This window comes from Tachyglossus aculeatus, chromosome 7 (assembly GCF_015852505.1).
Source record: "Tachyglossus aculeatus isolate mTacAcu1 chromosome 7, mTacAcu1.pri, whole genome shotgun sequence".
NCBI lineage: Eukaryota > Metazoa > Chordata > Mammalia > Monotremata > Tachyglossidae > Tachyglossus > Tachyglossus aculeatus.
The window spans coordinates 72931-216145 of NC_052072.1; the positions used below are offsets into that span (position 1 = coordinate 72931).

At 52.3% G+C, this 143215-nt stretch overlaps 2 protein-coding genes across 3 annotated transcripts; both read left to right on the top strand.

Annotated features, from left to right (window-relative positions):
• Positions 1–6264: 6264 nt before the first annotated feature.
• On the top strand, positions 6265–71443 carry MFSD6 (major facilitator superfamily domain containing 6). Of its 2 annotated transcripts, XM_038749460.1 has the most exons (8): positions 6265–6397; positions 38394–40024; positions 65280–65377; positions 65461–65622; positions 67409–67507; positions 68718–68998; positions 69695–69719; positions 69801–69892. In XM_038749460.1, the coding sequence occupies exons 2-8, from the start codon at positions 38448–38450 to the stop codon at positions 69809–69811; spliced, it is 2253 nt and encodes a 750-aa protein (XP_038605388.1). In that variant the 5' UTR covers positions 6265–6397; positions 38394–38447; the 3' UTR covers positions 69812–69892. The 2 variants fall into 2 exon arrangements, with proteins under 2 accessions (XP_038605388.1, XP_038605387.1); XM_038749459.1 differs by lacking the exon at positions 69695–69719 and having other exon boundaries at positions 69801–71443.
• A 19245-nt stretch (positions 71444–90688) lies between these two features.
• On the top strand, positions 90689–137166 carry NAB1 (NGFI-A binding protein 1). The gene is given in 9 exon segments (XM_038749603.1): positions 90689–90719; positions 103364–103808; positions 103810–104205; positions 111398–111531; positions 112576–112627; positions 123940–124041; positions 125386–125548; positions 133618–133725; positions 135208–137166. Coding segments are annotated over 8 exon segments (1470 nt in total). The 5' UTR covers positions 90689–90719; positions 103364–103382; the 3' UTR covers positions 135297–137166.
• The last annotated feature ends 6049 nt before the right edge of the window (positions 137167–143215 follow it).

Genomic DNA, 143215 nt, shown 5'->3' on the forward strand with positions numbered 1-143215 from the left:
AAGAGAAGCAGCGCGGCTCAATGGAAAGAGCCCGGGCTTTGGAGTCAGAGGTCATGGGTTCAAATCCCGGCCCCGCCAATCGTCAGCTGTGTGACTTTGGCCAAGTCACTTCACTTCTCTGGGCCTCAGTTCCCTCATCTGTAAAATGGGCATGAAAACTGTGAGCCCCCCGTGGGACAACCTGATCACCCTGTAACCTCCTGAGCGCTTTGAACAGTGCTTTGCACATAGTAGGTGCTTAATAAATGCCATTATTATTATTATTATTATTATTTTCTGTAACAAGGGGCTAACGCCTGCTTTTCCCTGTCTCTCAGGGGTGCCGGGAGGACAGAGCGGGAGAAGTCTGTGAAAGAGCTTCTGGAAAAATAAAAAACTGCTGGACAGACTCAAAGCGTTAGCTGCAGCACGCTGGCTCACGGAGGGGGTGTCTCGCTCACGGAGGGGGTGTCTCTGCTCAATCAATCAATCAATCGTATTTATTGAGCGCTTACTGTGTGCAGAGCACTGTACTAAGCGCTTGGGAAGTCCAAGTTGGCAACATATAGAGACAGTCCCTACCCAACAGTGGGCTCAGTCTAAAAGGGGGAGACAGAGAACAAAACCAAACATACTAACAAAGTAAAATAAATAGAATAGATATATACAGGTAAAATAAATAAATAAATAAATAAATAGAGTAATAAATACGTCCAAACATATATACATATATACAGGTGCTGTGGGGAAGGGAAGGAGGTAAGATGTGGGGGATGGAGAGGGGGACAAGGGGGAGAGGAAGGTAGGGGCTCAGTCTGGGAAGGCCTCCTGGAGGAGGTGAGCTCTCAGTAGGGCCTTGAAGGGAGAAGCAGAAGGTCATGGGTTCTAATCCCAGCTCCACCACTCATCAGCTGTGTGAGTTTGGGCGAGTCACTTCCCTGGGCCTCAGTTCCCTCATCTGTAAAATGGGGGTGAAGACCGTGAGCCCCACCTACGCCACGCTGCTTCTCTTGAATTCCTTGCACTAGTTAAGGGGGCTGTGACCCCAAACCAGCACTGGTATTTTTCACTCCACCTGTCTGGATTCCCACCAGACCCTGCCTAGATTACACCTCCCACTTCTAATCAATCGTAATCAATCGTATTTATTGAGGGCTTACTGTGTGCAGAGCACTGTACTAAGCGCTTGATAGACCGTGAGCCTGCTGTTGGGTAGGGACTGTCTCTATATGTTGCCAACTTGGACTTCCCAAGCACTTAGTACAGTGCTCTGCACATAGTAGGCGCTCAATAAATACAAATGAACCTGATCTCCCCCAGTGCTCAGAACGTGGGCCACGCTTGGAGAAGCAGCGTGGCTCAATGGAAAGAGCCCGGGCTTCAGAGTCAGAGGTCGTGGGTTCAAATCCCGGCTCCGCCACTTGTCAGCTGGGTGACTTTGGGCAAGCCGCTTCGCTTCTCTGGGCCTCAGTTCCCTCATCTGTAAAATGGGGATGAAGACTGTGAGCCCCTTGGGACAACCTGATCACCTTGGAACCTCCCCAGCGCTTAGAACAGTGCTTTGCACAGAGTAAGCGCTTAAGAAATGCCATTATTATTATTATTATTATTATTAGAGAACGGTGCCTGGCACACAGTAAGCGCTTAAGAAATGCCATCATTATAATTATTATAAAGAGGGGAGAGCCCCAGGGGGTTGCGGTGGTCAGTGCTGCGTGAGCGGGGAGAGTCAGAGGTGGGTGCGGGCCGGGTCAATCAATCAATCAATCAATCGTATTTATTGAGCGCTTACTGTGTGCAGAGCACTGGACTAAGCGCTTGGGAAGTACAAGTTGGTAACATATGGAGCCCACTCTTCTAGACTGTGAGCCCACTGTTGGGTAGGGACCGTCTGTCTATGTTGCCAACTTGAACTTCCCAAGCGCTTAGTACAGTGCTCTGCACACAGTAAGCGCTCAATAACTACGATTGAATGAATGAAGGAGTGGAGCGGATCCCTGGAGGATCCAGCAGTGCTGCGGACAAGCCGGCCCGGGGGCAGAGGGGACGGGAGGGACCATCCGAATCTGTTGCCAATTTGTACTTCCCAAGCGCTTAGTACAGTGCTCTGCACACAGTAAGCGCTCAATAAACACGATTGAATGAATGAATGATTGATTGATGGGGGCGTGGCTGGAGGGGCGGGGTCCGTGGTTGCGGGGCCAGGCCTGAGGTGGGCGGGGCTATAATAATAATAATAATAATAATAATAATGGCATTTATTAAGCGCTTACTATGTGTAAAACACTGTTCTAAGCGCTGGGGGGGGGGTTATAAGGTGATCAGGTTGTCCCATGGGGGCTCACAGTTTTAACCCCCATTTTACAGATGAGGGAACTGAGGCACAGAGAATAATAATAATAATAATGGCATTTATTAAGCGCTTACTGTGTGCAAAGCACTGTTCTAAGCGCTGGGGGAGCAGTTATAATGTGATCAGGCTGTCCCACGGGGGCTCACAGTTTTAATCCCCATTTTACAGATGAGGGAACTGAGGCCCAGAGAAGTGAAGTGACTTGCCCAAAGTCACACAGCTGACAGTTTTTTGAGCCCACGACCTCTAAGCCCGGGCTCTTTCCACTGAGCCACGCTGCTTCTCAATAATAATAATGGCATTTATTAGAATGCCAAGTAGAATCGATTGATTAATGCCAACCTACTCCCTGTCCTTTAGTCTCTTCTATCTCGCCATCATCATCATCATCATCAATCGTATTTATTGAGCGCTTACTGTGTGCAGAGCACTGGACTAAGTGCTTGGGAAGTACAAATTGGCAACATATAGAGACAGTCCCTACCCAGCAGCGGGCTCACAGTCTAAAAGGGGGAGACAGAGAACAAAACCAAACATACTAACAAAATAAAATAAATAGATATGTACAAGTAAGATAAATAGAGTAATAAATATGTCCAAACATATATCCATATATACAGGTGCTGTGGGGAAGGGAAGGAGGTAAGATGGGGGGGATGGAGAGTGGGACGAGGGGGAGAGGAAGGAAGGGGCTCAGTCTGGGAAGGCCTCCTGGAGGAGGTGAGCTCGCCACTGACCCCTTAGTCAGTCAGTCCTATTTATTGAGCGCAAAGCAATGTACTAAGCGCTTGGGAGGGTACAATATGATGATGATGATGGCACTTATTAAGCACTTACTTATGTGCAAAGCACTGTTCTTTTAGACTGTGAGCCCAATGTTAGGTAGGGACTGTCTCTATATGTTGCCAATTTGTACTTCCCAAGCGCTTAGTACAGTGCTCTGCACATAGTAAGCGCTCAATAAATATGATTGATTGATTGATTGTTCTATGCGCTGGGGGGGTTATAAGGTGATCAGGTTGTCCCATGGGGGCTCATAGGTTTAATCCCCATTTTCCAGATGAGGGAACTGAGGCCCAGAGAAGTGAAGTGACTTGCCCAAAGTCACCCAGCTGACAATTAGGCGGAGGCGGGATTCGAACCCATGACCTGTGACTCCAAAGCCCGGGCTCTTTCCACTGAGCCACGCTGCTCCTCCATGGCAGGTGGGCGGGGCTAGGGCGGAAGGGGCGTGACCAGGGCGCGCGCAGGGGAGGCAGACCGGAAGGGGCGTGGCCAGGGGTGGGGGGCGGGACCAATGCGGGCGGGGCTGTGGGTGGAGAGGGGCAGACCGGAAGGGGCGGGGCCAAGGAGTCGGGGACTGAGGTGAGAAGAGGCGGGGCTGTGGGGGGGCAGACCGGAAGGGGTGGGGTCAGGCCCGAGGGCGGGGCCTGAGATGGGCGGGGTTGTTCATTCATTCATTCATTCATTCAATCGTATTTATTCAATCAATCAATCAATCGTATTTATTGAGCGCTTACTGTGTGCAGAGCACTGGACTAAGCGCTTGGGAAGTACAAGTCGGCAACATATAGAGATTGCCCCTACCCAACAGCGGGCTCACAGTCTAGAAGGGGGAGACAGACAACAAAACCAAACGTACTAACAAAATAAAATAAATAGAATAGATAGGTACAAGCAAAATAAATAAATAAATAAAGAGTAATAAATATGTACAAACATATATACATATATACAGGTGCTGTGGGGAAGGGAAGGAGGTAAGATGGGGGGATGGAGAGGGGGATGAGGGGGAGAGGAAGGAAGGGGCTCAGTGTGGGAAGGCCTCCCGGAGGAGGTGAGCTCTCAGCAGGGCCTTGAAGGGAGGAAGAGAGCGAGCTTGGCGGATGGGCAGAGGGACTGGGGGCATTCCAGGCCCTGGGGAGGACGTGGGCCGGGGGGTTGATGGCGGGACAGGTGAGAACGAGGCCTAACGGTGAGGAGATTAGTGGCAGAGGAGCGGAGGGTGCGGGCTGGGCTGGAGAAGGAGAGAAGGGAGCGCTTCCTGTGTGCAGAGCCCTGTACTAAGCGCTTGGGAAGTCCAAGTTGGCAACATATAGAGACGGTCCCTACCCAACAGTGGGCTCACAGTCTAGAACGGGGTGACAGAGAACAAAACAAAACATATTAACAGAATAAAATAAATACAATAAATATGTACAAGTAAAATAAATAAATGAATAGAGTAATAAATCCGTACAAACATATATACAGGTGCTGTGGGGAAGGGAAGGCGCTAATGCCAGGGGGAAAGGGGGAATGAAGATTCATTCATTGTGGGCGGGATCTGTGGCAGGCGGGCGTGGGGCGGGGCCTGAGGGGAGGGGTGGGTTCATTCATTCCTTTATTCTGGAGGGCGTGGCCTGAGATGGGGCGGGGCCAAGGAGCCGGGAGCTGAGGGGAGGAGGGGCGGGGCTGTGGGTCCGGGGGGGCGGGGCTAGATAGGAAGGGGCGGGGCCTGAGATGGGGCGGGGTTGTTCATTCATTCATTCGTTCGTTCATTCATTCATTGTGGGCGGGATCTGTGGCAGGAGTGCGTGGGGCGGGGCCAGGGCAAAGGGGGCGGGGACAAGGAGTCCGGCGACTGAGGGGAGGAGGGCTGGGCCAGGCCGGGGCGGGGCCAGACCTGAGGGGGCGGGGCCTGAGGTGGGGCGGGGTTGTTCATTCATTCATTCATTCCGGTGGGCAGGGGCCTGAGATGGGGCGGGGCTAGTGGGTGGGGGGAAGACCGGAAGGGGCGGAGCCATGCCGGAGGGGCGGGGCCTTAGATGGGGCGGGGTTGATCATTCATTCATTCATTCATTCATTGTGGGCGGGATCTGTGGCAGGTGGGTGTGGGGCGGGGTCAGGGTGGAGGGGCGGGGCCAAGGGGTCCGGCGACTGAGGGGAGGAGGGATGGGGCGGGGCTGGGGGCGGGGCCTGAGATGGGGAGGGGCTGTGGGCAGGGGAACACCGGAAGGGGCGGGGTCTGAGACGGGGCAGGGTTGAGCATTCATTCATTCATTCCGGAGGGCGGGGCCTGAGATGGGGCGGGGCTGTGGGCTGTGGGCGGGGGGGGCAGACCGGAAGGGGCGGGGCCAGGCCGGAGGGGACGGGGCCTGAGATGGGGAGGGGTTGTTCATTCATTCATTCGTGCATTCATTCATTCCGGAGGGCGGGGTCTGAGATGGGGTGGGGCTGTGGGTGGGGGGGCAGACCGAAAGGGGCGAAGCCAGGCACGGGGGCGGGGCCTGAGGTGGGGCGGGGTCGCTCATTCATTCATTCATTCATTCATTCATTGTGGGCGGGGCCTGAGGGGAGGCGGGGCTGTGGGCGGGGAGGGGCAGACCGGAAGGGGCGGGGCCAGACCCGGGGGCGGGGCCTGAGATGGGGCGGGGTCGCTCATCCATTCATTCATTGTGGGTGGGGCGGGGGGGCAGACCGGAAAGGGCGGGGCCAGGCCCGGGGGCGGGGCCTGAGATGGGGCGGGGTTGTTCGTTCATTCATTCCAGAGGGCGTGGCCTGAGATGGGGCGGGGCTGCGGGCGGGGGGGGCGCAGACCGGAAGGGGCGGGGCCAGGCCCGGGGGCGGGGCCTGAGATGGGGCGGGGTCGCTCATTCATTCATTCAATCATTCACACACTCTGGGCGGGGCCTGAGATGATGGGGCGGGGTTGCTCATTCGCGCATGCGTTCATTGATTCCTTGATCGCTGGATTGCTTGTGGGCGGGCCGCGCGCCGGGCGGGCGAGGGGCGGGGGCGCTGCACCTGTAGGCTCCGCCCCCCGGCTGACGTCATCCTCCTCCTGCTCCTCCCGCTGCTCCTGCTCCTCCCGCCCCTGCTCCTCCTGCTGCTGCTGCTGCGACGCCGGGGGCGGCGGAAGCGCGGGGCGGGTTCCGGTCCGGTCCGGTCCGGTCCGGTCCGGTGGGATCCGGTGGGATCCGGTGGGGACGTGCTGCAGTCCCCCCCCCGCAGCCCCTCCCTCCGCGGAGGGTCCGGAGATGGTGAGCGTTCCGCCCGCCGACCGACCGGGCCCCCGGAGCCTGGGTGAGTCCTCCCTGCGCCTCCGCCAACCTCCCTCTCTTCCTCCCTTCCAGGCCCTACTGAGAGCTCACCTCCTCCGGGAGGCCTGCCCGCACTCAGCCCCCTCCTTCCCCTCCCCATCCCCCCCCCCCGTCTTACCTCCTTCCCCTCCCCTCATCACCTGTACACATCAGTCAATCAATCAATCGTATTGATTGAGCGCTTACTGTGTGCAGAGCACTGGACTAAGCGCGTGGGAAGTACAGGTTACTCCCTCCCCATCCCCCCCGCGTCTTACCTCCTTCCCCTCCCCACAGCACCTGTACATATGTATAGATGTTTGGACGGATTTATTGCTCTAGTTTATTTGTACAGATTTATTCTATTTATTTTATTTTGTTACTACGTTTTGTTTTGTCCTCTGTCTCCCCCTTCTAGACCGTGAGCCCGCTGTCGGGCAGGGGCCGTCCCTCTAGGTTGCCGACTTGGGCTCCCCAAGCGCTTAGTGCAGTGCTCTGCGCACAGTAAGCGCTCAATAAATGCGATTGAATGAATGAATGAATGAATTTTGGGTAGGGACCGTCTCTATACGTTGCCAACTTGGACTTCCCAAGCGCTTAGTCCAGTGCTCTGCGCACAGTAAGCGCTCAGTAAATGCGATTGAATGAATGAGTGAATGAATGGTGGGTAGGGACCGTCTCTATACGTTGCCAACTTGGACTTCCCAAGCGCTTAGTGCAGTGCTCTGCGCACAGTAAGCGCTCAATAAACGCGATTGAATGAATGAATGAATGAATGAGTGGTGGGTAGGGACCGTCTCTATACGTTGCCGACTTGGACTTCCCAAGCGTTTAGTGCAGTGCTCTGCACACAGTAAGCGCTCAATAAATACGATTGAATGAATGAATGCCCCCCCCCCCCCCCACCCGTGGACACGGACGGGGGAGGTTGGGGGGGGGGGACGGGCGGGCGGACGAGGAGGGGCCCGGCGGGATTTCACTCATTCATTCAATCGTATTTATTGAGCGCCTCCTGTGTGCAGAGCACTGTTCTAAGCGCTTGGGAAGTCCAGGTTGGCAACATAGAGAGACGGTCCCTACCCAACAGCGGGCTCACAGTCTAGAAGGGGGAGATGGACGACAAAACAAAACATAGTGACCAAATAAAATAAATAGAATAAATATGTACAAGTTAAATAGAGTAGTAAATCCATACAAACATCTATAAATATATACAGGTGCTGTTGGGAGGGGAGGGAGGCAAGGCTGGGGGGGGGGGGGAATGGGAAGGGGAGGAGGAGGCTCAGTCTGGGATTCCGGCAAGGCCCCGGCACGGCCCCGCCCCCAAGTCCCCCCCCCCCCCCCAGACGCCTCGGAGCACCCCTCCCCCGGAAGGGACTCCAGGGGACCAGCCGGCCCCCGACCCCCCCCCAGCCCCGGTCCCCAGGCCCAGACCCGGACCCCTCCACGGCCCCGTCACCCATCCGGACCCCCACACCGGCCCCCACACCGGGCACGGCCCCGACACCCATCCGGACCCCCACACCGGACCAGACACGGCCCCCTCACTGAGCCTGACGGTCACGCGGGCCACGGCCCCGTCACTGTGTCTGACAGCGATACAGGCCCCGGCACTGAGCCTGCCAGTGACACAGGCCACAGCCGCGTCACGGATGCTGACGTCGACACCGGCCACGACTCCATCACCGATTCGGACGGTGACGCGGCCCCCGGCCCCGTCACCGATCCTGACAGTGACACAGGCCAGGACCCCGTCACCGATCCTGACAGTGACACAGACCCCGGCCACATCCCCGATCCTGACAGTCACAGAGACCCCGGCCCCATCACCGATCCTGACAGTGACACGGACCCCGGCCCCATCACTGATCCCGACAGTGACGCAGGCCCCAACCCCGGCCACGGCCCCGTCACCGATTCCGACAGTGACACGGGCCATGGCCCAGGCCCCGATCCTGACAGTGACACCCGCTACATCCCCGTCACTGATCCTGACAGTGACAGAGGCCGCGGTCCCGCTGCCGATCCTGATGCCAGCAGGGGCCAGGGCCCCGTCACTGATCCTGACGCTGACAAAGGCTCCATCCCCGACACTGATACAGGCCCCGACACAGGCAACGGCCCCGCCGCTGACCCTGACGCCGACACAGGCCGCTTCCCCGTCACTGATCCTGACACGAGCCCCGACACGGGCTACACCCTCATCACCGATGCCGCTGCCATCACAGCCCCCAGACACAGGATCCGACACAAGCGCCAGCCCCCTCACCGACGCCGACATGCACACAGGCCCCGATGCAGGCTAATCCTTATCACTGATCCCATCACCGACACGCACCAGGGCCCCATCAGTGATCCTGACACCGGGCCCTGACAAAGCTTTCCGCCCCGCCATACGTGCTGACACGTCGACACGGGCTTGGGCACAGGCTACAGCCCTTTCACCGACACTGACGCCGACAAAGTCCCCGATATAAGATTCTGCCACAGGCTACATCCCCATCACTGATCCTAATAATAATAATGCCATTTATTAAGCACTTACTATGCGCAAAGCACTGTTCTAAGCGCTGGGGAGGTTACAAGGTGATCCAGTTGTCCCACGGGGGGGTTCACAGTCTTAATCCCCATTTTACAGATGAGGTCACTGAGGCCCAGAGAAGTGAAGTGACTCGCCCAAAGTCACCCAGCTGACAAGTGGCGGAGCCGGGATTTGAACCCCTGACCTCCGACTCCAAAGCCCGGGCTCTGTCCACCGAGTCACACTGCTTCTCTAGTAGTGACACAGGCCCCGACCCGGGCTCCGTCCCTGTCACTGGGGCTGACGCGGGCCGGGACGCGGGCTACGTCCCCATAACGGATGCTGGCCCCGACACCGACACAGGCCACAGCCCTGTCATTGATGCTGTCATTCGTTCATTCCATCGTATTTATTGAGCGCTTACTGTGCGCAGAGCGCTGTACTAGGAGCTTAGCACTGTCACCGACACGGGCTCCAACATAGGCTGCAGTCACATCAGCGTCACTGACAGTCAATCCATCCATCGTATTTATTGAGCACTCATTCTGTGCAGAGCGGTGTACTAAGCGCTTGGGAGAGTTCAGTGCAACAGACACATTCTCCGCCCATAACGCGCTTACAGTGTAGAGGGGGAGACAGACATTACAAGCGCTTATAATAATAATAATAATGACATTTATTAAGCGCTTACTATGTGCAAAGCACTCAGCTAATCAGCGCTTAGTACAGTGTCTGACACATGGTAAGTGCTCAACGAATACTGTTATCCTAATTACTATTATTATTATTAATAGAAGTAAATAAATTAAGGATACGGACATAGGTGCCGTGGGGCCGAGGTGGGAATCATCCTCATCATCATCAATCGTATTTATTGAGCGCTTACTATGCGCAGAGCACTGTACTAAGCGCTTGGGAAGTACAAATTGACAACATATAGAGACAGTCCCTACCCAACAGTGGGCTCACAGTCTAAAAGGAATGAATAAAGGGAGGAAGACAGGGCGATGCAGAAGGGAGTGGGAGAAGGGGAAGAGAGGAATTGGGCAGGGAAGGCCTCTTGGAGGAGATGGCTCAGAAGGGGAGGAGGGTGGTGGTCTGTCAGATACGAAGAGGGTGGGTGTCCCAGGGCAGAAGCGTTGCCCACTTTTGCTTTGTCCTTCCCAAGCGCTTAGTACAGTGCTCTGCACACAATAAGCGCTCAATAAATGCGATTGAAGGAAGGAAGAAGAAGCAGGATGTAAGTGAGTGGGCAGCGGTGAGATAGACAAGATGGAGGTACGGGAAGTAGGTTGGCATTACCGGAGCCGAGTGTGCGGGCTGGTTGGGAGTAAGAGCAGCGAGGTGAGTTAGGGAGGGACAAGGGGGTCGAGGGCTTTAAATCCAGTGGTGAGGAGTTTCTGTTCGATGCAGAGGTGGACGGGCAACCACCGGAGGTTCTCAAGGAGTGGGGAAACGTGAAGAAAAACGTTCTGGGCAGCAGGGTGGAGTGGGGAGAGGCAGGAAGCAGGGAGGTCAGCGAGAAGACCGATTCAGTAATCAAGGCGAGATAGGATGAGTGCCCGGATTAACGTGGTAGCGCTTTGGATGGGGAGGGAAGGGCGGATTTTAGCCAGGTTGTGCAGGTTGAATCGACAGGATTTAGTGATAGGTTGAAGATGTGGGACAATGGAGAAGCAGCTTGGCTCGGTGGAAAGAGCCCGGGCTTTGGAGTCGGAGGTCATGGGTTCAAATCCCGGCTCTGCCAGTCGTCAGCTGTGTGACTCTGGGCAAGTCACTTCACTTCTCTGGGCCTCAGTGACCTCATCTGTAAAATGGCGATTAAGAATGTGAGCCCTTCTATACTGTGAGCCCGCTGTTGGGTAGGGACCATCTCTGTATGTTGCAAATTTGTCCTTCCCAAGTGCTTAGTACAGTGCTCTGCACACGGTAAGCACTCAGTAAATACGATTGAATGAATGACAACCTGATCACCTTGTATCCCCCCAGTGCTTAGATCTGTGCTTGGCACATAGTAAGCGCTTAACAAATACCGTCGTCATTATTATTATTATGTGGGGTGAGTAAGAGGAGTCAAGGATAATGCCAAGTTACGGGCTCGTGAGACAGGAAGGATGATGGTGCTGTCTGCAGCGATGGGAAAGTCAGGGGAAGGACGGGGTTTGGGTGGGAAGATAAGGAGTTCTGTTTTGGACATGTTAAGTATGAGGTGACAGCGGGACATCCAAGTAGACATGTCTTGAAGGTAGGCGGATATGTGAAACCGGAGAGAGAGATAGAGAGAGATCAAGTCTGAAGATGTAGATTTGAGAATCATCCGCATAGACGTGGTAGGCGAAGCCATGGGAGTGAATGAATTCTCCAGAGGAGTGGGTGCAGATGGAGAATAGAAGGGGACCAAAAACTGAGCCTGGAGGGACTTCCACAGTTCGGGGGTGGGAGGCAGAGGAGGAGCCCGTGAAGGAGACTGAGAATGAGTTTCCAGAAAGATAGGAGGAGAAACAGGAGAGGAAAGAGTCAGTGAAGCCGAGGTTGGATAATTTTCCAGGAGAAGGGGGTGGGCGACAGTGTCGAAGGCAGCTGAGAGGTCGAGGAATATTAGGACGGCGTAGAGGCCGTTGGATTTGGCAAGAAGGAGATCGTTGGTGACCTGTGAGAGGGCAGCGTCTGTGGAGCGAAGGGGACGGAAACCAGATTGGAGGGTGTTGAGGAGAGGAACTTGGGACATAGGATGTAGATGACTTGCTCAAGGAGCTTGGAGAAGAATGGCAGGGGAGATGGGGTAATAACTGGAAGGAGTCGTGGGGTTGAGGGAGAGTTTTTTTTAGGATAGGGGAGACCCGGGCATGTTTGAAAACATTGGGAAAGAAGCCATTGGAGAGCCAACGGTTGAAGATGGTGGCTAGAGAGGGAAGAAGGGAAGGGGCAAGTGTTCTGATAAGGTGCGAGGCGATGGGGTCGGATGTGCAGGTGGAGGGGGTGGATTTTAAGAGAAGGCAGGAGAGCTCTTGAGATCCCGCCGGGAAGGATGGGAGAGTTGAAGAAGGGGCAGGGGGAGGGAGGGACGGGGGCAGGGGAGATTTTAGGGAGATCACGCCTGATAGTTTCGATTTTTCTCAAACTAGTAGGTGGCCAGGTCCATTAGGGGCAAGAAATGGGGGAGGCGAGGGACGGGGGGTTTGAGGAGGGAGTTAAACATCTGGAGCAACGGGCGAGGGCAGTACGCATGGGTGTCACTGACGCAGGCTCCGATACACGCTACATCCCCATCGCAGTGGCTCTCATCAGTCATTCATTCAATCGTATTTATTGAGCGCTCACTGTGTGCAGAGCACTGTGCAGAGCTCTTGGGAAGTACAAGTCGGCAACAGATAGAGACGGTCCCTACCCGACAACGGGCTCACGGTCTAGCAGGGGGAGACAGACGACGAAACAAAACACGTAGACAGGTGTCAGAACTGTCAGAATAAATAGAAGTAAAGCTAGATGCACATCATTAACAAAAGAAATAGAGTAGTAAATATGGACAAGTAAAATAAATAGTAATAAATCTGTACAAGTATATAAAGGTGCTGTGGGGGCAGGGAAGGAGGTAGGGCGGGGGGATGGGGAGGAGGAGAGGAAAAAGGGGGCTCAGTCTGGGAAGGCCTCCTAGAGGAGGTGAGCTCTCAGTAGGGCTTTGAAGGGAGGAAGAGAGCTAGCTTGGCGGATGGGCAGAGGGACTGGGGGCATTCCAGGCCCAGGGGGATGACGTGGGCCGGGGGTCGATGGCGGGACAGGCGAGAACGAGGCCTAACGGTGAGGAGATTAGCGGCAGAGGAGTGGAGGATGCGGGCTGGGCTGGACAAGGAGAGAAGGGAGGGGAGGGAGGAGGGGGCCAGGGGATGGATGGATGGACAGCCTGGAAGCCGAGAGTGAGGAGGTTTTGCCTGATGCGTAGGTTGACAGGCAGCCACTGGAGATTTTTGAGGGGAGTGACGTGCCCAGAGCATTTCTGTACAAATCCGGACAGCAGAGTGAAGTATAGACTGAAACGGGGAGACACAGGAGGATGGGAGATCAGAGAGGTGGCCGATGCAGTAGTCCAGTCGGGATAGGATGAGAGCTTCAACCAGCAAGGTAGCGGTTTGGATGGAGAGGAAAGGGCCGATCTTGGCGATGTTGCGGAGGCCCTTCAAGGCCCTGCTGAGAGCTCACCTCCTCCAGGAGGCCTTCCCAGACTGAGCCCCTTCCCTCCTCTCCCCCTCGTCCCCCTCTCCATCCCCCCATCTTACCTCCTTCCCTTCCCCACAGCACCTGTATATATGTATATATGGTTGTACATATTTATTACTCTATTTATTTATTTATTTATTTTACTTGTACATTTCTATCCTATTTATTTTATTTTGTTGGTATGTTTGGTTCTGTTCTCTGTCTCCCCCTTTTAGGCTGTGAGCCCACTGTTGGGTAGGGACTGTCTCTATATGTTGCCAACTTGTACTTCCCAAGCGCTTAGTACAGTGCTCTGCACATAGTAAGCGCTCAATAAATACGATTGATTGATTGATTGATTGATTGCGGAGCTGAGACCGGCAGGTTTTGGTGACGGATTGGATATGTAGGGAAAAATATGGAACGTGGACAGTGTGATACAGGCCACAGCCCCGTCACTGATGCCGACGCCGACCCTGGCCAATCAATCAATCAATCAATCGCATTTATTGAGAGCTTACTGTGTGCAGAGCACTGGACTAAGCGCTAGGGAAGTCCAAGTTGGCAACATATAGAGACAGTCCCTACCCAACGGTGGACTCACAGTCTAGAAGAGGGAGACAGAGAACAAAACCAAATGTATTAACAAAATAAAATATGCTACAGCCTCTCCCTGACAGTGACCCAGGCCCCAGGCCCCAGTGCCAAACCTGATGCGTTTCCCCCTCCTCCCCGCAATCCACACACACACACACCGGTGCCCGCGCTGGCATTGACCCAGCGGGAGCCTGGCAGGTCGTCCGGGAGGCCGATGCAGCAGCCTAGCTGTGCTGTAACAAGAGCTGGGACCCGGTGGCGGCAGTTAGGGTGGAGAGGAGGGAGTGGAGATGGGTAATAATAACAATAATCACGGTATTTGTTGAGTGCTTACTGTGGGCCCGGTACCGTACTAAGCACAAGCAAATCGAGTCAGACACAGTCCCTGTCCCATCCGGGGCTCACGGTAAAGATGGGCAGGAAGAACCAGCTGGATTTGGCAGGAGATTGAATGTGGGAGCCAGGAGACGTGGAAGAACTCGAGCGTGACTCATTCATTCATTCATTCATTCGTTCAATCGTATTTATTGAGCGCTTACTGGGTGCAGAGCACTGTACTAAGCTCTTGGAAAGTACAATCCGTCAGTCATCAGTGGTATTTGGCGCTTACTGGGTGCAGAGCACTGTACTAAGCGCTTAGGAGGGTACCATATAATAATAATAATGTTGGCATTTGTTAAGCGCTTACTATGTGCAAAGCACCGTTCTAAGCGCTGCGGGGGATACAAAGTGATCAGGTTGTCCCATGTGGGGTTCACAGTCTTAATCCCCTTTTTACAGATGAGGTAACTGAGGCTCAGAGAAGTGAAGTGACTTCCCCAAGGTCACGCAGCAGACGTGGCGGAGCCGGGATTCGAACCCGTGACCTCTGATTCCAAAGCCCGGGCTCTTTCCACTGAGCCACGCATATAGAAGGATTGGTTGACACGATCCCTGCCTATGAGGAGTTTACAGTCTAGAGGGGGAAGACAGTCACTGAAATCAATTACAGAAAAGAGAAATGGCGGAGCGTAAGGCTATGACCAATGCTATGATCAATAAATACGTAAGGCTATGATCAATAAATACGATTGATGATGATGATGACCATTTTTTAATGCGTTTTGTTGCGCGTTTATTACGTTTTAGGCACAGTTCTAGGTGCTGAGGTAGGTACAAGGAAGTTGGGCTGGACGTAGTCCATGTCCCACGTGGAGCCGCCAGGCTTAATCCTCATTTTACAGATGAGGTAACCGAGGCCCAGAGAAGTGAAGCGACTCATCCAAGGTCTCCCAGCAGACGAGCGGCGGGGGTGGGATGAGAACCCAGGTCCCCCTGACGCCCGGGCCCGTACTCTAACCACTAGACCATGCTGCCAATCCAGCGAGTGCTTCTAGACTGTGAGCCCGCTGTTGGGTAGGGACCGTCTCCATATGTTGCCAACTTGGACTTCCCAAGCGCTTAGTACAGTGCTCTGCACACAGTAAGCGCTCAATAAATGCGATCGATTGAATGGGGACAGAGCCGGGTGCCTAAGCCACACGAAGGGAAGGGCACGGTGGGGAAATGATGGCTTAGTCCGGGAAGGCTTCCGGGAGGAGATGGGATTTGAGGATTTGAGAAGCAGCATGGCTCAGTGGAAAGAGCCCGGGCTTTGGAGTCAGAGGTCATGGGTTTGAATCCCGGCTCCGCCAATTGTCAGCTGGGTGACTTTGGGCAAGTCACTTCTCTGGGCCTCAGTTACTTCATCTGTAAAATGGGGATTAAGACTGTGAGCCCCCCGTGGGACAACCTGATCACCTTTTAACCTCCCCAGTGCTTAGAACAGTGCTTTGCACGTAGTAAGCGCTTAATAAATACCATTATTATTATTATTAGGAGCATTTTGAAGGAGGCGAAAGTGGTGGTCTGTCGGCTATGAAGGGGGAGGGAGTTAGTATGGTGTTTTGCACACCATGTAAATGCTGAGTAAATAATCAATCGTATTCATTGAGCGCTTACTGTGTGCAGAGCACTGTACTAAGCGCTTGGGAAGTACAAGTCGGCAACACATAGAGACAGTCCCTACGCAACAGTGGGCTCACAGTCTAGAAGATAATGATGATGGATTAATAGATTGATTGATCCAACTAAGCGCTCAAGAGAATATAATTCAACAGAATCGGTACGCACATTCACTGCCGACGAGGAGCTTAAGGTCTAGAGGGGAATCAGACGTTGTGGGGATGAGGGAGGGGGAATAAAGGGTACAGAGCTTAAGGTCTAGAGGGGAATCAGACGTTGTGGGGATGAGGGAGGGGTGAATAAAGGGTACAGAGCTAAGGGCAAGGGGGATGCAGAAGAGAATGGGGGTAGGGGAATGAAGTAGGCTTAATCGGGGAAAGGCCTTGTGGAGGAGATGTGGTTTTTCATAAGAGTTTAAAGGCGAGGAGGGGGTGGTCTGTCATATGTGGCGGAGGAGGGAGTTCCAGGGCAGAGAGAGGTCCAGGAGGATGTAGTCAAGGGGTCAGCAGCAAGATGGATGAGATTGAGGCACAGAGAGTAGGATGGTCTTAGAGGAGCACAGCCTGGGTGGAGTGGGAGAGCAGTAAAATGAGGTAGGAGGGGGCAAGGGGATTGAGTGCTTCAAAGCCGACGGTGAGGAGTTTCTGTTTGATACGAAGGTGGATGGGCAACCACTGGAGGTTCTTGAAGAGTGGGGAAATGTGGACCGAATGGTTTTGTAGAAAAGTGATCCTGGCAGCAGAGCAAAGTAGGGACTGGAGTTGGGGGAGACAGGGAGGTCAGTGAGGAGACTGATGCAGTAGTAAAGGTGAGATATTTGGATCGGTCTAGTGGCAGTTTGGATAATAATGATGGTTTTTGTTAAGCGCTTACTATGTGCCGAGCACTGTTCTAGGCACTGGATTGGATACAAGGTTATCAGATTGTCCCACGTGGGGCTCACAGTCTTAGGCCCTACTGAGAGCTCACCTCCTCCAGGAGACCTTCCCAGACTGAGCCCCTTCCTTCCTCTCCCCCTCATCCCCCTCTCCATCCCCCCATCTTACCTCCTTCCCTTCCCCACAGCACCTGTATATATGTATATATGTTTGTACATATTTATTACTCTATTTATTTATTTATTTTACTTGTACATATCTATTCTATTTATTTTATTTTGTTAGTATGTTTGGTTTTGTTCTCTGTCTCCCCCTTTTAGACTGTGAGCCCACTGTTGGGTAGGGGCTGTCTCTGGATGTTGCCAACTTGTACTGCCCAAGTGCTTAGTCCAGTGCTCTGCACACAGTAAGCACTCAATAAATATGATTGATTGATTGATTAATCCCCATTTTACAGACAAGGGAACTGAGGCCCAGAGAAGTAAGGTGACTTGCCCAAAATCACACAGCTGACAGTGGAGAGGAAAGGGCGGATTTGAGCGATGTTGTAAGGGTAGAGCCGACAGGATCTGGTGACAGATCGAATATGTGAGTTGAGTGAGAGAGGATAAAGGATAAAGTCAAGGTTACGGGCTTGTGAGTTTCGGCGGGTGGGAGGGATAGTGGTGTTATCAACAGTGATGTGAAAGAGAAGGAAGACAGCGTTCGAGTGGGAAGATGAATTCTGCTTTGGACATGTTAAGCTTGAGGTGTCGACGGGATATCAAAGTAGAGACGTCCCGCAAGCGGGAGGAAATGAGAGACTGCGGAGAAGGAGAGAGGTCAGAGCAGGAGCGGTAGGTTTGGGATTCATCCGCAACGTAGAGACGGTAGTTGAAGCCACGGGAGGAGTGAGTTCTCCGAGCGAGTGGTTGTAGATGGAGAATAGAAGGGGACCCCGAACTGAGCCTTGAGGGACCCCCACAGTCGGAGGGTGGGAGACAGAGGAGGAGCCCTCCGAAGAGACTGAGAATGAACGGCTAGAGAGATAGGAAGAGAACCAGGAGAGGACCGGGTCAGTGAACCCAAGGTTGGATAATGTTTCTAGGAGCAGAGGGTGGCTCACAGAGTTGGAGGCGTTGACTTGGGAATCGTCCGCAGAGGGGTGGAAGCAGAGCAGGTGGGCCGCCAGACCAGAAGGGGGGCCAGAACAGAGGCAGGAGAGGAGCTAATGAGCAGAACGAAAGACTGGTAAGAGAAAGGACCAAATCACAACTTCCCTGGGCTTCAGGTTCCTCATCTGTAAAATGGGTATGAAATATCTGTCCTCTCTCCTTTTTGTTATAGTATTTATTAAACGCTTACTGTGTGCCAGGCACCGTTCTAAGCACTAGAGTAGATTCGAGGTAATTGGGTCGGACACAGTCCCTGTCCCACCGTCTTAATCCCCATTTTACAGATGAAGGAACTGAGGCCCAGAGAAGTGAAGTGACTTGGCCAAAGTCATGTAGAGAAGCAGCGTGGCTCAGTGGAAAGAGCACGGGCTTTGAAGTCAGAGGTCATGGGTTCGAATTCCGGCTCCATCACATGTCTGTTGTGTGACCTTGGGCAAGTCACTTAACTTCTCTGAGCCTCAGTTACCTCATCTGTAAAATGGGGATTAAGACTGTGAGCCCCCCGTGGCACAACTTAATCACCTAATATCCCCCCCAGCGCTTAGAACAGTGCTTCACACATAGTAAGCGCTTAACAAATGCCATCATCATCAAAGTCACCCAGCAGACAAGTGGCGGAGCTGGGATTAGAACCCAGGTCCTTCTGACTCCCAAGTCTGTGCTATATCCACTAGGCCACACTCCCCTTTTTTTTGATGGCATTTATTAAGCGCTTACTATGTGCAAAGCACTGTTCTAAGCGCTGGGGGGGGGGATACAAGGTGATGAGGTTGTCCCACGTGGGGCTCACAGTCTTCATCCCCATTTTACAAATGAGGGAACTGAGGCCCAGAGAAGTGAAGTGACTTGCCCAAAGTCACACAGCTGACAAGTGGCAGAGCTGGGACTTGAACCCATGACCTCTGACTCCAAAGCCCGGGCTCTTTCCCACTGAGCCACGCTGCTTCCCGTGGATGCTGAGGGTCTGCTGTGGGACAAGGACTGGGTCTGATCTTACTGGATTGGCTCGATCCCAGCGTTTAGCATAGTGCTTGGCATATAGTAAATGTTTTACAAATACTGCACATTGTGATTATCATCATTATTATTATTATTAGACTAGCTGGACTAGAACTTTGTGACCTAAATTGAGGCCCGATGCGACTGGGCTGGAGGAAGCAGCGGTCCAAGGGGTCAAAGGTGGTTGAGACGTCACGGAGGGTTAGGAGGAGAGAGCTTTTTGGCCTTGGCTTCAGTGAGGTCATGGGTGACGTTCCGGTGCTGTCTTAGTGGAGCGAAGGACTCGAAATACCTGATTTATAATCCATCGATCGATCATATTGATTGAGTGCTTACTGTGTGCAGAGCACTCTACTAAGTGCTTGGGAGAGTACAAGTAGAACAGAGTTGGTAGACGTATTCTCTGCCTCTGACAAGCTCACAGTCTTAATAATAATTGTGCTATTTGTTGAGCATTTACTATGTGCCAGGCACTGTACTAAGCACTGGGGTAGATACAAGCAAATTGGGTTGGACCCAGTCCCTGTGCGGCTCACAGTCTTAATCCCCATTTTACAGAGGAGGTAACCAAGGCCCAGAGAAGTGAGGTGCCTTGCCCAAGGTCGCACAGCCAAGAGATGGCAGAGCCAGGATTAGAACCCAGGAATGGGGCTCTATCCACTAGGCCATACTGCTTCTCTAATAATAGGGCCCCCACCCGCTTCTGTCCTCGACCACCAGCTATTCCAGTACCGGGGCAACTTTTCCACAAGTCCCACACCCGGAGAGGAGCCGGGGTCCCCAAGGGGTCCCGGGGCACGGCCGTACCCCCGGCCTGGAGGTGCCAAGTGGGGCGAGGGATGGGAGGTGGGCGACAGCAGGACGCCCAAACAATCAGTCAATCAATCAGTTGTATTTATTGAGCGCTTACTATGTGCAGAGCACTGTACTCAGCGCTTGGGAAGTACCAGTTGGCAACATATAGAGACGGTCCCTACCCGACAGTGGGCTCACAGTCTAGAAGGGGGAGACAGAGAACAAAATCAAACATATTAACAAAATAAAATAAATAGAATAGATATGTACAATAATAATAATAATAATTTTGGTATTTGTTAAGCGCTTACTATGTGCGAAGCACTGTTCTAAGCGCTGGGGTGGATACAAAGTCATCAGGTTGCCCCATGTGGGGCTCACAATCTTAATCCCCATTTTACAGATGAGGTAACTGAGGCACAGAGAAGTTAAGTGACTTGCCCAAAGTCACACAGCTGACAAGACAGATTAGGTCCTGTGTATGCAGACTGTTGTTTACCGCGGCTCATCTATTCGTCACTTGTAGCAACTACTGCATCTTCAAGTCTATCATCTCTTAGGTTCTCAATCTTGCCAAAGTTTCTGCTAGAGGAAGCCACCCCTCTCCTGATCTTGGCATGCCTGGCTGGGTGTTCAGTCAATCAACAGAAGTACAGTGATCTGCACGCAGTAAGCGCTCAATAAATACGATTGAATCAATCAATCAATCAATCAATCGTATTTATTGAGCGCTTACTATGTGCAGAGCACTGTACTAAGCGCTTGGGAAGTACAAATTGGCAACACATAGAGACAGTCCCTACCCAACAGTGGGCTCACAGTCTAAAAGGGGGAGACAGAGAACAAAACCAAACATACCAACAAAATAAAATAAATAGGATAGAAATGTACAAGTAAAATAAATAAATAAATGAATGATTAGAATTAACTGCTAATGCTCATCTAATATCAACCTGCTGCTCCTCTAAAATTCCATCCTAGTCACTGTACCTCGATCTTGTCTATTTGCCACTGACCACCCATGCCCACATAATAATAATAATAATAATAATAATAACAATAATGACATTTATTAGGCACCTACTATATGCAATGTACAGGTAAAATAAATAGAGTAATAAATCTGTACAAAAACATATATGCATATATAAAGGTGCTGTGGGGAAGAGAAGGAGGTAAGACCGGGGGGATGGAGCGGGGGATGAGGGGGAGAGGAAGGAGGGGGCTCAGTCTGGGAAGGCCTCCTGGAGGAGGTGAGCTCTCAGTAGGGCCTTGAAGGGAGCTCGGGGGGTCGCGACAGCCTCCCGCCAGAGAGACGGAGACCACGGCCACCCTGCGTTCAGAGAGCTCGAGAGAGGAGAGACACCCTGGAGCTTCCCCGTCATCCCAATCCTATTTATTGAGTACTTGCTGGGTGCAGAGCACCGTGCTGAGCACCTGGGAGCGTCCAACAGAACAATAAGCGGACACATTCCCTGCCCACAACGAGCTGACAGTTTCGAGGCTCCCGGAAGGCTCCTTTCCTCCGAGCGCCGCCATAGACGCCCCCTGCTTCCACCCCTCCACCCCGCACTTAAGGGACCTTCCTTGTAGTGCCCCCCAACCCCCCTTCCCGGTCCGATCCTCACTGACTCTTCCCAGCCCGGGAAAAAGGCCCTTGTTATCACCAAGTTACATTAACGAGAACCTCATTCGCACCTACTCAGCCTTCCTGTCCCGCCATCGACCCCCGGCCGGGGCCTGGAATGCCCCCAGTCCCTCTGCCCCTCCGCCAAGCTCGCTCTCTTCCTCCCTTCAAGGCCCTACTGAGCGCTCACCTCCTCCAGGAGGCCTTCCCAGACTGAGCCCCTTCCTGCCTCTCCCCCTCCTCCCCCTCCCCATCCCCCCCATCTTACCTCCTTCCCTTCCCCACAGCACCCGTATATATGTATATATGTTTGTACATATTTATTACTCTATGTATTTATTTATTTTACTTGTACCTATCTATTCTATTTTACTTTGTTAGTATGTTTGGTTTTGTTCTCTGTCTCCCCCTTCTAGATTGTGAGCCCACTGTTGGGTAGGGACCGTCTCTGTGTGTTGCAGCTTGTACTTCCCAAGCGCTTAGTCCAGTGCTCTGCACACAGTAAGCACTCAATAAATACGATTGATTGATTGATCGATTAGAGGGAGCTGTGGTGGGCGGGCACAGGAGGCGGGCGACCCGGTGGGCAAGGATCATGAACAGGATGACGGTTTCAACACGGCAGGTCCGGGGAGCCTGGGACCCCGACTAGGAACTCAATCCCCTCGGCCCCTGCTCCTCCTTCCCCTCACTACTCTCCTACTCCATCCCAGCCTGCACACTTGGCTCCTCTAGTGCCAACCTACTCAATGTACCTCCATCTCATCTACCTCGCCACCATCCTCTCGGCCACATCCCGCCTCTGGCCTGGAACGCCCGCCCTCCTCATCTCCCACTGACAGTGACTCTCCCCTGCTTCCAAACCTTATAATAATAATAATAATAATAATGGCATTTATTAAGCGCTTACTACGTGCAAAGCACTGTTCTAAGCGCTGGGGAGGTTACAGGGTGATCAGGTTGTCCCACGTAGGGCTCACAGTCTTAATCCCCATTTTACAGATGAGGGAACTGAGGCCCAGAGAAGTGAAGTGACTTGCCCAAAGTCACACAGCTGACAAGTGGCAGAGCCGGGATTTGAACCCATGACCTCTGACTCCAAAGCCCGGGCTCTTTCCACTGAGTGCTTATCAAAGGCTGTCTCCCCATTTTAGACTGTGAGCCCATGTTGGGTAGGGACTGTCTCTATATGTTGCCAACTTGTACTTCCCAAGCGCTTAGTACAGTGCTCTGCACATAGTAAGCGCTCAATAAATGCGATTGATGATGATGATGATGATGATTTCCTCCAAGAGGCCTTCCCTAAGTCCTCCTTTCCTCTTCTCCCACGCCTTTCTGCTTTGCCCTGACTTTCTCCCTTTCTTCATCACCCTCCCAGTCCCACAGCACTAGTGTTCCCCTGTATATAGCATTAGAATGACTCTTTCATATCTAGTCTTATTTATTTTATTTTGTTAGTATGTTTGGTTTTGTTCTCTGTCTCCCCCTTTTAGACTGTGAGCCCACTGTTGGGTAGGGACTGTATCTATATGTTGCCAACTTGGGCTTCCCAAGCGCTTAGTACAGTGCTCTGCACACAGTAAGCGCTCAGTAAATACGATTGATTGATTAGTACAGCCCACTGTTGGGTAGGGACTGTCTCTATATGTTGCCAATTTGTACTTCCCAAGCGCTTAGTACAGTGCTCTGCACATAGTAAGCGCTCAATAAATACGATTGATTGATCAGTACAGCCCACTGTTGGGTAGGGACTGTCTCTATATGTTGCCAATTTGTACTTCCCAAGCGCTTAGTGCAGTGCTCTGCACATAGTAAGCGCTCAATAAATATGATTGATGATGATGATGATGATGATAGTACAGTGCTCTGCACTCAGTAAGCGCTCAATAAATACGATTGATTGATATCTGCCATTTATTTATTTCTATTAACGTCCGTCTCCCTTTCTATCAATCAATCAATCGTATTTCTAGACCGTAAGATCGTTGTGGGCAGGGAACGTGTCTGTTTATCGTTATATTGTACTCTCCCAAATGCTTAGTACAGTGCTCTGCACACAGTAAGCGCTCAATGAATGCGATGGAGTGAATGAAGGACGGGGAGAAAAGAAGAGGACAGCGGGTAGCGGGGGCCAGAGCTGCAGCGGCAAGGAAGCAGCGTGGCTCAGTGGAAGGAGCCCGGGCTTTGGAGTCAGAGGTCATGGGTTCAAGTCCCGGTTCTGCTGCTTGTCTGCTGTGTGACTTTAGGCAAGTCACTTCACTTCTCTGGGCCTCAGTCCCCTCATCTGTAAAATGGGGATGAAGACTGTGAGCCCCATGTGGGACAACCTCATCACCTTGTAACTTCCCCAGCACTTAGAACAGTGCTTTGCACGTAGTAAGCGCTTAATCAATGCTATCATTATTAAGGACGGTCTGCCCAGCGGCCAGGGCGGATGAGGGGGCGGCAGGCGGGCCCGGTGACCACTGTGGCTCGTGTCCGGCCTCGCCCGCTCGCCCGCCGGCCGTCTCAGCAGACTGGAAGCCCGGTTCCTCCGGGCCCGCCCCTCCCAGCACCGGGGCGGCAGTTGTCTCCTTCACTCCCTGACCGCGCCAGGCAAGGCAAACACGGCCCCGACAAAGTCCAACGTCAACACCAAGCAGGATGCGCGTTTGGCCTGCGTGTCCCTCCTTCCTTCCCTGGCCAGCCTTACGGGCACCTACTGAGCCTTTCTGCTCTCCCTCGGGCTCTCCCTCCTTCTGCTGTCCCCCGGCCCCCGCCACTCTCCCCACAACTTTCCCGTCCCTCTCCCCTTTGCTCTCCCCTCTCTCCCCTCCACTCTGCTCCTGCTCTCTGCCAACTCTTCCCTTGCTCTCCCCTCACTTTTCCTCCACTCTTTTCTTGCTCTCCCTCTGCTGTCCACTCTTCCCCCCCCTTTTCCCCCTCTCTTCCTCCACTCTCCCCCAACTCTCCCCTCTCTCCCCTCACTCTCCTTCCACTCCTCTCCCCTCACTCTCCCCTCACTCTCCTTCCACTCCTCTCCCCTCATTCTCCCCCTCTGCTCTCCTCTCGCTCTCCTCATTCTCCCCCTCTGCTCTCCCCCTGCTTTCCCTTTGCTCTCCCCTCACTCTCCCTCCATTCTCCCTTCACTCTCCGCTCTTTCTCCTCTCACTCTCCTCATTCTCCCCCTCTGCTCTCCCCCGTCTTCCTCCACTCTTCCTCCCCTCTCTCCCCTCACTCTCCCTCCACTCTCCCCTCACTCTCCCCTCTTTCTCCTCTCGCTCTCCTCATTCTCCCCCTCTGCTCTCCCCCTGCTTTCCCTTCAGTCTCCCTTTGCTCTCCTCTCACTCTCCCTCCATTCTCCCCTCACTGTCAATCAATCAATCAATCAATCGTATTTATTGAGCGCTTACTATGTGCAGAGCACTGTACTAAGCACTTGGGAAGTACAAATTGGCAACACATAGAGACAGTCCCTACCCAACAGTGGGCTCACTGTCCTTCAGCTCTCCCTCCGCTCTCCCCCGTGCTTCTCCTCTTTGTCCCCCTCCACTCTCCACTCACTCTCAACTCTCACCAAGCTCTTCCTTTCTCCTGCTGTGCCCATTTGCCCTCTGAGGCCCTTCCCTTTGCCGGACGAAGGAGCCCATGAGTTTGATTAATCAAGCAATCAATCAATCGTATTTATTGAGCGCTTACTGTGTGCCGAGCACTGGACTAAGCACTTGGGAAGTCCAAGTTGGCAACATATAGAGACAGTCCCTACCCAGCAGCGGGCTCACAGTCTAAAAGTCTATTAATCTACGGATTAATGTCCGTAGCCTGGCCGAAGTGTAGTTCTGTTCACTTGCTTCTTTTCTGTGCCTGCCCCTCTGGTCTCTTCACTACATCCTAAACTCTTTGGGGACTGGGCCTGACCCAAAACTTTGTAAAACTCACACCATCTGGGACTCCGGGGTTCAGTCACCCCATCAACCCCCACATTTTAGACTGTGAGCCCACTGTTGGGTAGGGACTGTCTCTATATGTTGCCATCTTGTGCTTCCCAAGTGCTTAGTACAGTGCTCTGCACACAGTAAGCGCTCAATAAATACAATTGACTGATTGATTGATCCAGGACTGTGGGGCTCAGTCCACCGATAATAATAATAATGATGGCATTTGTTAAGCGCTTACTGTGTGCAAAGCACTGTTCTAAGCGCTGGGGGGGATACAAGGTGATCAGGTTGTCCCACGTGGGGCTCACAGTCGTAGTCCCCATTTTACAGATGAGGTAACTGAGGCTCAGAGAAGTAGACTGTGAGCCCACTGTTGGGTAGGGACTGCCTCTATATGTTGCCAACTTTTACTTCCCAAGCGCTTAGTACAGTGCTCTGCACACAGTAAGCGCTCAATAAATACAGTTGATTGATTGATTGATTGACTTGCCCAAGGTCACACAGCAGACATGTGGCAGAGCTGGGATTCGAACCCATGACCTCTGATTCCAAAGCCCGTGCTCTTTCCACTGAGCCACGCTGCCACTGAGCCTCCTAGGCACAAGGCCCTATGTACTAAGCACTGTACTAAGTCCTTCTAGACTAAGTCTTCTAGACTGTGAGCCCACTGTTGGGTAGGGACCGTCTCCATATGTTGCCAACTTGGACTTCCCAAGCGCTTAGTACAGTGCTCTGCACATAGTAAGCGCTCAAGAAATACGATTGAATGAATGAATGAAGTCCTTGGTTGTACACGATGAAAATAGAAAACATGGTCCCCGCCCTTGAGTTTGCAGTGTCACTGTGGAGAGTGGCAGGTACAAATCGTAAATCTAATGATAATAATAATAATTATGGTATTTCTTAGGCACTTACTATGTGCCAGGAACTGTTCTAAGCGCTGAGGTAGATACAAGATAATCGGGTTGGACACAGTCCCTGTCCCACACAGGGCTCACAGTCTTAATCCCCATTTTGCAGATGAGGGGACTGAGGCCCAGAGAAGCCAGGTGACACAGCCGACAGGTGGCAGATCCAGGATTAGAACCCAGGATCTTCTGACTTTCAGGCCTGGGCTCTATCCACTAGGCCATACTGCTTCTCAGTGAAAACAGGAGTAAAAAAAAAATCAGAAGAACTAATGAAAACAAAAGTAAGCCAAAAATTCCTCAAATACAGCCGTCTACACATGTGCTGAGGCTGGCTAGTGGGGTAAGGTTTAGTCAGGGAAGACCCTCTGGAGGAGGAGAAGATTTCAGGTGGGCTCCAGAGACGGGAGCTGCCTTCTCGTGTGGCTCAGTGGAAAGAGCCCGGGCTTTGGAGTCAGAGGTCACGGGTTCAAATTCTGGCTCTGCCAACTGTCAGCTGAGTGACTGTGGGCAAGTCACTTCACTTCTCTGGGCCTCAGTTCCCTCATCTGTAAAATGGGGATGAAGACTGTGAGCCCCCCGTGGGACAACCTGATCACCTTGTAACCTCTCCAGCGCTTAGAACAGTGCTTTGCACATAGTAAGCGCTTAATAAAATGCCATTATTATTATTATTATTATTATTCAGGCGGGAGGGAGGTGAGAGGAAAGTGAGCGGGAGTCGGATGGAGGGGAGAAGAAACAGGAGTTGGGTGGAGAGGAGAAGAAATTGAGGCAGTGATGGGGGGAAGCAGCATGGCCTAGTGGATAGAAACCGGGCCGGGGGGTGGGCATCATCATCATCATCATCATCAATCGTATTTATTGAGCGCTTACTATGTGCAGAGCACTGTACTAAGCGCTTGGGAAGTACAAATTGGCAACATATAGAGACAGTCCCTACCCAACAGTGGGCTCACAGTCTAAAAGGGGGCTCACAGTCTAAAAGGGCAGAATCCTGGCTCTACCACTTGTCTGCTGGGTGACCTTGGGCAAGTCATTTCACTTCTCTGTGCACATAGTAAGCGCTTAACAAATGCCGTTATTGATTTATTCTCTGTGCCTCAGTTCCCTCATCTGTAAAATGGGGATGAAGACTGTGAGCCCTATAAGGGACTGGTACCGAGTCCAACCTGATCACCGCGTATCTACCCCAGCGCTTAGAACAGTGCCTGGCACGCATTAAGCGCTTAACAAGTATCATTTAGAAAAAAAAAGAGAGAATGGGATCGTGAGAGTAGCGTAGAGCCCAGATTGGGGGGTTTGAGGTTTGCCTCCCCGTCTAGACTGTCAGCTCGTTATGGGCAGGGATTGGGTCCACCAACTGTGTTGTATTAGACTCTCTCAAGCGCTTAGTACAGTACTGTACGAAGCAGCGTGGCTCAGTGCAAAGAGTTTTACTCTTTTCACACTTCACACTTCTAGACTGTGAGCCCACTGTCGGGTAGGGACCGTCTCTATATGTTGCCAACTTGTACTTCCCAAGCGCTTAGTACAGTGCTCTGCACACAGTAAGCGCTCAATAAATACGATTAAAAAAAAAAAAGAGCCCGGGCTTTGGAGTCAGAGATCCTGGGTTCAAATCCCGGCTCCGCCACTTGTCAGCTGTGTGACTTTGGGCAAGTCACTTCACTCCTCTGTGCCTCAGTGACCTCATCTGTAAAATGGGGATTAAGACTGTGAGCCCCCCAGGGGACAACCTGATCACCTTGTAAGCTCCCCAGCGCTTAGAACAGTGCTTTGCACATAGTAAGCGCTTAATAAATGCTGTCATTATCATTATTATTATTACTGTGCGCACAGCAAGCACTCAATAAATATCCTTGATTGACCGATTAAAGAGAGCTGACAAAAAAGAGGGACAGAGCTGGAGGAGAAACTTGAAGCTAGTGCTCAGCGTGACGGGGGAGAAATGGGGAACGAGTAGAGCTTAGTACAGTGCTCTGCACATAGTAAGCGCTCAATAAATACGATTGATGATGATGATGAGTAGAGGCTTGGGACGAAGGCAGAAATGCATGCCAGTTGTCTTTTGGGAACCCCATCACCTGATACAGCATAATAAATGCTAATTTAATAAATAATGAAGCAGCGTGACAGAGTGGACAGAGCACAGGCCTCGGAGTCAGAAGGTCCTGGATTCTAATCCTGGCTCTGTCATTTGTCTGCTGTGTGACCCTGGGCAAGTCACTTTGCTTCTCTGCGCCTCAGTTACCTCATCTTTGAATGGGGATTCGAGGCTGTGAGCCCCACATGGGGCAGGGACTGTGTCCACCCCAATGTGCTTGTATCCACCTCAGCGCTTAGTACAGTGCCTAAGCACATAGTAAGCGCTTAACAAATGCCACCGTTATTATTCTTCTTACAAGTCAGGTTAGTAGGCAGGGCAGACACGGCGAGTAGCAGGTGCAGGAGCTCAGGAAGACCCGGCGCTTAGAACAGTGCTTTGCACATAGTAAGCGCTTAATAAATGCCATTATTAATTAATTAACAAGGCCGATGAAGTGAGAGCGGCAGGCACCGAGAGAGGCAGCGTGGCTCAGTGGAAAGAGCCCGGGCTTTGGAGTCAGAGGTCATGGGTTCGAATCCCGGCTCCACCACAAGTCTGCTGTGTGACCTTGGGCAAGTCACTTCACTGAGCCTCAGTTCCCTCATCTGTAAAAAGGGGGATTAAGACTGTGAGCCCCACGTGGGACAACTTGATCACACTGTATCCCCCCCCCAGCGCTTAGAACAGTGCTTTGCACATAGTAAGCGCTTAACAAATGCCATCATTAGTATTAGTATTAGGCAGACCGGGCTGTGCAGCAGAAAGCACAGCCTTCCCCAGTTTCCTGGGCATTGCTCATGCCTGTTTTCAGAAGCAGTGTGGCTCAATGGAACGAGCGCGGGCTTTGGATTCAGAGGTCATGGGTTCAAATCCCGGCTCCGCCATTTGTCAGCTGGGTGACTTTGGGCAAGTCACTTCACTTCTCTGGGCCTCAGTTCCCTCATCTGGAAAATGGGGATGAAGACTGAGCCCGCCGTGGGACAACCTGATCACTCTGTAACCTCCCCAGCGCTTAGAACAGTGCTTTGCACATAGTAAGCGCTTAATAAATGCCATCATCATCATTATTATTATTATTATTTCAGCAAGAAGAGGGTTTCACCCTCATAACCTCACCGCCGGAGCAGAAAGTCCGTGCCCTGCTCCTCGGCCCTGCCCCGGTGGCCCGCGGGCCCTCCCACGTGCCCCATCCCATCTACCCCCACATCCCCCACATCAGAGAAGCAGCATGGCTCAGTGGAAAGAGCCCGGGCTTTGGAGTCAAGAGGTCATGGGTTCAAATCCCGGCTCCGCCACTTATCAGCTGTGTGACTTTGGGCAACTCCTCTGGGCCTCAGTTCCCTCATCTGTAAAATGGGGCTGAAGACTGTGAGCCCCACGTGGGACAATCTGATTACCTTGTATCTACCCCAGCGCTTAGAACAGTGCTTTGCACATAGTAAGCGCTTAACAAATACCAACATTATTATTATTATTATCCCATCTGCCACCCACCCCCTTCTATACCCCTTTAACCCCATGCCCTAACAGTCAGTCAGTCCGGGGTATTTATCGAGTGCTCACTGTGTGCTTGGGAGAGGACAATACAACAATAATAACCGAGAAGCAGCGTGGCTCAGTGGAAAGAGCCCGGGCTTTGGAATCAGTGGTCATGGGTTCAAATCCCGGCTCCGCCAGTTGTCAGCTGTGTGACTTTGGGCAAGTCACTTCACTTCTCTGGGCCTCAGTTACCTCATCTGTAAAATGGGGATTGACTGTGAGCCCCCCGTGGGACAACCTGATCACCTCGTATCCCCCCCCCCAGCGCTTAGAACAGTGCCTTGCACATAGTAAGCACTTAACGAATGCCATCATTATTATTATTATTAATAAGCAGACACATTCCTTGCCCACGATGAGCTTACAGTCTAGATGGGCTTACAGTCTATCCACACCCTATCCATTCATTCAGTCATATTCCATTCCATTTTATTTACTGAGTGCTTTGGCTCAGTGGGAAGAGCCCGGGCTTTGGAGTCAGAGGTCATGGGTTCAAATCCCGGCTCCGCCATCTGTCAGCTGTGTGACTTTGGGCAAGTCACTTCACTTCTCTGGGCCTCGGTTCCCTCTTCTGTAAAATGGGGATGCAGACTGTGAGCCCCCCCGTAGGACAACCTGATCACCTTGTAACCTCCCCTGTGCTTAGAACAGTGCTTTGCACATAGTAAGGGCTTAATAAATGCCATTATTATTATTGCTGCGTGCAGAGCACTATACTGAGTGCTTGGGAGAGTACAGTAAAACAACGAACAGACACATTTCCTGCCCACAACGAGCTTACGATCTAGAGATCCACACACCTCCCCAGACGTGCCCCCCCACCCAGGTGGCCCACATTCATCCACACACCTGCCTTCCCCCGGAGCGGTTGCTGGCGTGATTTTTCTTGCCATCCGCATCGCCCCTTCCCAGTAACGATCATCATCATCAATCGTATTTATTGAGTGCTTACTATGTGCAGAGCACTGTACTAAGTGCTTGGGAAGTACAAATTGGCAACATATAGAGACAGTCCCTACCCAACAGTGGGCTCACAGTCTAAAAGGGGGAGACAGAGAACAAAACCAAACATACTAACAAAATAAAATGAATAGAATAGCTACGTACAAGTAAAATGATGATGATGACGGTATTTGTTAAGCGCTTACTATGTGCCAAGCACCCTTCTAAGCTTGGGGGTAGATACAGGGTAATCAGGCTGGCCCCCCGTGGGGCTCACAGTCTTAATCCCCGTTTTACAGGTGAGGTCACTGAGGCACAGAGAATCAATCAATCAATCGTATTTATTGAGTGCTTACTGTGTGCAGAGCACTGTACTAAGCGCTTGGGCAGTACAAGTTGGCAACATATAGAGACAGTCCCTACCCAACAGTGGGCTCACAGTCTAAAAGAGAAGTTAAATGGCGTGCCCAAGGTCACACGGCAGTCAAGTGGCGGAGCCGGGATTGGAACCCATGTCCTCTGACCCCCAAGTCCGTGCTCTTCATCATCATCGTCATCAATCGTATTTATTGAGCGCTCACTATGTGCAGAGCACTGTACGAAGCGCTTGGGAAGTACAAATTGGCAACATCTAGAGACAGTCCCTACCCAACAGTGGGCTCACAGTCTAAAAGGGGGAGACAGAGAACAAAGCCAAACATACTAACAAAATAAAATGAATAGAATAGATATGTACAAGTAAAATAAATAAATAGAGTAATAAATATGTACAAACATATATACATATGGCTCTTGCCACGAAGCCGCTAGGCCGGTCAGCAGCCGGGGTGGACAGTGGGTGGGCTATGGGTTGGAGGGAGTGGGGACAGCCGGCTCTTTCCCTGGGCTCTCCAGCCCTGCTGCTGTTCCTCTTCCTCTTCCTCCTCCCGCCAAGCTCTCCGGGAATGGGATGGGGTGGTGGGATGGGGGCCGGAGCCAGGCGTTAATTGACCGGAGAGGTCTGATGCCGGCGTGGGAGTTTCTCCCCTCCCCGGCTCCCAGGCAGAATGTGTGCGGAGATGGCGGCGGGGAGATGTGGCCCGTGATAACGGCCCGCTCACATGGCTGGCCGTAACGGGAACCCGGCCCGGACGGCCGAGATCCTATCGGGGACGACTCACTTGACGTCCCGCGGAAAACGCCGCTTCTCCGTCGCCCGTCCCGAGCCCACGGCTCTCTCCGGTTGCCCCAGGAGGAGCCCCGGCCCACCCTGGGGTGCGTTTGCGCCGGGGGGGAAAGCGAAAAGGGGCGGCGGGAGTCTGGGTTCGGAAAGGAGGGGCGGCCATTCTGGACACCATTCTGGCCCCCTTTTAGACTGTGAGCCCACTGTTGGGTAGGGACTGTCTCTATATGTTGCCAATTTGTACTTCCCAAGCGCTTAGTACAGTGCTCTGCACATAGTAAGCGCTCAATAAATACGATCGATGATGATGATGACACAGACAGGTCGGGCGTGAGGGAGGCCATTTTGGGCCGGCCTGGAGGGAGGGAGGGCCGTTTTGGGCACGGTCTGGAGGGAGAGGAGGCCGCTCTGGCCACAGCCCGGGGGAGAGGAGGCCGCTCCGGGCACCGTCTGGAAGGAGGGCAGGCCGCTCTGGGCACAGCCCGGAGAGGGGAGGCTGCTTTGGACACCCACCTCCCAGAGGGAGAGGAGGCCGCCCTGGGCACCGCCCGGATGGAGGCTCGGCTCAGCTGGTAGAGGGTGGCGGCGGCTCCTCGTGTCCTGGCTTGTACTTGTACTTCCCAAGCGCTTAGTACAGTGCTGTACACACAGTAAGCGCTCAATAAATACGATCGATTGATTGATTGATTTGACCCACCCTGCCCCGCCGGGCCTCGGGCCGCGAAGAGCCGGGAGCGGGGTAAGCCGACTCCCGCCCTGGAAGCCCACTGGTGCGGCCCCCGGGTCGCGTGCTTGCCCGCGCGGGAGAGTGGGCGTTCTCTCGTGGGCCCCTGCCCACCACGGGCACTGCAGCCACCCCGCAGGAGGAACCCGTGGCCAGTTCAGAGCGATGGGTTTGCCGGTCAGGGGGCAGGGGACCAGACCTGCGGGTACAGCAGAAAAACAATGGGGCCTTTGGCGAGCGGGAGAAGGAAGCCCGGCCACCACCACCCCCGCTAGCGGGAATCCACCCCCTCAACCCGCGCCGTTCAGTGCCCCATCCCGCCCTGTCCCCCCGGTGCCAATCCCCGCAGTCTCCTGGCCCTTCCCCTTGCTCCTCTCCTCATATGTCCTCAATTCATTCAATCGTATTTATTGAGCACTTACTGTGCAGAGCACTGTACTAATAATAATAATGTTGGTATTTGTTAAGCGCTTACTATGTTCAAAGCGCTGTTCTAAGCGCTGGGGGGGAACACAAAGAGATGAGGTTGTCCCACGTGGGGCTCACAGTCTTCATCCCCACTTTACAGATGAGGGAACTGAGGCCCAGAGAAGTGAAGTGACTTGCCCAAGGCCACACAGCAGACGTGGGGGAGGCAGGATTCGAACCCACGCCCTCCGACTCCCAAGCCCGCGCTCTTTCCACTGAGCCAAGCTGCTTCTCTGCTAAGCGCTTGGGAAGTCCAAGTTGGCAACATAAAGAGACGGTCCCTACCCGACAGCGGGCTCACAGTCTCAATAATAATAATAATGTTGGTATTTGTTAAGCGCTTACTATGTGCAAAGCACTGTTCTAAGCGCTGGGGTAGATACAGGGTAATCAGGTTGTCCCACGTGGGGCTCACAGTCTTCATCCCCAAATGAGGGAACTGAGGCCCAGAGAAGTGAAGTGACTTGCCCAAAGTCACACAGCTGACAACTGGCGGAGCCGGGATTTGAACCCATGACCTCTGACTCCAAAGCCCGGGCTCTTTCCACTGAGCCACGCTGGACCAGTCAACCAGGCAGTCAGTCAGTCGAGGGCGTTTCTTCAGAACTTGCGCTCTGCAGAGCACTGGACAGTGCTTGGGAGAGTACACAAGAATCAGAAAGCCCTCAGAAAGCTTCCAGTCTACTGTGTGCACAGCTCTGGAAACAAGTGCTTAGGAGAGGATGTTAGTCAGTCAATCCGTTGTATTTATTGACATGTGCCGAGCACTGTACTGAGCACTTGGGAGAGTACAATACGACAGAATTGGAAGACGTTAGAGGTGGTAGAAATGATCCCTGCCCTCAGAGAGCTTCCAGTCTGTTGTGTGCAGAGCACTGAACTGAGGGCTTGGGGAGAGGACAACAGAGTGAGTTGACACCATCCCTGCCCTCAAGAAGCTGACAGACGACTGTGAGCCCACTGTTGGGTAGGGACCGTCTCTATATGTTGCCAACTTGTACTTCCCAAGCGCTTAGTACAGTGCTCTGCACACAGTAAGCGCTCAATAAATACGATTGATTGATTGATTGATTGAAGAACGCTGGACTGACCGCTTGGGAGAGGACAATAGGTTGTAGACACCACCCCTGCCCTCAAGAAGCTGACAAACCCACTGTGTGCAGAGCACTGGACTGAGCGCTTGGGAAAGCACAGTAGAGTAAGTAGACCCGCTCCCTGCCCTCAAGGAACTTCCAGTCTAGCAAGGGAGACAGATACTAATATAAATTACAGGTAGAGAAAGTAAATACCTGTTGTTGAAGGGGAAAGCCACAGAATTTAAAGGTTTGTACATGAGTGTTTTGGGAGGTGGGGATAGGTATTTAAGTGATCAGGGAGTGGCAATTAGGAAGTGCTTAACAAATATCATCATTATTATTATTATTGTTAGGGCTCAAGAGCATAGGTGATACGGTAAGGGGAAGATAGAGTGAGAAGATGAGTCAGGGAAGGCCTTTTGGAGGTAATCAATCAATCAATTGTATTGAGCGCTTACTGTGTGCAGAGCACTGTACTAAGCACTTGGGAAGTAGAAGCTGGAAACGGTAAGGCCTAGTGGAAAGAACTTGGGCCTGAGAGTCGAAGGACCTGGGTTCAAATCCCAGCTCTGCTGTCTGCTCTGTGACCTTTGGCAAGTCATTTCACATACATATATATGTTTGTACATATTTATTAGAGAAGAAGCGTGGCTCAATGGAAAGAGCCCGGGCTTTGGAATCAGAGGTCGTGGGTTCGAATCCCGGCTCCGCCACAAGTCTGCTGTGTGACCTTGGGCAAGTCACTTAACTTCTCAGCCTCAGTTACCTCATCTGTAAAAATGGGGATTAAGACTGTGAGCCCCACGTGGGACAACTTGGTCACCTTGTATCCCCCCCCAGCGCTTAGAACAGTGCTTTGCACATAGTAAGCACTTAACAAATGCCATCATTAGTATTATTATTATTATTATATAGAGACAGTCCCTACCCAACAGTGGGCTCACAGTCTAGAAATGGGTAGAAATACCTACAGAAATAGGGTAGAAATAGGCAATGTGATTTTAGGAGGGCTTTGAAGATGGGGAGAGTGATGGTCTATCAGATATGAAGGGGGAAGGAGGGACATCGTCCTAGGGACGACGGGGGCGAGAGGTCGGAGGCGAGGGAGATGAGATCGGGGTAGAGCGAGTACGTCGGCGGTGAAAGGGGAGCAGAGCGTGCGGGCTGGAATGGAGAAGGAAGGCAGCGAGGAGAGGCAGGAGGGCGAAAGTACCTTACCGTACCTTGTTCTCCTCACCGTACCTCGTTCTCGCCCGTCCCGCCATCGACCCCCGGCCCATGTCATCCCCCGGGCCTGGAATGCCCTCCCTCTGCCCATCCGCCAAGTTAGCTCTCTTCCTCCTTTCAAGGCCCTACTGAGAGCTCACCTCCTCCAGGAGGCCTTCCCACACTGAGCCCCTTCCTTCCTCTCCCCCTCGTCCCCTTCTCCATCCCCCCCTTCTTACCTCCTTCCCTTCCCCACAGCACCTGTATATATGGATATATGTTTGTACATATTTATTATTCTATTTATTTTACTTGTACATATTCTATTTATTTTATTTTGTTAATATGTTTGGTTTTGTTCTCTGTCTTCCCCTTTTAGACTGTGAGCCCACTGTTGGGTAGGGACTGTCTCTATATGTTGCCAATTTGTACTTCCCAAGCGCTTAGTACAGTGCTCTGCACATAGTAAGCGCTCAATAAATACGATTGATGATGATGATGATGAAAGCCCTAACGCCCTAAAGCCGGAAATGAGGTGGAGTTTCTTCTGCTCGACGCCGGACTGACTGGCGGGGATTCTCCCGGGCGTTCCGTAGTGGGTATGGGCGCGCAGTGTGTGCCATTGTTTCCCACTGTTCTGCAGGCTGGCTTGAAAGTTTTAGACTGTGAGCCCACTGTTGGGTAGGGACTGTCTCTATATGTTGCCAACTTGTACTTCCCAAGCGCTTAGTCCAGTGCTCTGCACACAGTAAGTGCTCAATAAATACGATTGATTGATTGAAAGTTGCCTCACCACGAGGCATTCGGTGTCCGCCCAGGAGCCCCGAGCGGAGTGTAAGATCTGTGCCCGGTTGTGCCCCTGGGCACCCTGCCGATCTTTCGTTTGGGGAGGGAGAACGTGCGGGGCTGGGAACGGTCTATGGGCAGACCCTTACCCCCTGCCATTTCCCCACTCTCTAATCTGTTATAGCATCTGTCTCCCCCGTAGACTGGAAGCTCCTTGCGAGCAGGAATCCTGTGTCGTTTTTGTCTTTTGTGGTATTTGTCAAGCGCTTACTATGCGCCAGGCACTGTTCCGAGAGCTGGGGTAGATGGAAGATAGTCATCATCATCATCATCGATCGTATTTATTGAGCGCTTACTGTGTGCAGAGCACTGTACTAAGCACTTGGGAAGTACAAGTTGGCAACATATAGAGACAGTCCCTACCCAACAGTGGGCTCACAGTCTAGAAGGGGGAGACAGAGAACAAAACCAAGCATACTAACAAAATAAAATAAATAGAATAGATATGTACAAGTAAAATAAATAAATAGAGTAATAAATATGTACAAACATGTATACATATATACAGGTGCTGTGGGGAAGGGAAGGAGGTAAGATGGGGGGGGATGGAGAGGGGGACGAGGGGGAGAGGAAGGAAGGGGCTCAGTCCGGGAAGGCCTCCTGGAGGAGGTGAGCTCTCAGTAGGGCCTTGAAGGGAGGAAGAGAGCTAGCTTGGCGGGTGGGCAGAGGGATTGGGGGCATTCCAGGCCCGGGGGATGACGTGGGCCGGGGGTCGATAGGTTGGACATGGTCTGTGTCTCACGTGGGGCTCACAGTCTCACTCCCCATTTTACAAATGAGATAACTGAGGCCCAGAGAAGTGAAGTGACTTGCCCGGGGTCACCCAGCGGCCAAATGGCGGAGCCTTTCGGCTCCCAGGCCGGGGTTCTAGCCACCAGGCCACGCTGCTTCGTGTCTGCCAATTCTGTTGTGTTGGACCGTCCCGAACTGTGCCCCAAGTGAGCGCCCGAAGAATACGATTGATGGGTGGATTGGGGTGGGCTGACCCGTTAACGGGTCTTCCTTCCAGCCAGTCCCCAGAGCCCCCCAACCCTAGATCCCCTTTGGTCCCCCGGGTCCCCTATGGCCACATCTGAGAAGCAACATGGCCTGTCGGACAGAGAATGAACCTAGGAGTCAGAAGGACCTGGGTTCTAATCCCAGCTCTGCCACTTGTCTGCTGAGAGACCTTGGACAAGCCATTTCACTTCTCGGTAATAATAATAATGATGGCATTTATTAAGCGCTTACTATGTGCAAAGCACTGTTCTAAGCGCTGGGGAGGTTACAAGGTGATCAAGTTGTCCCACGGGGGGCTCACAGTCTTCATCCCCCATTTTACAGATGAGGTAACTGAGGCCCAGAGAAGTTAAGCGACTTGCCCAAAGTCACATAGCTGACAATTGGCGGTGCCTCAGTTCCCTCATATGTTCCCTCGAGAAGCAGCGTGGCTCAATGGAAAGAGCCCGGGCTTGGGAGTCAGAGGTCATGGGTTCAAACCCCGGCTCCGCCAATTGTCAGCTGTGTGACTCTGGGCAAGTCACTTCACTTCTCTGGGCCTCAGTTCCCTCATCTGTAAAATGAGGATGAAGATTGTGAGTCCAACATGGGACAGTCTTGTATTTGTATCCTTTCATTCATTCATTCAGTCGTATTTATTGAGCGCTGACTGCGTGCAGAGCACTGTACTAAGCGCTCGGGAAGTCCAAGTCAGCAACATATAGAGACGGTCCCTACCCCCAACAGCGGGCTCACCGTCTAGAAGGGGGAGACAGACGACAAAACAAAACATATTAACAAACTAAAATAAATAGAATAGTAAATCTGTACAAGTAAAATACATAGAGTAATAAATCTGTACAAACATACATACAGGTGCTGTGGGGAGGGGAAGGAGGGGGCTCAGTCTGGGAAGGCCTCCTCCTCCCCAGCGCTTTGCACATAGTAAGTGCTTAACTTGTACAACTTATGGTTGTACATATTTATTACTCTATTTATTTATTTATTTTACTTGTACCTATCTATCCTATTTATTTTATTTTGTTGGTATGTTTGGTTTTGTTCTCTGTCTCCCCCTTTTAGACTGTGAGCCCACTGTTGGGTAGGGACTGTCTCTATGTGTTGCCAATTTGTACTTCCCAAGCGCTTAGTACAGTGCTCTGCACATAGTAAGCACTCAATAAATACGATTGATTGATTAACGAGTGCCATCATTATTACATATAAAAATGGGGATTAAGAATGTGAGCCCTATTTGGGGACGGGGACTGTGTCCAACCCAACGAACTTGCATCTATCCCGTTGCTTAGAACGGTGCCTGGCACATAGTGAGCGCTTAACAACTACCGCAGTTACCGTTGTTCTCATTATCTGAACCTCCGTCCGTTCCTCCTCAGGTTGACCGCTAGCCCGCGAGGTCCCGGTGGCCCGTGGGCCGCAGGGAAGGAGCCATGGCGGCGGACGACAAAGTGGCCATCCTGACGGACGACGAGGAGGAGCAGAAGCGGAAGTACGTGCTGGCCGACCCCTTCCACGGGGTCTCCGGGGGCACCGGGCCGCAGGCACCCACCTTGGCGGAGGAGAACGGGGGGCCGGCGGCGGCAGCCCCGGGGCCGGGGGAGGGGGCGGCGGGGACGGAGGAGGAGGAGGAAGCGGCGGCGGCGGCGGCGGCGGACGAGGACTGGATGGACAAGCACTGCGTCAAGGTGAACAATGACCTGCTCGTCTCCAAGGTCTTCTACTTCTTCTTCTACTCGGCCTACGGGTCGCTGTACCCGCTGCTGCCCGTCTACTACAAGCAGCTGGGCATGTCCCCCAGCCAGAGCGGCCTCCTGGTCGGCATCCGCTACTTCATCGAGTTCTGCAGTGCCCCTTTCTGGGGCGTGGTGGCCGACCGCTTCCGCAAGGGCAAGGCCGTGCTCCTCTTCTCCCTGCTCTGCTGGGTCCTCTTCAACCTGGGCATCGGCTTCGTCCGCCCGGCCACCCTGCGCTGCGTGCCCAGGTGGCCGCCCGCGCCCCCGGCCCCCTCCAACGCCAGCCCGGCCCTGAGCCCGCCGCCCCCCGCCCGGGGCCAGAGGAGCCTCGTCGCTCCCGAGTTCTCCCTGCCCCGGGCGGCCCGGAGCGTCCAGAGCACCACGGATCCCGTGGTCCCGCCCGTCGCCGGGGCGACGCCCGGGGCCGGAAACACGACCCCGACGTCTGCGGTCACCTCGACGGCCACCACGATGGCCATGACGGCGACCACGACATCCGCAGCGACCACGACGTCCGCGGCGACCCCGTCGTCCGCGGCGACCGCCTTGGCCACCTCCAAGGCCCCGCCGTGGGACGGCGCGAGCCTGGTGTACGACCAACAGGAGGTGGAGGCCATCTTCCTGCTGATCCTGCTGGTGGTCATCATCGGCGAGTTCTTCAGCGCGTCGTCGGTCACCATCGTGGACACGGTCACCCTGCAGTACCTGGGCAAGCACCGCGACCGCTACGGGCTCCAGCGCATGTGGGGCTCCCTGGGCTGGGGGCTGGCCATGCTGGCCGTGGGCATCGGCATCGACCACACCCACGCCGACGTGGCCGTGGTGGGGCCGGGCTGCCGGACCCCCGAGGCCAAGAACTACCAGGTGGTCTTCATCGTGTTCGGCGTCCTCATGACCCTGGCCCTGGTCGTGGCCACGCAGTTCCGCTTCCGTTACGGCCCCGGCCGGGGGGCGGCGGCGGCCGGCTCGGCGGGGGCCGGGGGGCCCGCGGCCCCCCCGGGGGACGCCCCCGCGGGCGCCGGCCGACCCCGCCGGGCCTTCAGCTTCTGGGACCTGATCAAGCTGCTGTGCAGCGTCCAGTACGGGTCGGTGCTGTTCGTGGCCTGGTTCATGGGCTTCGGCTACGGCTTCGTCTTCACCTTCCTGTACTGGCACCTGGAGGACCTGAACGGGACCACCACCCTGTTCGGCGTCTGCTCCATCCTCAGCCACGTCTCCGAGCTCACGGCCTACTTCTTCAGCCACAAGCTCATCGAACTGATCGGCCACATCAGGTGAGGGCGGCCGGCGGGGAGCGCGGGGCTCGGGGCTCGGTCTGAGGGGCGGCCGGGGGGTCGCCCCCGCCCCGGGAGGGCAGGGAACCCGGGCCCGGCGTCTGGCTCTCCTCCGGTGCCCCCGGAAGCGGATCCGCGGCCGTCCGTCGCCGGGGCCGGCCCCTGGGTGTGACGGTGTCCTTCCACGCGCTCGATGAATTGTCCGGCGGGCTCTCGCAGTCAGCGTCCGGTCTGCTGGCTTCCCCCGCTGCGGTGGACGATCTGGTGGGAGGGGGAGCGGCGGTCTCGTTTCGACCGTACTCTCAATCAATCAATCAATCAATCAATGTCGTATTTATTGAGCGCTTACTGTGTGCAGAGCACCGGACTAAGCGCTTGGGAAGTCCAAGTTGGCAACATATAGAGACGGTCCCTACCCAACAGTGGGCTCACAGTCTACAAGGGGGAGACGGAGAACAAAACCAAGCATACTAACAAAATAAAATAAATAGAATAGATAGGTACAAGTAAAATAAGTAAATAAATAACTAGAGTAATAAATATGTACAAACGAATGCTTAGTCCGTGACCCGGCGCTCAGTAAGTACCACGGGTAGACTGATGGATGGAAGATGCGTGAACGGGTGAACGACGGATGGGTGGATGAATGGATCAATCAACCAGTGGGATTTGTTGAGCGCTAACTGCGTGCAGAGCACTGTGCCAAGCGCTTGGACACGTTCCCTGCCCACAAGGAGCTCACAGTCTAGAGGGCTGTTGGGCGGATGGATGGACAGATGGATGGATGGATGGATAAGAAAGCAGGTGGCTGGATGAATGACTCGTAGGTGGATGGTTGGCCAGCGGATGGACGGGTTGATAGGTGGTTTGGGTAGACGGATGGCCGGATGTTGGGTGGAGGGATCAATCATCATCATCATCATCAATCGTATTTATTGAGCGCTTACTGTGTGCAGAGCACTGTACTAAGCACTTGGGAAGTACAAGTCGGCAACATATAGAGACAGTCCCTACCCAACAGCGGGCTCACAGTCTAAAAGGGGGAGACAGAGAACAAAACCAAACATGCTAACAAAATAAAATAAATAGAATAGATATGTACAAGTAAAATAAATAAATAGAGTAATAAATACGTACACACATATATACATATATACAGGTGCAGTGGGGAAGGGAAGGAGGCAAGATGGGGGGGATGGAGAGGGGGATGAGGGGGAGAGGAAGGAAGGGGCTCAGTCTGGGAAGGCCTCCTGGAGGAGGTGAGCTCTCAGTAGGGCCTTGAAGGGAGGAAGAGAGCTAGCTTGGCGGATGGGCAGAGGGATTGGGGGCATTCCAGGCCCGGGGGAGGACGTGGGCCGGGGGTCGATGGCGGGACAGGCGAGAACGAGGCACAGTGAGGAGTTTAGCGGCCGAGGAGCGGAGGGTGCGGGGTGGGCTGGAGAAGGAGAGAAGGGAGGTGAGGTAGGAGGGGGCGAGGGGATGGATGGACAGCCTTGAGTCAGTCAATTGGTGGTACTTATTGAGCACTTACTGCGCAGAGCACTGAACTAAGCAGTTGAGGTGGTGGACACCGGGAGATTGTAGTCTAGAGGGTGAACGGCGGGTGGGTGGCAGAGCGGATGGATGGGGAATGGATGGTTTGAAGGATTGGTGGGAGGGCAGTGCTGAGCACACAGTAAGCACTCAGATACCACCGATTGATTGATGGGTGGGCAGACCACTCAGTCAGTCGTATTTATAATAATAATAATTTTGGTGTTTGTTAAGTGCTCACTGTGTATTTATTGAGTGCTTACTGTGTGCAGAACACTGTACTAAGCGCTTGGGACCATACAGTATTCATTCGATTGCATTTATTGAGCGCTTACTGTGTGCAGAGCACTGTACTAATACAGTAATAATAATAATGGTGGCATTTGTTAAGCGCTTACTATGTGCAAAGCACTGTTCTAAGCGCTGGAGCAATAGTAGGCGTGATCCTTACCCTCAAGGAGCACAAGGCTGCTTTCTTCCAGAGGTACTTCTGCCCCCCGGGATATTTCCCCTTAAAAGAGTATCGATCGGAGAGCACCTGTCCCCACCTCCCGTGCCCCCCGCTCCCCATTTTGGGCTGCCCCAGGTGTCTCCCACGGCTCCCCGTTTCCCACCGCCCCTCCGCCCCACCCCTGGCTGAACCTCCGGATCCAGGCTTCCTTGCATATTCCAGGCCTGGGCCCCGTGGACCCTCCCCGCCGGGGCCGGGGAGGGGTCTCTGAAAGCCGGAACCAGCGTGGCTTAGTGAATTCGTTCATTCAGTCGTATTTATTGAGCGCTTACTGTGTGCAGAGCACTGTACTAAGCACTTGGGAAGTACAAGTTGGCAACATCTAGAGACGGTCCCTACCCAACAACGGGCTCACAGTCTAGAAGAAGGAGACAGTCTAGAAGGGGGAGCCCAGTCTAGCATGGGCCTGGGCTCTAATCAATCAATCAATCGTATTTATTGAGCGCTTACTGTGTGCAGAGCACTGTACTAAGCGCTTGGGAAGTACAAGTTGGCAACACATAGAGACGGTCCCTACCCAACAGTGGGCTCACAGTCTGGAAGGGGGAGACAGGGAACCAAACCAAACATATTAACAAAATAAAATAAAGCTAGATGCACATCATTGACAAAATAAATAGAACAGTATTTTTCTATAGTGTAGTATATTAGAATCGTATATAAGTAGAGTAGTATCTTTCTGCTAGTCCCTGCCACTTCCGTTTTTCTTAAGGTTTTAGGAGTTGTGACTCAGCCAATCAACTGTATTAACTCAATCAATCGTATTTATTGAGCGCTTACTGTGTGCAGAGCACTGTACTAAGCGCTTGGGAAGTAAAAGTTGGCAACATATAGAGATGGTCCCTACGCAACAGTGGGCTCACAGTCTGGAAGGGGGAGACAGGGAACCAAACCAAACATATTAACAAAATAAAATAAAGCTAGAGGCACATCATTGACAAAATAAATAGAATAGTATTTTTCTATAGTATAGTATATTGGAATCGTATATAAGTAGAATAGTATCTTTCCGCTAGTCCCTGCTGCTTCCATTTTTTTTAAAATGACTCAACCAATCAACTGTATTAACTGAGCGCTTACTTTGTGCCGAGCACTGTGCTAAGCACTTGGGAAAGTACCCCTTCCCCTCCATGCTGGGGAAGCAGCGTGGCTCAGTGGAAAGATCCCGGGCTTTAATCCCTAGGGCTTAGGTTCCAGTTCTGACTCCGCCACTCGTCTGCTGTGTGGCTTTGGGCAAGTCACTTAACGTGACTTATATTTTGAGGCGCTATATGGAAGCTTCCCCTTAAAGTTGGGAAGTGAAAATCTACTCCTGTTTGTCTCAGTATTTTAGATTATTTTTTTATTGGGAGAGATGCTTCCAAAGTTGACAGAGGCCCAGTTTGAATGAGCTTAAACATAGCGTGTTTTTATTGCTGTCGCAATGAACTGAAAATCCAACCAGTTTCCTCATACTATTTCCTCAGCTCTATACAAACTATAGTCATGCTCTGTTCCCAAGCGCTTAGTCCAGTGCTCTGCACACAGTAAGCGCTCAGTAAATACGATTGAATGAATGAATGAGGGAAAGAATTCTGAGCCTTTTTATAAGACATGCTGTATATGGAAACTTCTCTATTTTATTTTGTTAATATGTTTGGTTTTGTTGTCACCCCCTTCTAGACTGTGAGCCCACTGTTGGGTAGGGACTGTCTCTGTATGTTGCCAGCTTGTACTTCCCAAGCGCTTAGGACAGTGCTCTGCACACAGTAAGCGCTCAATAAATAAGATTGATTTTCATGACTTGACACGTGACCATATGTTTTGTTTTGTTGTCTGTCTCTCCCTTCTAGACTGTGAGCCCATTGTTGGGTAAGGACCGTCTCTATATGTTGTTGACTTGTACTTCCCAAGCGCTTAGTACAGTGCTCTGCACACAGTAAGCGCTCAATAAATACGATTGAATGAATGAATGGAGATTCTCGAGGAGAGGGGACATATCAATCAATCAATCGTATTTATTGAGCGCTTACTGTGTGCAGAGCACTGTCCTAAGCGCTTGGGAAGTACAAGTTGGCAACATATAGAGACAGTCCCTACCCAACAGTGGGCTCACAGTCTAAAAGGGGGAGACAGAACAAAACCAAACATACTAACAAAATAAAATAAATAGAATAGATATGTACAAGTAAAATAAATAAATAAATAAACATATGGCCTGAATGTTTTTGTAGAAAACTGATCAGGGCAGCAAAGTAAAATATGGACTGGAGTGGGGAGAGGCAGGAAGCAGGGAGGTCAGCAAAGAGGCTGATGTAGTCATCTAGGCAGGAGAGGATAAGGGATTGGAATAATAATAATAATAATAATAATAATAATAATAATAATAATAATAATAATGATGGCATTTGTTAAGCGCTTACTATGTGCAAAGCACTGTTCTAAGTGCCGGGGGGATACAAGGTGATCAAGTTGTCCCACGTGGGGCTCACAGTCTTAATCCCCATTTTACAGATGAGGTAACTGAGGCTCAGAGAAGTTAAGTGACTTGCCCAAGGTCACACAGCAGATATGTGGCAGAGTCGGGACTCAAACCCATGACCTCTGACTCCAAAGCCCGTGCTCTTTCCACTGAGCCACGCTGATTAAAGTGGTAGCATTTTGGATGGCCTTCAGTATGAGCTCGTTGCGGGCAGGGAACGTCACCGGGCATTGTACTTTCCCGAGTGCTTAGTACAGTGCTCTGCACCCAGTAATAAATACGATTGAATGAGTAGATGGACGGTGGCTGTGATTTTGAAGGCTGGGCACTGTGGACAGTGAGATTAGGTGAGAGAAGTTGTGATAACACTTACTAAGCGCTTACTGTGTGCAGAGCACCGTACCGAGCACTGGCAGATCTCTCTCCCTCTCTCCAGTCTCGCATCCCCTTCTGCCTTCAAGACATCTCTACTTGGATGCTCTCCTGGCATCTCAAATTTAACATGTCCAAAACAGAGCTCCTTATCTTCCCAATCAATCAGTCAATCAATCGTATTTATTGAGCGCTTACTGTGTGCAGAGCACTGTACTAAGTGCTTGGGAAGTGCAAGTTGGCAATATATAGAGACAGTCCCTACCCAACAGTGGGCTCACAGTCTAAAAGGGGGGGAGACAGAGAACAAAACCAAACATACTAACAAAATAAAATAAATAGACTAGATATGTACAAGTAAAATAAATAAATAAATAGAGTAATAAATATGTACAAACATATATACATATATACAGGATATATTCCCACCCAAACCCTGTCCTCTCCCGAACTTTCCCATCACTATAGATGGCACCACTGTCCTTCCCGCTTCACGAACCCCTAACCTTGGCCTTATCCTTGACTCATCTCTCTCATTGGACCCACATATTCAATCCATCACTAAATCCTATCGGTCCCACCTTAATAATAATAATAATAATGGCATTTCTTAAGCGCTTACTATGTGCAAAGCACTGTTCTTAGCGCTGGGGAGGTTACAAGGTGATCGGGTTGTCCCATGTGGGGCTCACAGTCTTCAGCCCCATTTTACAGATGAGGTAACTGAGGCATGTAGAAGTTAAAGTGACTTGGCCGAAGTCACACAGCTGACAAGTGGCGGAGCCGGGATTTGAACCCGTGACCTCTGGCTCCAATGCCCGGGCTCTTTCCACTGAGCCCCGCTGCTTCACAACATTGCTAAAATCCGCCCTTCCCTCTCCATCCAAACTGCTGCCACATTAGTCCAGTCCCCCGTCCTGTCCCACCTGGATCACTGCATCAGCCTCCTTGCTGACCTCCCAGCCTCCTGCCTCTCCCCACGATGATGATGATGATGTTGGCATTTGTTAAGCGCTTACTATGTGCAAAGCACTGTTCTAAGCGCTGGGGAGGATGCAAGGTGATGAGTTTGGCCCATGTGGGGCTCACCGTCTTCATCCCCATTTTACAGATGAGGGAACTGAGGCCCAGAGAAGTGAAGATTCCTCAAAAATCTCCAGTGGCTACCAATCAATCTGCGCATCAGGCAGAAACTCCTCACCCTGGGCTTCAAGGCTGTCCATCCATCCATCCCCTGGCCCCCTCCTCCCTCACCTCCCTTCTGTCCTTCTCCAGCCCAGCCCGCACCCTCCGCTCCTCCGCCGCTAATCTCCTCCCCGTACCTCGTTCTCGCCTGTCCCATCATCGACCCCCGGCCCACGTCATGCCCCGGGCCTGGAATGCCCCCAATCCCTCTGCCCATCCGCCAAGCTCGCTCTCTTCCTCCCTTCAAGGCCCTACTGAGCGCTCACCTCCTCCAGGAGGCCTTCCCAGACTGAGCCCCTTCCTTCCTCTCCCCCTCGTCTCCCTCTCCATCCCCCCATCTTACCTCCTTCCCTTCCCCACAGCACCTGTGTATATGTTTATATGTTTGTACATATTTATTACTCTATTTATTTATTTGTTTTACTTGTACATATCTATTCTATTTTATTTTGTTAGTATGTTTGGTTTTGTTCTCTGTCTCCCCCTTTTAGACTGTGAGCCCACTGTTGGGTAGGGACTGTCTCTATATGTTGCCAATTTGTACTTCCCAAGCGCTTAGTACAGTGCTCTGCACATAGTAAGCGCTCAGTAAATACGATTGATGATGATGATGAAGGGACTTGCCCAAAGTCACCCAGCTGACAGTTGGCGGAGCTGGGATTTGAACCCATGACCAACTTGTACTTTCCAAGCGCTTAGTACAGTGCTCTGCACACAGGAAGCGCTCAATAAATATGATTGAATGAATGAATGAATGAATGAATGACCTCTGACTCCAAAGCCCGGGCTCTTTTCCACTGAGCCACGCTGCTTCTCATTTACTCTGCTTCTCATTTTCTCACCTCCTTTACTCTGCTGCATGGATCATTTTTTTGTAAAAATGTTCAGGAATGAATGAATGAATATTGGCATTTATTAAGCGCTTACTATGTGCAAAGCACTGTTCTAAGCGCTGGGGAGGTTACATGGGGATCAGGTTGTCCCACGAGGGGCTCACAGTCTTAATCCCCATTTTACAGATGAGGGAACTGAGGCACAGAGAATAATAATAATGTGACAATAATAATAATAATGATGGCATTTATTAAGCGCCTACTATGTGCAAAGCACTGTTCTAAGTGCTGGGGAGGTTACAAGGTGATCAGGTTGTCCCACATGCAGATTTAATCCCCATTTTACAGATGAGGGAACACAGGCACAGAGAATAATAATAATGTGACAATAACAATAATAATGATGGCATTTATTAAGCGCTTACTATGAGCAAAGCACTGTTCTAAGCGCTGGGGAAGTTACATGGGGATCAGGTTGTCCCATAAGGGGCTCACAGTCTTAATCCCCATTTTATAGATGAGGGAACACAGGCACAGAGAATAATAATAATGTGACAATAACAATAATAATGATGGCATTTATTAAGCGCTTACTATGAGCAAAGCACTGTTCTAAGCGCTGGGGAAGTTACATGGGGATCAGGTTGTCCCATAAGGGGCTCACAGTCTTAATCCCCATTTTATAGATGAGGGAACTGAGGCACAGAGAATAATAATAATGTGACAATAATAATAATAATAATGATGGCATTTATTAAGCGCTTACTATGTGCAAAGCACTGTTCTAAGCGCTGGGGAGGTTACATGGGGATCAGGTTGTCCCACAAGGGGCTCACAGTCTTAATCCCCATTTTATAGATGAGGGAACTGAGGCACAGAGAATAATAATAATGTGACAAGAATAATAATAATAATGATGGCATTTATTAAGCGCTTACTATGTGCAAAGCACTGTTCTAAGCGCTGGGGAGGTTACATGGGGATCAGGTTGTCCCACAAGGGGCTCGCAGTCTTAATCCCCATTTTATAGATGAGGGAACTGAGGCACAGAGAATAATAACAATGTGACTTAATAACACGTCACCCCCTTCCTCATAAAACTCGAAGTTGCCCGTCCACCTCCGCATGAAGTAAAAACTTCTCACCATTGGCTTTCAAGCCCTGCCACCACCTCGCCCCCTCCTACCTCACCTCACTTCTCTCTTTCTGCAACCCAACCTTCGCTCCTCTAGCACGAATTTCCGCCTCGCCTGTCTCACCGCCGACCGCTGGCCCACGTCCTGTCTGACCTGAAACGCCCTCCGTCCTCAAATCCAACAGACAATTATTCTCCCTCATTCATTCATTCAGTCGTATTTATTGAGCGCTTACTGTGTGCAGAGCACTGGACTAAGCGCTTGGGAAGTCCAAGTTGGCAACATCTAGAGACAGTCCCTACCCAACAGTGGGCTTACAGTCTAGAAGTCTAAAACCAAACATATTAACAAAATAAAATACATAGAATAGATATCAATCAATCAATCAATCGTATTTATTGAGCGCTTACTGTGCGCAGAGCACTGGACTAAGCGCTTGGGAAGTCCAAGTTGGCAACATCTAGAGACGGTCCCTACCCGACAGCGGGCTCACAGTCTAGCAGGGGGAGACAGACAACAAAACAAAACATATGAACAAAATAAAATAAGTAGAATAAATATGTACAGATAAAATAGAGTAATAAATCCGTACAAACATATATACATATTCATTCATTCAATCGTATTTATTGAGCGCTTACTGTGTGCAGAGCACTCTACTAAGCGCTTGGGAAGTCCAAGTTGGCAACATCTAGAGACGGTCCCTACCCAACAGCGGGCTCACAGTCTAGCAGGGGGAGACAGACAACAAAACAAAACATATTAACAAAATAAAATAAATAGAATAAATATGTACAAATAAAATAGAGTAATAAATCCGTACAAACGTATCTACATATTCATTCATTCATTCATTCGTATTTATTGAGCGCTTACTGTGCGCAGAGCACTGGACTAAGCGCTTGGGAAGTCCAAGTTGGCAACATCTAGAGATGGTCCCTACCCGACAGCGGGCTCACAGTCTAGAAGGGGGAGACAGAGAACAAAACCAAACATATTAACAAAATAAAATAAATAGAATAAATATGTACAGATAAAATAAGAGTAATAAATACGTACAAACATATATACATATATATTCACATTTGGGATTCCACCTGGCACCCTAATAGAGATGAAGCAGGGTGGCCTAATGGAAATTTATCGAGCGCTTACTGTATGCAGAGCACTCTACTAAGCGCTTGGGAAGTCCAAGTTGGCAACATCTAGAGACGGTCCCTACCCAACAGCGGGCTCACAGTCTAGAAGGGGGAGACAGAGAACGAAACAAAACATATTAACAAAATAAAATAAATAGAATAAATATGTACAAGTAAAATAAATAAATATTGAGAAGCTGCCGAGAAGCAGTGTGGCTCAGTGGAAAGAGCGCGGGCTTTGGAGTCTGAGGTTGTGGGTTCAAATCCCGGCTCTGCCAATTATCAGCCGTGTGACTTTGGGCAAGTCACTTGACTTCTCTGTGCCTCAGTTCCCTCATCTGTAAAATGGGGTGAAGACTGTGAGCCCCCCGTGGGACAACCTGATCACCTTGTAACCTCCCCAGCACTTAGAACAGTGCTTTGCACATAGTAAGTGCTTAATAAATGCCATTATTATTATTATTATTGAAGGCACCTCTCCTCCAAGAGGCCTTCCCAGACTAAGCCTCACTTTTCCGCATCTCCCACTCCCTTCTGTGTCACCCTGCCTTCCTCCCTTTGCTCTTCCCCCCTCCCACAGCACATATATGTATAGATCTGTAATTTTATTTATTTGTTTTGATGTCTTTCTCTCCCCACCTCTAGACTTTAAGCTCACTGTGGGCAGGGAATGTGACTGTTTATTGTTGTATTGTACTCTCCCAAGCGCTTAGTACAGTGCTCTGCCTACAGTAAGTGTTCAATAACAGTGCTTGACACATAAGCGCTTAATAAATACCATAATTATCAATAAATATGATTGAATGAATGGATGGATGAATGGGAGAACCCGTGGATGGGAATTAGACACAGAATTAGCGAAGCAGCGTGGCTCAGTGGAAAATAATAATAATAATGATGGCATTTATTAAGCGCTTCCTATGTGCAAAGCACTGTTCTAGGCGCTGGGGGGATACGAGGTGATCAGGTTGTCCCACGGGGAGCTCACAGTTTTAATCCCCATTTTACAGATGAGGTAACTGAGGCACAGAGAAGTGAAGTGACTTGCCCAAAGTCACCCAGCTGACAACTGGCGGAGCTGAAAAGAGCCCGGGCTTTGGAGTCAGAGGTCATGAGTTCAAATTCCGGCTCCGCCAATTGTCAGCTGGGTGACTTTGGGCAAGTCACTTCACTTCTCTGGGCCCCAGTTTCCTCATCTGTAAAACGGGGATGAAAAGTGTGAGCCCCCCGTGGGACAACGGGATCACCTTGTAACCTCCCCAGCGCTTAGGACAGTGCTTTGCACAGAGTAAGCGCTTAATAAATGCCATTATTTTTATTATGATCCGTGGCCCTCAGGAGGCCCACAACCTAAGGTTGCTGGAGCTGATGGGTTAACCCCGGGCGAAGCTGGCAGCAGCTCTCAGCAGCAGGGATTTATTAGGCAGGTCTCTCTCTTCCCTGGCTTCCCTCAGTGGAAAGAGCCCGGGCTTTGGAGTCAGAGGTCATGGGTTCAAATCCCGGCTCCGCCAATTGTCAGCTGGGTGATTTTGGGCAAGTCACTTCACTTCTCTGTGCCCCAGTTCCCTCATCTGTAAAATGGGGATGAAGACTGTGAGCCCCTCCTGTGGGACAACCTGATTACCTTGGAACCTCCCCAGCGCTTAGAACAGTGCTTTGCACATAGTAAGCGCTTAATAAATGCCATCATTATTATTATTATTATTATTATTATTCCCACATCGTTCACCCCACCAGTATTTCTTTCTCCATAAAAACTTCCTCAGCAGCTTCTCCTCCGCCAGCCGGCCCGGGCCTCCCAAGGATGAGATCGAGCTTTCTGGAGCCGCCGGGACTTGTCACACTTATATTAATGTATTATATTAATAGAAGCAGCGTGGCTTAGTAGATAAAGTACGGGAGTCAGAAGGACCTGGGTTCTAATCCTGGCTCAGCCACTTGTCTGCTGTGTGACCTTGGGCAATTCACTTCACTTCTCTGGGCCTCTGTGGCCTCATCTGGAAAATGGCGATTAGGAGTGTGAGCCCCGTGTGGGACAGGTCTGTGTCTGTGTCCAACCTGATTTGCTTGTATCCACCCCAGCACTTAGTACAATCAGTCAATCAATCAATCAATCATTCGTATTTATTGAGCGCTTCCCACCGCGCCCTTCCCTTCGTGTGGCTTAGGCACCCGGCTCTGTCCCCATTCAATCAGTCGTATTTATTGAGCACTTACTGTGTGCAGGGCACTGTACTAAGGGCTTGGGAAGTACAAGTGGGCAACATAGTACAGCGTCTGGCACATTGTAAGTGCTTAACAAATACCATAATTATTATTATTAAGTACCATAATGATTACTGATATATTTATTAATGTCTGTCTCCCCTTATAGACTGTAAGCTCCTTGTGAGCAGGGAATGTGTCTACCAACTCTGTTACATTGTACTCTCCCAAGTGCTTAGTACCTGCCTCTGCACACAGTGAACGCTCAATAAATACAATTGTCAGATGAGCTTAGGAAACTCCCCATTGCCTTCATCCCCTATTCTTGATCTTTCCTTTTCCCTGTCTTCCTTCTCTTTTCTTCTTTCATCAATCGTATTTCCACTTTTCCCCCCTCACTTCTGCGCCCCCCTTCCTAAAAGTAGCAAGAGCCAGCCGTGTCTAGAACACTGTACTGAGTGCTTAGGAGGTAGGAGTTAGTAGTGACAGTATTTATTAAGCACTGGACTAAGCGCTAGGAATAGTAATAGTAGTAGCAGCAGTAGTGTTTACAGTCAGCATTTACAGACATTCATTCATTCAGTCGTATTGAGCGCTCACTGTGTGCAGAGCACTGTACTAAGCGCTTGGAAAGTACAATAGAGACAATCCCTGCCCACAACAGATTTACAGTCTACAGGGTGCAGTCTGCTGTGTGCAAAGCACTGTACCAAGCCCTTGGGCGAGCACAATATAACTGACACATTCCCTGCCCACAACAAGCTTACAGTGTCGAGCGCTGTGCCAAGCACTGGGAAAAGTACACAAATGAGAAGTGGTCAGGGCCGCTGGCCTTCCAGGGGTTGCCAGTCAGTCAATCGTGTATTTATTCATCATCATCATCATCAATCGTATTTATTGAGCGCTTACTATGTGCAGAGCACTGTACTAAGCGCTTGGGAAGTACAAATTGGCAACATATAGAGACAGTCCCTACCCAACAGTGGGCTCACAGTCTAAAAGGGGGAGGCAGAGAACAAAACCAAACGTACTAACAAAATAAAATAAATAGAATAGATATGTACAAGTTAAATAAATAAATAAATAGAGTAATATGTACAAACATATATACATATATACAGGTGCTGTGGAGAAGGGAAGGAGGTAAGATGGGGGGGATGGAGAGGGGGACGAGGGGGAGAGGAAGGAAGGGGCTCAGTCTTATTCAGAGGGCAGAGCCAGAAGATCCCCTCACCTCACCGCGGGCCCCGACTGCCCTCACAGCTAGACTGTAAGCTCCTTGTGGGCAGGGAATGTGTCTATTGTTCAGTTGTACTGTCCTAAATGCTTCATACAGTGCTCTGCACAAAGTAAGCGCTCAATAAATTCATTCATTCAATCGTATTTATTGAGCACTTACTGTGTGCAGAGCACTGTACTAAGCGCTTGGGAAGTCCAAGTTGGCAACATCTAGAGACGGTCCCTACCCAACAGCAGGCTCACAGTCTAGAAGGGGGAGACAGAGAACAAAACAAAACATATTAAAAATATGGAACGCTTCACTAATTGAATGAATGAAGAGCTCAGGCTTGGGAGTCAGAGGACGTGGGTTCTGGTCCCCGCTCCGCCACTTGTCTGCTGTGTGACCTTGGGCAAGTCTCTTTGCTTCTCTGGGCCTCAGTGACCTCATCTGTCAAATGGGGATTAAGACTGTGAGCCGCACGTGGAACAACCTGATGACCTTGTATCTACCCCAAGCGCTTAGAACAGTGCTTGGCACATAGTAAGTGCTTAAATACCGTTATTATTATTGAGTTCTTACTGTTCATTCAATTGTATTTATTGAGTGCTGTCTGTGTGCCGAACACTATTCTAAGCGCTTGGGAGAGCCCAGTTGAACAATGCTATTGATACCTGTCTACCTGTTTTGTTGTCTCCTCCCCATTCCCTCCACCATACCTCCTTCCCCTCCCCACAGCACCTGTATATATACGTGTGTGTGTGTGTGTGTGTGTTTGTACGTATTTCTTACTCTATTTATTCATTTTATTTGTTCATATTTATTCTACTTTTTTTGTTAATATGTTTTGTTCTCTGTCTCCCTTTTCTAGACTATGAGCCCACTGTTGGGTAGGGACCGTCTTTATATGTTGCCAACTTGTACTTCCCAAGCGCTTAGTATAGTGCTCTGCACACAGTAAGCACTCAATAAATACAATTGAATGAATGAATGAATGACTCCCCACTTCTAGATAATAATAATTATAATAATAGCACTTATTAAGCACTTACTATGTGCAAAGCACTGTTCTAAGCACTAGGGAGGTTACAAGGTGATCAGGTTGTCCCATGGGGGGGGGCTCACAGTCTTCATCCCCACTTTACAGATGAGGTCACTGAGGCCCAGAGAAGTGAAGTGACTTGCCCAGAGTCACACATCTGACAAGTGGTGGAGCCGGGATTTGAACCCATGACCTCTGACTCCAAAGCCCGGGCTCTTTCCACTGAGCCACGCTGCTTCTCTGTGCCCATTGTGGGCAGGGATTGTCTCTATTGCCGAATTGTACTTTCCTAAGCGCTTAGTACAGTGCTCTGCACACAGGAAGCGCTCAATATATACGATTGAACGCATCATTATTGCTAATGATGCTGCTGTTGCCCGTTTGCTTGTTTTGTTGCCCCTTCTAGACTGTGAGCCCGTTGTGGGCAGGGACCATCTCTGTTGGTTGCCAAGCGCTTAGTCCAGTGCTCTGCACACAGTAAATACGACTGAATAGGTACTTGTACGTATTTATTCTATTGATTTTATTTTGTTAATATGTTTGGTTTTGTTGTCCGTCTCCCCCTTCTAGACTGTGAGCCCGCTTTTGGGTAGGGACCGTCTCAGGATGTTGCCATCTTGGACTTCCCAAGCGCTTAGTACATGCTCTGCACACAGGAAGCGCCCAGTAAATACGATTGAATGAATGAATGATTGAATGAATGAAGGTTGGTTGAATGAATGGTTGGTTGAATGAATGAATGAATGTTAAGCAGACCCACGCCCTGCCCCCAACGAGCTCCTGTGAGGAAGAGCAGGCGAGGCCTGAGGTGAGGGGAGCAGCCTGTCTGTTTCCCGCCAATCGGGTTGGCGGGAAAACCAGTCTCGCGAGAGCGAAGCCGCCTTGGGCCGCGCGGCCGCCTCGGTGAGGTAACGAGGCGGTGAGATCTCGCGAGAATTGTCTGGTTGAGGAACGGAGCCAAGTCTCGCGAGGAGATGGCCGTCCTCGCGCCCGGACCTCGCCTTGGCAACGGGGGGCGGGGCCTGGCGTGGGGGCGGGGCCAGGGCAGGGCTGTGGCAATAATAATGATATATGTATACATGTTTGTACATATTTATTACTCTATTTATTTATTTTACTTGTACATATCTATTCTATTTATTTTATTTAGTTAGTATGTTTGGTTTTGTTCTCTGTCTCCCCCTTTTAGACTGTGAGCCCACTGCTGGGTAGGGACTGTCTCTATATGTTGCCAACTTGTACTGCCCAAGCGCTTAGTACAGTGCTCTGCACATAGTAAGCGCTCAATAAATACGATTGATGATGATGATGACACCGGACAGTGGGATGGATGGATGGACGGACGGAAGGAGCCGTGAGCGTTCTGGGCAGCACAGTTGCAGCAGCAGCAGCGCCTCATAATAATAATAATAATAATAATAATAATAATAATAATAATAATAATAATGGCATTTGTTAAGCGCTTACTATGTGCAGAGCACTGTTCTAAGCACTGGGGGGGATACTAGGTCATCAAGTTGTCCCACGTGGGGCTCACAGTCTCAATCCCCATTTTACAGATGAGGGAACTGAGGCTCAGAGAAGTGAAGTGACTTGCCCAAGGTCACACAGCAGACAAGTGGTGGAGCCGGGATTCGAACCCCTGACCCCTGACTCCAAAGCCCGGGCTCTTTCCAATGAGCCACGCTGCTTCTCATGGCTCCGTGGGGAGCGTGAACCCCACAGCCCCACCTCCACACCCAAGACGACCCTCTCCATCCCCCACCATCTTACCTCCTTCCCCTCCCCACAGCACCTGTATAGACGTATATATGTTTGTACAGATTTATTACTCTATTTATTTACCTTGTCCATATCTATTCTATTTATTTTATTTTGTTAGTATGTTTGGTTTTGTTCTCTGTCTCCCCCTTCTAGACTGTGAGCCCGCTGTTGGGTAGGGACCGTCTCTAGATGTTGCCGACTTGTACTTCCCAAGCGCGTGGTACGGTGCTCTGCACACAGTAAGCGCTCAATAAATACGATTGATTGATTGATTGATTGATTGACACCCCCTCCAACCCTCCACCATGTCTGCCCCAAACCAGTTTGTCAGGGCGGGAGGAGGACCCTCCTTCCCTAGAGGCCCAGCAGCACCGCCCGGCCATTCGTCCGCGGGGAGAAACACCTCTGAGGACGGAGTCGGGCAGACGGGTGACCTCCTCACCCCCACACATCCCCAAGAGCTGTCGATCAATCATCAATTGGTTCATCCAGCCGCATTTACTGAGCGCTTACTCTGTGCAGAGCACTGTACTAGGCATCCGTCACTAGGCATCACGTTGGAACCTCCCCAGCGCTTAGAGCGGTGCTTTGCACACAGTAAGCGCTTAATAAATGCCATTATTATTATTATTATTCTTATCCGTCGATCAATTGATGGTATTTATTGATACTATCATCATCAATCAATCGTATTTATTGAGTGCTTACTGTGTGCAGAGCACTGTACTACTGTCGGTGCAGTTCCAGGTGTCGTTTGGCACGGTGAGCGCCCCGGGCCTGGGCTAATAATAACAATAATAATAATAATAACAACAATAAAAAACTGTGGTATTTGTTAAGTGTTGGCAGCGTGGAGAGAAGAGAAGCAGCGTGGCTCAGTGGAAAGAGTCCGGGCTTTGGAGTCAGAGGTCATGGGTTCAATTCCCATCATCAATAAATACGATTGATGATGATGATGATGATGATACTAACAAAATAAAATAAATAGAATAGACAGGTACAAGTAAAATAAATAAATAAATCGAGTAATAAATATGTACAAGCATATATACATATATACAGGGCAAGTCACTTCACTTCTCTGGGCCTCAGTTCCCTCATCTGTAAAATGGGGATTAAGACTGTGCGCCCCCCGAGGGACAACCTGATCACCTTGTAACCTCCCTAGCGCTTAGAACAGTGCTTTGCACATAGTAAGCGCTTAATAAACACCATCATTATTATTATTATTACGTGCCAGGCACTATACTGCAAGTAATTGGGTTGGACACAGCCCCTGTCCCACAGGGGGCTCACAGTCTCAGTCCCCATTTTCCAGATGAGGTCACTGAGGCACAGAGAAGTGAAGTGACTTGTCCAAGGCCACACAGCAGACCAGTGGCAGAGCTGGGATTAAACTCCTCGACCAGGGCTGCAACCGCTACGCCACGCTGCCTCTCTATCTGTTCAGCACTTACTTTGTGCCAAGCGCTACACTGAGCGCTGGGGAAATTATAAATTGATCAGGTCCCACGTGGGGGTCCGTAATCTAGGTAGGAGGGAGAACAGATCTTGAATCCCCATTTTACAGATGAGGAACCGAGGCCCAGGGAAGTGAAGTGACTTGCCCTGTATATATGTATATATGTTTGTACATATTTATTACTCGATTTATTTATTTTACTTGTACCTATCTATTCTATTTATTTTATTTTGTTAGTATCATCATCATCATCATCATCATCAATCGTATTTATTGAGTGCTTACTGTGTGCAGAGCACTGTACTAAGCGCTTGGGAAGTCCAAGTTGGCAACATATAGAGACAGTCCCTACCCAACAGTGGGCTCACAGTCTAAAAGGAGGAGACAGAGAACAAAATCAAACATACTAACCAAATAAAATAAATAGAATAGATATGTTCAAGTAAAATAAATAAACAGTGCTCTGCACATAGTAAGCGCTCAGTAAATGCGATCGATTGATATATGTATATATGTTTGTATGTATTTATTACTCTATTTTACTTGTACATATCTATTCTATTTATTTTATTTTGTTCGTATGTTTGGTTTTGTTCTCCGTCTCCCCCTTTTAGACTGTGAGCCCACTGTTGGGTAGGGACCGTCTCTAGATGTTGCCAACTTGGACTTCCCAAGTGCTTAGTACAGTGCTCTGCACACAGTAAGCGCTCAATAAATACGATTGATTGATTGATTGATTGCCCAAGGTCAGGCAGCAGACAAGTGGCAGAGCCAGTATGGGTCCAAGGCCGCAGGCAGTTTTGAGGGAGTCCCTCCCTTCACTTGCCATCCTCCCCTCCTTCTGTGACACCTTTGGAAAAGCCTCCTCCTTCAATCAATCAATCAATCAATCAATCAATCAATCAATCGTATTTATTGAGCGCTTCCTTCAGGAAGTCTTCCCTCACTAGCCTGTCCCCAGAGGTCACACTTCCTGCTTCTGCAGAAGAATAATGATGGTATTTGTTAAGCGCCTACAGTGTGCCGAGCACTCTTCTAAGCGCTGGGGCAATCAGGTTGCCCCACGGGGGGCTCACGGTCTTAATCCCCATCTGACAGATGAGGGAACTGAGGCACAGAGAAGTCAAGTGCCGTGCCCAAAGTCACACAGCTGATCAGTGGCAGAGGCGGGATTAGAACCCACGACCTCCGACTCCCAAGCCCTTGCTCTTTCGATTACCGTGCTAAGCGCTTAGTACAGTGCTCTGCACACAGAAAGCGCTCAATAAATACAATTGATTGATTGATTGATTGATTGATTGGGCCAAGCTGCTTCTCTATGACCCCCAAGTGTCCTGTACAGTGTTCTGCACACAGTAGGCACCCAGCACAGCACCCTGTGAGCGGCGGACGCCAGCACAGCGCTCTGCGTTCAGATGTTCAGCCCGGAAATCTGCACGCAGCACGCCCAGCACAGGGCTCCGCGCAGCACTCTGTATTCATTCATTCAACCATATTTATTGAGCGCCTACTGTGTGCAGAGCACTGTACTAAGTGCTTGGGAAGTACAAGTACGTAGTACAAGAGAAGCAGCGTGGCTCAGTGGAAAGAGCCCGGGCTTAGGAGTCAGAGGTCATGGGTTCGAATCCCAACTCCACCACATGTCTGCTGTGTGATCTTGGGCAAGTCACTTCACTTCTCTGGGCCCCAGTTACCTCATCTGTAAAATGGGGATTAAGACTGTGAGCCCCACGTGGGACAACCTGATTACCCTGTATCCTCCCCAGCGCTTAGAACAGTGCTTTGCACATAGTAAGCGCTTAACAAATTCCAATTATTTACTAGGAGTCACAGGTCAAGGGTTCAAATCCCTATTACTCTATTTATTTATTTATTTTACTTGTACATATCTATTCTATTTATTTTATTTTGTTAGTATGTTTGGTTTTGTTCTCTGTCTCCCCCTTTTAGACTGTGAGCCCACTGTTGGGTAGGGACTGTCTCTATATGTTGCCAATTTGTACTTCCCAAGCGCTTAGTACAGTGCTCTGCACATAGTAAGCGCTCAATAAATACGATTGATGTTGATGATGATGATGATGAAATCCCGGGTCCACCATTTGTCAGCTGTGTGACTTTGGGCAAGTCACTTCACTTCTCTGGGCCTCAGTTCCCTCATCTGTAAAACGGGGATTAAGACTGTGAGCCCTTTGGGACCACCTGATCACCTTGTAACCTCCTCAGCACTTAGAACAGTGCTTTGCACATAGTAAGCGCTTAATAAATGCCATTATTATTATTATTATTAGTCCCAGCTCCATTGCTTGTCTGCTGGGTGGCCTTGGGCAAGTCACTTCACTTCTTTGTGCCTCAGTGACCTCATCTGTAAAATGGGGATTGAGACTGTGAGCCCCAAGGGCCGCCTGTGTCCAGCACGATTTGCTTGTATTCATTCATTCATTCATTCATTCATTCATTCATCCATCCAATCGTATTTATTGAGCACTTTACTGTGTGAAAAGTGCTGTACTAAGCACTTGGGAGAGTACAGTACAGCTACAAGCAGACACATTCCTGCCCACAACGAGCTCACAGTCTACAGAGGAAGACTGACATTCATATAAATTAATTACAGGTGTAATAAGTAAATTACAGATGTGTACTTTGTAATATGACAAATGTCTGACCTTAGAGAAGCAGTGTGGCTCAGTGGAAAGAGCACGGGTTTGGGAGTGAGAGGTCATGGGTTCTAATCCCGGCTCCGCCACTTTCATTCATTCATTCATCCATCCAATCGTATTTATTGAGCGCTTTACTGTGTGAAAAGCGCTGTACTAAGCGCTTGGGAGAGTACAGTATAGCTACAAGCAGACACATTCCTGCCCACAACGAGCTCACAGTCTACAGAGGGAGACTGACATTAATGTAAATTAATTACAGGTGTAATAAGTAAATTACAGGTGTGTACTTTGTAATATGACAAATGTCTGACCTTAGAGAAGCAGCGTGGCTCAGTGGAAAGAGCACGGGTTTGGGAGTGAGAGGTCATGGGTTCTAATCCCGGCTCCGCCACTTTCATTCATTCAGTCGTATTTATTGAGCGCTTACTGTGTGCAGAGCACTGTACTAAGCGTTTGGGAAGTATAAGTTGGCAACATATAGAGGCAGTCCCTACCCAACAGTGGGCTCACAGTCTAGAAGGGGGAGATACACACTTATCAGCTGTGTGACTTTGGTGAAGTCACTTCACTTCTCTGTGCCTCAGTTACCGCATCTGTAAATTGGGGATGAAGACTGTGAGCCCCACGTGGGACAACCTTGTACATATTTACTATTCTATTTATTTTGTTAATGATGTGCATCTAGCTTTACTTCTATTTATTCTGATGACTTGACACCTGACCACATGTTTTGTTTTGTTGTCTGTCTCCCCCCTCTAGACTGTGAGCCCGCTGTTGGGTAGGGACCGTCCCTATATCATCAATCATCAATCGTATTTATTGAGCGCTTACTGTGTGCAGAGCACTGTACTAAGCGCTTGGGAAGTACAAATTGGCAACGTATAGAGACAGTCCCTACCCAACAGTGGGCTCACAGTCTATATGTTGCCAACTTGGACTTCCCAAGCGCTTAGTCCAGTGCTCAGCACACAGTAAGCGCTCAATAAATACGATTGAATGCATGAATGACAACCTGATTACCTTGTATCTACCCCAACGCTTAGAACAGTGCTTGGCACATAGTAAGCGCTTAACAAATACCATCATTATTATTATTAATAATATGTTATCCACCCCAGGGCTTAGTACAGTACCTGGCACATAATAAGTGCTTAACAAATACCAGAATTATTATTAGTAGTAGTAGTGGTATTATTATTGCAGCGCTTTACCCACTGCAGGAGCTCGTTAAAGACTGGTGGTGGTGAGGATGAGAACAGTTGGAGGGATCTTTATCCACCACCCATCTGGAGGGTACTAAGAGCTCAGTACCCTCCAGAAGCAGCGTGGCTCAGTGGAAAGAGCCCGGGCTTTGGAGTCAGTGGTCATGGGTTCAAATCCCGGCTCTGCCCATTGTCAGCTGTGTGACTTTGGGCAAGTCACTTCACTTCTCTGGGCCTCAGTTCCCTCATCTGTAAAATGGGGATGAAGACTGTGAGCCCCCCGTGGGACAGCCTGATCACCTTGTAACCTCCCCAGTGCTTAGAACAGTGTTGTGCACATAGTAAGCGCTTAACAAATGCCATCATTATTATTATTATTAGTAGTAGTAGTAGTAGTAGTAGTACAGTGCTCTGCACACAAGAAGCGCTCAGTAAATGTGATTGAACTGAATCATCATCAATCATATTTATTGAGCGCTTACTGTGTGCAGAGCACTGTACTAAGCGCTTGGGAAGTACAAATTGGCAACATATAGAGACAGTCCCTACGAATGAATGAGGATAGTCGGTAATGGCATTGCAGATAGCATCACCAGTGGCTCAGTGGAAAGAGCATGGGTTTTGGAGTCAGAGGTCATGGGTTCGAATCCCGGCTCCGCCACATGTCTGCTGTGTGACCTTGGGCAAGTCACCTCACTTCTCTGAGCCTCAGTTACCTCATCTGTAAAATGGGGATTACGACTGTGAGGCCCACGTGGGACAACCTGATCACCTTGTATCTCCCCAGCGCTTAGAACAGTGCTTTGCACATAGTAAGTCCTTAACAAATGCCATCATTATTATTATTATTAGTAGTAGTAGTAGTAGTAGTAGTAGTAGTAGTAGTAGTAGTAGTAGTACAGTGCTCTGCACATAAGAAGGGCTCAGTAAATACGATTGAACTGAATGAATGAATGAATGAGGATAGTCAGTAATGGCATTGCAGATGGCATCACCAGTGGTTCAGTGGAAAGAGCACGGGTTTTGGAGTCAGAGGTCATGGGTTCGAATCCCTGCTCCGCCAACTGTCAGCTGTGTGACCTTGGGCAAGTCACCTCACTTCTCTGAGCCTCAGTGACCTCATCTGTAAAATGGGGATTACGACTGTGAGCCCCACGTGGGACAACCCGATCACCTTGTATCCACCCCAGCGCTTAGAACAGTGCTTGGCACATAGTAAGCGCTTAACAAATGCCATCATTATTATTATTATCATCCAGACTCCCAGTGCATTTCTGCTTCTAATTCCGAATCAGGAAGGGAGATGGGTGAGTTCCTATTAAGGAGCGTTTGGGCCCATCCGATGGCAGCCATTGTAGAAACAGTGTTTTCCGCTTCTAATTCCGAATCAGGAAGGGAGATGGGCGAGTTCCTATTAATGAGCATTTGGGCCCATCCGATTTCAGCCATTGTAGAAACGGTGTCTTCTGCTTCTAATTCCGAATCAGGAAGGGAGATGGGCGAGTTCCTATAAATGAGCATTTGGGCCCATTCGATGTCAGCCACTGTAGAAATGGTCTTCTGCTTCTAATTCCGAATCAGGAAGGGAGATGGGCGAGTTCCTATTAATGAGCATTTGGGCCCATCCGATTTCAGCCATTGTAGAAACGGTGTCTTCTGCTTCTAATTCCGAATCAGGAAGGGAGATGGGCGAGTTCCTATTAAGGAGCGTTTGGGCCCATCCGATGGCAGTCATTTTAGAAACGGTGTCTTCTAGTTCTAATTCCGAATCAGTAAGGGAGATGGGCGAGTTCCTATTAATGAGCGTTTGGGCCCAGCCGATTTCAGCCATTGTAGAAACGGTGTCTTCTGTCTCTCCTCCACCTTTCCGTCCTGCCTCCCTTGGCCAGAGTTTCCTTGTTAACAAATTATTCCCTATCCACTCTCAGCCCGTGCAGCCGGCCTTGTCGCTTGCCTTGGGGGGAGGAAGGCTGGTGGTGGCCACCACGCTTGACCTGGGCCCGGTGGCCCCGGTGACCCCGGCCCTGTCCGCTGCCTTCGTTGGCAATTTGATGTGGTTCTGTGGTATTTGTTAAGTGCTTCCCGTGTGTGTCAAGCCCTGTTCTAAGTGCTGGGGTAGACGCAAGTTAACCAGACCGGATGCAATATATATATATGTATATATGTTTGTACATATTTCTCTATTTATTTATTTATTTATTTTACTTGTACATATCTATTCTGTTTATTTTATTTTGTTAGTATGTTTGGTTTTGTTCTCTGTCTCCCCCTTTTAGACTGCGAGCCCACTGTTGGGTAGGGACTGTCTCTATGTGTTGCCAATTTGTACTTCCCAAGCGCTTAGTACAGTGCTCTGCACATAGTAAGTGCTCAATAAATACGATTGATGATGGTGATGATGATGCAATCCCTGTCCCACGTGGGGTTCACGGTCTCAACGGGAGGGAGAACGGGTATTTCCGAAGCAGCATGATGTAGTGGATGGAGCACTGCTGTGCGGCCTTGGTCAAATCACTTCACCTCTCTGTGCCTCAGATACCTCATTTAATAATAATAATGTTGATGGCATTTATTAAACGCTTACTGTGTGCAAAGCCCTGTTCTAAGTGCTGGGGTAGACGCAAGTTAACCAGACCGGATGCAGTCCCTGTCCCACGTGGGGCTCACGGTCTCAACGGGAGGGAGAACGGGTATTTCCGAAGCAGCATGATGTAGTGGATAGAGCACTGCTGTGTGGCCTTGGTCAAATCACTTCACCTCTCTGTGCCTCAGATACCTCATTTAATAATAATAATAATGATGGCATTTATTAAGCGCTTACTGTGTGCAAAGCACTGTTCTAATCAATCAATTGTATTTATTGAGCGCTTACTGTGTGCGGATCACTGTACTAGAGAAGCAGAGAGAAGCAGCGTGGCTCAGTGGAAAGAGCCCGGGCTTTGGAGTCAGAGGTCATGGTTTCGAATTCCGACCCCACCACATGTCTGCTGTGTGACCTTGGGCAAGTCACTTAACTTCTCTGAGCCTGTTACCTCATCTGTAAAATGGGGATGAAGACTGTGAGCCTCACGTGGGACAACCTGATCACCTTGTAACCTCCCCAGCGCTTAGAACAGGGCTTTGCACATAGTAAGCACTTAATAAATGCCATTATTATTACTAAGCACTTGGGAAGTACAAGTTGGCAACATATAGAGACAGTCCCTACCCAACAGTGGGCTCACAGTCTAGGGAGGTTACAAGCTGATCAGGTTGTCCCACGGGGGGCTCACAGTCTTAATCCCCATTTTACAGATGAGGTAACTGAGGCACAGAGAAATGAAGTGACTTGCCCAAAGTCACACAGCTGACAGTTGGCAGAGCCGGGATTTGAACCCATGACCTCTGACTCCAAGGCCCGGGCTCTTTCCACTGAGCCACGCTGCTTCTCTTGCTTCTCATTTGTAAAATGGGGGTCAAGACTTTGAGCCCCCCGGGGACAGGGACTCTGTCCACCCCGATTTGCTTGTACCCACCCCAGCGCTTAGTACAGTGCCTGGTACATAGTAAGTGCTTAACAAATACTGTCATTATTAATCAGTCAATCAATCAATCAATTGTATTTATTGAGCGCTTACTGTGTGCAGAGCACTGTACCAAGCACTTGGGAAGTCCAAGTTGGCAACATCTAGAGACAGTCCCTACCCAACAGTGGGCTCACAGTCTAAAAGGGGGAGACAGAGAACAAAACCAAACATACTAACAAAATAAAATAAATAGAATAGGTGTGTACAAGTAAAATAAATAAATACATAAATAGAGTAATAAATATATACAAACATATATACATATATCCAGGTGCTGTGGGGAAGGGCAGGAGGTAAGATGGGGACAAGGGGGAGAGGAAGGAAGAGGCTCAGTCTGGGAAGGCCTTATTATCATTGCTATTATATTAATAACACATATTATATTATATTATTAATTAATCGTTACATTAATTAGTATATTTATTATGCTATAATTAATTATTACATTAATTAATGTGTTGATTATATTATAATTGATAATATATGATGGTGTGTTAGAATATTGTATATTAATTATATTGATTTATATTTAATCCTCATTTTAGATATGAGGTAACCGAGGCCCAGAGAAGTGAAGTGGTTGGCCCGAGGTCAGCCAGCAGGCAAGTGAGAAGCAGCGTGGCTCAGTGGAAAGAGCACAGGCTTTGGAGTCGGAGGTCATGGGTTCAAATCCCGGCTCCGCCAATTGTCAGCTGTGTGACTTTGGGCAAGTCACTTAACTTCTCTCAGTTCCCTCATCTGTAAAATGGGGATGAAGACTGTGAGCTCCCCCGTGGGACGACCTGATCGCCTTGTAACCTCCCCAGCGCTTAGAACAGTGCTTTGCGCATAGTCAGCGCTTAATAAATGCCATTAAAAAAAAAAAGTGGCGGAGTGTGGGTGAGAAGCCAGGTCTCCTGCCGGCCGGGCTGTTCCTGCTAGGCCCCGGTGCCGCCTCTGACCGGTCCCCGCTCTCGTCCTTCCAGGGTCCTGTACGTGGGGCTGGCTTGCAACACTGCCCGTTACATCTACATCTCTTACCTGGAAAACGCCTGGACCGTGCTCCCCATGGAAGTCCTGCAAGGTGAGCCCCCCCCGGGGCCCCCCGCCCCCCACCCCGGGCTCCCACCCCCGCCGGACCGACGGCCGAGCGTCCTTTGTCCGCAGGGGTGACCCACGCGGCCATCTGGGCGGCCTGCATCTCCTACCTGAGCGCGGCGGTGCCCCCGGACCTGCGGACGTCGGCGCAGGGCATCCTGCAGGGCCTCCACCTGGGCCTGGGCCGCGGCTGCGGGGCCATGGTCGGCGGCGTCCTGGTCAACTACTTCGGTCAGTCGCCGCCCCCTCGCCCTCCCGCCTGGAGACCGGTTCCCTGGACGAGGCACGGGCGGGTGCCCCCGACCCGTCTCCCTCTCCCCTCCCGTCTGCTCCCCCCCCCCCCCTTCATCTTCCCCACTTCCCCCGTCTAATTCATGCAGTCGTATTTATTGAGCACTTACTGAGTGCAGAGCACCGTACTAAGCGCTTGGGAAGTACAAGTCTCCCCCGGCTCCCACCCACAGTCGGTCATTCATTCAGTCGTATTTATTTATTGATTGAGAAGCAGCTGTGGCTTAGTGGAAAGATCATGGGCTTTGGAGTCAGAGGTCATGGGTTCGAATCCCAGCTCTGCCACTTATCAGCTGTGCGACTTTGGGCAAGTCACTTCACTTCTCTGGGCCTCGGTTCCCTCATCTGTAAAAATGGGGACTAAGACTGTGAGCCCCATGTGGGACAACCTGATAACCTTGTATCTTCCCCAGCACTTAGAACAGTGCTTTGCACATAGTAAGTGCTTAACAAATACCATCATTATTATTATTATTATTATTGAGCAGGAATGGTGAGTCCCCTCACCATTCCTGCTGACCTCTGACCTGCGTTGAACACCCCCTCGCGATCCTGCCAAACCTCGCCCTCTCTCCCCTCCCTCAAGAGCCTCCCTCAGATTCCCATCTTCTCAGAGACATTTCCCGAGCGATCCCCACCTTCCCGACCGAGTGATCTCATGGGCTTCCCATAGAGAAGCAGCGTGGCTTAGAGGAAAGAGTCCGGGCTCGGGAGTCAGAGATCGTGGATTCGAATCCCGGCTCCGCCAGTTGTCAGCTGTGTGACTTTGGGCAAGTCGCTTCACTTCTCTGGGCCTCAGTGACCTCATCCGTAAAACGGGGACTAAGACCGTGAGCCCCACGTGGGACAACCTGATGACCTCATATCCAGAGAAGCAGCGTGGCTCAGTAGGAAAGAGCCCGGGCTTTGGAGTCAGAGGTCATGGGTTCAAATCCTGGCTCTGCCAATTGTCAGCTGTGTGACTTTGGGCAAGTCACTTCACTTCTCCGGGCCTCAGTGACCTCATCTGCAAAATGGGGATTAAGACTGTGAGCCCCCCGTGGGACAACCTGATCTCCTTGTAACCTCCCCAGCGCTTAGAACAGTGCTTTGCACATAGTAAGCACTTAATAAATGCCATCATTATTATTATTATTATTACCCCTGTGCTTAGAACAGTGCTTGGCACGTAGTAAGCGCTTCAGAAATACCATTACTATTTATTATTATGGGCTGCCCGAGCGCTCCTGAGTGCGGAGCTCGCCCTTCCCTTTCAACGTTTACGTCCACACTCACCTGTGACCTCGGGAATGCTGCCAATCGGCCTCTGCTTCCCTGCTTCCCTGCCTCCCTGCTTCCCTGCCTAGGCCGTAGGCTCTTCGAGGGTAGGGACGGTGGGTTTGACTTCCAGCAAGTGTTCCCAGGCTCACACTTTGGAAATCCCACAGCTTCCCGGGCCCTGCACCCAGTAGCTGTTGAGGAACCACCGACCTCAATGAACCAGCGTGTTCACCCGCGCCTTGCCCCCGTCCGTCCCCGGCTCCGTACCCACCTCCTTCCCCGGCCCTCCACCCCCTTCCCTTCCCAGATGTGCCATTTTAGACACAGTCTTTTAGACTGTGAGCCCACTATTGGGTAGGGACTGTCTCTATATGTTGCCAGCTTATACTTCCCAAGCGCTTAGTACAGCGCTCTGCACACAGTAAGCGCTCAGTAAATACGATTGATGACTTGGCTGTTCCCACAGGGGCCGCCGCCACCTTCCGCGGGATCGGCATGGCCTGCCTGGTCACCCTGCTGCTCTTCGCCCTGATCCAGTGGCTTGCGGTTCCAGATGAGCAGGAAGGTAGCCTGTCCACACCGCGGTCCCAGGAGGTCTGGGGGGATGCCAACCTACCCCACACCCCACCACCGACCCTTTCCCAGGACCCTCACGCTGGCATCGCCGGTGTTTCTTGGGTGGGGATGGCCAGGGATAGAGAGCTGAGACCAGGGCCCCCGTCCCTGGCTTGGCATTTACCTACCTCATTTCTCCGTCCCTCGGGTTGGCCCCCGGCCCCAACCCTTTGGGGGTGAGGGTGTGGGCCCTAGCTTCAGCCTCGTGGACGTGCTCTGAACTGGGCAAGGATGCCCGCCCCTGTTCTACCACCAGTTTGGAGCTGGTCACGTGGGTGGCCGTCAGTCTGGGCCTCGGCCCGTGTCTCCAGCGCCTGAGAGGATGGAGTGGGGTCCAGTTTGCTCCTCCCTCTGGAGCATCCTCAAGGACACGTGTTACGGAGGGTGGACCCCCTTTATTGGGAACGTGTAGCTCCAGGCGAAGGAAGCAGGGTGGCCTAGGGGACGGCCCGGGGGGCAGGAGTCCCAGGGCCGGGCCCCGGCACACTGTGGGACCTCGGGCAAGTCGCTCGACTTCTCTGGGCCTTCGTTTCCTCATCAGTGAAGCGGGGTTAATAACGGCTTCCTCTTCTGCCCTCACTGAGACGGAAGGATCAGGATTAAAAAAGTGCTTTGGAAAAAGCAAGTTACGTACAGATTCATGGTGGTGGTGGTGGTGGTGACAGGAGTGGGATGAGGAGGATGGTGAGAAGTCAGTATTCCTGCCAAGTGCCAACTTCTCCTGGAATCTCCGGTCCTGGACGGCTCTGGCCGGCTTTCCAGATCCATAGTCCCGCCCGGCAGCCCGGCCTAGCCAGGGAGGGTCGGCCCCAGCACGCGGGGCCGGGTCCTCGGGGATCGTGATGATGGATGGATGGATCCATGATGGTTGAGAGAAGCAGCGTGGCTCCGTGGAAAGAGCCCGGGCTTGGGAGTCAGAGGTCATGGGTTCTAATCCCGGCTCCGCCGCTTGTCAGCTGTGTGACCTTGATCAAGTCGCTTGACTTCTCTGGGCCTCAGTGACCTCATCTGTAAAATGGGGATGAAGACTGTGAGCCCCACGTGGGACAACCTGATCATCTTGTGTCCGCCCTAGCGCTTAGAAGAGTGCTTTAATAAATGCCATCATCATTATTATCGTCGTGGCCCGGACCGGACCGTGCTTCCCTCCCTCCCCGCAGACAAGAGCAGGCTGGCCGAGAGGATCCCGGTGCCGTCCAGCCCGGTGCCCATAGCCACCATCGACCTGGTCCAGCAGCTGGCGGACGACGCCCCGGCCCGCCCCGACAGCCGCCTCCCGCTGAGGAAGTCCAAGCACCAGGAGGACCAGGAGGACGTCAACAAGCCCGCCTGGGGGGTCAGCCCCTCCCCCTGGGTCACCCTCCTCTACGCGCTCTGCCAGATCCGGGAGCTGGTTCAGCAGGCCCGCGCACCCCACCCCGCCGAGGCCCGGCCGCTGCAGGTACCGCCGCCCCGTCCCCCCACGCTGCCCACCGCGCCCGCCCACGGCGGGCATCGGCCCCCCCGGGCGAATCCCGTGGGCCGGGCCGGGTGGGCAGCAGCGGGAGGCGGGGAGCGAGGAGGGAAATGCCACCCAACATTCGGTTTTCCAAAGTCAGCCGGTCCCCTTCTCACCTCGGCCGCCAGCCGCTCGTAGTCTCTCTTCTCCTCCCCTGGCAGACTGCAGAGTGCCAGGCTGAGCGGATTCCGGGTGCTGAGCTATAGCGGACGCCCACCCTGTGCACAGAGCTGTTTTGGGTGCCCGCTATACGTGGAGAGTGCTCCACTGGGTACCGTCTGTGTGCAGAGGGCTGCCCTGGGGCCTACAATATATAGAATGCTGTACTGGGCGTCCGCTGTGGGCCGAGCACTGCCCTGGGCTCCCACTGTGAGCAGAGCACTGTCCTGGGCACTTTCGGTGGGCAGAGCGCTATCTTGGGTACCCATTGTGAGCGGAGGACTGCCCTAGGAACCTTCTGCGGGTACAGCGCTGTCCTGGATACCCACTGTGAGCCGAGCGCCGTCCTGGGCCCCCGGGGGATGAGGAGAGAGGAGGTCAGAGGTGGGCGGGGGGCCTGAGGCCTGGACTGGAGGGCAGCGCGGGGGGCCGGCGCCAGGCCCGCTCAGAGCCTTTGTGTTTTTCATGCGGCTGGGCCAGGGGCCCGTGGGAAAACGTCTGAAAGGTGAGTCCCGCCTGCTCCCTGCGCCCCCCGCCCCTCGCCCCCCGGCCCCAGGCCCCCAGCCCCTCTCGTCTGTCTGCGCAGGGGACCAGTGAAGCCTCGACCCCCCGAGGGCCGTCCGGAGACGCCCCCCACCACCAAGACGCCACCGCCGCCACCGCCGCTCCTCCGGCCCGGCCCCCTCCCCGCGACGTGGACCCCGCCCAGACCCCCGCCGCCTCCCACTGAGACGGTGCCCACGGACTCTGCCCGCCGCGGGGCCGGCCGAGGCCTGGCGGCGCCTCGACCCTTCCATGCGCTCCCGGGGCTTTGGTCCGGTCTGGTCCGACCCAGCCTGGCCTGAGATCCCTCCCACCCCTGCCCCTCTGGCCTGGGGGTTGCGCGGAGGGAGTGCCCGGTGTGGGCACTGACCGGTCGCCAGGAGGGGAAAGTGCTGCCCCTTGGTGAACCTGGCTGGAAAGCACCCGGGGAAAATGAGCCGCCTAGGGCCCTCTTTTCCCCAAAGCGGCTTCTCAGAAACTGAGGTCTAGCGAGGGTATCTCTCTTGGCGAGGGGCACCTCGGGACCACGAGGCCGCTGTTCCTGAGGGCACTGGGCACTCCAGGGCATCCGCAACCCCGTTCAGGCTTGGGGGCAGGCCTGGCGGACAGAGTGCGCCCCAACCTGGCCAGGGGGGATGTCTTGGCCACCGCTGCTGCCCGGGTGGAGCCGCCCGTGCCCCCCCATGCCACCTGCCCGCTTCCTCGGCTGCCTGCCCGCTCCCTTGGCCACCTGCTCTCTCCCTCAGCTGCCTGTGCCCCTTGCGGATGCCCGAGTGCTCCCACGGCTGCCCATCCCCGCCTGCCGTGCCCGCTTGCGCCTTCCCACAAGCTCCCGTGGCTGCTCGCGTCTTTCCGGGACGGTCAGTGCCAGCCAAGCCCCAACCTGTGGGAGCCGGCGTCATGGGCCTCGGGCGGTGGGGACACGCCATGTGCCCCCGGGGAACCACGGGGACCCAGGGAACAAATCCCGGAACCGGTTTGCCCCCCATACCTCTCCCCACCGGCCTCCGCATCCTCGTCCCCGACGACGCACCCCGTCCCCCAGCCCAAGTTGGCCGCTGCTGCTCGCAGGGAGGTCGAGGCAGGCACCCTTGCGGGGCGGAGGGACCCCCGGAATTCTGTCCTGGGCTGGGACCGCTGGGAGACCGGGAGATTGAAGGGGCAGCAGGGGGTAGGCCAGCCTGACCTCCTGGGGTTTATCCCACATCCCCCCCGTCCCCAACCACTTCCCATTTTCCACTTCATCTCCCTCCACCTTCCCACCACCCCCTCCTACCTCCCCTCCCTCCACCGCTCCCCATGGGCCGGGGGGCGGCAGGGCAAGAAAGTGCTTGCGAACCAAGCACCAGAGGAAAAGGCCACAAGGGACTAGAATTTGCCACTAGTTATTTTTGCACTTGAAAAGAATCCTACTGTAAAGGGCCCGGGTTGGGAACCACCTTTTCACCGCGAGAGCCGAGCTGCCGGGGTGATCCTCGGCTCGTCCGCTCGAGGGGACCAGGGGACCCCCGACTCCCCGTCGCCCATGGGGTGGGCTGGGGGGGTCGTGCCAGCCGCCCAGGGCGTCCCGCGCTTCTCCTGGGTTCTGGGTCTACACTGCTGATTTCTGTCTTAGAGACGCCTGCTGTTGGGGAAACGCACAGTTGTAACACGTTGGGGAAAAAAAATAAAAGGAAACGCACATACAGTCCAGTCAGTCACTCAGTGGTGTTTATTGAGCACTTCCTGCGTGCAGAGCACTGTACTAGGCATTTGGGAGAGGACAGTGCAACAGAAAACACATTCCCTGCCCACAATGAGCTTACAGTCTAGAGATATATATAATAATAATAATTACGGTGTTTGTTAAGCCCTTACTATGTGCCAAGCATACAAGAAGGCTATCCGTTGACGGGTCTCTCAGCAGATGCAGGTTGCTTCATTTTCTGGATTGAAAACATTCTTGCTTTATTGCCGCTGATAGATCATCATCAATCGTATTTATTGAGCGCTTACTATGTGCAGAGCACTGTACTAAGCACTTGGGAAGTACAGATAATAGATATTGGAGCAGTTGAAACAGGTCACAAGTAAAGCAGAGATGAAAAATGGAGAGCAGATGACACAGAACTGGGAGTCAGGAAGTGTCATGTCCTCGCCTTGGCCTGGAATGCCCTCCCTCCGCAAACTTCATTTTGTTAACATGTTTTGTTTTGTTGTCTGTCTCCCCCTTCTAGACTGTGAGCCCGCTGTTGGGCCGGGACCATCTCTATATGTTGCCAACTTGGACTTCCCAAGCGCTTAGTACAGTGCTGTGCACACAGTAAGCGCTTAATAAATACGATTGAATGAAAAAGAAGGGAATCAGGTTGGACCCAGTCCCTGACCCAAGTGGGGCTCACGCTCTTAATCCCCGTTTTACAGATGAGGTGACTGAGGGTCAGAGAAGTGAAATGACTTGCCTAAGGGCACGCGGCAGACATGTGGCAGAGCTGGGATTAAAGCCCAGATCCTTCTGCTTACCACTATGCCACTCCGCTTCGTAAGCATGAACTGTGTGCCAAGCTCTGTACTAAGTGCTGATGTAATTAATCAGCCAGTCATTGCATAATAGAAGATGATCAGCTCAAACACCGTCCCATACGGGGCTCACAGCTCAGGGGGAAGGAGAGCTGTTGTTTTAGTCCCCATTTTACAGATGAATAAACTAAGGCACAGAGAAGTGAAGTAACCTGTCCAAAGCCACGCGGCAGGTAAGTGGCGGAGCTGGGAGTAGAACCCAGGTCTCGATTCCCGGGCCTGTGTACCACTGATTGATTAATTGATTGAATCATTCATTCATTCAATCGTATTTATTGAGCGCTTACTGTGTGCAGAGCACTGGACTAAGCACTTGGGAAGTACAAGTCGGCAACATAGAGAGACGGTCCCTACCCAACAACGGGCTCACCTCTCCAGAGAGAGTGACTTCATCAAGAAGATGGGGCAGGTGGAGGTGGGGGGCACGGCGGGCTCTGGGGCGGAGGAAAGAAGGGGGAGCGGGAGGCTGGATGATCGGGCTGGATGTCTGACCTTGGGAATAATAATAATAATAATAATGGCATTTATTAAGCGCTTACTACGTGCAAAGCACTGTTCTAAGCTCTGGGGAGATTACAAGGTGATCAGGTTGTCCCACGGGGGGCTCACAGTCTTCATCCCCATTTTACAGCTGAGGTAACTGAGGCCCAGAGAAGTGAAGTGACTGGCCCAAAGTCACCCAGCTGACAATTGGTGGAGTCGGGATTCGAACCCATCACCTCTGACTCCCGGGCTCTTTCCACTGAGCCACGCTGCTTCTCTCAGGCCTGCTCCTCAAGGGTGAGCGAGGCTGGAGCCTCGCCCGGTTAGCTGTGGGGGGACACTGACTTCACATACACACCCCACCCCCCCACCGGACACATGAGAGCACCGGTCCCATTGTCCCACAGCCAGAATTTGGGGTCACCGTCCCCACGGAGGGGCCCCCGCAGACAGTTGACAACCCGGTGGTAAAAGGCCAGAGGAGGACCGGGCCCGGGAACCGCAGCTGCGGGGCAGGCTTGTGGTTCAGCTCGGGCCCCCGGCCCCAAGTTCTCTCAGCCAGCCCTCTTCTCCTTCCAGCGTCCCAACCCACCCACCCCAAAAAATGTCACGTCCCACCCCGAGGACAGGAGGCCGCGGCCGCTCTTGGGACTGGACCCGATCGAGTCCATCCGACTGGGGGCCGAGGGGCCGGTGACCCCGGGTTCCAGCAACCCATCCGCAGAGTGTCTCCGGGACACGGAAAACGGTGAAAAAGCGTCCCCGGACACTATCTGAATGCTGCAATTGTTCCAGCCCCGCTGCCCTCCCCCCACGTGCCTATGTTGCCGACTTGTACTTCCCAAGCGCTTAGTACAGTGCTCTGCACACAGTAAGCACTCAATAAATACAATTGATGATGATGATGATGGCATTAAGAAGCCCAAGTTGCCCAGGACAGACAGCACTCATGAGGCCGCTTGTGTCCCTGGGGTGGCTGACAGAGGGCATGAGCCCACCGTTGGGTAGGGACTGTCTCTATATGTTGCCAACTTGTACTTCCCAAGCGCTTAGTACAGTGCTCTGCACACAGTAAGCACTCAATAAATACAATTGATGATGATGATGATGGCATTAAGAAGCCCAAGTTGCCCAGGATAGACAGCACTCATGAGGCCGCTTGTGTCCCTGGGGTGGCTGACAGAGGGCATGAGCCCACCGTTGGGTAGGGACTGTCTCTATATGTTGCCAACTTGTACTTCCCAAGCGCTTAGTCCAGTGCTCTGCACACAGTAAGCGCTCAATAAATACGATTGATTGATTGATTTGTGACAGGTGGGGGGAGCCCAGTGCTGGGGGCGGCTGTGGACCCCAGGGAGGGCAGACCACCTCTGGGGCCCAAGTCCTTGCCTGACATTTGGATGGGAGGTGGGACCGGGGGCCTGGACCACCCTCCCACCCCACGCCTTCAATCAATCAATCAATCGTATTTATTGAGCGCTTACTGTGTGCAGAGCACTGTACTAAGCGTTTGGGAAGTCCAAGTTGGCAACATATAGAGACAGTCCCTACCCAACAGCGGGCTCACAGTCTAGAAGGGGGAGACAGAGAACAAAACCAAACATATGAACAAAATAAAATAAATAGAATAGATATGTACAAGTAAAATAAATCAATAGAGTGATAAATCCGTACAAACATATCAATCAATCATATTTATTGACCGCTTACTGTGTGCAGAGCACTGTACTAAGTGCTTGGGAAGTACAAGTTGGCAACATATAGAGACGGTCCCTGCTCAGCAGTGGGCTCACAGTCTAGAAGGGGGACACAGAACAAAACCAAGCATATTAACAAAATAAAGTAAATAGAATAGATATGTACAAGTAAAATAAATCAATAACTAGAGTAATAAATCCGTAGAAACATAATCAATCAATAAATCATATTTATTGAGCGCTTACTGTGTGCAGAGCACTGTACTAAGCGCTTGGGAAGTCCAAGTTGGCAACATCTAGAGAAGGTCCCTACCCAACAGTGGGCTTACAGTCTAGAAGGGGGAGACAGAACAAAACCAAGCATATTAACAAAATAAAATAAATAGAATAGATATATACAAGTAAAATAATAGAGTAATAAATCCGTTCAAACATATCAATCAATCATATTTACTGAGCGCTTACTGTGTGCAGAGCACTGTACTAAACGCTTGGGAAGTCCAAGTTGGCAACATCTAGAGACGGTTCCTGCTCAACAGTGGGCTCACAGTCTAGAAGGGGGAGACAGAAAACAAAACCAAGCGTATTAACAAAATAAAATAAATAGAATAGATATGTACAGGTAAAATAGAGTAATAAATCCGTTCAAACACATCAATCAATCAATCGTATTTATTGAGCGCTTACTTGTGCAGAGCACCCGTACTAAGTGCTTGATGGATGCAAGGGTCCAGGAGAGAGTTCTAATCAATCAATCAATCAATCGTATTTATTGAGCGCTTACTGTGTGCAGAGCACCCGTATTAAGTGCTTGATGGATGTGAGGGTCCAGGAGAGAGTTCTAGTCAATCGATCAATCGTATTTATTGAGCGCTTACTGTGTGCAGAGCACCCGTATTAAGTGCTTGATGGATGTGAGGGTCCAGGAGAGAGTTCTAATCAATCGATCAATCGTATATATTGAGCGCTTACTGTGTGCAGAGCACCCGTATTAAGTGCTTGATGGATGTGAGGGTCCAGGAGAGAGTTCTAATCAATCGATCAATCGTATTTATTGAGCGCTTACTGTGTGCCGAGCACTCGTACTCAGTGCTTGATGGATGCGAGGGTCCAGGAGAGAGTTCCAATCAATCAATCAATCGTATTTATTGAGCACTTACTGTGTGCAGAGCACTGTACTAAGCGCTTGAATCCCACCTCTGCTGCTGGGACTTTACCACCGGGCTGAAGGGTTTGGATCGAAGAACCCCGGGGGTTGTTGAGTGAGGGGGACCAGCCCAGCAGGAAGGTCAGCTGGCCAGCATGGGCCACTAACACCGCAGTTGAGGAGCAGTGTGGTCTAGCGGATAGAGCAGCGCGGGCCTGAGAATCAGAAGGACCTGGGTTCTAATTCTGCTTTGCCACGTCTGCTGGGTGACCTTGGGCAAGTCACCTCACTTCTCTGTGCCCCCAGTTCCCTTGTGTGCAAAATGGAGATTAAGACTGTGAGCCCCATGTAGGACAGGGACTGTGTCCATCCTTGATTAGCTTGAATCTACCCCAGTGCTTAGATCAATCAATCAATCAGTCCTATTTATTGAGCGCTTGCTGTATGCAGAGCACTGGACTAAGCGCTTGGGAAGTACAAGATGGCAACATATAGAGACAGTCCCTACCCAACAGTGGGCTCACAGTCTAAAAGGGGGAGACAGAGAACAAAACCAAACATACCAACAAAATAAAATAAATACAATAGATATGTACAATCAATCAATCAATCAATCGTATTTATTGAGTGCTTACTGTGTGCAGAGCACTGGACTAAGCGCTCGGGAAGTACAAGTTGGCAACATATAGAGACAGTCCCTACCCAACAGTGGGCTCACAGTCTAAAAGGGGGAGACAGAGAACAAAACCAAACATACCAACAAAATAAAATAAATAGAATAGATATGTACAATCAATCAATCAATCAATCGTATTTATTGAGCGCTTACTGTATGCAGAGCACTGTACTTAGCGCTTGGGAAGTACAAGATTGCAACATATAGAGACAGTCCCTACCCAACAGTGGGCTCACAGTCTAAAAGGGGGAGACAGAGAACAAAACCAAACATACCAACAAAATAAAATAAATAGAATAGATATGTACGAGTAAAATAAATAAATAGAGTAATAAAAGTGTACAAACATATATACAGGTGCTGTGGAGAAGGGAAGGAGGAAAGATGAGGGGGATGGAGAGGGGGACGAGGGGGAGAGATCAGTGCTTGGCACATAGTAGGTGTTTAAAAAGTACTATAATTATCATCACCATCAATCGTATTTATTGAGCGCTTACTGTGTGCAGAGCACTGTACTAAGCGCTTGGGAAGTACAAGTTGGCAACATATAGAGACAGTCCCTACCCAACAGTGGGCTCACAGTCTAAAAGTATAGTTTTTACCGAGGCCACTGCCCGTCAGCTCAGGTTGCTGGGTCCCATCTGCTTTTATTGGGTCTCGCCCAGTGCTTAGCACAGAGTGAGTGATGAACAAATGCAACTATGATGATGCTGAGGATCAGAGAAGGGTTTACCTCCAGGCACAGTGGGAACGGAACTCGAACACACACTCTTGAATCCTTGCTCTATCAACCCAGTAGAGAATGTGTCCAACACTGTGCTAAACCCTGGGGTGGATATCCAGCCCAGCCCAAGGCCCAGTCCAGCCCCTTTAGAGGGTGAGGGGCAGGGTTAGGGCCAGAGGCAGTCAGTCAATCGTATTTATTGAGCACTTACTGTGTGCAGAGCACTGTACTAAGCACCTGGGAGAGTACAATGCTATTGTACTGTACTAAACTGCACTGTACTGTACTAAACAGACACAGTCCCTGCCCCACAACAAGCTTATAGTCTAGTGGGGGAGGAGGACATTAATAATAATAATAATGATGACATTTGTTAAGTGCTTACTATGTGCCAAGCGCCATTCTAAGCACTGGAGGGGATACAAGGTAATCAGGTTGTCCCACATCATCATCATCAATCGTATTTATTGAGCGCTTACTATGTGCAGAGCACTGTACTAAGCGCTTGGGAAGTCCAAGTCAGCAACATATAGAGACGGTCCCTACCCAACAGTGGGCTCACAGTCTAAAAGGGGGAGACAGAGAACAAAACCAAACATACTAACAAAATAAAATAAATAGAATAGATATGTACAAGCAAAATAAATAAATAAATAGAGTAAAAAAAATGTACAAGTTAATACAAAATACACACAAAATAATGTACAAAATAATGTACACAAAATAATGTACAAAATAAGCCCCACATGGGGCTCACAGTCTTAATCCCCATTTTATCAATCAATCAATCATATTTATTGAGCGCTTACTGTGTGCAGAGCACTGTACTAAGCGCTTGGGAAGTACAAGTTGGCAAGGGGGAAGAGTCATTGTCTTCCACTTTTAGACAGTGAAGCCTCTAAGGAGACTGGAAGGACTTGCATCTGATCCAGTCTCCTTTTTACCGTTCTCCAGCCCTTAGTGCCATGCTTAGAACAGGGCAGGCACTCAGCAAGTGTCAGAAATAATAATAATAACCAATCAATCAATCGTATTTACTGAGCGCTTACTGTATTCATTAATTACTGCATTCATTCAAGTGCGATTGAAGGAATGAATGAACACACATTTGGGGCTTGTATTCATTCATTCATTCAATCGTATTTATTGAGCACTTACTGTGTGCAGAGCACTGTCCTAAGCGCTTGGGAAGTGCAAGTTGACAACATCTAGAGACGGTCCCTACCCAACAACGGGCTCACAGTCTAGAAGGGGGAGACAGACAACAAAACGAAACATGTGGACAGGTGTCATCAGAATAAATAGAAATAAAGTAATTACGATCCCTTCAATCATACTTATTGAGCACGTACTGTGTGCAGAGCACTGTACTAAGCGCTTGGGAAGCACAAGTCGGCAATGTGGAGAGACGGTCCCTACCTAACAACGGGCTCACAGTCTAGAAGGAGGAGAGCTGAGCGGGGGCCCGGGAGTGGGGCCTGGGCAGTGCCCACCCCAACCTGTGGAGCTCTGAGCCCCCATGGACACTGCGTGGTCATCATCATCATCAATCGTATTTATTGAGCGCTTACTATGTGCAGAGCACTGTACTAAGCGCTTGGGAAGTACAAATTGGCAACATCTAGAGACGGTCCCTACCCAACAGTGGGCTCACAGTCTCAAAGGGGGAGACAGAGAACAAAACCAAACATACTAACAAAATAAAATAAATAGAATAGATATGTACAAGTAAAATAAATAAATAAATAGAGTAATAAATATGTACAAATATATATACATATACCCCATGGATCGGGAGCCTCCTGGCCTTGGTGGGGGGCAAAGCGAAGTCCTGACAGGAGCACTGGAAGCCCCAGGGGGAAGCCCTGGAGGGGCATCGATGGCCCTGGGGGGCAGAAACTGGTCCTGGAGGGGCCACTGACTGCCCCTCAAGGGCAGGGGTTCATTCATTCATTCATTCAATCGTATTTATTGAGCGCTTACTGTGTGCAGAGCACTGTACTAAGTGCTTGGGAAGTACAAGTTGGCAACACATAAAGACGGTCCCTACTCAACAGTGGGCTCACAGTCTAGAAGCTCTGGCAGGAGAACCAACAACCCCGGCGGGCAGGAGCGGGCCCTGAAGTGTGCAGCAGTGCTGACATTCATTCATTCATTCAGTCGTATTTATTGAGCGCTTACTGTGTGCAGAGCACTGGACTAAGCACTTGGGAAGTACAAGTTGGCAGCATCTAGAGACGGTCCCTATCCAACAGCGGGCTCACAGGCTAGAAGGGGAAGACAGACAACAAAACAAAACATATTAACAAAATAAAATAAATAGAATAGTAAATATGTACAAGTAAAATAAGTAGAGTAATAAATACATACAAACATATATACATATATACAGGTGCTGTGGGGAGGGGAAGGAGGTAAGGTGTGGGGATGGGGAGGGGGAGGAGGGGGAGAGGAAGGAGGGGGTTCAGTGTGGGAAGGCCTCCTGGAGGAGGTGAGCTCTCAGTAGGGCCTTGAAGGGAGGAAGAGAGCGAGCTGGGCGGAGGGGCAGAGGGATTGGGGGCATTCCAGGCCCGGGGGAGGACGTGGGCCGGGGGTCGAAGGCGGGACAGGCCAGAACGAGGCACAGTGAGGAGATAAGCGGCAGAGGAGCGGAGGGTGCGGGCTGGGCTGGAGAAGGAGAGAAAGGAGGTGAGGTATATATGTTTGTATGTATTTATTACTCTATTTATTTATTTATTTATTTCATTTGTACATATTTATTCCATTTATTTTATTTTGTTAATATGTTTTGCTTTGTTTTGTTCTCTGTGTCCCCCTTCTAGACTGTGAGCCCACTGTTGGGTTGGGACCGTCTCCATTCATTCAATCGTATTTGTTGTGTTGCCAACTTGTACTTCCCAAGCGCTTAGTCCAGTGCTCTGCACACAGTAAGCGCTCAATAAATACGATTGAATGGATGAATGAATGAATGAATCAATGAATGAATGAATGAATAGGAGGGGGCAAGGTGATGGACAGCCTTGAAGCCAAGGGTGAGGAGTTTTTGCCTGATGCATAGGTTGATTGGTAGCCACTGGAGCTGGCCCCAGGGAGGCAGGAGCTGGCCCTGGCAGGGGCACCAATGCCCTGGAGGGCAGGAGCTGGCCCCGGTGGTGGCACTGACAGCCCCAGGGACAGGGCTCGGCCCTGACAGGGGCACCTATGACCCCGGGGGCAGGGGCTGACCCTCACGGGGGCACTGACATCCCCAAGGGCAGGGGCAAGACCGGCCTCTCCTTGGGCGGCCACCACAGCAGAAGGGGAGGAGCGGCGGGGGGTTGGCGGGGGGCCGGGCACGTCCCTGCCTGTACCCGGGAGGTGGGTGAGGAAGGGGTGGAGAGGGGTGGAGATGGGGGCGGGGAGGGGGCAGCCAGTGTTTGCTGTGGAGACGTAGGGCAGCAGCTGCCAACCGGGCCCTTGGGCCCTGCCAAACCTCAGGTGTGTTCACGCACAGCAGGGAAGGCCCGACCCGGCAGCAGCGTGCCTCAGTGGAAAGAGCCCGGGCTTTGGAGTCAGAGGTCACGGGTTCAAATCCCGACCCCACCAACTGTCAGCTGTGTGACTTTGGGTAAGTCACTTCACTTCTCTGGGCCTCAGTGACCTCATCTGGAAAATGGGGATGAAGACGGTGAGCCCCCCCATGGGACAACCTGATCACCTTGTAACCTCCCCAGCGCTTAGAACAGTGCCAGTTGTCAGCTGTGTGACTTTGGGCAAGTCACTTAACTTCTCTGTGCCTCAGTTCCCTCATCTGTGAAATGGGGATTAAGACTGTGAGCCCCCCGTGGGACCAACTGATTACCTTGTAACCTCCCCAGCGCTTAGAACAGTGCTCTGCACATAGTAAGCACTTAATATCATCAATCGTATTTATTGAGCGCTTACTGTGTGCAGAGCACTGTACTAAGCACTTGGGAAGTACAAATTGGCAACATATAGAGACGGTCCCTACCCAACAGTGGGCTCACAGTCTAAAAGATAAATGCCATTAAAAAGAAAGTAAGCACTTAACGAATGCCATCATTATTATGATTACCCAGAAACATTCAGTCAGGTGGTCAGTGGTCAGTTCATTCATTCATTCATTCAATCGTATTATTGAGCACTTACTGTGTGCAGAGCACTGTACTAAGCGCTTGGGAAGTACAAGCTGGCAACATATAGGTCAGTGCCCTGTTGGCTGCCCGCCCTGTGCAGGGAGCCATGCTGGCTACTCGCGGTGTGCCCAAGGTCACACCGCAGATAAGTGGCAAAGCTGGGGTTAGAACCCAGATCCTCTGACTATCCCAGGCCCGGGCTCTATCCATTAGACCACACTCTTTCTCTAATTCCACCGCCCTTCCCACATTCCCAGTGTGGTCTTGGTTGTCCCATGGGATTCTGTCCCCGGATCACACAGGCAAGGGACTTTTCTGCTGGAGGGTAGTTCCGGCTGGCAGGTGGGCAGGCGTGGGGGGGTGGTGAAGGATGTGAAGGCGGGAGAAAGGATTACTTTTTTCTATTTTTAAATTTTTTATTGGCATTTATTAAGTGCTTACTATGTGCAAAGCACTATTCTAAGCACTGGGGAGGATACAAGTTGTTCAGGTTGTCCCGCGAGGGGCTCACAGTTTTAATCCCCGTTTTACAGATAAGGGAACTGAGGCACAGAGAAGTTAAGTGACTCGCCCAGAGTCACAGAGCTGACAAGCGGCGGAGCAGGGATTGGAACCCCTGACCCCTGACTCCAAAGCCCGTATTTGTCAAGTGTTTAGTATGTTCCAGGCACACGTCTCAGAGCTGGGGTAGAAAGAAGGTAATCGGGTTGGACACAGTCCCTGTCCCTCATGGGGCTCACAGTCTTCATCCCCATTTTCCAGATGAGGCAACTGAGGCACTGAGAAGTTAAGTGGCTTGCCCAAGGTCACACAGCTGGTAAGTGGCGGAGCTGGGATTAAAACCCACATCCTCCGATTCCCCGGCCCAGGCTCTTGCCACTAATCAATCAATCGTATTTATTGAGCGCTGACTGTGTGCAGAGCACTGTATTAAGCGCTTGGGAAGTCCAAGTTGGCAACATATAGAGACGGTTCCTACCCAACAGCGGGCTCACATTCTAGAAGGGGGAGATAGAGAACAAAACCAAACATATTAACAAAATAAAATAAATGAAATATATATGTACAAGTAAAATAAATAAATAGAGTAATAAATATGTACAAACATATATACAGGTGCTGTGGGAAAGGGAAGGAGGTAAGGAAGGGGGGATGGAGAAGGGGACGAGGGAGAGAGGAAGGAGGGGGCTCAGTCTGGGAAGGTTTCCTGGAGGAGGTGAGCTCTCAGTAGGGCCTTTCTTTTAGACTGTGAGCCCACTGTTGGGTAGGGACTGTCTCTATATGTTGCCAACTTGTACTTCCCAAGCGCTTAGTCCAGTGTTCTGCACACAGTAAGAGCTCAATAAATACGATTGATTGATTGATTGATTGATTGAAGGGCACTAAGCCACGCTGCTTCTACAGCAGCGGGAAGCAGCGTGGCTCAGTGGAAAGAGCCCGGGCTTTGGAGTCAGAGGTCATGGGTTCGAATCCCGACTCTGCCACATGTCTGCTGTGTGATCTTGGGCAAGTCACTTAACTTCTCTGGGCCTCAGTGACCTCATCTGTAAAATGGAGATTAAGACTGTGAGCCCCACGTGGGACAACCTGATCACCCTGTATTCTCCCCAGCGCTTAGAACCGTGCTTTGCACATAGTAAGCGCTTAATAAATGCCAATCATTATTATTATTATTATTATTATTATTACAGGAAGGTGGGAGGTTTTTTCCACCAGGCCCGAGCCTGGGCACCTCCTGTGCCGTGCTCGCTGATGACCGGCTTGGAGAGAGCGGGGAGGAGAGGCAGAGAGGCGGCCAGCCCGGTACCCTCTCCCAGGGCCTGAGGTCCTGCCCTGGGCTGTGGTCCAAGTAGCCCCCACCCCCCCTCTGCTGCCGGCCTCCCCCGCCCTGTGGCCCGAACCCTGGCCCTGCTGTGATCCTGGGTGAGGCTGGAGGGGCTGCGGGATGGACATGGGGCAGGGGGGACCCGCTGGACTCGGGATGGGGGGAGCCGTCGGCCTGACTTTCGGGGCAAGCAGATGTGCAGGCAGACAATTGGGTTTGTGATGGAGGCTGGTTTCCCTAGAGTCCAAGCCTCCCTGCAGTGACCCCTGCCCCTTCCCCCCCAGGGGGCAGGGAGAGACATTTAATAATAATAATGGCATTTATTAAGCACTTACTACATGCAAAGCACTGCTCTAAGCGCTGGGGAGGTTACAAGGTGATCAGGTTGTCCCACATGGGGCTCACAGTCTTCATCCCCATTTCACAGATGAGGGAACTGAGGCCCAGAGAAGTGAAGTGACTTACCCAAAGTCACACAGCTTTGGGTCGGAATTTGAACCCATGACCTCTGACTCCAAAGCCCGGGCTCTTTCCACTGAGCCACGCTGCTTCCCCTAATTAATTCTCTCCCAGTGAGACACCAAAATGTTTCCTCCAGTCAAAACCCGAGCTGGACACTTTTAACCTTGGGATTGCTCTGCACATAGTAAGCGCTCAATAAATACGATTGATGATGATTGGGGGGAGGAGAGAGAGAGAGAGGGAAAAAGAGAGAGACCTGTATGTAATTTTTTTTTATAGTATTTGTTAAGCGCTTACTATGTGCCAGGCACTGGACTATATACAGGATCATCATTGTTGGGTAGGGACCGTCTCTATATGTTGCCGACTTGTACTTCCCAAGCGCTTAGTACAGTGCTCTGCACACAGTAAGCGCTCAATAAATACGATTGAATGAATGAATGAATCAGGTTGGACAAGATCCCTGTCCCACGTGGGGCTCATAGTCTTAATCCCCACTTTACAGATGAGGGAACTGAGGCACAGGGAAGTAATGTGACTGGCACAAAGTCACCCAGCAGACGAGTGGTGAAGGCGGGATTAGAACCCAGATCCTTCCAACTCCCTGGCCCATGCTCTATCCAGTAGGCCCAGATGAGTGTAAGAGACACGTGTGGGAGAGCTGTTGGTGCATATGTTTGTGAGAGCCGTTTGTGTGAAAAATGTTTGTGTGGGGTAGCTGTGTGGGCGTGAGTGGATGTGAGAGTTGTGTGGGTGTAAGAGCTGTGTGACGTGTGAGTGCCTCACAGGAGGGGCATTTATCAGCCTGTGTGGGTCAGCAGTGTCTGTTTGATGGCTGGGGGAGAGCTCTCCCAGCCGTGTGTAAGAGCTGTTTGTGTGTACATGTGTGTGAGGGCTGTGTGGGCGTGTGTTTGTGGGAGCTGTGGGTGGGACTGAGTTGTGTGGATGGGAGCTGTGTGGGTGAATTGCTGTGTGAGTGTGTGGAGCAGGAGGGGGGGTTTAGGAGTGTGTGTGTGTGTGTGTCTGTGTGTATGTGTGTCGCAGGTGGTGTGTGGGCCCAGAGCCCACAGTCGGGGTGGCCAGGGCGGAGAAGAGGGAGAAGGGAAAAGGTCCCCCGTCCCCCACCCCCATCCTCCGCCCACAGCCATCGCCACCTGCCAGAAGCTGAAAGGGTCTTTGTCAGCCCCGCTGCTGGACCCAATCCCGGCTTCCCCGGGGGAGGACAGGGAGATGGAGGAGATGGAGCCCGGGGGTTTGGGCGTCTGAAGGGGCTGGGGGGAGACAGACGGAGAAAGACAGAAGGAGAGGAGACGGAAAGGAGGGCCAGAAAGAGGGAGAGAATGGGAGAGGGAGAGAGAGAGAAAGGATGGGACAGAGGCAGGGAGAGAGAAAGGAAGAGGATGGGAGGGAGAGAAAGAGAGGATGGGAGGAAGCAGATGGGCTGGAGAGGGAGGGAGAGGGAGAAGATGGGAGGGACAGACAGAGGGAGGATGGGAGGGAGACAGAAAGGGAGAGGATGGGAGGAAGTGGTCGGAATGGAGAGGGAGGCCTGGGAGAAAGCAGTTGGGATGGACAGGGAAGGAGAGGGAGAAGATGGAAGGGAAAGAGAAGGAGGATGGGAGGAAGTGGTCGGAATGGAGAGGGAGGGAGGGAGGGAGGCCTGGGAGAAAGCAGTTGGGATGGAGAGGGAAGGAGAGGGAGAAGATGGAAGGGAAAGAGAAGGAGGATGGGAGGAAGTGGTCAGAATGGAGAGGGAGGGAGGGAGGGAGGGAGACCTGGGAGAAAGCAGATGGGATGGAGAGGGAAGGAGAGGGAGAAGATGGAAGGGAAAGAGAAGGAGGATGGGAGGAAGTGGTCGGAATGGAGAGGGAGGGAGGCCTGGGAGAAAGCAGATGGGATGGAGAGGGAAGGAGAGGGAGAAGATGGAAGGGAAAGAGAAGGAGGATGGGAGGAAGTGGTCGGAATGGAGAGGGAGGGAGGCCTGGGAGAAAGCAGATGGGATGGAGAGGGAAGGAGAGGGAGAAGATGGAAGGGAAAGAGAAGGAGGATGGGAGGAAGTGGTCGGAATGGAGAGGGAGGGAGGGAGGGAAGGAGGCCTGGGTGTTTGGGCAGCAGATGGCTGGCCCTCCCACCTCTCTCCCCACTTCTGGGAGAGGGGGTCCAGGCTCCTGTGCTTTCAAGGGCAATGAACTCTCCCCTTGCTGGACCCTCCTCCTTCTTCACATCCGGCAGGCCACAGCGGTCTCCCGGTCCTCACAGCTTCCAGAGAGCCTGCTCCTCCGGGCGGCCTTCCCTGGCGGCTCCCCATCTCTCAGGCTGAGCCTATCCAACGGCTGCCCCAGGCCCTTGGGCAGATTCTCCTCCGACATAGGCTCGCCCTCGTCTGTGTCCATCCATGTCCGTCCATTCGTCCAGTGCCACCCCCTGCTAGATCCCACCCCAGAGAAGCAGCGTAGCTCAGTGGAAAGAGCCCGGGCTTTGGAGTCAGAGGTCATGGGTTCTAATCCCGGCTCTGCCAATTGTCAGCTGTGTGACTTTGGGCAAGTTACTTCACTTCTCTGGGCCTCAGTGACCTCATCTGGAAAATGGGGATGAAGACTGTGAGCCCCCCCATTGTACCTCCCCATCATCATCATCATCAATCGTATTTATTGAACGCTTACTGTGTGCAGAGCACTGTACTAAGCGCTTGAGAAGTACAAATTGGCAACATATAGAGACAGTCCCTACCCAACAGTGGGCTCACAGTCTAAAAGGGGGAGACAAAACCAAACATACTACAAAATAAAATAGAATAGATATGTACAAGTAAAAAAAATAGAGTAATAAATTTAGAACAGTGCTTTGTTTAAGTGCTAAGTAAGTGCTTAATAAATGCCATCATTATTGTTATTATTATCCCACTCCACCCACACCGGTGCTTTCTTCCTCCCCCCCGCCTCCCAACTATTTGGGAGTGACTTGTGTCTGGCACCCCCAGCCTCCACCCGGGAGCGGGACTTAGTGGATAGAGCCCGGACCTGGGAATTAGAAAAGACCTGGGTTCTAATCCCGGCTCTGCCACTTGTCTGCTGTGTGACCTTGGATAAGTCACTTCACTTCCGTGTGCCTCGGTTACCTCCTCTGTAAAAATGCGGATTAAGACTGTGAGCCCTATGTGGGCAGGAATTATGTCCAATGCGATTATCATGTATGTATCAACCCCAGCGCTTAGTACAGTGTCTGGCACAGAGTAAGCTCTTAACAAATCCCTCGATTACTATTATTCTGGGAGCTCCTTGAGGGCAGGGACCCCATCTACTAAATCAATTGTCTTCTCCCAAAGGCTCAGTACAGTGCTGTGCACACAGTAGACTGAAAGCTCCTTGAGGGCCGGGGTCGTGTCTACTAACTCTATTGTCCTCTCCCCAGCGCTCAGTCCAGTGCTCTGCACACAGTCGACTGACTGGAAGCTCCTTGAGGGCAGGGACTGTGTCTACTAGCTCTATTGTACCGTACTCTCCCAATGACTTGGTATAGTGGACTGCACTACTAACAATAATGATGGTATTTGTTAAGCGCTTACTATGTGCCGAGCACTGTTCTAAGCGCTGGGGAGGTTACAAGGTGATCAGGTTGTCCCACTGGGGGCTCACAGTTTTCCTCCCCATTTTGCAGATGAGGTCACTGAGGCCCAGAGAAGTGAAGTGACTTGCCCAAAGTCACACAGCTGACAGTTGGTGGAGCCAGGATTTGAACCCGTGGCTTCTGACTCCAAAGCCCGGGCTCTTTCCACTGAGCCACGCTGCTTCTCTAGCGCTTAGTACGGTGCTCTGCACACAGTAGGCGCTCAGTAAATACAACTGAATGAATGAATGAGGAGGAGGAGGAGGAGGCCCTTCCCCATTATCTCCCCTCTACTCTCCCGTCTCCCTTTTCCCCTCCCCATCCTCTTTCCCCTTCCCTCTCCCACCTCCCCACTCTCCGTCCCTCTCCCCCCTACTCTTCTAGACTGCGAGCCCGCTGTTGGGTAGGGACCGTCTCTCTACGTTGCCAACTTGGACTTCCCAAGCGCTCAGTGCAGTGCTCTGCACATGGTGAGCGCTCCATAAATACGATTGATTGAACAGGGAAGCAGCGTGGCCCAGTGGAAAAGAGCCCGGGCTTTGGAGTCAAATCCCGGCTCTGCCAATTGTCAGCTGTGTGACTTTGGGCAAGTCACTTCATTCAATCAATCAATCAATCGTATTTATTGAGCGCTTACTGTGTGCAGAGCAGTGTACGAAGCGCTTGGGAAGTCCAAGTTGGCAACGTATAGAGACAGTCCCTACCCAACAGTGGGCTCACAGTCTAGAAGGGGGAGACAGAGAACAAAACAAAACATAGTAACAAAATAAAATAAGTAGAATAGATATGTACAAGTAAAATAGAGTAATAAAAACGTACAAACATATATACATATATACAGGTGCTGTGGGGAAGGGAAGGGGTTAAGGCGGGGGAATGGAGAGGGGGATGAGGGGGAGAGGAAGGAGGGGGCTCAGTCTGGGAAGGCCTCCTGGAGGAGGTGAGCTCTCAGTAGGGCCTTGAAGGGAAGAAGAGAGCTAGCTTGGCGGATGGGCAGAGGGAAGGCATTTATTCATTCATTCATTCAATCGTATTTTTTGAGCACTTACTGTGTGCAGAGCACTGTACTAAACGCTTGGGAAGTCCAAGTCGGCAACATCTAGAGCCGGTCCCTACCCAACAGCGGGCTCACAGTCTACAAGGGGGAGACAGAAAACAGAACACTTCACTTCTCTGGGCCTCGGTTCCCTCATCCGCCTCTATATGTTGCCAACTTGTGCTTCCCAGGCGCTTAGTCCAGTGCTCTGCCCACAGTAAGCGCTCAATAAATACAATTGATTGATTGATTGATCTGTAAAATGGGGATGAAGACTGTGAGCCCTGCCAGTGGGAACACCTGATCACCTTGTAACCTCCCCAGGGCTTAGAACAGTGCTTTGCACATAGTAAGCGATTAATAAATGCCACATCATCATTATTATTATTATATGAATGAATGAATGAATGAATGAATGAATGAATGAATGAATGAATGAGGGAAGGAGCAGCGAGGGCGGCTGTGGGCCGAGTCGCCCCGGGCTCCGCCCTCGGTGGGGGAGGGGGCGCTCACTCTCCCACGCATGCGCAGCCGCGGCGGTACCGCGGCTGCGCATGCGTGGAAGGGCGGGAGCCTGGACGCAGACAATGGAGCAACCGCGGAATCTCCCTGCCTGACTCCGGGAGGGAGGGGGAGGGGCAGGGGGAGAGGGCGGCGAGCGCGCCTGCGCGAGGGGCGGGGCCTCGGGGGCCCAGGGGTGCGAGCGCGCCTGCGCGGGGGCGGAGGAGGAGGAGGGAGGAGGGAGGAGGGAGGTGGGCGGTGCGGGGGCGGGGCCAACGCGCCTGCGCGGGGTCCCATTCATTCATTCATTCATTCATTCATTCATTCATTCAATCAATCGTATTTATTGAGCGCTTACTGCGTGCAGAGCACTGGACTAAGCGCTTGGGAAGTCCAAGTTGGCAACATCTAGAGACAGTCCCTACCCAACAGCGGGCTCACAGTCTTCGTACTTATTAAAATAAAATAATAAAATAATGGCATTTGTTAAGCGCTTACTATGTGCAAAGCACTGTTCTAAGCGCTGGGGGGGGGATACAACGGGATCAGGTTGCCCCCCGTGGGGCTCACAGTCTTCATCCCCATTTTACAGATGAGGTCACTGAGGCACAGAGAAGTTAAGTGACTCGCCCAAGGTCAATCAATCAATCGTATTTATTGAGCGCTTACTGTGTGCAGAGCACTGGACTAAGCGCTTGGGAAGTCCAAGTTGGCAACATACAGAGACGGTTCCTACCCAACAATGGGCTCACAGTCTAGAAGGGGGAGACGGAGAACAAAACCAAGCATAGTAACAAAATAAAATAGAATAGATATGTACAAGTAAAACAAATAAGTAAATAAATAGAGTAATAAATATGTACAAACATATATACATCTATACAGGTACTGTGGGGAAGGGAAGAAGGTAGGATGGGGGGATGGGGAGGGGGACGAGGGGGAGAGGAAGGAAGGGGCTCAGTCTGGGAAGGTCACACAGCTGACATTTGGCAGAGGTGGGATTTGAACCCATGACCTCTGACTCCCAAGCCCGGGCTCTTTCCATTGAGGCACGCTGCACTTATTGAGCGCTTACTGTGTGCAGAGCACTGGACTAAGCGCTTGGACAGTACAGGTTGGCAGCATATAGGGACAGTCCCCACCCAACAGCGGGCTCACAGTATAGAGGGGGCCAGGGGGCCGGGTGGGGGGGGGCTGTGTGAACGCGCCTGCGCGGGGGCGGAGGAGGATGAGGGCGGTGCGGGGGCGGGGCCCCACTCATTCATTCGTTCAATCTATTTATTGAGCGCTTACTGTGTGCAGAGCACTGTACTAAGCGCTTGGGAAGTACAAGTTGGTAACATATAGAGACGGTCCCTACCCAACAGTGGGCTCACAGCCTAGAAGGGCCCAGGGGGGCGGGGTGTGTGAGCGCGCCTGCGCGGGGGCGGAGCCTCGGGGGCGAGGAGGGGGCGAGGGGGCTACCGCGCCTGCGCGGGGGCGGAGGGGGAGGAAGGAGGGCGGTAGGGGGGCGAATGCGCCTGCGCGGGGGCGGAGGAGGCGGGAGTAGGGGTGCGGGGGCGGGGCCTCGGGGGCCCAGGGGGGCGGGGGGGAGGAGGGAGGAGGGAGGGGCGGGGCCTCGGGGAGGGGGACGAACGCGCCTGCGCGGGGGCGGAGAAGGCGTTAGGAGGGCGGTGCGGGGGCGGGGCCTCCGGGAGGGGGGCGAGCGCGCCCGCGCAGGGGCGGGGCCTCGGGCGGGGTGTGAGCGCGCCTGCGCGGGGGCGGGGCCCGGGGGTGCGTGAGCGCGCCTGCGCGGGGGCGGCGCGGGGGCGGAGGGGGCCCTCCCGCCCGGCGGGGAGGCGGGGGGGCGAGGAGGAGGAAGAAGAAGAAGAAGAAGAGGGGGACGGGAACGGGAACTGTCTCTCGCCCGCCCGCCCGGCCGCCCGCCCGATAGCCCGCCCTCCTCCTCCTCCTCGTGTGTCTCTCCGGGTGTGTGTGTGTGTGTGTGTGTGTGTGTGTGTGTGTGCGCGCGCCCCCGCGGCCGGGCGGGGCCGGACCCCCGGGACCCCCGGGACCCCCCGAGGCCGAGCGCAGGAGGCCGAAGCAGGGACGCCCCGCCGAGTCCTGAAAAGTACGTACCCCGACACCCCCCCCCCCCCGGTGTCCTGCACCCCCCCCCCCCCGGTGCCCGCGGGAGGAGGGGGAGGGTCCCGGACCCCCGGACCCCCAGAGAGCGGGCGGGGCCGCTGGAGGCGCCGGGGTCGCGGCCCCCGGCTCTGTACTGAGCGCCCGCCCGGGGGGCCGGGACAGACAGGCCGTCCGCCAGGCCCCTTCTCCGGAGCCCCAAGCCCCCGGGGGCCCGGGCTCTCTACTGGGCGCCCCGGGGCCCGGGAACGGCCGGGGGGGGGTCGGGAGGGGGGGGTCTGTCCTGGTCCGGGTGGGAGGGGGCAGGGGGCGGGCAGGGGCCTGCCCCGGGGGCCGAGAAGGGGGCAGTGAGGGGCCGGGGCGGGCAGGGTCAATCAATCAACCGATCGATCGTATTTATTGAGCGCTGACTGTGTCCTGTCCCGGGGGCCCGGGCGGTCAGGGGCCCGTCCTGGGGGCTTGGGGGTCGGGAAGGGGCCGGTCAGGGGCTTGGCCCGGGGGCTGGGGGCCGAGAAGGGGGCAGTGAGGGGCCGGGGCGGGCAGGGTCAATCAATCAATCAGTCAGTCGCATTTATTGAACGCTTACCGTGTCCTGTCCCGGGGGCCCGGGCGGTCAGGGGCCCGTCCTGGGGGTTTGGGGGCCGGGAAGGGGCCGGTCAGGGGCCTGGCCCGGGGGCCGGGGGGGGGGGGGTCAGGGGCCTGTCCTGGGGGCTTGGGGGCCGGGAAGCGGGCGGTCAGGGGTCTGTCCTGGGGGCTTGAGGGCCGGGAAGGGGGCGGTCAGGGGCTTGGCCTGGGGTTTGGGGGCCGGGAAGGGGCCGGTCAGGGGTCTGTCCTGGGGGCTTGGGGGGCGGGAAGGGGCCGGTCAGGGGTCTGTCCTGGGGGCTTGAGGGTCGGGAAGGGGCCGGTCAGGGGTCTGTCCTGGGGGCCTGGGGGTCGGGAAGGGGCCGGTCAGGGGCTTGGTCTGGGGGCCGGGAAGGGGGCGGTCAGGGCCTTGTCCTGGGGTCTGGGGGGCCGGGAAGGGGGTGGTCAGGGGCTTGGTCTGGGGGCCGGGAAGGGGGCCGTTAGGGGCTTGTCCTGGGGTCTGGGGGCCGGGAAGGGGGCGGTCAGGGTCCCGTCCTGGGGTCTGGGGGGCGGTCAGGGTCTTGTCCTGGGGTCTGGGGGCCGGGAAGGGGGCCGTTAGGGTCCCGTCCTGGGGGCTTAGGGGGCGGTTAGGGCCCTGTCCTGGGGGCCCGGGAGGGAGGGGAAGCAGGGCCCTGCCCTGGGGGTCCAGGAGGGAGGGGAAGCAGGGCCCTGCCCTGGGGGCCCTGCCCTGGGGGCCCGAGTCGGGGGGAAGTCAGGGGGCTGGCCGGGGGGAGGGGGAGATAGCTAGGGGGCCGTCCTGGGGGGTCGTGAGGGGGTGGGGGGGTGGGTGGGTGGCTGCTTGGCTCTGTGTGGGTGGTGGTGGTGCTGGTGGCGGCTGTGGGCGAGGGGCTGGCCGCTCAGCCGGGCCCTAACTAGCGCCAGGCCGATTGAGAGCCACCCTTCCCGGGAAAATCCCACCTCGTGGACCTCGTCTCGCCCCGAATGCCGAGGGGGAGCCCGTGAAATCCCGCCAGGAACGAGAACGGGTCCGGTTGAAGGGCCCATTGGGCCCAAAGTGCCGGGGCAGAGGGAAGGGAGTCAGGCTGGACACGGGACTTGCCCAGCGCTTAGAGCGGTGCTTTGCACATAGTAAGCGCTCAACAAAGGCCGTCGTTGTTGTTATTATTAAAGTGGAGGGAGCCCGGGGATCGAATCCCCTTTTTACAGATAATAATAATGATGGCATTTGTTAAGCGCTTACTGTGTGCAAAGCACTGTTCCAAGCGCTTGGGGGGGATACAAAGTGATCAGGTTGTCCCACGTGGGGCTCACAGTCTTAATCCCCATTTTACAGAGGAGGGAACTGAGGCTCAGAGAAGTTAAGTGACTTGCCCAAGGTCACCCAGCAGACATGTGGAGGAGCTGGGATTCGAACCCATGACCTCTGGCTCCGAAGCCCGTGCTCTTTCCACTGAGCCACGCTGCTTCTCATAAATAATGATGGCATTTGTTAAGCGCTTACTGTGTGCAAAGCACTGTTCTGAGAGCTGGGGGGGATACAAGGTGATCAGGTTGTCCCACTTGGGGCTCACAGCCTTAATCCCCATTTTACAGATGGGGGAACTGAGGCTCAGAGAAGTTAAGTGACTTGCCCATTGTCACACAGCAGACATCAATCGTATTTATTGAGCGCTTACTGTGTGCAGAGCACTGTACTAAGCGCTTGGGAAGTACAAATTGGCAACATCTAGAGACAGTCCCTGCCCAACAGTGGGCTCACAGTCTAAAAGACGTGTGGCGGGGGCGGGATTTGAACCCATGACCTCTGGCTCCAAAGCCCATGCTCTTTCCACTGAGCCACACTGCTTCTCATGAGGTTGCTGAGGCCCAGAGGAGTGAAGCCACCTACCCAAGGACGCAGGCTAGGCGAGTGACGGAACTCAAAGCCCCCCGACTCCAGGCCCGGGCTCTTTCCGCTCGCCCCGCTGCTTCCGGTTGACTCCTTGGTTCGTTCCCAAAGATGCCGACGGGGAAGGTGACGGCTGGCTTACCTGGCCGGAAACCCCAACTCAATCAATCAATCAATCAATCAATCAATCGTATTTATTGAGCGCTTACTGTGTGCAGAGCACTGTACTAAGCCCTTGGGAAGTACAAGTTGGCAACATATAGAGACGGTCCCTACCCAACAGTGGGCTCACAGTCTAAAAAGGGAGAGTCGGAGAACAAAACCAAATATACTAACAAAATAAAATAAATAGTAATAAATATGTACAAACATATAAACATATATACATACAACTCCCCCCACAACCGTCTTCTCCCTCAGAGCGCCTGCAGTTGGAGCGCTGTCAGGTCCGGAAAGAGAAGTGTTTCAGAGAAGCAACGTGGCCTAGTGGATAGAGGTCATGGGTTTGAATCCCGGCTCCGCCACATGTCTGCTGTGTGACATTGGGCAAGTCACTTAACTTCTCTGAGCCTCAGTTCCCTCATCTGTAAAATGAGCATTAAGACTGTGAGCCCCACCGTGGGACAACCTGATCACCTTGGAGACCCCCCAGCGCTTAGAACAGTGCTTGGCACATAGTAAGCGCTTAACAAATGCCATCATTATTATTATTATTATTATTATTATTATTATAGAGCTCGGGCCTGGGAATCAGGAGGACCCGGGTTCTGATCCCGGCCCCACCACGTGTCTTCCGCGTGACCTTGGACAAGTCGCTTCGTTTCTCTGGGCCTCAGTCCCCCCCTCATCTGAAAAATGGGGATAAGAGTGTTGAGCCCCATGTGGGACAGGGACTGGGTCCAACCTGATGAACTTGTATCGACCCCAGTGCTTAGATGAGTGCTTGGCACATAGTAAGCACTTGCTTAATAATAATAATAATGGCATTTGTTAAGTGCTTACTATGTGTAAAGCACTGTTCGAAGCGCTGGGGAGATACAAAGTGATCAGCTTGTCCCACGTGGGGCTCACAGTCTTAATCCCCATTTTACAGATGAGGGAACTGAGGCTCAGAGAAGTTAAGTGACTTGCCCAGTGTCACACAGCAGACATGTGGCAGACATTAAGCGCTTAGTACAGTGCTCTGCACACAGTAAGTGCTCAATAAATACGATTGATGATGATGATGTGGCAGAGCCGGGATTCGAACCCATGACCTCTGACTCTAAGGCCCGTGCTCTTTCCACTGAGCCTCGCTGCTTCTCTTAACAAGTACCGTAATAATTAAAAGAACTTCTGGAAGATTTTCCGGTTGCGATGTCGTTATTTCCGCTGCCCAGCAAGCAGAGGGCACCCCCATTCTACCCTCCGTTCCTCTCAACGTGGCACAGCACGGCGCCACTGACCTTGGGCCTCTGCCTTTGGTTCCCCCGGAGATTAGTCCGTCACTGGTATTTTTTTGGCTTTAAATGGTATTTGTGGAGCGCTTACTATGTGCCAGGCACTGTACCGAGTGCTCAGGTAGATACAAGATAATCAAGTTGAGTACAGTCCCTGTCCCGTCCCCCACCCCCGACCGTGGCACTCATGGTCTTAATCCCCACTTTACACGTGAGGAAACTGGAGCGCCGAGAATCAAAGTGACTTGCCCAAGTTCACACGGCAGACAAGTGGCAGAGCTGGGATTCGAACCCGGGTCCGCCTGACCTTCCCCCGGCCTGGGCGCTCCCCACCGGGCCACGCTGCTTCTCACGCTGCTACTTTGAATGCTTACTGTTTGCAGAGCAGTGAGTAAAGCCCTTGGGAGAGTCCAGTACAACGGTCTGTAGACGCTTTCTCGGCCCACAAGGAGCTAGATGCAGAAACCAAACCCGGGTATTTATTCAATCAATCAATCAATCAATCAATCAGTCGTATTTATTGAGCAGTTACCGTGTGCAGAGCGCTGTACTAAGCCTTTGGGAGAGCACAGTACATCAGAGTCGATAGACACGTTCCCTGTCCCCAAGGAGCGAGATGCAGAAAGTCAATCGGTGGTATTCATTGAGCGCCGTACTGCTTGCAGACTGCGAAACGAACCGCTTAGGAGAGTTCGGGCGGAGGCTCGGGTGCCCAGGGAGAGAGTTCGAATTCAGCCCACTTGACTGGACGGTGCCGCGACCCCCACGTCTCAGAGACCCCAGCCCCTCCGACCCGCTCTTTAATTTTGGAGTCCGAGGAACGCCAGTCACCCTGAATCGGTAAAGATGGGTCGGAATTGCTGTCTTCCTCCCGGTGACCAGGAAAAAAACTTCTGGGCCAGTGGATTTGAACTCAGGTCCGCACGAGGTCGGGCTCCAGGCCGGTGCACGGGTGCCGTCTTCCCCGGCTCCCCTGCCCAGTCACGTCGCTTCATTCTGTCGGATCGTTCCCTCCCGAGCGCTCAGTACAGTGCCCTGCGTAGAGTTAAGCGCTCAATAAATGCCATCGATCGATTATGAAACGGATTCTCGGGTGGCTTCGGGCCGGTAGGGAGAGAGCCTTGTTGGTATTTACTCAGGAAAAAGCACCTCGAAACGTTTATTTAGGGAGGAAAAAAAGCAAAACAAGTTCAGGAATTTTAAACCTATAAAGGCGTGAGGGGGACGGAGGAAAAAAGGTCAGATTTTTCTGGTCCCCGGACTGAGGTGTTATTCCTTCTTAAATTCCCCGTTTAGCTTTCGTGGGCGGTGGTGGTAGGGTGAGATTTTAACCTGATTATATATTCAATTTGGACAGATGTGCACGCACACCTTTCCAAACTTCAGGCTTTATGTAGCCAATAGCTTTCAAAGTGTCTGGGAACCAACCTGCAGACTAAAGGACTCATCTTTCCTATTCTCGCTGAGGCCTCAATGGATAATTTGATTTTTTTTTCCCCTTTTCCCTTTTGGTAGGGGCGGGGCGTGGGAAGCGGTTTATTAAGAGAGCATTCCTCGCTTTATACTCCTGAGGATGATAGTTGAATATTTAATCCCTCTGCCCTGGGTTAATTTTTTTTTAATCTGGAAAAGCTGCTTTAATTCTTTAGAGTAGTCCCATTAGGCATAACGAAAGAATTGTTTTGAATGCAGATTCCCTTCCTTATATGACGTTACCGGTAACTCCTACCTCTGTGCCGTCGTAGTAGAATATGCCCCCACAGATTTATTAGTGAAATAAGGAGGAAAATGAGTTGGGTGTTTGAAAAAGAAAAATCCCCCAAACCTGTAGTAAACTCGATTCTTTTAAAAATCCTGTCACCTGGCTGTCAGAATTTTTGCCGGGAAGCGTTGCCAGAATTATGAATTATCGTCTGCTTTGAGGGCACGTTACTAGGCAGTACAGAGTGTGGTTTCAAACCGACGCACTCATCTTTCGTTCTTTCATAACTTGATTTTTATCAGTCAGTGTGCAGAACTTACTGTACTAAGTGCTTGGGAGGGGACAATACAGTAATCAGTGGTACTGAGCGCTTACTGTGTGCGGCGTACTATACTCCGCGCTGGAGAGAGTACAATGCAGTAATCAGTGGTGTTTATTTGAGCACTCAGTGTGTGCAGAACTAAGTTCCTGGGAGAGCCCAGTTCAATAATCAGTGGTATTGAGCGTTTAAACTGTGTTTGGAGCACTGTACTAAGCACTTGGAGAGTACAGTACCATCAGTCAGTGGAATTTGTCAAGCACTTGCTTTGTGTCGAGCACTGTGCTGAGCGCTTGGGAGAACACAGGGCAACCCAGATGGTAGACACGGTTCCCTGCCCAGAAGGAGCTTCCAGTCTAGAAGTGGGGGGGGAAACTGTGTAAACATTTTTCACTGTAGACATTAAGCAGTTTGTCCCAGGCCCCTGAAGCTTTCAGGAAACCCAGAGGCAGTAGAGATTGGGGTGGAGCTCAGCGGCCAGAAGCTCTTCGGGTGGGATATCTGGAGATTCCCGTTCCAATGTGGCTGGTTTTCCCCGGATCGTGGCACACGAGCATGTGCACACTCGCGTGCGCAGAGTACACAAATGGACAGTACACTGAATCAATCGTATTTGAGTTTTTACTGTGTGCAAAGCACTGGTACTAAGCGCTTGGGAGACTACAGTACAATACAAAAGCAGCGTGAGAAGCAGCGTGGCTCAGTGGAAAGAGCCCGGGCTTTAGAGTCAGAGGTCATGGGTTCAGATCCTGCCTCCGCCAACTGTCAGCTGTGTGACTTTGGGCAAGTCACTTCACTTCTCTGGGCCTCAGTTCCCTCATCTGTAAAATGGGGATTAAGATTGTGAGCCCCACATGGGACAACCCGATCACCTTGTATCCTCCCCAGCGCTTAGAACAGTGCTTTGCACATAGTAAGCGCTTAACAAATACCAAAATTATAAAATTATTATAATACAACAGACATTCGCTACCCAGATTGAATTTACACTCTGGAGGGGGAGATAGCCATTAATAGAAATAAATTAATTGAGAATATTCATTGATGGCTTACTGCGCGCGGAGTGTCGTACAAAGCGCTTGGGAGAGGACATCACAACCATAAACAGGCACATTCCCGGCCAACGTGAGCTTACACCCTGGGGTGGGGGGAGACAGACGTTAATATAAATAAATTAATTGCGGATGTGGACATAAGTGGTGTGGGGCTGGGAGAAGGGATGAACAACGGGAGCAAGTCAGGGCGACGCCGAAGGGAGTGGGAGAAGAAGAAAGAGGGGGCTTAGTCGGGGAAGGTCTCTGGGAGGAGGTGGGCCGTCAGTAAGGCCTTGAAGGTGGTGGGGACTGTGAACCCACTGTTGGGTAGGGACCGTCTCTATATGTTGCCAATTTGTACTTCCCAAGCACTTAGTACAGTGCTCTGCACATAGTAAGCGCTCAATAAATACGATTGATGATGGTGGGGAAGCAAGTCCTCGGATTTGAGGAGGGAGGGAGGGGTCAGCGGCGAGACGGGTGAGTTCAAGGTACAGTGGGGAAAATGATCCGGGTAGTGGAGTGAAGTATGGACCGGACTGGGGAGAGACAGGAGGCAGGGAGTTCAATGAGGAGGCAGACACAATAATCAAGGCGGGAGGGGATAAGCGCTTGGATGACCAAAACCCTGTGACCGTCCTCTCCTCGCTTAATAATAATAATTAATAATAATGATGGCATTTATTAAGCACTGTGCTAAGCGCTGGGGAGGTTACAAGGTCATCAGGTTGTCCCACGGGGGGCTCACAGTCTTCATTCCCATTTTACAGATGAGGGAACTGAGGCACAGAGAAGTTAAGTGGCTTGCCCAAAGTCCCACAGTCTCGCTTCCCGGGGTGGAGCTGGTGGGACTGCCCCGACCCGTTTGGACTCATAATAATAATGGTAATAATGATGGTACTTGTTAAGCGTTTACTACGTGTCAAGCACTGTTGTAAGCACTGGGGGAAATACGTGGCTCAGTGGAAAGAGTCCGGGCTTTGGAGTCAGAGGTCATGGGTTCGAATCCCGGCTTCGCCACTTGTCAGCTGTGTGACTTTGGGCAAGTCACTTCACTTCTCTGGGCCTCAGTTTCCTCATCTGTAAAATGGGGATTGAGACTGTGAGCCCCCCGTGGGACAACCTGCTCACCCTGTATTCTCCCCAGCGCTTAGAACAGTGCTTTACACATAGTAAGCGCTCAATAAATGCCATCATTATTATTATTATTACAAGCTAATGAAGGTGGACACAGTGCCTGTCCCACATGGGGCTCGTAGTCTTTCATTCATTCATTCAATCGTATTTATTGAGCGCTTACTGTGTGCAGAGCACTGTACTAAGTGCTTGGGAAGTCCAAGTTGGCAACATACAGAGACGGTCCCTACCCAACAGCGGGCTCACAGTTTAGAAGGGGGAGACAGACGACAAAACAAAACATATTAACAAAATGAAATAAATAGAATAAATATGTACAAGTAAAATAAATAAGTAGAGTAATAAATCTGTAAAAACATCTATACATATATACAGGTGCTGCGGGGAGGGGAAGGAGGTAAGGCGGGGGGATGGGGAGAGGGAGGAGGGGCTCAGTGTGGGAAGGCCTCCTGGAGGAGGTGAGCTCTCAGTAGGGCCTTGAAGGGAGGAAGAGAGCGAGCTTGGCGGATGGGCAGAGGGACTGGGGGCATTCCAGGCCCGGGGGAGGACGTGGGCCGGGGGTCGATGGCGGGACAGGCGAGAACGAGGTACGGTGAGGAGTTTAGCAGCGGAGGGTTCGGGCTGGGCTGGAGAAGGAGAGAAGGGAGGTGAGGGAGGAGGGGGCCGGGGGATGGACAGCCTGGAAGCCCAGGGTGAGGAGTTTCTGCCTGATGCATGGTTTGATCGGTAGCCACCGGAGATTTTCGAGGAGGGGAGTAACATGCCCAGAGTCTTAATCCCCATTTTACAGATGAGGTAACTGAGGCCCACAGAAGGGAATTGATTTGCCCAAGGTCACAAAGCAGAGGAACCGGGATGAGAACCCAGGGCCTTCTGACTCCCGGGCCTGGGCTCTTCCCCCTAGGCCATGCTGCTTCTCATCATCACACCTTGGGTTCATTCATTCATTCAATCGTATTGATTGAGCGCTTACTGTGTGCAGAGCACTGTACTAAGCGCTTGGGAAGTACAACTTGGCAGCATATAGAGATGGTCTGAGCCCGGAGCAGCCCCTGGAGTCAGGAGGCCCCCGGTTCTCGTTTCACTTCTGGCCCCGGCTCGCTGCGGGACCTTGGGCCCGCCACTTACCCTCTCAAGGCCTCGGTCCTCTCGTCTGTAGAATGGGGGTGAGATCCCTTCCGTCCACCCTCCTCAAATCCGACAACGAGTCTCCCCCATTCAAAGCCTTATTGAAGGCCCATCTCCTCCAAGAAGCCTTCCCAGACTAAGCCCTCCTTTCCACTTCTCCCATTCCCTTTCGCGTCGTCCTGACTCACTCACTTTATATTTTTTTCTCCCCTCCCAGCCCCACGGCTCACGTCCATAGCTGTCGTTTATGAAATTTATTCGTACTAATTTCCGTTCCCCCCTTCCACCCCCTAGACTGTAAGCTCGTTGTGGGCAGGGAATGTATCTGTTGTTCTAGTGGACTTTCCCAAGCGCTTAGTCCAGCGCTCTGCACACAGTAAGTGCTCAATAAATACGATCGAGTGAATGAATAGATGAATCCCTTCCCAGGAGGGACAGGGACTGTGTCCGGTCTGATCATCTTGTATCTACCTCAGCGCTCTGTTGAGTAATCTGTACTGAGATGAGATTATCTTATCATTTTGTTATTGTCAGTAGTAATATTAATAATAATTTTGGTACCGGTTAAGCATTTACTATGTACCAAGCACTGTTTAAAGCCCTGGGGTAGATGCCAATTAATCAAGTCGGACACAGGTGCCTAATGTGCCCTTCTAGACTGTGAGCCCACTGTTGGGTAGGGACCGTCTCTATATGTCGCCAACTTGTACTTCCCAAGCGCTTAGTACAGTGCTCTGCACACAGTAAGCGCTCAATAAATACGATTGATGATGAGCCCACTGTTGGGTAGGGACCGTCTCTATATGTTGCCAACTTGTACTTCCCAAGCGCTTAGTACAGTGCTCTGCACACAGTAAGTGCTCAGTAAATACGATTGATGATGATGATGAGCCCACTGTTGGGTAGGGACCGTCTCTATATGTTGCCAACTTGTACTTCCCAAGCGCTTAGTACAGTGCTCTGCACGCAGTAAGCACTCAATAAATACGATTGAATGAATAATGCCTCTCAGGGAGGGAAGAAAAGGGTCTCCTGTCATAGGTCGTAACCCGGTCCTCACGGGCAGTGAGTGGCAGGTGGGTAAAGAAGTTCCAGCAGAGAGAGTTCAGTACAGTGCCGTCCAACCAGAGAATAATAATAATAATAATGGTATTTATTAAGCACTTACTATGTGCAAAGCACTGTTCTAAGCCCTGGGGAGGTTACAAGGTGATCAGGTTGTCCCACGGGCGGGCTCACAGTTTTAATCCCCATTTTCCAGATGCGGTAACTGAGGCATAGAGAAGTTAAGTGACTTGCCCGTACTGACTTGACTGGACTAGGCACTGGGGTAGATGCAAGGTAACTGGGTTGGCCACAGTCCCTGTCCCACACTGGGCTCACAGTCCTCATCCCCATTCCACAGATGAGGGAACTGAGGCCCAGAGAAGTGAAGCAGACCCGCCCAAGGTCACGCAGCACACAAGCGGCGGAGTCAGGACTAGAACCCAGGCCCTGGGGCTCTATCCACTAGGTCACACTGCTTCCCCTTAGGTGACGGACCCCGGTGGGGGAGGGGGTTCTCCCGGACAGGGCCGGATCGGGGGATACGACCGGTCCGGGCCGGGTCCGGTCTCCCTCCGCGGACCCGGGGCTCACGGGGTATATTAAGTATTAAGAATACTTAATAAACACTATGATGGGGTCCGTGCTAGGCAGTCGAGAGAGGGCAGAGAGCATCGATCGATCAATCAGTGGTATTCGCCGAGGGCTTACCATTTGCAGGGCACTGTGCTGAGCGCTTGGGAGATTTGGTAGACACCCCCTGTCTACGGAGAGCTTCCAGTCCAGGAGAGAGGCAAACCGAAGCCGGTACCGCCCCAGAGAATCAATCGTTCGGCTGGTAGTGCTTACGGAGTACCTGCCGTGAGCGGAGCGCGGGACGGAGCACTTGGGAGAGTAAAGAGACGCAGAGCACCCACTCCCTGCCCTCGAGGAGCTGCCAGTCTGCCGGGGGAGAGGGGCAGGGAGGGCAGAAATGATTTGCCGATGGCGTGAGCAGGAAGTAACTGGGAGCTGGGGGAGGACGGGGGAGTGGGTTGCGTGGGGAGATTGTTAGGGACAGGGAACGTGTCCGCTAATAATAATGATGGCATTTATTAAGCGCTTACTTAGTGCAAAGCACCGTTCTAAGCGCTGGGGAGGTTACAAGGCGATCAGGTTGGCCCGGGGGGGGGGACTCACAGTTTTAATCCCCACTTTACAGATGAGGTGACTGAGGCCCAGAGAAGTCTTTTAGACTGTGAGCCCACTGTTGGGTAGGGACTGTCTCTATGTGTTGCCAATTTGTACTTCCCAAGCGCTTAGTACAGTGCTCTGCACATAGTAAGCGCTCAATAAATACGATTGATTGATTGATTGATTGATTGAATAAACTCAATAAATACGATTGATGATTGATGATGATGAAGTGAAGTGACTCGCCCAAAGTCACACAGCTGACAGCTGGCGGAGCCGGGATTTGAACCCATGACCCCTGACTCCAGAGCCCGCGCTCTTTCCACTGAGCCACGCTGCTTCTTAGTAGTCTTCCAAGCGCTTTGTACAGTGCTTCGTGCATCGGACCTGGGTTCTAATGCCGGCTCCGCCACTTGTCTGCTGTGTGACCTAGGGTGGCCGACTTCACTTTTCGGTGCCTCAGTTATTTCATCTGTAAAATGGGGATTAAGAGCGTGAGCCCCATGTGGTCCAGGGACCGGGTCCGACCCGATGCCAACCCCAGTGCTTAGAACGGCGCTGGGGACGCGGTGAGCCCCAGACAAGTGCCGCGATCATCGTTAGGGTAAGCGCTCAGTAAATACGATCGGCTGAAGGGCTCGCGGCGCCAATCTGCCAGTTGGCACGGCTGTCGCTGCGTCCGTGGGCGTTCGCGCCGGGGGCGTGTGTCTGCGTGTGACTGGCGTGTCGGTCGGAATGACGCTCTCGGGGCTGGTTGAGGGGGAAAGGGGGAATCAATCCGGGAAAGCTTTCTGGAGGCGGCGGGGGAGTCGGGGCCCTCCGGGGGGTTTCCGGCTCTCGTTTGGGGAGAGCTCGGTGGGCTTCCGGGAAGGGGCACGTGTGATGTCTTTTAGACTGTGAGCCCGCTGTTGGGTAGGGGCTGCCTCTGTATGTTGCCAACTTGGACTTCCCAAGCGCTTAGTACAGCGCTCTGCGCACGGTAAGCGCTCAATAAATGCGATTGATCGATTGATCGATTGATTGATGTCATCCGGGTCTGGCACCGCGTGCCCGCTGCCCAGGCTGCTTCGCCGGGGACGAGCCGGGGTTCCTCCTCCTCCTCCTCCTCCCTCCCCCCGCCTCCCGTGCCCCGGCCCTCAGTTTCCCCCGCCGGCGAGTGACGCGGGGGGCTCCTCTGTCCGCAGGCCGGGCGGCGGGTGCGGGATGGCCTCGGCCCTCCCGCGGACCCTGGGCGAGCTGCAGCTGTACCGCGTCCTGCAGCGCGCCAACCTGCTGTCCTACTTCGAGGCGTTCGTGCAGCAGGGCGGTGACGACGTGCAGCAGCTGTGCGAGGCGGGCGAGGAGGAGTTCCTGGAGATCATGGCCCTGGTGGGCATGGCCAGCAAGCCCCTGCACGTGCGCCGCCTGCAGAAGGCCCTGCGCGACTGGGTCACCAACCCGGCCCTCTTCACCCAGCCGCTGGCCTCCCTGCCCGTCAGCAGCATCCCCGTCTACAAGCTGGCCGGGGGCGCGGCCGCCTGGCTGGCCGGGGGTCCGCGCGAGGAGCCGCCGCCGCCCAAGACCCCCAAGTGCGCGGCGGCCGTCTGCCCGCCGGGCGCGGGGCCGGCCGGGGCGGCGGGCGCGGGGGCCCCGGGCCGGGGGCAGCGGCGAGGGCCGGCCCCGGGCGGGCCACCCGGCCCCCGACGGGGACGGGGAGGGCGAGGCCGGCCTGTCGCCCGCCGCCCTGGGCTCGCCGGGCTCCCCGTCGCGGGACGGGGCCGAGGCGCTGGACGCGGCGGCGGCCCTGTCGGTGGCCGAGTGCGTGGAGCGGCTGGCGCCCTCGCTGCTGGCCCCGCCCCGCGGGGACGCCGCCGGCCTGGTCCGGGACGTGCTCCGCGCCAACAAGAAGCTGGCCAAGATGGTCGGCCACATCTTCGACATGAGCGACCTGGACCCCCGCAAGGAGGAGGAGATCCGCAAGTACAGCGCCATTTACGGGCGCTTCGACTCCAAGCGCAAGGACGGCAAGCACCTCACCCTGCACGAGGTGACCCTCCGGGCCCCGGGCACCTCCGCCCCCTCCGGCCCTCCTCCTCTGCCAGCCCGTCCCTCCCGCCCTCTCGCCGGAGCGCCCGTTCCTCCTTTCGGTCCTATTTATTGAGCGCTCACTACGTGCGGGGGACGGTGCAACGAGCAGGAGGCACGTTCCCCGCCTACAGCGAGCTCACGGTCTGGGGACTAGACCAGAGAGTAGACTGGAGACTACCGGACGCGGAGCTCTGTAATAATGATAATAATAACGGTGATGGCATTTGTTAAGCGCTTACCATGTGCAAAGCACTGTTCTAAGCGCTGGGGGGGATACAGGGTTGTCCCACGGGGGGCTCACAGTCATCATCCCCATTTTACAGATGAGGGAACTGAGGCTCAGAGAAGTTAAGCGGCTTGCCCCAAGTCATACAGCAGACATGTGGCGGAACCCATGACCTCTGACTCCAAAGCCTGGGCTCTTTCCACTGAGCCACGCTGCCTCAAGTTGTTGCCAACTTGTACTTCCCAAGCACTTAGTACAGTACTCTGCACACAGTAAGCGCTCAATAAATACGATTGATTGATTGATTCTATACTGAGCGCCTGGGAGGGTAGGATAGAGCAAGTAGATCTAATGATGTGCATCTAGCTTTATTTCTATTTATGCTGATGATTTGACGTCTGTCTCCCCCTTTTAGACTGTGAGCCCGTTGTTGGGTTGGGACCGTCTCTATACGTTGCCAACTTGTACTTCCCAAGCGCTTAGTACAGTGCTTTGCACACAGTAAGCGCTCAATCAATACGATTGAATGAATGAATAAATAGATACCATCCTCGCCCTCAAGGAGCTTACGGGCTACTGTGTGCGGAGCAGTGGACTGAGCGCTTGGGAGAGTCCAATACAGTTAGTAGACACGATCCCTGCCTTCAAGATGCTTCCAGTCTGTCGTGTGCCGAGCACGGGACCGAGCGCTCGAGAGAGGCTGGTAGACTTGGTAGACACGATCGCTGCTGTCAGTCCATCAGTCGGTGATTTTTATTCATTGTTTACTGTGTGCAGAGCACTGTACAAAGCCCTGGGGAAACTACAGTACAACAGAGTTGGTAGACAAGGTACCTGCCCGCAAGAAGGGTGCAGTCTAGAAGAGGATGGTACAGTCTACTGTAGGTAGAGCGCTATACTAAGCGCTTGGGAGAGTATAGGGGAAGCAGCATGGCTCAGTGGAAAGAGCGTGGGCTTTGGAGTCAGAGGTCATGGGTTTGAATCCCGACTCAGCCACATAAATAAATAAATAATGACGGTATTCGTTAAGCGCTTACTATGTGCAAAGCACTGTTCTAAGGGCTGGGGAGGTTACAAGGTGATCAGGTTGTCCCCCATGGGGCTCACAGTTTTAATCCCCATTTTCCAGATGAGGGAACTGAGGCACAGAGAAGTGAAGTGACTTGCCCAAAGTCACACAGCTGACAGTTGGTGGAGCTGGGATTTGAACCCATGACCTCTGACACCAAAGCCCTGGCTCTTTCCACTGAGCCACGCTGCTTCCCCTATACTCTCCCAAGCGCTTAGTACAGCGCTCTACCTACAGTAGACTGTACCATCCTCTTCTAGCCACATGTCTGCTGTGTGACCTTGGGCAAGTCACTTAACTTCTCTGAGCCTCAGTTACCTCATCTGTAAAATGGGGATTAAGATTGTGAGCCCCACGTGGGACAACCTGATCACCTTGTATCCCCCCCTGTGCTTAGAACAGTGCTCTGCACATAGTAAGCACTTAATAAATGCCATTATTATGTATAGTAGAGTCAATAGTGGACCGAAAGGAATCTCCTCCCAACAATTGACCCTCTCGACCTCTATTGCTGAAGCCCAGAAAGGCTTAATAAAAATCTAGTTCTTATCATCCCTCAGTACACCACTGCTCATTATAACCTTATTTCTCTTTTGATGTTCACCACAAGGCCCTTGCCCTCAAGGAGTTTCCAGTCTAGCAGGGAAGGCGGACACGAAACGAAATGACAGATGGGAGGACGGGAGGGCAAGGGGATGGGGGCACCGGCTAGTTCTTAAGGAATAAGTAGCGTCCGTAAAATGTTACAGGAGGTTGTGAATAAAACTGTTCATCTTGCCCTTAATGATAATAATTATGGTATTTAAGTGCTTACTACATGCCAGGCACTGTTCTAAGCACTGGGGTAGATACAGGATAATTGCGTTGGACACATTCCCTGTCCCACGCGGGGCTCACAGCCTTAATCTCCGTTTTGCGGATGAGGGAACTGAGGCACAGAGAAGTTAAGTGATTTGCCCAAGGTCACACAGCAGACAAGTGGTAGAACCCATGACCTACTGGCTCCCAGGACCATGCCGCCTCCCCCTTCTACCTCTCCCCATTATTTAGAAAGAGTGATTAAGAAAATGTCATTATTGTAATTGTTCAGGGCTTACTCGGTGTCAAGTACTGTTCTGAGCGTGGCGCTGGAGTAGAAACAAGTTAATCGGGTGGGATGCAGCCCCCGGTCCTCATGGGGTGCACAGTCTAAGTAGGAGGGAGAACAGGTATCGACTCCCTTTGTACAGTTGAGGAAACTGAGGCCCAGAGAAGTTAAGCGACTTCCCCCGGTCACACAGTAGATGGGTGGCGGAGCCGGGATTGGAACCCAGGACCTCTGATTCCCAGGCCTGGGCTCTTTCCATTAGACCACGTTACTCCTCCCCGCTGTTTAAAGGAAGTGATGAAGACAGAGTCATAATAATAATAATAAAAGCATTTGTTAAGCACTTACTATGTGCAAAGCACTGTTCTAAGCACTGGGGGGGATACAAGGTGATCAGGTTGTCCCACGTGGGGCTTACAGTCATCACCCTCATTTTACAGATGAGGTAACTGAGGCTCCGAGAAGTTAAGTAACTTGCCCAAGGTCACACAGCAGACATGCGGCGGAGCTGGGATTCGAACCCATGACCTCTGACTCCAAAGCCCGGGCTCTTCCCACTGAGCCACGCTGCTTCTGTTATCCGGTTAACATAAACTGTTATCCGGTTAAATAGCGGTGAATCCTGGTTCTGCTGTGAACATCTTTGAATCCCATGCTTCGTGCACATCTGTAAGCGCCTAATATTCCAGTCTTCTCCTTCACTTCCTCTTCTGCCTGTTGGCACCTTGGGCTAACATCCTAGGGATCTGCCTTCCACTAGGTTCATTCATTCACTCATTCAGTCATATTTATTGAGCGCTTACTGTGTGCAGAGCACTGGACTAAGCGTTTGGGAAGTACAATAATAATAATAATGATGACATTTGTTAAGCGCTTACTATGTGCAAAGCGCTGTTCTCAGTGCTGGGGGGGATACAAGGTGATCAGGTTGTCCCACGTGGGGCTCACAGTCTTCATCCCCATTTTACAGATGAGGTAACTGAGGCATAGAGAAGTGAAGTGACTTGCTCAAGGTCACACAGCAGACAGCCGGCAACATATAGAGATGGTCCCTACCAAACAACGGGTTCACAGTAGAGAACAAGCAAGGGTGGATTTAACAATAATAATAATAATAATAATAATAATAATAATAATAATAATAGCATTTATTAAGCACTTACTATGTGCAAAGCACTGTTCTAAGCATTGAGGGGGATACAAGGTGATCAGGTTGTCCCACGGGGGCTCACAGTCAGTCCCCATTTTACAGATGAGGGAACTGAGGCGCAGAGAAGTGAAGTGACTTGCCCAAGGTCACACAGCAGACAGCCGGCAACATATAGAGATGGTCCCTACCAAACAACGGGCTCACAGTAGAGAACAAGCAAGGGTGGATTTAATAATAATAATAATAATAATAATAATAATAATAATAATGGCATTTATTAAGCACTTACTATGTGCAAAGCACTGTTCTAAGCACTGGGGGGATACAAGGTGATCAGGTTGTCCCACGTGGGACTCACAGTCTTAGTCCCCCTTTTACAGATGAGGGAACTGAGGCACAGAGAAGTGAAGTGACTTACCCAAGGTCACACAGCAGACAGCCGGCAACATACAGAGATGGTCCCTACCAAACAACGGGCTCACAGTAGAGAACAAGCAAGGGTGGATTTAATAATAATAATGGCATTTATTAAGCGCTTACTATGCGCAAAGCACTGTTCTAAGCACTGGGGGGATACAAGGTGATCATGTTGTCCCACGTGGGGCTCACAGTCTTAGTCCCCCTTTTACAGATGAGGGAACTGAGGCATAGAGAAGTGAAGTGACTTACCCAAAGTCACACAGCAGACAGCCGGCAACATACAGAGATGGTCCCTACCAAACAACGGGCTCACAGTAGAGAACAAGCAAGGGTGGATTTAATAATAACAATAATAATAATAATAATAATGACATTTATTAAGCGCTTACTATGTGCAAAGCACTGTTCTAAGCATTGGGGGGATACAAGGTGATCAGGTTGTCCCACGTGGGGCTCACAGTCTTAGTCCCCCTTTTACAGATGAGGGAACTGAGGCACAGAGAAGTGAAGTGACTTGCCCAAGGTCACACAGCAGACAGCCGGCAACATACAGAGATGGTCCCTACCAAACAACGGGCTCACAGTAGAGAACAAGCAAGGGTGGATTTAATAATAATAATGGCATTTATTAAGCGCTTACTATGCGCAAAGCACTGTTCTAAGCATTGAGGGGATGCAAGGTGATCAGGTTGTCCCACGTGGGGCTCACAGTCTTAGTCCCCCTTTTACAGATGAGGGAACTGAGGCACAGAGAAGTTAAGTGACTTGTCCAGAGTCGCCCAGCTGACAGTGGGCGGAGCCGGGATTTGAACCCATGACCACTGACTCCAAAGCCCGGGCTCTCTCCACTGAGCCATTCTGCTTCTCTATTCCAGACAAGTCAGAATGCTTCGGAGCGGGGAGGGGATGAGGAGAGGGAGGGAGGGAGGGAGGGAGGGAGGTGCTCCCAAGGAAGCCCAAGGACACTGGTCACTACCGGGAGACTGGGAACACTGGTCACCACTGGAAACCCTGGTGGCCAGACAGTCTGGTTGTGCCACTGCCAAAGAGCGAGGGCTGTCAAGGGAATCCTGGAACTCCTTCTAATAATAATAATAATGATGATGGTATTTGTTAAGCGCTTACTACGTGCCAAGCACTGTCCTAAACGCTGGGACAGATACAAGGCTATCAGGTTGTCCCACATGGGGTTCACAGTTTTAATCCCCATTTTACAGATGAGGTCACTGAGGCACAGAGAAGTGAAGTGACTTGCACAAAGTCACACAGCTGACAAGCGGCGGAGTCGGGATTAGAACCCACTACCTCTGACTCCCAAGCCCGGGCTCTTTCCGCTAAACCACGCTGCTTCTCAATAAGCGCTGGCGTAGATAATAATAATAATAATAATAATAATAATAATAATGATAATAATGGCATTTATTAAGCGCTTATTATGTGCACAGCACTGTTCTAAGCGCTGGGGAGGTTACAAGGTGATCAGGTTGTCCCACGGGGGGCTCACAGTAATCATCCCCATTTTCCAGATGAGGTAACTGAGGCTCAGAGAAGTTAAGTGACTTGCCCAAGGTCACACAGCAGACACGTGGTGGAGCCGGGATTCGAACCCATGACCTCTGACTCCAAAGCCCGTGCTCTTTCCACTGAGCCACGCTGCTTCGCTAGATGCAGCGTCATGTAGATGCAAGGTCCCTAGGTTGGACGTAGTTCCCTGTCCCACACGGGGCTCACAGTCCTAAGCCCCGTTTTACAGGTGAGGTAACTGAGGCACAGAGATGTGAAGTGACTTGCCCAAGGTCACACAGCAGACAAGTGGTGAAGCTGGGATTAGAACCCACATCCTCTGACTCTCAAGCCTGCACTGTTGCCGCTGGGCTATGCTGCTTCTCCATGCCCCCACACCGGGAGGGAGGGCCAGGCCCTTCTCGACTGTAAGCTCGTTGCAGGCAGGAATATGTCTGTTTATTGTTGTAGCGTGCGCTCCCAAGCGCTTAGTAGAGTGCCCTGCCCGCAGTAAGGGCTCACTGAATATGATCAAAGTTTTGTTTTGTTGCTTGTCTCCCCCTTCTAGACTGTGAGCCCTTTGTTGGGTAGGGACCGTCTCTTTGTATGTCCCAAGCGCTTAGGCCAGTGCTCTGCACACAGTAAGCGCTCAGTAAATACGATTGAGTGAATGAATGAATCGAATGAGGTGGAGCAGGATTTGGCCTCGTAGCCCACCGTGGTCCGAATTTGGGATCTGCAAGGGGCCCCGGCCGCTAGGTTCGGAGCACCTGATCCCGAGATCCAGTGTGGAAGGCACGAGGAGAACAGCCCGGTGTCCCCAGTATCCGGGGCGAGGGCTGTCTGCGCCCTGGGCAGTTGTCGGGGTCCCCGGAGGCAAAATTCATTCATTCATTGTCGTATTTATTGAGCGCTTACTGTGTGCAGAGCACTGTACTAATCAATCAATCAATCGTATTTATTGAGCGCTTACTGTGTGCAGAGCACTGTACTAAGCACTTGGGAAGTACAAGTTGGCAACACGTAGAGACGGTCCCTACCCAACAGTGGGCTCACAGTCTAGAAGTCTAAAAATCTAAACTCTAAAGTCTAAAATCAAGTGCAGAGCCGCTCTTGATTTTACAGGGCAATCCGCTTTCAGACCCAACCCCCCTGAGGGTGACTTAGACCCGGATGCAGAGCTGACCCTTTTTCAGCAACGGTGGTAGTAAGTGAGCAGCAGAGTGGTCTGATGGATAGGGCCCGGGGTCTTTGAGGCGGAAGGACTTGGGTTCCAGTCCCGGCTCTGGTGCTTGTCTTCTGGGTGACCTTGAGCAAGTCAGTTCACTTCTCCGGGCCTTCTTTTTCTCCCTCCTCCTTGGACTGTGAGACCCGTCCAGTGTGGCATCGCCCTTCCTGTCGCCCCGTCTGGCCTGGGGTCACCTCTACCCTCCCCCTAATGTAGTCTGGGATCGCTCCCCTTTTCCCCCTTCTATCTGTCCGGCCTGAAGCCGCCCCTTCCCCCGTCTGGCCTTGGTCTCCCCCCCTCAATCCAGCCTTCCGCCGCTATTCCCCTCCCTCCTGTCCAGCCTGAGACCCTCCCGCCCCCGGCCTGGTCCAGCCTGGGGCTGCCCCTCTCCCGGCCACGAGGAAGAGGAGGAACCCTGTGACTGACCACATGTGTGTGCGTTTGTGTGTGCACGCGTGCGCTCTGCAGCTGACGGTGAACGAGGCGGCCGCGCAGCTGTGTGTGAAGGACAACGCCCTGCTGACCCGCAGGGACGAGCTCTTCGCCTTGGCCCGCCAGGTCTCCCGCGAGGTCACCTACAAGTACACCTACCGGACGTCCAGGTACCAGGGGGTAGTTGGGGGGTGTTGTCGGGGCGGGGGACCGGCGTCCAGAATGGGGGCTCCGCGCAGCTGTCCGGTTCCCGACCGTCCGCCGGACATCCGGCTATGGCCGGAGGGGTCACCGACCCTTCCTCCCTTATCCCCCGGGGTCTTCTGGCCGTATCTCCCGGGACCATTGAGCGTCGGCACAGTTTGGGCCAGAGAGGGTGGACGTCCTGCTAGCCACCGGCGAGGTCTGGGGATGTGAACGCAGGTGGGCGCCTGAGATTTGTACCCCCACCCCTCCCTACCCTTCCTCATCGCAGTATCTGTGCTGTGCTGGGTGCCTGCATTGGGCTGGACACTGTGCTGGGTGTCTCTGCTGTGCCGGGTGCCCGCAGTGTGTCTGGCGCTGTGCTGCGTGCCCTCGGTTTGCTGGGTGCCTGGCAGCAGTACATCAAAAGGGGAAGACTTAGTCCCCGTCCTTGGAGCTGACAGTGTGGTATCTGCGGGGTGGGATCCAGGGCGCCAGAGAATCAGTCCATCGACCGGTGCTGTTTCTTGAGTGCAGTAAGGACTGAGGTCACAAGTGCTGTGGGGCTGAGGGAGGGGTGACTATCAAGCATTTAAGGGGATCAGACCCAAGTGAGGAGTTGACCCAGAAGGGAGGTTGGGGAGGGGAAATGAGGAGCTGGCCAGGGAACTGACTTTTGGGAGGATTTGGAAGGTGAAGGGGAGAAGAGGGAGTAAGTGGTCGCCCAGGGTGACCACTCACCTGGCCCGCTCCATCCCCCCCTCTAACCTGGACCCGCGGGGACCCTTGGTCTTGTTGGTCGTGGCTTGACCGCAACCCCAGGCCCGCAGGGACCCTCGGCCCAGCAGTCATGGCTCGGCCAAGGCCTCACCAGCTCCGGGCCCGCGGGGCCCCCCGCCCTTCATCCTGCACCAGCCGTGAGCCTCGGCGCCGGATCTGCTGCGTGGCCCTCTTTTGACGCTGTTTGGGCGGACACGGTCTCTCAAGCAACGTGGTCACTCAATGTTTTTGTTTGTTTTTTCAACTTCCAGGCCCAAGTGTAGCGAAAGAGAGGAGCTGTCTCCCAAGAGAATAAAAATCGAGGTACGGGGGCTGCTCTCTTCTCTGCTGTTCTGACATGAAGCCCCCTGGCCGGGTTGATTTTCGAATCAGACACGGACCGCGGGGCCTGGGTGGCATAGCACTGCCCCCCGACTCTGGGGGTGGGGGTGTGTGTGTGTGTGTTTTGGGGTGACCGGGCAGGGCGTTTCTCCCTTGCCCTCCTCCGCTGGACGGAACTCTGCCCTGGCAGATGAGCCCGCCACGTGCTGCTTGGTGCCCCACTGACGCCCTCGGTCCACGCCCGGCCTTACCCCTGCCGCTTGGGTCCCGGGACAGTGCCCGAAGGGACATCCCCTCCTCCCCCCTACCCCACTCTTTGAAGCAGCCCCCAGCTGGGGCGGGCAGGTGAGTGGACCCCCAAGCCCACGTGGGGTGGACACGTGGACCTCTGAGGCCACAGAGTCAGGGTAAGTGGAGCACCCAAGGCTTGTGGGCAGACAGGCAGGCGCACAGCAGGGCCGTCCCTGCGCCCGAGACGCCTGGGGTGGCCATGGTGGCCAGGGCAGTGGCCAAAGACAAACAGCTCTGGTTTCCCCGGAATTAGGGAGGGGAGACCGGGGGTGTGTATCCTCCCACCTTCTCACCTTGTGGGTCCTGGCTCTTTCCTCCTCACACTGTCTTTCAAATGATGCCCCGGGGACACAGGGAGAGCTAAGCCCTCCCCTTCCCCTTTTTAAAATGATATTTGTTCAGCGGGAACTATGTGCCAGGGACTGTACGAAGCACCGAGGGAGATACAGGCTATGCTGTTTGTATTAGTTAAGCACAAACTAATGCACCAGGTACTATAATAAGCACTGGGGTAGATGCCAGCTAATCAGGTTGGCACAGTCCCCGTCCCCCGTGTAGTATTCACACTCTTAATCCCCATTTTGCAGATGGGTGAGGTAACTGAGGCCCAGAGAAGTTAAGTGAGTTGTCCAAGGTAACTCAGGAGACAAGTGGCGGGGCTGGGATTAGAACCCAGTTCCTTCTGATTCCCAGGCTGAGGCTCTATCCATTAGGCCACGTCTGTTTCTCCTGTCCTCCTTATCTCTCATCTCTTCCTCCCCCGTCCTCCCGTTTCTTTCCTTCTCTCTTTCTTCTTTTTCCTCTCTCCCTCCTTCTTCTCTCTCCTTCCTCTTCCCTCCCCCCCTTCCCTTTCTCTCCTCCCATCCCACGTTTCCGTCCTCCCATCCCCTCCTCTTACCTCCCACCCATGGTGAGTGGGCCGGGAGGAGAGAGGTTGGCCACAGGCAGCCAGGAGCTCAGGACCCGAGCTACCCGCTTGAGAGCTCTATGAGAGGAAGAGGAGGAGGAAGGAGCTGTAACTTCTAGACAATCTCTAGCTGCCCCCAGTGGTTCCCCCTCCCCCTCCTACCCCCATCTCAGCAAGGTGTGTGGATTTCCCCGGCCTTCAGAGCTCTGCCCCGTTCCCTGGACACTTTATATTGTCTGGCTAGGGGCCAGATCCAGATAGCAGCCTCTGCCTGAGCCCGTTGTTGGGTAGGGACCGTCTCCATACGTTGCCAACCTGTACTCCCCAAACGCTTAGTACGGTGTCCTGCACACAGTAAGCGCTCAATAAATACGATCGAATGAAATGAATGAATTTGGTCACCTGATACCGTGGGTCTCTGAAAGCATGAAGCTGTAGTCAACTTTTTCACAATATTTATGAAATGCCTTCCCAGTGGTTAGAATCTGAGAAAGATCCCAAAGACCTTAACAGGCAATGAATTTCCTCTCCCTCTAATCCCCGTCCTCTGTCCCCTCTCCCCATCTAATTTGTCTAGAAGTTACAGCTCCTCCTCCTCCTCCTCCTCCTCCTCCTCTTCCTCCTCCTCCTCCTCTCCGCCCCCCATAGAGCTGTCAAGCGGGTAGCTCGGGTCCTGAGCTACCCATCTAATAAAGATGGTATTTGTTAAGTGCTTACTTTGTGTCAAGCACCGTTGCAGGAGCTGGGGTGGGCACAATCCCTGTCCCACATAGGGCTCACAGCTTAATGCCCGTTTTACAAGATGAGGCAACAGAGGCCCAGAGAAGGGAAGTGACTTGCCCAAGGTCACACAGCAGACAGTGGCAGAGCCAAGATTAGGAACCCGGGTCCTTCTGACTCCCAAGCCTGGGCTCTATCCACTCGGCCATGCTGCCTTGTCCCCTTCTCCCCATCTGTCCCCCATTCTCAGTCTCCCCTCCTCTCTCCCCCGTCCCTTTCTGTCCCCTCTTTCCTCTAGACTGTAAGCTCACTGTGGACAGGGAATGTCTGTATCATCTCTGTTATATTGTACTCTCCCAAGTATTTAACACAGTGCTCTGCACTCAGTAAATGGGATTGATGCTCACCCGTCTTCTCTGACTGCTCTCTTCTGTCCCTACCCCCAGTCCCCTCTCCTCTGTTCCTTCAATCATATTTATTGAATGCTTACTATGTGCAGAGCACCGTACTTGGGAGAGTACAATAGAACAGAGTTGGTAGACACATCACCTGCCCACAGCGAGCTCACGGTATAGAGGGATAGGCAGACCTGAATATAAATAAGTTACAGATGCGGACATAACTGCTGTGGGGCTTAGGGAGCAGTGAATAAAGGGTGCAAATCTGCATGGAATGATGACGTGGAAGGGAGTGGATAAAGAAGAAACGAGGGTTTAGGGAAGGCCTTTTGGAGGAGATGTGCCTTCAGTAAGGCTTTGAAGCAAGGGAGAGTCATTGTCTGTCAGATGTGAAGAGGGAGGGCATTCCAGGCCAGAGGCAGGACGTAGGCGAGAGGACGAGCTTGAGGTACAGTGAGTAGGTTGGCATTAGAGGAGCGAAGCGTGCTGGCTGCTTTGTAATAGGAGAGTGGTGAGGTGAGGTAGGAGGGGACAAGGTGATTGAGTGCTTTGAAGCCAGTGGTGAGGAGTTTCCGTTGGATGCGAAGGTGGATGGGCAACACTGGAGTTTTTTGAGGAGTGGGGAGTCGTGGCCTGAACGTTTTTGTAGAAACGTGATCTGGGCAGCAGAGTGAAGTTTGGACTGGGGTGGGGAGAGACAGAAGGCAGGGAGGTCAGCAAGGAGGCCGATAGGGTGATCAAGGCGAAATAGGATAAGTGCTTGAATTGGCGTGGTAGCAGTCGAGATAGAGAGGCAGGGGTGGGTTTTAGTGGTGATGTGAAGGTTGAACCATCAGAATTTAGTGATAGATTGAATACGTGGCTTGAATGAGAGGGATGAGTCAAGGATAATGCCAAGGTTACGGGCTTGTGAGACAGGAAGGATGATGGTGCCCTCTGCAGTGATGGGAAAATCAAAGGGAGGACAGGGTTTGGGTGGGAGGATAAAGAGTTCTGTTTTGGCCATGTTAGGTTCGAGGTGTCGGTGGGACATCAAGTAGAGATGTCCCGAAGGCAGGAGGAAATGTGAGGCTGCAGAGGAGAGAGATCAGGGCTGGAGATGGAGATTTGGGAGTCATCTGCAAGGAGGAGGGAGTTGAAGCCATGGAAGCGAATGAGTTGTCCAGGTCGTGGGTGTAGGCGGGGAATAGAAGGGGACCCAGAATTGAACCTTGAGGGACCCCCCACCCCCCAACAACAGTTGGAGGACCGGAGGCAGAGGAGGAGCTCATCAAAGAGACTGAGAATGTGCAGCAGAGAGATAGGAGGAGAACCGGGAGAGGACAGTGTCGGTGAAGCTGAGGTTGGAGAATGTTTCCTGGAGAAGGAGGGTGGGCGACAGTGTCAGAGGCAGCTGAGAGGTCGAGGAGGATTAGGATGGAGGCGAGACCATTGATTTGGCAAGAAAGAGATCATTTGTGACCTTTGAATGGGTGGTTTGCCCCCTCCTCTGTTTCCCCCTCCTCTCTCCTCTCCTCTCTGCCCTCCCCCACCACCCCCGACCCCTTCCTCTCCTCCTCTTCTCTCCCATCAGATGATAAATTCCTTAGGGCAGGGACCAGTTTGTTTACGCTTAATAAGTGAGGTGGAGACTAGACAAAAATCCATGTGGGCACATGGAAAAGCCTTCCCTAGTCAGGGAAGTATAAGAAGAGTGGAAACAAAGGTAAATTTATCTTTTCTGAGCCGTTATTGGGGAAGGATAGAGATTGTGTGTGCATACCGAGGGAAAAGGATATTGGGGGAGTAAACAGAGTTATATTTTTAATCACGGATTCTTGGCTCCAGCCGGCAAATCCCCACGGCCTGGTTTTTTTGGTCGCTCAATAAATTAAACTCAGAATTTTCCATCCGGCCTCCAGAGCGGTTTAAGAAGAAAAAGGCCTGTGTGAGAGGGGGTGGAGGGAGGAGGGGGTGGAGAGGGCGGGAGGATGGACACTGGTGTCCTCGGTCGCCTGGACACAGAGTCGGTCACGAGACCGTCCGCCCAGCCCTGCCCAAGGACCCAGAGGCAGATGGGCGGTTGGCAATGGGCGAGGGGGTTTGGCTGGTGGGTTTACGTCCGGTAGAGAGGTGGAGGCTGGGCTGCCACCCCCGTGCCCCTCCCCTGGGCACCGACGGGCCTTGCTGCTGGGAGGGTGGGTTGAGCCCGGCCCACTGGGGTGTTTATTGGGCACCTACATGGGGTGGGGTAGGGGGCTGCCAGCCAGCTTGGGTGGACCCCCCGGGTTATGTGTCATTGGCCCTTGCCCTCCCGGGGTGGGGGGCAGGGGGTGGGGTGCACAGAGAGCACCATTACCCAGATAGGAGCGGGTGCCCCCCAGAGAGACCCTCTGAGCTGTCTCCTCCGGTCAGAGCCGCAACCCGGGGGGTCCCGGTGGGCCTGCTACCCCCTCACCGCCCGCTGACCTGCCCCCCGCAAGGACCCAGGGTTCAGGGTCAGCTCGCCCCAGTGTCAGGGGGTCTGTGCTCAGGGGAGGGGATCAGGCCACTCCTCTCTGCCCCTTCTGAGTGTCCGCAGCCAAGGTGGTCAGTGGCGAGAAGTGGAGGAGCTCTTGGGGATGCCCCACCCTGCCCGGAGGATCTGGGGCATTATGGCCGGAACCCCCCTCTCTGTCCCCGGGTCGGGTAGCGTGGATGCTTACATTTCCAGCCCATCAATCAATCAATCCATGATATTTATAGGGCTTACCAGGTGCGGAGCACTGGACTGAGTGCTTGGGAGAGGTCAGTACAACATTCCTTGCCCGTGACGAGCTCGCAAACCCTTAGTACAGTGCTTTGCACGCAGTAAGCGTTCAATAAATACTATTGAATGTATAGAGCCCCCCACCCCGGGCCCACGAGCTCTGCCCCCGGCGGGACTCGTGTGGGTCCCCCCTTCTCCGCTCCGGGGGCGCCTGCCGACCTCGCCAGGTGCTCCCGGGGAACGGAGCTGGGGTGTTGAAGCCGCTCGGAGAGGAGGCAGAAAAGGGACGCCCTAAGTACGGACTGGAAATGCCAAGGGAACGGCGGTTGCTCGGAGGCTGAGCGGGGCCGTGTGATGGTTTGCGTGGGCACCTGGGGCGTGGACGTGTGGGTGGCGGGCACAGGGGGTGGTGTGCTGCTCTGAGTCCCCAGTTGCCCATTGTGTGCTGGGAGGCAGAGAAGGAAGGAGTATGGCGGGGGGTTTGGGGAAGCGGGGGCGGCAGCCGGTAGATGGGGACCCCAAGAGAGGAATGAGCGAGGTGGGCGTCATCAAGTCCGGGAAATTTCAGGGGATGCCAACGGCCAGATGGGCCGGGGCTGGTGGGAAACATCTGCACGAGGCTCCAGATGTGTGCACGGGGGTGGGGGGAGATGGGACCGGAGGGGGACCACCAGGGTGCAGGACCCCACCCACGCAGCCACCTGGTGCTGACATGGGAGAGCTCTTCCAACTGGGTGTGGGCTTCTCCTCCCCCTGCCTCCCGTCCCGTGATCTCGGAACTTCCGGATGCCTCGGGGCGCAGTGGGAAGAGGGAGAGAGCAGGTGGGCGCACCGGGCCATCTGCCCACCCTCCGGAAGCTGCAGCTGCCCACGGGAAGGGGGCAACTTCCCTGCCTGTCGGGAATTGGGAGAGGGTAGGAGGAGGAGAGTCATCTGTCGGGAGTGGATGATGGATGGATGGTGAGCAGCCCCCCTTCCCCATGGTAGTGGGCTGGTGACCCCCTGGGGCCTCGGCCCCGGGCGTTCACTGACTGCCCCGGTCTGGAGTGGGCCTGGGGCTACGGGAGATGGGGAGGGCCCGGGAACTGGAGGAGGAAGGTTCCTCACCCCTTTCAGAACCTAAGGCAGAGCTGCCCAATCTGGGGTCTCCCACAGTCTGCCCTGGGGCCAAGGCCTGGGCGTGTGTCGGAGGATCTGGCCCGCCGACTGGGTCAGCGGGGTGAACCGGGCGTTCTGGCATATGAGTTACCACCGGGCTGTCGGGATGGGGGGCTGTCAGGAACTAAGTGGGGGCTGATGGGACTGGAGTTTGGGGAGTTAGTTAGGGAAGGCTGGTTGGAGGAGGTGGGCTTTCAGGAAACGTGAACGGGGAGGGAGGGAACTGAGGTCTGGACTGTTGGTGGGGAGGGAGGGAGTTCAGGCCAGGGGAACAGCGTGGGCTAGGGGATGGAGGTGGGAGAGTTGAGGGGGGTTGAGAGGCGGCTGGATGGTTGGATTTGAGTTTGGGGGGGAGAGCTGGGGGGGTCTTTGTGACGTGCTGGGGGAGTTCCAGGTCAGGAGAGCAGCCTGAGTAGAGGGACGGAGGAGGGGGGGTGGCCCAGGGGTGGCTAGAAAGAGAGCAGAGCTTAGGGGTGGGACCCCGTAGTCAACGAGCCTCGGCTCGCTCGCAGGAAGAAGCCTGTCTGCTGCCTCCTTACCACCAATCAGTCATTTGTTGAGCACTTACTGAATGCAGCGCACTGTACTAAGCCCCTGGGAGAGCCCCATACACAATGATCCAGTCTTCGCATGGGCGACCTCGCTCCCACGATCCAGGTGGTGGCCACGATGCAGCCGGCGGTCGGTCGGTCAGGGCGTCAGAGGTGCCTTTGAGAGCTTGCTCCCATCGCCCACCCAGTAAACAGATGCAGTGCTCTATCCGTGAGAAGCAGCGTGGCCTCATGGATAGAGCTCGGGCCTGGGGGTCAGAGGGACCTGGTTTCTAGTCCCAGCTCCGTCCCATGTAGGTCGCGTGACCGTGAACAAGTCACTTCACTTCTCGGGGCCTCAGTTCCCTCAACTGTAAAATGGGGATTAAGACCCATGAGCCCTATGTGGGACAGGGACCGTCCAACCCGATTTGCTTCTATCTACCCCAGCGCTTAGAACACTGTTTGGCACATAGTAAGTGCTAGCAGGTACCATAATTATTATTATTATTATTATCCACGCCAGATTTATTATACAGAAAACTGATTTTCCCCTGGCGTTCACCTCAGCGATCAATCAGTTGATAAATGCGATGGATTACCGGAAACAGAGTCTGGCCAGCATCCGCCAGTTGGCTTCCTGAGACAGTGCTAAAGAAGTAGAATAAGCAGCGTGGCCTAGTGGGTGGAGTCAGGGAGACCTGGGTTCTAATCCCGACTCCGCCAGGTGTATGCTGTATGACCTCGGGCAAGTCATTGAACTTCCCTGTGCCTCAGTTATCTGTAGAATGGGGATTGAGAGCGAGCCCTATGTTGGGCAGTGCGGCTCAGTGGAAAGAGCACGGGCTTTGGAGTCAGAGGTCAGGGGTTCAAATCCTGGCTCTGCCAACTGTCAGCTGTGTGACTTTGGGCAAGTCACTTCACTTCTCTGTGCCCATTCCCTCATCTGTAAAATGGGGATTAAAACTGCGAGCCCCCCGAGGGACAACCTGATCACCTTGTAACGTCCTCAGTACTTAGAACAGTCCTCTGCACATAGTAAGCACTTAACAAATGCCATTATTATTATTATTATTATTATTATCAACTGTGTCCAGCCTGATTAGCTTGTGTCTTCCCCAGTGCTTAGTACAGTGCCTGGCACATAGTAAGGGCTTAATGGAAAACATTTAAAAAAAAAGACGGCTCAGCCAACACTGGTGGCTGGAGCCAAGCTTTTATGTTTTCCGCAACCTGGTTGAACGGCATCCGTTATGACAGAAGCTCTGGACCCCTTCAGCTGTTTCCAGTCCACTTTCTCTGGCGCCGTCATTTCCCAGGGAATCATCATCATCATCAATCGTATTTATTGAGCGCTTACTGTGTGCAGAGCACTGTACTAAGCGCTTGGGAAGTACAAGTTGGCAACATACAGAGACAGTCCCTACCCAGCAGTGGGCTCACAGTCTAAAAGGGGGAGACGGAGAACAAAACCAAACATACTAACAAAATAAAATAAATAGAATAGATATGTACAAGTAAAATAAATAGAGTAATAAATATGTCCAAACATATATACATATATACAGGTGCTGTGGGGAAGGGAAGGAGGTAAGATGGGGGGGATGGAGAGGGGGACGAGGGGGATCAGTGGCTGATGCCCTCGGGCTTCGGCCGCTCGGAGGTCCGCAGGGGCCGGAGGGGCAGCAGTGGCATCTCTTTGGAAGGGGGTGGGTGCCCGGCTGGCACAGATATTTGTGTCCTGGCTGCCGCAGGGTTAATATGGCCTCCGCTGCCCTCCAGGACAGCAGAGAAGCGGCATGGCATCAGTGGGTAGAGCCCAGGCCTGGGAGTTGAAAGAACCTGGTTTCTAATCCCAGCTCTGCCACATGTGTGCTGCGTGATCTTGGGTAAGTCACTTCACTTCTCTGGGCCTCAGTTATAATAATAATAATAATGTTGGTATTTGTTAAGCGCTTACTATGTGCCAAGCACTGTTCTAAGCGCTGGGGAGGTTACAAGGTGATCAGGTTGTCCCATGGGGGGCTCAGAGTTTTCATCCCCATTTTTACAGATGAGGTAACTGAGGCACAGAGAAGTTAAGTGACTTGCCCAAAGTCACACAGCTGATAGCATTTGTTAAGCGCTTACTATGTGCAAAGCACTGTTCTAAGCGCTGGGGGGATACAAGGTGATCGGGTGGTCCCACGTGGGGCTCACAGTCTTAATCCCCATTCTACAGATGAGGGAACTGAGGCTCAGAGAAGTGAAGTGATTTACCCAAGGTCACACAGCAGACATGTGGCGGAGCCGGGATTCAAACTCATGACCTCTGACTCCAGAGGTCTGACTCCAAACGATGGCATTTATTAAGCATTTACTATGTGCAAAGCACTGTTCTGAGCGCTGGGGAGGTTACAAGGCGATCAGGTTGTCCCACAGGGGGCTCACAGTCTTAATCCCCATTTTACAGATGAGGTAACTGAAGCCCAGAGAAGTTAAGTGACTTGCCCAAAGTCACACAGCTCAGTTACCACATCTGTACAATGGGGATTGAGGGTGAGCCTCATGGGGGTCAGAGACTGTGTCCAACCTGATTAATTTTTATCTACTTTGATGCTTCTAGACTGTGAGCCCGTTGTTGGGTAGGGACTGCATCTTCAACCGCTCACTCTCCACTGGTTCCTTCCCCTCTGCCTTCAAACATGCCCATGTCTCTCCCATCCTAAAAAAAACCCTCTCTTGACCCCACCTCACCTTCTAGTTATCGTCCCATATCCCTCCTACCATTCCTTTCCAAACTCCTTGAACGAGTTGTCTACACGCGCTGCCTAGAATTCCTCAACAACAACTCTCTCCTCGACCCCCTCCAGTCTGGCTTCCGTCCCCTTCATTCCACGGAAACTGCGCTCTCAAAGGTCACCAATGACCTCCTGCTTGCCAAATCCAACGGCTCCTACTCTGTCCTAATCCTCCTCGACCTCTCAGCTGCCTTTGACACTGTGGCCCACCCCCTTCTCCTCAACACGTTATCTGACCTTGGCTTCACAGACTCCGTCCTCTTCTGGTTCTCCTCTTATCTCTCCGGTCGTTCTTTCTCAGTCTCTTTTGCAGGCTCCTCCTCCCCCTCCCATCCTCTTACTGTGGGGGTTCCCCAAGGTTCAGTGCTTGGTCCCCTTCTGTTCTCAATCTACACTCACTCCCTTGGTGACCTCATTCGCTCCCACGGCTTCAACTATCATCTCTACGCTGATGACACCCAGATCTACATCTCTGCCCCTGCTCTCTCCCCCTCCCTCCAGGCTCGCATCTCCTCCTGCCTTCAGGACATCTCCATCTGGATGTCCGCCCGCCACCTAAAGCTCAACATGTCGAAGACCGAGCTCCTTGTCTTCCCTCCCAAACCTCGTCCTCTCCCTGACTTTCCCCTCTCTGTTGACGGCACTACCATCCTTCCTGTCTCACAAGCCCGCAACCTTGGTGTCATCCTCGACTCCGCTCTCTCATTCACCCCTCACATCCAAGCCGTCACCAAAACCTGCCGGTCTCAGCTTCGCAACATTGCCAAGATCCACCCTTTCCTCTCCATCCAAACCGCTACCCTGCTAATTCAAGCTCTCATCCTATCCCGTCTGGACTACTGCACTAGCCTTCTGTCTGATCTCCCATCCTCGTGTCTCTCTCCACTTCAATCCATACTTCATGCTGCTGCCCGGATTATCTTTGTCCAGAAACGCTCTGGACATATTACTCCCCTCCTCAAAAACCTCCAATGGCTACCGATCAATCTGCGCATCAAGCAGAAACTCCTCACCCTGGGCTTCAAGGCTGTCCATCACCTCGCCCCCTCCTCCCTCCCCTCCCTTCTCTCCTTCTCCAGCCCAGCCCGCACCCTCCGCTCCTCCACCACTAATCGCCTCACTGTACCTCGCTCTCGCCTGTCCCGCCATCGACCCCCGGCCCACGTCATCCCCCGGGCCTGGAATGCCCCCAATCCCTCTGCCCATCCGCCAAGCTAGCTCTCTTCCTCCCTTCAAGGCCCTGCTGAGAGCTCACCTCCTCCAGGAGGCCTTCCCAGACTGAGCCCCTTCTTTCCTCTCCCCCCGCGTCCCCCTCTCCATCCCCCCGTCTTACCTCCTTCCCTTCCCCACAGCACCTGTATATATGTATATATGGTTGTACATATTTATTACTCTATTTATTTATTTATTTATTTTACTTGTACATTTCTATCCTACTTATTTTATTTTGTTGGTATGTTTGGTTCTGTTCTCTGTCTCCCCCTTTTAGACTGTGAGCCCACTGTTGGGTAGGGACTGTCTCTATGTGATGCCAATTTGTACTTCCCAAGCGCTTAGTACAGTGCTCTGCACATAGTAAGCGCTCAATAAATACGATTGATTGATTGATTGATTGTATGTTGCAGAATTGCACTTTCCAAACGCTCAGTACAGTGCTCTGCACACAGGAAACGCTCAGTAAATACGACTGAATGAAGGAATGAATCTACCCCACGCTTAGGAACAGTGTTTGGCACATAGTAAGCGCTTAACAAGTACCGTTATTATTATTATTATTATTAGGATGGCTTTGCTGACTACCAAGACCCGTTGCAGACCCTCTTCCAGCATGACATCATGAAGGCCCAACTGGCCAAAGCCAAAGGAGAGGACTTTGGCACACAGGTGAGAGAGAGAAAAGAGTGTATGTGTGGTGTTGGGGGGCGGCAGGGATTTGTTCACACCTTCCCCTGCCAACTTCTGTCCGGTGCCCAGGGCACTTTTGCCGCCCTTTGCCAGGGCAAACTGTCTGATTTCCCCATATGATGGCACTGAATCTGGGGCACTTTCATGTCTCCAAAGTGCCTCATTCATTCATTCATTTATTCATTCTTTCAGTCGTACTTATTGAGCGCTTACTGTGGGCAGAGCACTATGCTAAGCGCTTGGGAGAGCACAACAGTTAGCAGGCATATTCCCTATCCACAACGTGCTTACCGTCTAGAGGGTGACAGACACTTATATAAATAAATAAATGATAGATAAGATTTGTGGGGCTGGGAGGGGGGAGAGGAATAAAGGGAGCAAATCAGGGCACGCAGAAGGGAGTGGGAGAAGAGGAAAGGAGGGCTTAGTCGGGGACGGTCTCTTGGAAGAGATAGATGTGCCTTCAATAAGGCTTTGAAGGTTGGGGGCGAGTGGTTGCCTCAGCTCCAGGTGCCTCATTCTGTCAATCAATCAATCAATCGTATTTATTGAGCGCTTACTGTGTGCAGAGCACTGTACTAAGCGCTTGGGAAGTACACGTCGGCAACATATAAAGGCGGTCCCTACCCAGCAGTGGGCTCACAGTCTAGAAGGGGGAGACAGAGAACAAAACAAAACATATTAACAAAATAAATAGAATAGATAAGTACAAGTAAAATAAATAAATACGTTCAAACATATGTACATCAATGCATCGTACATCAATCGTATTTATTGAGCGCTTACTGTGTGCAGAGCACTATACTAAGCACTTGGGAAGTACAAGTTGGCAACATATAGAGACAGTCCCTACCCAACAGTGGGCTCACAGTCTAAAACGGGGAGACAGAGAACAAAACCAAACATACTAACAAAATAAAATAAATAGAATAGATATGTACAAGTAAAAGAAGTAAATAGAGTAATATGTACAAACATATATACAGGTGCTGTGGGGAAGGGAAGGAGGTAAGATGGGGGGGATGGAGAGGGGGACGAGGTGCTGTGGGGAAGGGAAGGAGGTAAGGCGGGGGGGATGGAGAAGGGGAGGAGGGGCAGGGAGAGGCTGGGCATCATGGTTAGTATCCCCATTGTACAGATGAGAACACAGAGACCCGGTTAGCCAAGTGGCTGGTCCGTAGTCATATGACGCCAGACTGGGCTGAGAACCTGGGTCTCCAGTCCCTCCTTGCCCACACCCCAGAGCAAAGTGTACGTGTCTGGGGCGAGGATGGTCCCGGTGCTGGTGCCTGGGGCCGACATGGGTCTGGTCCCCATCCACAGGCCGGGCAGGCGGGGTCCAAGCGGGCGGAGTTGGTGTGCGGACAGGCCGGGTCGGAGCGACTGCAGGCCGGGGAGCGGCGCCCGTCGGCGGGCCTTTACTGGCAGGACTCGGAGGAGCACGGACCCAACGGCCTCCTGCCCCCGGACCACCTCGACGGGCCAGGTACGCTGCTCCGCACGGGCCACCCCACCCTCCACCTCGCACCCTCATTGGACTCAGAGCGGCCTCCCCCCGGGGAAGGCCGCCCTTGGGAGGGCTGATGGGTGGGCGGGTGAGGCCAGGCAGACCAGCCCTGTGTACGCTCAAGCACATGCACGCATCCACATATAACACACACACACACTCCCCCCTAGACTGTCACGTGTGCTCTTCTCACTCTTGCCTTTTGGTTTCACAACAATAACCGTGGTATCCGTTAAGCGCTTACTATGTGCCAGGCACTGTTCTTAGCACTGGGGTAGATACAAGCAAGTCGGGTTGGACGCAGTCCCTATCCCACGTGGGGCTTGCAGTCTTAATCCCCACTTTGCAGATGAGGTAACTGAGGCCCCACAGAAGCGAAGTGACTTGTCCAAGGTCACACAGCAGACCCCTCTGACCCTCAACTTGAGAAGAGCCATCCCCCCCTCCGCTGATAACCAAGGGCCAGATTGGTCCATCCCGTCCCTCCCTCTTTTGGTCCCCAGTCCTGTCCCTCCCCTTCTGCCCATCCCAGTGCCCGCTGCCTCCCTTCTCTATCCCAGTTCCCTGTCCTATTTCTCCCAGTCCAAATGCAGTGCCCCTGACCAACTCCGCCGTCCGATTGTGGTACCCATCCCTCCCCACCCTGGGCTGATCGCAGTGCGTGTGTGTATCTGTCTCTAGCTTTAGAGTGCTCCAGCTAATCATCCGATTTACAGACTGGAGAAGCCAGGCGGTCTGGTTTTGTGGTTGGACACAAAAATATTCCTTTGTCCCTGTTGACATTCTCTGGCTGCGTCTGGTCCACGTGATCGACACGGGGTTTTGTTGAGCTTGGAGGTGGAAGGAGGAGGCTGAGCAAATGGACGAAAGAAAGGGACCCTGCTGACCGTTTTCTCTGTCCCGTGGAGACCCAGCCAGAGGCTCCTTCTGCCAAAAGAGCCTCAACGTGATCCAGCTTTTTTTTAACGAGGCCTCTGAGAGAATCAGGGGTTCTGCCCAGTTCTTCATCCCCGCTTCCAGCTCCCCAATTAGTACATTTTTACTGGGGCCAAACCTGAAAATAATAATCATGGTACTCATTAAGCGCTTGCTGTGTGCCAGGCACTGTACTAAGCGTTCGGGTGGATACAAGCAAATCAGGTTGAACACAGTCCCTGGCCCGCCTAGGGCTCGCAGTCTCAGTCCCCATTTTGCAGATGAGGTAACTGAGGCACAGAGAAGTGAAGTGACTTTCCCAAGGCCACACAGCAGACAAGGGGTAGAGACTGGATTAGAACCCATGACACTGACTCCCAGGGCTGTGCTTTATCCACCACGCTATGCTGCTTCCCTTTCCGTGAAATACCCCAGATTGACAGCTTCTGCCGGCCATGGCAACTTGATAATTACTGTAGCATTTCCTAAGTGCTTACTATGTCAATCCCTGTATTAAAGTGCTGGGATAGATTCGAGATAGTTGTTATTACGATGGCATTTGTTAAGAGCTTTCTATGTGTCAAGCACTGTCCTAAGCGCTGGGATGGATTCATTCATTCATTCAATCGTATTTATTGAGCGCTTACTGTGTGCAGAGCACTGTACTAAGCGCTTGGGAAGTACAAGTTGGCAACATATAGAGACAGTCCCTAATCAATCAATCGATCGTATTTATTTAGCGCTTACTGTGTGCAGAGTACTGTACTAAGCGCTTGGGAAATACAAGTCGGCAACACATAGAGACAGTCCCTACCCAACAGTGGGCTCACAGTCTAGAAGGGGGAGACAGAGAACAAAACCAAACATACTAACAAAATAAAATAAATAGAATAGATATGTACAAGTAAGATAAATAAATAGAGTAATAAATATGTACAAAAATATATACATATATACAGGTGCTGCGGGGAAGGGAAGGAGGTAAGATGTGGGGGATGGAGAGGGGTCCCTACCCAACAGTGGGCTCACAGTCTAGAAGATTCAAGTTATTATTATGGATTGCCGAGAGCTTACTCTGTGCCAAACATCGTTCTAAGTACTGAGGTAGAGACAAGATCATCAGGTGGGACACAGTCCCTGTCCCACACAGGGTATGCATTCTAAGTAGTGGGGAGAACAGGAATTTAATCCCCATTTTATAGCTGAGGAAACTGAGGCACAGAGCAGTTCTGATCCGCCCAAGGTCGCCCAGCAGCCAAGTGGCCGAGCTGGGATCAGATCCCAGGTCCTCAGACTCCCCAGCCCGGGCTCTTCCCGACTCGGCACTGTGTCTCCTCACCTCCTTTCCGTCATCCAAGGAACGCGGTAACCCCTCTGCCCGTTTCCTCTCTTTCCCATCATCGCTCATTTCTCGCAGCTGGAGCAGTGAGGGTGGGAAGGGGAGGCAGCAGGGGAAGGTTGCCTGCCCCGGCACAGACTGTGAGCCCACTGTTGGGTAGGGACTGTCTCTATATGTTGCCAACTTGTACTTCCCAAGTGCTTAGTACAGTGCTCTGCACACAGTAAGCGCTCAATAAATACGATTGATTGATTGATTGAGCGGGGTGGGGCAGGGGCTGTGGGGAGACCCGCTCTGGCCGCCGGCCCCATAATGTGACTGGTCGTGCAGACCCGCGGTGCGGGGATCGCCAAGAATAGACCTGCCACCGGCAGTTAATTTTAGAAAACGGAAGGAAGAAAAACTGCTGCTGCTGCCGCTGCCCCTGCCTTGGATAGGAGAAGCGGAGCTTGGGAGCTGAAGGGATGAGGGAGACCTACAGAATTCCTGGGGGGGATTTGGGGAATGAGGAAAGAGCCCAGGCTTGGGAGTCAGAGGACGTGGGTTCTAATCCCGGCTCTGCTACCTGTCTGCTGTGTGACCTTATCTGTGCTTCAGTGACCTCATCTCTAAAATGGGGATTAAGACTGTGAGCCCCACGTGGGACAGCCTGATTATCTTGTATCTACCCCAGTGCTTAGAAAAGTGCTTGGCACATAGTCAGTGCTTAACAAATGTCATCGTCGAGGAAAAAAAAAATCCAAACAGGGAACCGAAGAGCCCAGTGGCGAACCAAAACCGCACGTGGTCAACTGGCCAAATTAGAGAGTGTCCCCCTTTTTTTAAAAAAATGACATTTGTTAAGTGCTTATTAGGGGCCAGGCGCTCTTCTAAGCACTGGGTTAGACAGAAGCTAATCAATTTGGATGCAGTCCATGTCCCATGTGGTGCTCACGGTCTTAATCCCATTTTATGCATGAGGTAACTGAGGGAAGTGAAGTGACTTGTCCAAGGTCACACAGCATGCAAGTGGCAGAGCCGGGCTGGGAACTGAGAACCTGCTGACTCCTGGGCCCAGGCTCTATCAGCTAGGCCACACTGCTTCCAAAGTACATGGTGCCTACTAATTTGCAGGGAGAGTTGGGGAAACGCTGCTGGGTTGTTGGAGGGAGAGTCTGCTGGCCTCTACTCCGTTCTGATCCTCCTCGACCCCTTGGCTGCCTTGGACAGGGTCTCTTGGAAACCCCGCCCAACCTGCTTTTCTGACATAGTCCTTGCCACATCCTCCTTGACCGCTCGGCTGCCTTTGACCCTGGAAACACAGTGGAACCGTAGCTTCGCTGACGCTGTCCTTTAGCGGTTCTCCTCTAGGTCTCCGACTGTTCGTTCTCCATCTCTTTTGCGGGCTTCTCCTCTCCTCCAAGCACCTCGCTGTGGGAGCCCCTCAAGGCTCAGTTCTGGGTCCCCTTCTATTACACCCTATCCCTTGGAGAACTCATTCGCTCCCTCTGCTTCAACTCCCACCTCCTGCTGTCGACCCCCGGCCCACGTCCTCCCCCTGGCCTGGAATGCCCTCCCTCCACACGTCCGTCAAGCTAGCTCTCTTCCTCCTTTGAAAGCCCTACTGAGAGCTCACCTCCTCCAGGAGGCCTTCCCACACTGAGCCCCCTTTTTCCTCTCCTCCTCCCCCTCCCCCCCAACCCTACCTCCTTCCCTTCCCCACAGCACCTGTATATGTTTGTACAGATTTATTACACTATTTTACTTGCACATATTTACTCTTCTATTTATTTTGTTAATGATGTGCATCTAGCTTTATTTTTATTTATTCTGGTGACTTGACACAGTCCACATGTTTTGTTTTGTTCTCTGTCTCCCCCTTCTAGACTGTGAGCCCGTTGTTGGGTAGGGACCGTCTCTATCTGTTGCCAACTTGTACTTCCCAAGCGCTTAGTACAGTGCTCTGCACACAGTAAGCGCTCAATAAATACGATTGAGTGAATGAATGAATGAATGTTTCCCAAATCTACATCTTTAGCCCTCACCTTTCCCCTTCTCGGCAGTCTCACATTTCCTCCTACCTTCGGGACATTTCTCCTTGGATGTCCCGTCGACACGTCAAATTTAACACGCCCCAAATGGAACTCCTCATGTTCTCACCTAAAGCCCATCCTCCCGCAGTGTAGCTTCCCTGTCACTGTAGACAGCATCACCGTCCTCCCTACCTCTCAAATCCTTAACCTTGGTGTTATCCTTGACTCATCTCTCTCATTCAACCCACACGTTCAATCTGTCACCAAATCCTGTTGGCTCTACTTCGGGTTCTATACCTCGGTCTCATCTATCTCGCCACCGACCTCTCGCCCACAACCTACCTCTGCCCTGGAATGCCTTCTCGCCTCAGATGGATAATTGCTCTCCCCTACTTCCATGCCTAGTTGGAGGCACATCCCTTTCAAAAAGCCTTCCCTGACTGAGCCCTCCTTTCCTTTTCTCCCGCTCCCTTCTGTGCCGCTCTTACTTGCTCCGTCATTCATCCTCCCTTCCATCCCCGCAGCACGTAGATATATACTTGTAGATATCTGTAGTCTATTTATTTATCTATTTATATTAATGTCTGTCTCCCCCTCTAGACTGTGAGCTCATTGTGGGCAGGAATGTGTCTGTTGTTATATTGTACTCTCCCAAGTGCTTAGTACATTGCTTTGCACAGAGTCATGTCATATATGCTGTGGAGTTGTCTCCAAGCCACAGCGACACCATGGACACATCTCTTCCAGAACGCAGTCGTTCTGGTAGTGGATCCACAGAGTTTTCCTGGTACAAATCCAGAAGCGGTTTACAGTTGTCTCCCTCTGCGCAGTAAACTTGAGTCTCCGCCCTCGATTCTCCTGTGCCGCTTCTGTCCAGCACAGGGGAGTTTTGACTTGTAGCAAATGGCCTTCCACTCGCTAGCCGCTGGCCAAACTAGAAATGGAATGGGTAGGCCTCTGTTTCACTCTCCCTCCCGTAGTCGAGACTGGTAGACTACTGGAAACTCTCCAGGTGTGACCCTGAGGGGAGTTGCGTCGTCATCATCATCAATCGTATTTATTGAGCGCTTACTATGTGCAGAGCACTGTACTAAGCACTTGGGAAGTACAAATTGGCAACGTATAGAGACAGTCCCTACCCAACAGTGGGCTCACAGTCTAAAAGGGGGAGACAGAGAACAAAACCAAACATACTAACAAAATAAAATAAATAGAATAGATATGTACAAGTAAAATAAATAAATGAATAGGGTAATAAATATGTACAAACATATATACATATATACAGCGTTGCAAACAGCGAGTGCTCAGTAAGTATGACTGAATGAACGAATGACCTCCCTGCCTCCCGTCTCTCCTCGCTCCAGTCAATCAATCCATCAATCGATCGTTTCTTTTGAGCGCTCACTATGCCCAGAGCACTGTTCCACACTGAGAAGCACCGTGGCTCAATGGAAGCAGCACGAGCTTGGGAGTCAGAGGTCGTGAGTTCTAATCCCGGCTCCACCACTTGTCGGCTGTGTGACTTTGGGCAAGTCACTTAACTTCTCTGTGCCTCAGTGACCTCATCTGTAAAATGGGGATGAAGACTGTGAGCCCCATGTGGGACAACCTGATTACCTAGTATCGTCCCCAGCGCTTAGTACAGTGCTTTGCACATAGTAAGTGCTTAACAAATGCCATCATTATTATTATTATTATTATTGTTTTTATTATTCCAAGCGCATATTATTCCAAGCACATAGTAAGTGCTTAACAAATGCCATCATTATTATTATTATTTTTATTATTCCAAGCGCATGGGAGAGTACACCACAACAGAATTAGCAGGCACTTTTCCCGCCCATGACAAGCTTACAGTGTAGAGGGGGAGACGGGCGTTAATATAAATAAGTCCAGTCTATGCTTCATTCTTTAGCCCAGATCATTTTTCTAAAAAGAAAAAGTTCAGTCCACATCTTCCCACACCTCAAGAACCTCCAGTGGTTGCCCGTTCACCTTCGCATCAAACAGAAACTCCTCACCATTGGCTTAAGGCACTCAGTCAGCTCACTCCCTCCTACCCCACCTCGCTGCTCTCCTAATCCAACCCAGCCCGCACGCTTCATCATCATCAATCGTATTTATTGAGCGCTTACTATGTGCAGAGCACTGTACTAAGCGCTTGGGAAGTACAAATTGGCAACACATAGAGACAGTCCCTACCCAACAGTGGGCTCACAGTCTAACACCAACCTACTCGCCTGTCCCTCGATCTCGCCCGTCTCTCCACTGACCTCTCGCCCATGTCCTGCCTCTGGCCTGGAACTCCCTCCCTCCCTCCCTCCCTCCCTCATATCCCACTGTTCCCAACTCCAAAGCCCTCCTAAAACTCACATCTCCAAGAGACCTTCCCCGACTAAGCCCCTTTTCCCCTATTCTTTCTCCTTTCTGTGTCAGCCATGCCGTCGGATCGGTACCCAGTTGTCAGCTGTGTGACTTTGGGCAAGTCACTTCACTTCTCTGTGCCTGTTACCTCATCTGTTGGGTCGGGACTGTCTCTATGTGTTGCCAACTTGTACTTCCCAAGCGCTTAGTACAGTGCTCTGCACACAGTAAGCGCTTAATAAATACGATTGATTGATCTGTAAAATGGAGATTAAGACTGTGAGCCCCACATGGGACAACCTGATCACCTTGTAACCTCCCCAGCGCTTAGAACAGTGCTTTGCACATAGTAAGCACTTAATAAATGCCATTATTATTATTATTATTACTACCCCTAAAGCATGTGCTATTCACCCCAGCCCTATAGCACTTATGCCCATAGTGTGATGCTCAGCTGTTTCCCTCCTCTCTAGTTCATTTCATCGTCTTCCTCCCCATCTGGATTGTAAGCTCGTAGTGGGCAGGGAACGTGTCTACCAATTCGACTGTACTGGTGGTCTCCCAAGTGCTCAGTACAGTGTTGTGCATACAGTAACCGCTCAGTAAATACCATTGATTGACCATGGACTGTGGGAACCAGTTGCTCCCAGGGAGAGAATAGAGGGAAGCAGTCAGTCAGTAGTATTTATTGAGTGCTTACTGTGTACAGAGCCTCAGTTACCCATCTGTAAAATGAGGATTAAGACTGTGAGCCCCACGTGGGACAACCTGATCACCTTGTATCTACCCCAGCGCTTAGAACAGTGCTTTGCACATAGTAAGTGCTTAACAAATACCATCATTATTATTATTATTATTAGGCACTTAAAGAAGCGTGGCCTAGTGGAAAGAGCCTGAGCCTGGGAGCCAGAAGGCCTAGATTTTAATCCCGGCTCCGCCACTTGTCTGCTGTGTGACCTTGGACAAGTCACTTCAGTTACCTTCAGTTACCTCATCTGTAAAATGGAGATTAAGTCCTCCTCCCTCAGACTTAGACTGTGAACCCCATGTGGGACAGGGACTGTGTCCAACCTGATGATCTTGTATCTACCCCAGCACTTAGAACAGTGCTTGATACATAGTAAGCGCTCAACAGATACCATAAAAAAAGAGAATCAGCGGTCCAGGGGCTGCCCTCAAGGAGCTCAAACGGGGCGGAGCCCAAGAGTGGGGAGTCGGTCAGTCAGTTGTATTTATTGAGCGCTTACTGTGTGCAGAGCACTGTACTGAGTGCTTGGGAGAGTATAGTAGAACAATAAACGGACATATTCCCTGCCCACAACAAGTTTACAGTCTAGAAGGAATGGGAGCGGAGAGTGGGGGATTGGGCCTGTGAGAGCCGGCCCGGCGTCCATGTGGTTTTTTCTTCCGCCCAGGAGAGCGACCCCTGAATCTGCGGGTGCCCCATCTTATAAGTCGGCCCCCCGTGGGGGCAGACGGAGACCAGCTTTCGGCCAAGCCGCTCTGCAGCTCCCGGGCCTCAGGTGAGCCGGCACCGGGCCGAGCCCACGGGAACTCCTCGCCCTGCCGCCGGGCGGGGGCCGGGATTGCTCACACTCATCATCATCATCATCAATCGTATTTATTGAGCGCTTACTATGTGCAGAGCACTGTGCTAAGCGCTTGGGAAGTACAAATTGGAAACATATAGAGACAGTCCCTACCCAACAGTGTGCTCACAGTCTAAAAGGGGGAGACAGAGAACAAAACCAAACATACTAACAAAATAAAATAAATAGAGTAGACATGTGCAAATAAAATAAATAAATAAATAAATAGAGTAATAAAATAAATAAATAGAGTAATCCCGGGGGGCCTCCTGCAGGGGAGCCTACCCCTCCCTGCTTCGGGAGCCGTTGGCTGTCCATGCTTTCTGCTCCAGTATCACTGTGCTCCCTGCACAGGACTCCAACAAGAGTCCCCGGCGGGGATAAGCTGCGGGACAGTTGAAGCAGTGCGGCCTAATTTTTGATGGCATTTATTAAACGCTTACTATGTGCAAAGCACTGTTCCAAGCGCTGGGGAGGTTACAAGGTGATCAGGTTGCCCCTCAGGGGGCTCACAGTCTTAATCCCCATTTTACAGATGAGGTAACTGAGGCCCAGAGAAGTTAAGTGACTTGCCCAAAGTCACGCAGCTGACAAGTGGCGGAGCCGGGATTTGAACCCCTGACCTCTGGCTCCAAAGCCCGGGCTCTTTCCACTGAGCCATGCTGCTTCTCTAGCCATGCTGAGAGTCAGAGGACCTGGGTTTCTTAATCCTGACTCTGCCACTTGTCTGCTGGGTGACGTTGGGCAAGTCACTTCCCTTCTCTGGGCCTCAGTTACCTCATCTGTAAAATGGGGGTCAAGACTGTGAGCCCCATGTGGGACAGGAACTGTGTCTCACCTGGTTCGCGTGTATCTTGCTTAGAGCAGTGCTTGGCGCGTAGTAAGCGCTTAATGAGTGTCATTATTATTACTGTTGATATTATTCTATGGGCCTCGGTTCCGTCATCTGCAAAGTGGGGATTCAATCTCCCTCTCCCTCCTAGTTTGTGAGCCCTGTGTGGGACCTGATGATCTTGTGTCTCCCCCAACACTTACAACAATGTTTGGCACATAGTACGTGCGTAACTAATATCACAGTGATTGTTATTATAAGGTTGGGGGGCGGCTCTGGGCCTTGGGGAGCCCAGGGGGAGGGGTTGAACAGCCAGGGATCCCCAGCAAGAGTAGTCGTTTGGGCCTCCTCCCCGCGGATTCAGGGCCCAGTCTGCAGCCATCCTCTCCCAACGTCACGATTGGGCGCTCCCTCGTGCTCTTCCTCTTCCGTTTCTCCTCCCTGAGCCTCAAGAGATTCCCGACACGAGCCTCTTCCTCCCGTCTCGTCCCCCGGCCCCCCACTCACTGTCCAGGGCTTGGAGGGGCCGCTTTGGGGCCAGCTGACGCCACTTCTCCTGTTCCTTGTTTCCCTTTCCGATTCAGAAAACCTGGGCATCTTAAAGGATTTTCCTCACTCGGCTTTCAGTATAGAAAGGAAAGTCATCAAGACAGAGCCGGAAGACACGAGATAGCTGAGACGCCCGCGGCCCCGCCGAACTCTGGAAACTCCTCGGGCCAACGGACCCAGCTCCAACCCGGGAGCGAAGCCTTAATAACCAACGTTGCCTCATTCGCGCCGACGGATGGCCCCCAGCCGAAACCCAGGCGGCCGGTCTCGCGAGTACAGAGGGGGCTACACCCCCCCCAGGCGGAGTTTGGGGGCGGGGGGGGGGGATCGACCGGCCCAGCCTCCGGCGGCCTCCCCGCGGACCGGCCGCTGACCTGACAGCGATAGCCCGGGGCCTCGAGGCCCAGAGTCCGGCCGGCGGTTGTGGACACGATTCGTTTTACTTGAAGCTCCGGCGTCTCCCCTGGGTGGATCGAGCGGAACTGGGCCCCGTCACCCACCCGGATTGAGTGATGTCTTTTGGGGCGGAGGAAGGGGGCCCCGGGCTGACGGAAGTGTTTCTGCGGAGGAGACCTGGCCCGCCGCCCGGTAGCCGAGCCGAGAACGATCGCGGCTCTTCCGTCTGAGCGAGCCGGGCTGGGTTCCCGGGAGGGATTTCTATATGTGCAGATGTGTCGCTATATATACATCTCCCTCTTCGCTATGTGTCTGTCCTTATGTATGTATGTGTTAAGTAGGTGTGACGCGTGATGCGTCATTTTGCCGGCTTGGCTGGTGCGTTTCCGTCTGCTCCCGAGCCCTGGAGCCCGTGAAGAGAGAGATGGAGGGTGGCCGGCGGCCTGTCTTGCTCCCGGCCGGGGCTCCTCCCAGACGAGCCAGCCCAGACCCCGCACGCGCCCCAGGAGGGCCAGCCCGCAAGGAAGATTGACCGCCGGCTGGGGGGCCCGGGACCCAGGAGTCCGGCTTCCATCAAGTTCTGCACGTCTGCCGAGCCCAGTGGAGCCCAGCACCACCTCCACGTGTGCTCTTCGCACCTGGGGAAGACCAGGGGCGACAAGGAGTGGTCTGTGGGGTGGGGGGGGGGTGTCAGCCATCCCAGGGGGTGCCCTTCTCCAGCTGGGCTTCTTGACCGCCTACACTCAGTATTTATTGTTACCCATCCAGTTTCACAGATGCAGATTTTTCCCTCTAAAATTGGCACTAACCCGACTGCATTTTGATATTTCGTTTCCACCGTTGATTGCGGTGCTGGGGGTGAGGGTGGCTATGCCAGATGTGAGCGTGTATGCCCACCCCCCACTCTCTCTCACATGCACATCCTGGCACGCCGGTTTTCCAGTTTATCCCCCGGTATGGGAATTTCCAATTTGAGTTCCCAGAGGAGATTCCGGTGAACTAGAGACCCCGTTTCCCTGATTTTGAGGGTGTGTGGTGACGGAGGATGGATAAGTCACTGGGAGTATAGTAAATATGCCCTGTTGGATGAATTAATGGGTCCTGGGTATTGGGGAGCACGGGGGATTGTGAGGTTCCATTTGCCCAACTTCCTGGATCTGCATCGAAAACACCCCGAGCTTGGGCCCGACACATACACACTCACACACACTGATTGTGTCTACACTGTTGGTCTCCAATCACTGTAACAGACAAAATTGTCTTATCGCTTTGAATTTGTGGAGCAGAGCTTTATAGCGGAAACACCAGTAAACGACTTTTATACTATTAAAATGTTTTCTTTCTCCTCCCCCTCCCCCCTTCCCCCCCCCCACCCCATGTTTCTTTGACCGCACTGTACACTGAGAAGTTTTTTTCTGGACTGTACGACCCCGTGGCTGGAGTAGGATTGAACCATGTGATTGTGTTTGTTCCTCGTGTGTGGCCCCAGTGGTGTGCGTGGGGGGGTTTCAACGCGGTGTGATCTGCTTTTAATATTAGCCATAGCACTGGTTAGTATCTGAGTAGTTTCATGAAACGTTTCATGTATTTGAATGTGAGGGTGGGTGGGGGGGGAGGTTGTTTCTTGGGGGTGTCGTGTGTTTCTAATTGAGTCTTAATGTGTGTAGACTTGAATAAGCAACGGAGGTTTACGGATATACAGGCATTCTCGTGCTTCGACAGCACGTCTGATTCGAACGTGGCCAGACCCTGGGGGTGGGGGGTGGGAGGGGTCCCGGGCTCCAGCCAGCATCTTGACATACAAACCGAGCGTGCTTGGTTGTTAACGGTTTCGTGGTCTTTCAAGTTGAACGATCCGGGTGGCCGGGGGCGGGTGGTTGGGGGGGTGGTTGGGGGGTGGTCGACCCAATTTCAATAGAATAGAACTTTTATTTTGTAAACACTAATGTATTAAATTTGCTCTTCACGAAAGCTTACGATACATATATATGTTATTTTTCAATTTGAACTGTAAAGACAATTCTGTAGCCGGAGCCCCGGGTGCGTGGGGTTGTCCAGCCGGGAGCATTTCCGTCGAGTGACAGGCCATCGGTCCGTGTTCCGGGTCCGGGACCACGGGACGGTGGGTCACCCCTCTGATTGGGGTCGGAAGGGTGAGGAGGGGAGAGGGCACAAGGAGGAGGGAGAAAAGGAGATGTGGGTTTTCGTTTTAGGGGCTATAAACCCTTTTTTGGCCTCTTCCGCTACGTCTGTCTTGCCTGCCGGCCACTGATCACCTCCGGGGTGGACAGGACCAGCCTCTCCCCAGTGGGGAGGGGTTTGGAGAGGAGTTTGGAGGTGGCTGGATTGTCTCTGCGGCCTGGGGGACAGAAGACCTGTGTTCTAATCCCAATCCCACCGCCGTGTGACCTTGGGCGAGTCTCTTCACTTTTCAGTTACCTTATCCGTAAAATGGGGATTGAGTCTGTGAGCCCTCAGTGAGACAGGGACTGTGTTCAACCCGATTTGCTTGTGTCCACCCCAGTGCTTAGCTGAGTGCTTGGCCCATAGTAAGTGCTTAACAAATATCACAGTTATTATCATCATCATCATCATCATCAGTCATTTATTGAGCGCTTACTATGTGCAGAGCACTGTACTAAGCGCTTGGGAAGTACAAATTGGCAACATATAGAGACAGTCCCTACCCAACAGTGGGCTCACAGTCTAAAATCATTAGCATTAAGACATTCAAAGAACTCTTTCCCTCAAACCTTGCATCATTCCTCTCACTGTAAACAGCCCTCACACTCCATTCCTCAAACACTACCCTGATCTCCTCTATCTCACCACCAACCCCTTTCCCATGTCCTTCCTCTGGCCAAGCCCTACCCCTATGCCTTCATATTGGACAGACCACCACCCTCCCCAACTTCAGTCAATCCAATCATATTTATTGAGTGCTTCCTATGTTCAGAGCACCGTACTAAGAGCTTGGAAGAGCACAATATAACAGAGTCGATAGGCACGTTCCTTGTCTAGAGGGAGAGACAGACATTACAATCAATTATGGTTATGGACATAAAGGGCTGTGGGGCTGAGGGAAGAGTGAGTAAGGGATGCACAACTAAGGGCGAAGATGACGCTGAAAGCAGTGGGAAAAGAGGAAATGAGAGCTTCGTCGGGGAGGCCTCTTGGAGGAGACGTGCTTTTAATAAGGCTTTGAAGGTGGGGAGATAAGTTCCCATTGGATGTGAAGGGGCGGGGAGCTCCAGGTCTGAAGGAGGATATGAGCAAGGGGTTGACGGTGAGATGGATGAGACGGTGAGGTACAATGAGTGGATGGTTGTTAGAGTGAATTGGGCAGGCTGGGTTGGAGTAGGAGAGCAGCAGCATAATGTAGGTGGGGGTAAGATAAGATTGAGGGCTTTAAAGCGGATGGTAAGGCGTTTCTATTTGACATGGAGATGAATGGGCAACCTCTGAGGGTCTTGAGGCGTGGGGAGACTTGAACTGAACCCAGCCCACACACTTCGCTCCTCTTAATGCTAACCTTCACACTGTACCTCCACCTCATCCATCTCACCGCCAACCTCTCGCCCACATCCTGCCTCAGGCCTGGAATGCCCTCCTTCATATCCAACAGACACTCTCCCTGCCTTCAAAGTCTCATTGAAGGCACATTTCCCAGAGGGCTTCCCTGACTAAGCCCTCTTTTCCTTTTCTCCCTTCTGTGTCAGTCTCACTCTCTCCCTTTATTCATCCCCTCTCCCAGCCCCACAGCACTTAGGTTCATGTCTGTAATTTATTTACATAATTCCCGTCTGCCCCTGAAGACTGTAAGCTCGTTGTGGGCAGGGAATGTGTTCATCAGATGGTCATTTTCAATCTGATGTGCTCTGCACATAGTAAGTACTCAATAAATATGATTGATGATTTTGGACTCTCCCAAGCGCTTAGTAGAGTGTTCTGCACACAGTAAGCACTCAATAAGTACAATTCACTGAACGGTTTTGGAGAAAAAATGATCTGGACGGCAGAGTGGAGTATGGACAGGAGTCAGCAAAGAGGCGGATACAGTGATCAGGGCAGGATAGGATAAATGTTCGGATCAGCCAAGTAGCAGTTTGGATGGAGAGGAAAGGGTGGATTTTAGCGATGTTGTGAAAGTAGGACTGACAGGATTTGGAGACAGGTTGAATATGTGGCTTGAATGAGAGAGATGAGTTGAGGATAGCGCCAAGGTTACGGGCTTGTGAGACAGGGAGGGTAGTGGAGCTGTCTACAAAATCTTACTCTATAAATCCTATCTCCTCCAAGAGGCTTTCCCTAAGCCATCATTTCCCCTAGCTGGCCTCCCTTCTGCTTCGCGCTTATACAGTTGGGCTGCATCCCAAAACCCTTTGATGCCCCAGCTGTGCGGCATTCCTGTCCATATCCTTATGCTCCGATGTTTCCCCTATCTATCATTTATTTTAATGTCTGCCTCCTCAGCTAGAGTGTAAACAGTGGGGTGGGGATCCCATCTATCGACTCTATTGTATCTTCCAAGGACTCAGTACAGTGCTCTGAAATCAATCAGTTGTATTTATTGAGTGCTTACTGCCTGCAGAGCAGTGTACTAGACTAGCACTAGACTAGCACTGAACTAGCACAGTTTCTAGACTGTGAGCCTGTTGTTGGGTAGGGACTGGCTATATGTTGCCAAATTGTACTTTCCAAGTACTTAGTACAGTGCTCTGCTCATAGTAAGTGCTCAATAAATATGATCGAATGAATATTAAGCTCTTGGGAGAGTACAACAGAGTTGGTAGACACATTCCCTGACCTCGAGGAACTTCAAGTCTAGAGGGGGAGGCAGATGGAAAAATAAATTAGGATATTGATTCATTCATTCAATCGTATTTATTGAGCACTTACTGTGTGCAGGGCACTGTACTAAGCGCTCGGGAAGTGAGATGGACCTAAGTGCTGTAGGGCTAAAGGTGGGATGAATATCTAGTGATTACAAGGGAACAGATTCAAGTGCCTGGGAGATGCAGAAGGGAGAGGGAGTAGGGGAAATGCGGGCTTAATTGGAGAAGGATCCCTTGGAAGAGATGTGAATTTATTATGACTTTGAAGGTGGGGAGGGATGGATTGTTGGAAATTCATTCAATTGTATTTATTGAGCGCTTACTGTGTGCAGAGCACTGTACTAAGCGCTTGGGTATGAAGGGGGAGGAAGTTCCAGGCCAGAGGCAGGACGTGCGCAAGGGGTCGACGGCGAAGTAGACAAGATCGAGGTACAGTGAGTAGGGTGGCCTTAGAGGAGCAAATTGTGCGGGCTGGATCGGAGTAGGAAATCATGGAGGGAAGATAGGAAGGGGCAAGGAGATTAAGTGTTTAGCGTGGGAAGGCCTCTTGGAGGAGATGTGATTTTAGAAGGGTTTTGAAGACGGGGAGGGCGATGGTCTGTCGGATATTAAAGGGGAGGGAGTTCCATCCAGAGGCAGGGCGTGGGTGAGGGGTCAGCAGTGAGATAGATGAGATTGAAATATAGAGAGTAGGTTGGCGTTAGAGGAGCAAAGTGTGGAGTGGGCTGAAGTGAAATCAGAGAGGTGAGGTAAGAGGGGGCGGACCGATTGAGTGCTTCAGTGCTAATGGTGAGAAGTTTCTGTTTTAAACGAGAGTTTTTCGAGAAATGGGGTGATGCGGACTGAGATTATTGTTTTAGAAAAATGCGGGCAGCAGAGTGAAGTATGGACTGAAGTGGGGAGGGACAGGCAGGGAGGTCAGCGAGGAGGCTAGTGCGATAATCAAGGCGGGATAGGATAAGTGCTTGGTGTAGCTTGTTAGCAGTTTGGAGAGACAAGGGCGGTGTACTAAGCGGTGTACTAAGCGCTTAGTACAGTGCTCTATACACAGTAAACGTTCAATAAATGCGATTGATTTCAGTGATGAGAAGGTAAAACAGACAGGATTTGGTGATAGACTGAATATGTGGGTTGAGTGAGAGAGATGGGTCGAGGAGAGAAGCAACATGGCGCTGTGGATAGACCATGGGCCTTGGAGTCAGAAGGTCGTGAGTTCTAATCCCGGTTCCACTGCTTGTCAGCTGTGTAACCTTGGGCAAGTCACTTTACTTCTCTGGTCTTCGGTTACTTCATCTGTAAAACTGGGGATTGAGACTGTGAGGCCTACATGGGACAGGGACTGTGTCCAACCCGATTTGCTAGTGTCTACCCGGGTCCTCAGTACAGTGACTGGCACATAGTAAGCGCTTAACAAATACCATTATCATTATTATCATAAAGCTGAGGTTACGGGCTTGTGAGAACGGGAGCATGGTGGTGGTGTCTACAGTGATGGGAAAGTCGGGGAGGACAGAGTTTGAGTGGGAAGATGAGGAGTTCTGTTTTAGACATGTTAAGTTTGAGGTGTTGGCAGGAGTAGAGGTGTCCTGAGGGCAGGAGGAAATGCAAGACTGCAGAGAAGGAGACAGGTTGATGATGATGATGATGGCATTTATTAAGCGCTTACTATGTGCAAAGCACTGTTAAGTGATGAGGTTGTCCCACGTGGGGCTCACAGTCTTCATCCCCATTTTACAGATGAGGGAACTGAGGCCCAGAGAAGTGAAGTGACTTGCCCAAAGTCACACAGCTAAGTGGCGGAGCCGGGATTTGAACCCATGACCTCTGACCCCAAAGCCCATGCTCTTTCCCACTGAGCCACGCTGCTTCTCCAGATTGGGCCTGGAGATGTAGATTTGGGAGTCATAATAGTAATTGTGGTATTTGTTAAGCGCTTACATGTGCCAGGCACTGTACTAAGCACTGGGGTGGATACAAGCAAATCGGGTTGGACACGGTCCCTGTCCCACGTGGGGCTCACGGTCTCAATCCCCATTTTTCAGATGAGGTAACTGAGGCCCAGAGGAGTGAAGTCTTCACACCAAAGCGTGGAACAGCACTGGGTGATGGCGGGACGGAGGAGGTGATGGACCGTGGATAGACAATTGGCCGGGGTGGGGGGCAGAGTTAGGGGTTATAGTTCTGGGCGGAGGGTGAGCTGGGGGCCCTGGACAATCTGGAGAGGGAGTGAGCAGTGAAATCTCCACCCTTGCAGGAGACCCTGAGCTCCTCAGGCCAGGGAGGGGCCAAGTGGATGAAGGTCTGCCAGGGGAGGTGGAGACGGGGCCGTGGGACTGGCTGAAAAATGGTAGCTTTCGCCTCAGAGCGAGCACGTGCGAGGGAAAACTCCGCGGAAAGAATTTGAATCCCGATTCCATGTTCTTTCACAACATCTCCAGAATCCACCCCATCCTTTCCGTCCAAACTACCACCGTGCTGGTCCAAGCGCTTGTCATGTCCTTTAGAGAAGCAGCGTGGCTCGGTGGAAAGAGCCCGGGCTTGGGAGTCAGAGGTCATGGATTCGAATCCCGGCTCCGCCACTTGTCAGCTGTGCGACTTCGGGCAAGTCACTTCACTTCTCCGGGCCTCAGTTCCCTCATCTGGAAAATGGGGATGAAGACTGTGAGCCCCACGTGGGACAACCTTGATTACCTTGTATCCCCCCACTAGCGCTTAGAACAGTGCTTGGCACGTGTCGGCCTCCTCCCTGACCTCCCTGCCTCCTGCCTTCTCCCTTAACCCCCCTCCAGTTCACACTTCATCCTGCAGCCCA

Excerpts from the sequence above, each read along its gene's own strand:
- MFSD6 (XM_038749459.1), top strand. The coding sequence starts at position 38,448 with ATGGCGGCGGACGACAAAGTGGCCATCCTGACGGACGACGAGGAGGAG. Across the intron at positions 65,623-67,408 it reads CGTCCTGGTCAACTACTTCG|GGGCCGCCGCCACCTTCCGC; the intron begins GTCAGTCGCCGC and ends CTGTTCCCACAG. Across the intron at positions 68,999-69,800 it reads CCGAGGCCCGGCCGCTGCAG|GGGACCAGTGAAGCCTCGAC; the intron begins GTACCGCCGCCC and ends CTGTCTGCGCAG.